General features: G+C 46.9%; 2 protein-coding genes across 12 annotated transcripts; one reads left to right on the top strand and one right to left on the bottom strand.

Annotated features, from left to right (window-relative positions):
- Positions 1-22,155: 22,155 nt before the first annotated feature.
- LOC309365819 (uncharacterized protein C8orf74 homolog) lies at positions 22,156-93,944 on the bottom strand. Of its 6 annotated transcripts, none has more exons than XM_081904321.1 (6): positions 93,803-93,943; positions 85,064-85,170; positions 68,407-68,486; positions 61,130-61,322; positions 27,404-27,804; positions 22,156-23,123 (listed from the first exon to the last, which is right to left on the bottom strand). In XM_081904321.1, the coding sequence occupies exons 3-6, from the start codon at positions 68,452-68,454 to the stop codon at positions 22,758-22,760; spliced, it is 1,008 nt and encodes a 335-aa protein (XP_081760447.1). In that variant the 5' UTR covers positions 68,455-68,486; positions 85,064-85,170; positions 93,803-93,943; the 3' UTR covers positions 22,156-22,757. The 6 variants fall into 6 exon arrangements, with proteins under 6 accessions (XP_081760447.1, XP_081760449.1, XP_081760446.1 ...); XM_081904323.1 differs by having other exon boundaries at positions 61,130-61,319; XM_081904320.1 differs by lacking the exon at positions 85,064-85,170 and having other exon boundaries at positions 93,803-93,944.
- RP1L1 (RP1 like 1) lies at positions 71,379-110,544 on the top strand. 6 transcript variants are annotated; one of them, XM_081903581.1, is made up of 6 exons: positions 71,379-71,794; positions 81,216-81,355; positions 93,466-94,126; positions 101,850-102,018; positions 103,465-108,845; positions 108,888-110,544. In XM_081903581.1, exons 3-6 carry the CDS (start codon positions 93,488-93,490, stop codon positions 109,746-109,748), a joined length of 7,050 nt encoding a protein of 2,349 aa, XP_081759707.1. In that variant the 5' UTR covers positions 71,379-71,794; positions 81,216-81,355; positions 93,466-93,487; the 3' UTR covers positions 109,749-110,544. The 6 variants fall into 6 exon arrangements, with proteins under 6 accessions (XP_081759707.1, XP_081759711.1, XP_081759710.1 ...); XM_081903585.1 differs by lacking the exon at positions 71,379-71,794 and having other exon boundaries at positions 81,141-81,355; positions 103,465-106,991; positions 107,067-108,845; XM_081903584.1 differs by lacking the exon at positions 71,379-71,794 and having other exon boundaries at positions 81,141-81,355; positions 103,465-108,284; positions 108,354-108,845.
- The last annotated feature ends 8,371 nt before the right edge of the window (positions 110,545-118,915 follow it).

The raw sequence follows: 118,915 nt of genomic DNA, 5'->3' as shown, positions 1-118,915 counted from the left end.
GGGTTTCTCTCCCCGTCTGATCTGAAATCGCCTTGGACGTTGCCTGCTAGGCTTAAGGACTCCTAACATTTTAACTTCAGAAAGGCCTTTTGAAAGTTTTAGTTTGAAAGGCCTTTTCGGTTCCACTTCAAAGGGCCGTGGGAACCTTTTGACTGATGGCCAGAGCGTCTTAATCGGGAAGCACTCCTGTCCCTCCCATTGGATCGAAGGGTCTGCTCTGATTTTTAGATGATTGGAGGGGCGGGGAACTTTGGGACTCTTGCCACAATAGGGGCCTGAAATGCTAGGTGGTGCCCACGTTGGATTTGCAAACTGGAGTCGAAGATGGAGAACTCAAAATTGGCCTCTATGTTGATCTGAGCGGTTTCCTTCCCACCCTTTTACTCTTGCCCAGGCAGCAGGGGAACAAAAATAAATCTGGAAAGTGAATCTGCTTGGCTGTTCCTCTTGCTTCTCTAAGACGGCAATCGCCATAACCAAATAAGTTCTTGGGTGTAACACCTTGGAACTAACTCCTAGGCCAACAGTGGGGAGACCTGTGTCCCTCCAGCTGTTGCTGGACACAAGCACCTTTATCCCCATCAGCATGGCTGGTGATCGGGGATGATGGGAATTGTATTCCGTCAGCATCTGGAGGGCCAAAGCTTTTCACCTCCCTGAACTAGGCGGCCCCCGTTAAACGGAGTGTGGTTTGTGCCTTGGTACCATCAGGCAAGGCTGGATCTACACCAGGGGTCAGCAAGGTTTATCTTGCCTGAGCCGGGTCGGTCCCACGGAGATCCCTCCGTGGGCCGTATTGTGAGTGCGCGCGCCTGTGATTTTTGGCGTGTGTTCGCCTGCAATTTTCGGCATCTGCCTCTGCGGAGATGTGATTTTTGGCACTGCGGAAGCGGGTCCCTGTGCCGTGTTGCGCTGATTCAGTGCCACACGCAAGCAGGCAGCTCCACAGGCTGCTTCTGGCCCATGGGCCTTAGGTTGCTGACCTCTGATCTACACCGACATGTTAAATGTCATTTCCCCCTACTGGAACAATCTTAGATATGTCATTCTAAAACGACACAGGGCATACTTGTCAATTAAAATGTTTTTCACCTCGGTCCCAGTCCCCCCGGTCAAATGTAAGTAATCCCCGACTGGTTACCGGTTACTACACTCCTCCGCTCCAGTTTCGCATTTTAATTCTTCCTTCCTCTCTCTCTCCTTCAGTTCAGGGGAAACTGAACACCGCCCCTCAAATACCATTGGAACGGGGTGGGGGTGGGGTTGTCTGTTGGAGTTTGAATGGAGTAAAAAAATAATAAGTAAAACACCACATGGGGACATAGGAACAGTGTTTCACCGATAGAGAAGTAAAAAACATTTAAAAATTAAGTGATAAGAAAGACAAGGCAATGATGTGTTATGAACGTAGAACGTCATGTGTCCCTCTGAGTCATCGAAACCATTCCTTAACGATCCCTTGACGTTAAAAACCATGAGTGTGGATCCGCTCCAGGTCTTCGTAACAGAGTAATGCAGGAGGTCTATGCTCAGATTTCTGTCCTTTCATTCCTTTTTGTGGGGCTGGCGTGGGATAGTTTCTCAGGTTGGAGCCAGAAATAGTCCGTCAGAAGGGTACCTGCCACCAACTACAAAACCTCTTTTTAAAAATGATGTTAGTAGGACGAATATTCACACTTTGGAACCAATACCTCTCTCCTCCTCTCCATAAAATCTGACCATCAGCATTGCAATAACTCCTTTGTAGATATGGACTTATTTGAAAGGCTGATTTTAGCACCTGTATTTTCAAACTGGGGAGCATAGTTCATGTAGAAAGCAGTGAGGGGTTTGTTTGTTTGTTTTTAGGTAGGGCAAGATCCCTGAAAACGTAGCTGTTTCACCCCTGGGAGAAAGTGCATGCTTGAGTGATAAGTCATCAGGATTGCTGATCCCCAGAGCAATCACAGCAGCAGGAAGAGAAGGGATACTACAGGACTCCTCAATGATGGGTGCAGCATTTCTGGAAATAAAAAATAAAATGCAGTAATGCCAACAAGTCTCAACATGCGCCCTGCATCTTGGGAAACACAAAAATCCCTTAAGTGCGCCTTGTGAAAGGCAACCTTTGCATCATGTTGTTTTTTCCCCCAGAGCAAGGGTGAAGTTGGTCAACTTCCAGGGATGTCAGTCTTTTATGCACACATCTCCAGAATGACTCAGCTGCACAGGGAGAATTTCACTTCTGATGCTTGGCGCAGGATCCTTCCCTGGCGAAAGGGACCCACTCGGTTCTCCTCCATAGCAAGAAATCAGAGAGAGAGAGAGAGCGCTGCTGGTCCAGCTCATTTGGGCCAGCATTCTGTTCTCACGGTAGACAACATGAAACCTGCAAGCAGATATTGAGCATAACACCACTTTCCTCACCTAGATGTTGTTGATGTTGTTTAGTTGTTTAGTCGTGTCCGACTATTTGTGACCCCCCTGGACCAGAGCACTCCAGGCACTCCTGTCTTCCACTGCCTCCCACAGTTGGGTCAAACTCATGCTGGTAGCTTTGAGAACACTGTCCAACCATCTCGTCCTCTGTTGTCCCCTTCTCCTTGTGCCCTCCATCTTTCCCAACATCAGGGTCTTTTCCAGGGAGTCTTCTCTTCTCATGAGGTGGCCAAAGTATTGGAGCCTCAGCTTCAGGATCTTTCCTTCCAGTGAGCACTCAGGGCTGATTTCCTTCAGAATGGAGAGCTTTGATCTTCTTGCAGTCCATGGGACTCTCAAGAGTCTCCTCCAGCACCAGAATTCAAAAGCATCAATTCCTCACCTAGTTATTCTTTGACTCCAGTGCCTGGCATTCAAGGTTACACTGCATCTGAACTTGGAGGTTCTGTTTAGATCATCAAGCCTTTGAGACGTCTGTCCTCAGTCAATCTGCCCTAAGCCCCTTCTCAGTTCTTCGAGTCACTGGCAATGGTGGCAACTCAATGTTTTCTGTGCCTCCTGCAAAGAAGCATTTTATTTTGTCTGCCAGGAGTCGACTGCTCATCAGCCTTGCTTGGTAACCCCCAGATCTCATCTGGGAGGAGGAGGAGGAGGAGGAGGAAGCAAATTTCTCCCTCTAACCCCAGATTTCTTCTCACCATGCATACTTTCTATAAACCTCTGCTTACATTTCATCAACAGGTAGTACCGAATTAGGGTATTTTCAACGGGGACCAGTGCTTCAGAGCAGACCGTTTGCTAGGCAAGGTGAAGTTTGGATGCTCTCTGAGAGCCCTGACAAAAGTGACCTGGCGACCATCCAACTGTCTCCTCTAAGAAATCTCCCCCCCCCCCCCGAAACAGCTGCCCAATGATGGCAACAGAGAAAGTGGACACACCCAGAGAGAAAATCCCCTCTTTCGTAAGGCCAGAACTGACGGGCATACAATGCAGCTGAACGTTGGAAGGCTCAGGCCAGATAAAAGGAAGCATTTCTTCAAGGAATGCCATAGTTCACCTGTGGAACTCAATGCCACAAGAGGCAGCTGTGGCCACCAACTTGGGTGGCTTTGGAAGAGGATTAGACAAATTCCTGGAGGAGGAAGGGCTCTTGTGCCCAGGTCCTGCTTGAAGGTTTCCCACAGACATCTGACTGGCCACTGTGGAGGAGATAGTCTACAGTTCTGACCCAGCCAGCTCTTCTAAGGTTCTTAACCAGCCTTCTCTAGAAGCTCCCAGTCTTTCAAGCCAGCTCATTCCATCACTTAATGCAGGCTTCCTCAACCTCAGCCTTCCAGATGTTTTGAGACTACAATTCCCACCATCCCTGACCACTGGTCCTGCTAGCTAGGGATCATGGGAGTTGTAGGCCAAAAACATCTGGAGGGCCGAGGCTGAGGAAGCCTGACTTAATGGCTCTCTTGGCAGCGACGTTTTTGCTCAAACCTTTTAATCCAAATTGAAACAAAATTTTTAAAATCCTTCCAGTAGCACCGTAGAGACCAACTAAGTTTGTTCTTGGCATGAGCTTTCGTGTGCATGCACACTTCTTCAGATACACTGAAACAGAAGTCACCAGACCCCTATATATAGTGAGAAGGTGGGGAGGGGTATTACTCAGAAGGGTGGTGGGAGATGGGTGATTGGCTGATAGGTGTGGTAAAACAGTTGACGACTGTTGACGACTGCAATTGGTCTTACAGGAAAAAGCAAGGGGTGAGATGGCCAAAAATAGCTTCATCGTGAATAATGAGATAAGAATCCAATGTCTCTATTCAGACCAGGTCTCTCCATGGTTTTAAGTTTGGTAATAAGTTGCAATTCAGCAGCTTCTCTTTCCAGTCTCTTTCTGAAATTCTTTTGTAATAACACAGCTACTTTGAGATCTTGTATAGGGTTAGATCTTTCTCATCCCTTGCTTTTTCCTCACCCTTCTGAGTAATACCCCTCCCCACCCTCTGACTATATATAAGGTTCTGGTTACTTCTGTTTCAGTGTATCTTAAGAAGTGTGCATGCACAAGAAAGCTCATACCAAGAACAAACTTAGTTCGTCTCTAAGGTGCTTGTTTAGTCATTTAGTCATGTCCAACTCTTCGTGACCCCCTGGACCAGAGCACGCCAGGCACTCCTGTCTTCCACTGCCTCCTGCAGTTTGGTCAAACTCATGTTGGTAGCTTCGGGAACACTGTCCAACCATCTCGTCCTCTGTCGTCCCCTTCTCCTTGTGCCCTCCATCTTTCCCAGGGATCTTTTCCAGGGAGTCTTCTCTTCTCATAAGGTGGCCAAAGTCTTGGAGGCTCAGCTTCAGGATCTGTCCTTCCAGTGAGCACTCAGGGCTGATTTCCTTCAGAATGGAGAGGTTTGATCTTCTTGCAGTCCATGGGACTCTCAAGAGTCTCCTCCAGCACCAGAATCCAAAAGCATCCATTCTTTGGCGATTAGCCTTCTTTATGGTCCAGCTCTCACTTCCATACATCACTACTGGGAAAGCCATAGCTTTAACTATACAGATCTTTGTTGGCAAGGTGATGTCTCTACTAGAAGGAATTTTTTATTTTGTTTTGACTACGGCAGACCAACACAACTACCTACCTGTAACTAGAACTTTTAATCCAAATGTAACTGGGGGGGGGCTTTTTTCTGCCCCCCCGGCTCCTGTGCTTTGTGCCTCTGGAAAATCTTTTTCAGTATGGAGAGGAGCTGTTGTCTTGTCTCCTCCTGTGTCATTTGTTTTTGTCCTGGTCAGCATTCATTAAATTAGATGGTAGGGTGACAAGCAAACCACTCCCTGATCTGCCACTCTGGGCCATTTCCACACTTCATGAAACGGCTCTTTGTAGGCCCAGCGTGGCAGATCAGGTCAGGGTGTGGCTTGTCATCCACAAGCACTCCTCCACCTTCACGTTGCTTTGCACGACATGCCAAGATGCCGTGCTCTCGGTGTGGCAAGAAAACGAGAGAGGTTTCCATGTCCCGGCCATCTGCAGCAGCTGTTGTGTTGCAAGTCGAACCATCCCATTCTTCTCTGAATCTAAACCAGGGTTTCTCAAACTTGGGTCTCCAGCTGATGTTGGGCTACAACTGCCATCATCCCAAGCTAGCAGGATCAGTGGTCAGGGATGATGGAAATTGTAGCCCAATATCAGCTGGAGACCCAAGTTTGGAAAACCCAGCGAGGCTCCTCTTAGTTTCTTAAGGCTACAAACTGGTGCATCTAGGAAAGGGGGATAAATTTGTGCTTGTTTTCATTTCATTGAGAAACTACCCCATTTGCTCTTCTTGAGCCAATATGCAAACCGAGACGCGTTTGTCCTTCAAAATGGGCAAGAGTTTGAATTTTGCAGTGCCACCCCTCAACCAAACAGTCTGTGCACTGTTGCATATATTGGGGAAAGTGCACACAAAATGTGTATCTTAGCAAAAAACAACATACAAAAAGACATTTTAACGGGGGAAACAGCTTGCCGAAATGTGTACGTTAGTCAAAAACTGGATGCAAAAAATGTGTTCATTCAGAGGAATTGGCGCTGAAGTGGGGATGAATTTTAGCGAGGAATAATAATTTCAAAAATGCAAATTGCTGCCAGTGGAAAAACGAGAAAATGAGAAGATCATTCCGGTACTGCTTTGCATGTTTCATTTTGCGATGCGCACGTGAGTTGCGCACTGAAAACACGTGTCTTTTAAATTGGAACTTAAGGGGGGGAATACGTGAAACAGGAATTTTCTTTCCTTTGGCAGAGACGGCAGGCAAATTCTCACCCTGTCTCTCTAAGAGGGACATTTCCCATGTAAGCAGCTATGTTCTGGCAGCCTCTGTGGTCCAGCCTCTCCAAAGATTTTGCCATTTGGCAAGACAAGAAGTTGTTGTCCTTGTTTCTTCCCGTGATCCGGCGACTGCTCCCACACTGCTGCAACCCCACTGACGTGAGTGGGAATACCATAGAGTAAACGATTTACGGCCCCGTCTTTAAAACTCACCGCCCAAGTAAACGTGTGTTGAGGGTGTGGTTTCATGAGCAGACTAAAATTCAGGGGGCCTTGCAGAAATAGTGTGTCAGTTTTGCAGGCTGACGCTGCCAGTTGAAAAGTTCAGATGTTTCAGGTGTTTTGTGATTCATTTCAGAGTCTGGCTATTGGGATAGCAGATTCTCAGAGATGTGATTCATTCGTGTGCTCCAGGGCTGAGTCTTGGCTTTAACTAGATCCCCTGACTGTGTGAAGTTAATTAATTTAACAGCCTGTTCTGCACACACACACACACCCAATTAATCTTCTCCGTTTCACATCCAAACATCTTCCTCATCGCTGGCGCAAAGTCTCTGCAAGGCTTTGCTGGAAAGGATTCCGCAACCTCACAACGCTCTGGTGTTTTTATCAAACTGTCACTGAAGGAAGACGCTTTTGATGTTTTAACTTGTCCCTTTTCCTGCATCAGTGTATCTCTGCCTGGAATGACGTTGTACATATCTCCTTCACAGGATCTCCCCCTTGTCCACCATTTCTGGGACTATCTTGTATCGATGGAAATTGAACGGTTCCTGCTCCCTCCTTTGTTAATCAGTTATTTAATAGAGTTATTCTTATTGTAATGATTAGTTAGCAGGTTTATATCATTCTTGTTTTTTTGTTTTTCTAATAATGTCCCTGAAGTGTGTGATTTAATATACAAATAATACTTATATATATATATATATAAATATATATAAAAATAAATGAATTAAACACCACAACGTTTAAGCTAAAACGTTCCTTTTAATTTTGCTTCCCTCTGTGATCTTAAGTGTGGACATTTTCCGTTGGCATAAAATATTTAAGTTAAATAAATGCATTTTTATATGAAAATTGTCAATCTTTTCTGGAGAGCAGAAGGCTTGGGGAAGGTGGATTCTTGTTCCTGTTGTTTCTGTTGCCCCAGAGATAAAAGGCCACACACTACATTTGAAACACTGTTACTGAAATTCTTCTATAAAATATTAATAGAAAACAAAATTTAAAAGAAAAAGAGAAATACATTTAAAGCGCTGTAATGCCACTTTCAACAGATGTGGCACCCCCTAAAAAAATTCTGGGAGCTCTTTAGTAATAGATACTGAAATTTGTTAGGACCCCCCACCCAGAGTTCCCTGAGGACAGGAATTGATTGACAAACGATTCAGGGAATTGTAGCTCAGGCAGGGGGTGGGGCTGAACAAGCGTTTCCTAGCAACTCTCAGCGCCTTTCACAAACTATAGCTCCCATAATTCTGTGGAGGAAGCCATGGCTGTTTAAAGCAGCGGTTCTCAAAGGGTGCGGCAGGAGAGGCAAGTGTGGCAAGAAGATTCAAGGGCAATCAAAGAAATATTTAAACATAGAATTGTAGAGTGGGAAGGGACCGCTAGAGTCATCTAGTCTAACCCGTTGAAATGCAGGGATCTTTTGCCCAATGTGGGACGCAAACCCCCAACGCTAGGATTAAGAGTCTCATGCTTCAGTGTAGTGTAGTAGTGGTTGCGTGGCGAGTTCCCGTCCTCCCCAGTGGAAATAAAGACACATGGCACAATTATTTAAGGTTAATGGGCTAAATATGGCCACAACTTTATTGGTTACAGGTGATGGGCGGTACTGGCTTAGGCATTGGTCCTAAACGACTATATCCGACTCCAGCCCGTCCGCTTGAAGTCCGGGAAGGGTTAACCACCAGTAGGGGGAGTCCTGCTGATGCACATCAACTAGGAACTCCCCCAGGGTCATCACTCGGGGGCGTGCCTTAGGCCCTCACCTCCATAGGCTTCGGACAGGGCCACGCCCCCCAGAATCCTTTATTGGACTACCCATCAATATGCGGGGCAGGTGATGGCACTACCTCCCCTCTTCCATCTACAAAACAATACCAATGCCTAACCACCAATACCCAGAAAGCTGTGACGATTTGCTACGAGGTAGGCGAAAACCAAGTGGCTGGTGCCAATTTGCCAAGTGGAAAAATTCCTATCAGGCCCCTCAATGGCGGCCAACCAAGATACATAGCAAGGTCAAGGAACGAATACCTTATAGGGCAGGAGGGTGGGAAACAGGAACAGCTGGTATGGGGGGGGGGAGAGGGAGATCCCCGGCCACGCCTGTGTTTAAATCGGGTGGGCCATGCCGATTGGCTGGCCAGGGGGTGTCACGGCCAGGGAATCCCCCAATCGCGCGGGGACTGGGCTCCAGCCACCGTGCGCATGGTGGGGCCATGACGCCCGCAACCCCACCTCAACCGCAGGGCGGAAGTGCTTAGTAATAATAATAATAATAATAAATTTTATTTATATTCTGCTCTACCCAGCCAAAGCCAGGCTCAGAGTGGCTAACATCATACAAGTAAGACAATGCATAAAAACAAGCGATCAATAAATTAAGATACAGCCCACGATTAATTCAAACAAGTTAAAGTTAAAGTTAAAACTGGACAAGTGGCAATCTTCAGATTAAAATTGAAGGCGGGTACCAACTGTTTCCACTGATATTATAAGCACCTGTGAGCGGGCTGGGAACCTCCTTTGTGCTTGTTCTTATACAAGGAGAAAATGAGTGCAAGTAGTTTCAAAATATTCTTTTGTTGTCTTTAGTTGTGTTCTAGTTTAGGGTTGCCATATTTCAGAAAGTAAAAGCCAGGAGACCCCTGAATTGTTGAGTTCTGTTTTGTTTTGTTTTGTTTTGTTTTGTTTTGTTTTGAGACTCTGAAAAGACGCAACTTTCGATTTACTTGCTTAAGATGCAGTTCAAAGCGCCTTTGAAATCCCAGTAATGTCCAAGAAAATCTGGATATGTATGGTAGCCCTATTCTAAATCAGGCACTGATGGGAGTTGTTTCTTTTTGTTTTCCAAAGTATTTCTTGACCCCCACCCCCCAAAAAAATTGATGTGGCGCAAGCAAATTTTTATTCCGAAAGAGTAGAGCGGAGAAAAAAGTTTGAGAACCAAGTGATATCATTGTGCTCTAAATGGATGGTGTGGATGAGGCCTTAGTTTCTTACATTTCAGATGCATAAAGGTAAAGGTAAAGAGACCCCTGACCATTAGGTCCAGTCGTGGCCGACTCTAGGGTTGCAGCGCTCATCTCGCTTTATTGGCCGAGGGAGCCAGCGTACAGCTTCTGGGTCATGTGGCCAGCATGACTAAGCCGCTTCTGGCAAACCAGAGCAGTGCACGGAAACACCGTTTACCCGCCAGAGTGGTACCTATTAATCTACTTGCACTTTGACATGCTTTCAAACTGCTAGGTTGGCAGGAGCAGGGACCGAGTAACGGGAGCTCACCCCATTGTGGGGATTCGAACCGCCGACCTTCTGATTGGCAAGCCCTAGGCTCTGTGGTTTAACCCACAGCGCCACCCGCGTCCCTTTCAGATGCATAGCGTCCCCCAAATAATCCAGGGAACTGGACTCCCCACCAGCGCCACAGAGCTACAATTCCCAGCACCCTTAACAAACCACACTTCGTAGCATGCTTTGGGTCAAGCCATGCGCTTCAAATGTGCTTTAGATGTATGCTGTGTGTGTGACACACACATATTCACAAAACGTTAGCAAAGGGGATGTTCATGGAATGATCACTCTCTGGACGCATTAACACCGAATCACTTCAACCTAGAGGGAAGTACCAGCATCGATTAGCTTCAGCAAATAATAGAGTCATAGAATTGATGACTTGGAAGGAAGCCTTCAATGGAGGAAGGAAGTCCTTCTGGTAGGACTGCCATGTTTTCCCAGACGTATACAGGATTGACCGTTGGAGAGAGCATCTGGGCAAAATTTCAGAAAATCTCAAAAAAATCCGGGGAAACCCAGAGGTACGGCAGCCTTGCCATATTGAAAGTGTTTGCTGAATTTCCTTAAAATAGCTGAATGAAAAAGTTCATTCTAATTATAATAATAATATAATAATTTATTATTTATACCCCGCCCATCTGGCTGGGTTTCCCCAGCCACTCTGGGCGGCTACCAACAAAGTATTAAAATAGTGGTCTGTTAAACATTAAAAGCTTCCCTAAGCAGGGCTGCCTTCAGATGTCTTCTAAAAGTCTGGTAGTTGTTCTTCTCTTTGACATCTGGTGGGAGGGCGTTCCACAGGGAGGGTGCCACCACCGAGAAGGCCCTCTGCCTCGTTCCCTGTAACTTGGCTTCTCGCAGTGAGGGAACTGCCAGAAGGCCCTCGGCACTAGACCTCATTACTTTTTTGGAGATTTTTTTGGGGGGAATCTCAACAACTGTGCCCCCAAAAGCTCACAACAACAGCAGCAGCAGCAGCAACATCAAATTATTTATAACCCATCCCAGCCACTCTGGGCGGCTTCCAACAGAATATTAAAAACATGATAAAACATTAAAAACTTCCCTAAACGTCAGAGAGCGTTATTACTCTAGATGCATTTACACACAACTTGTTTTAATTGTTCAGTTCAACAGCACCCCCTCCCTCACATACACACAGCCAAGGAATACTGGGGAGCCACGACGGAGCAGGGTTGTGGAGGAGATCTTCCCAGAAAGTTTCCTTCGTTGCTATTTATGCCCTCGGTTCTCCAGATGGAACAAAAGCGAAGTGCATGTTAAAAGCGATGGTCTGGTTTGCTTGTTCGTTTATTTCATAAAAGTCACACGCCGCTTGGTTGTCATAAAAACCTCAAAGTGCGTTACGGAGAGAATAAATAGTTAAAAACATTCCAGGGAAACAAAACCAGCAAAGAAATAAAAATGGGTTAAAACACAGGCCAATGTTCTACGCATCTGAGTAGACCTATCTAAACAAAAATGTTTTTAGCAGGCACCCAAGAACACACAGCCTGATATCAATAGGCGGGGAATTCCAAAGTGTAGCCACCGCCAGACTAAAAAATGATTTCTTACAAACGTGGAACAGGTATTATGTGGGACTTGTAAGAGTGCTGGTTCTGTGGTGATGGCAAGAGGTTATTACCGTACTTTTTCTTTTACTCTAAAATAATGTTCATAATCTGGGCTCATCTTATACATGGATAGTATTGCCCCCCCCCATTTTCTTAAATCGGAGTCCCCCAAAATATGGGGAATCTTATACATGGGGGCGTCTTATAGACGGAAAAATACGGTATATCCCCATTGAAATGCATTGGGGATGCCTCTCTGACTTCATCTGCCTGCCCGAGGAACTGCAACCCAATTAAGCCCAATCAAGGAATCACATTAAATATCGAGCAATTCTGAGAACATGGGAAACCTCAAGAATGCAATGCGGAGGCGGCTTGTTGATCAGCGTTCGTGTGTTGCTTTGAAGAGGGTTTATGCAACGGCTGGGCGGTACGATGCTATCTTCGAGATAAAGAAGCCATCAACATCTTTTGCCTCACTTGCAATCGAGGCACTTTGAACGAGCCTATTCTGCATCTTAGGTCTGGGTAGAGAAAACCGGCGGTTGCCAAATAGTTCATCCTCCCTGCCCCCCCCCACCGCCCCACCGCTAAAGGGCACCCATCAATCAACAAGCCATTGATAAACCTGGTGGGCTGATTATTGTGTCTCAATCTTTGCAAAGAGCAATCTAACTGCAGCAACCCAATTAATCTCAATCAAGTAATGATAACGTTACAGGTCATAAAAAAATAATGACATGTTTGGACATTGCTTCCAAAAGTGTTCCATGTGCACATCAGAACATCAGAAGAGACTGCAGGATCAGGCCAAGGGCCTGTCTTAGTGCAGCATCTTGTAGACCAGGCATTTCCAAACTTGGTCCTCCAGCTGTTTGGGGACTACAGTTCCCATCATCCCTGACTGCTGGTCCTGTTAGCTGGATGATGGGAGTTGTAATCCCAAAACAGCTGGAGGGGCAAGTTTGCCTGTGCCTGGTGTAGACAATCAGATGCCTCTATGGGAACCATGGAAGCAGGATCTGAGCACAAGAGCCCTCTCCCGTCCTGTGGATTCCAGCAAGTGGAATTCAGAAATGAGAGCATTGCCATCACAGCTAAAAGCCATTTCTCCAAACTAAAAAGCGGCAATTGCATTCCATTGACTGCCCTTCTCCCGCCAATCTCAGGGGAATCCATGCCATGGAATTGAGGTGGGTTAAACTGGCATTCCCTGGGAACTGGTAGCTGAAACCCTACCGCTCATTTCACAGCAGGGACAATGGTACCATCTCCCGGGTAGTTGTCCTAAGTGGCCTCAGCCCAGTAGACCTGAAGGAGCATCTCCATTCCCATCATTCAGCCCGGACACTGAGGTCCAGTTCTGAGGGCCTTCTGGTGGTTCCCTCCCTGCGAGAAGTGAGGTTACAGGGAACCAGGCAGAGGGCCTTCTCGGTGGTGGCACCCGCCCTGTGGAACACCCTCCCATCAGATGTCAAGGAAATATCTATCTGACTTTTAGAAGACATCTGAAGGCAGCCCTGTTTAAGGAAGGTTTCCCCCCCATGCAAAATTACAACAAAAATTACAAACATTGAATCCAAAATAAAACAGTACAAACAAGAAAAAACAAAACGAAACACGAAAAAAAACACACACGAACAAACAAAAACATCTACAAATAAATCCATTTCATCATTCTAATCATTATGTACATATATACATATTGACTTCCTTCCTTTGTTCTAAGACCTCGAAATTTCTACTCTTTCTAAATTGTTGTGTCTAATGTAGATTACCTCTATCTTTATACTTTTTGCACCATTTGTCTCTTTATTTAACCCTGCAAAGCTTCATTCGTTACATATGCTTACTACAGGGGAGTTTTTAATGTTTGGTGTTTTATTGCATTTTAAATATTTTGTTGGAAGCCGTCCAAAGTGGCTGGGGAAACCCAGCCAGACGAGTGGGGTATAAATAATAAGTTGTTTGTTAAAACAAAAAAAATTCCTTCCAGTAGCACCTTAAAGACCAACTAAGTTAGTTCTTGGTATGAGCTTTCGTGTGCATGCACACTTCTTCAGATACAGTTGTTTGTTGTTGTTGTTGTCAATCTTTTTCTCAGCGGGGGACGTGGTGTATGTGTGTTACGTTAGCATGCAAGTCTGAGTTAAACTGCCGCTTTTATTTTGGAAAATAAAATCCAAAACCCTGTTAACAAAATAGCAAAACAACTTTTGGGTTCTCCAGAAAGAGTGGAGGATTGACAGGGCTCAATGATCAGCTTGTCTAGAAGTAGCCTCAGATGTTCCAAGGAGGGCTGGGAAGTTGCTGTCCGCAATGAGGCCTTCAGGATCCTAGCAAGACATAAGAGAAGAAACTTAATCTCTCTGTCACATTTTTGCAGCAGTGGCTCTACTATGAAGCAATTGGAGGCAGCGCCTTCCAGCGGTGAGAGCCACAAAGAGGGAGGGAGACAGGATTACCTGTCCAGTGTGGTGTAGTGGTTAAGAGCGGTGGACTCGTAATCTGGGGAACCAGGTTCGCATCTCCGCTCCTCCACATGCAGCTGCTGGGTGACCTTGGGCCAGTCACACTTCTCTGAAGTCTCTCAGCCCCACTCACCTCACAGAGTGTTTGTGGTGGGAGAGGAAGGGAAAGGAGAATGTGAGCCGCTTTGAGACTCCTGAAGGGGAGTGAAAGGCGGGATATCAAATCCAAACTCTTCTTCTTCTTCATGTGTATGGCATTGACCCACCAGCTGGGCTGGAGAAGAAATTCAATTCAGTTCACGCTGACAGTCAATCATACCCAATTTGCAATTTCCAAGACAACCCACAAACCAAAACACAGCCATCTTCTGAAATGCCCACTTCTCTGAATTTTGCAATGCAGTTCTCCAGCCAAGCAAAATTGCAGATAGTTGGGTAAAGTGTGCATGTTGTTGTTTAGTTGATTAGTTGTTTAGTTGTGTCCGACTCTTCATGACCCCATGGACCAGAGCACGCCAGGCACCCCTGTCTTCCACTGCCTCCCCCAGTTTGGTCAAACTCATGCTGGTAGCTTCGAGAACACTGTCCCACCATCTCGTCCTCTGTTGTCCCCTTCTCCTTGTGCCCTCCATCTTTCCCAACATCAGGGTCTTTTCCAGGGAGTCTGCTTTGTAAGATGCTGTCTAGCTTTGTCATTTGCCAGGAGGTGATGGGCCCAGTGGCCATGATCTTAGTTTTGTCGATGTTGCGCTTCAGGCCATCTTTTGCGCTCTCCTTTTTCACCCTCATTAAGAGGTTCTTTAATACGTTCAAATATTTCAAGGGCTTCACATGGAGGAGGGAGCATCCTTGTTTTCTCCTGCTCCAAACCATTAGTTTCAAGTTGCAAGAAAGGAAATTGTGACTGAGCATCAGGAAAAGATTTCTGATGGTAAGAGCTGTTTGACAGTGGAAGGTGGTAGACAGCCTTCTTGATGGTCCAGCTCTCACTTCCATACATCACTACTGGGAAAACCATAGCTTTAACTATACGGGCCTTTGTCGGCAAGGTGATGTCTCTGCTTTTTAAGATGCTGCCTTGGTTTGTCATCGCTTTCCTCCCAAGAAGCAGGCATCTTTTAATTTCGTGACTGCTGTCATGTGCATATGTGATGTGCATATGTCAGTGCAAACAACATGCATACATGCATTAGGGACCATTGCTTTGCAAAAAATGCAACAGAAGAATTGCACGCAACAATGCATACATTTGAAATGCTTCTGAATTTTCACAATGACCGTCACAAGTTCACTAGTACCCTCTGGGGGTACTAGCTCATTCGAATTGTCAGGGGCTGCACCAAGATCCCTGAAGCTAGAGGAGTGGAAATTCTATTTTACTTTAAAATAAAAAAAATTACCCATCATTCAGGTCCATCTGCAGCCTATATGATTGCCGTGCAGACTGCTGTGTTAGTAATCATGAGGCATCATTACATCACCCTTCCCGGATAGTCGCTGGAACATGGCCCATGTGTGTCAGTGCATCCCTGGAAGATCATTTCCTTGAATCTTGAGAATCGGGTGGTTATTTCCACCTTCCTCCCCAATACCCTTGATTTCCAGCCCCAGAATTTCAGGAGTTAAAACCCTTGTCAGCCAAGAAAGGAAATGTTGTGGATGCTGCAGCCTTCGGATCAGGACTCTGCAAAATATCTCCTCATAAGAAGAGCAGCTTAGTTCTGCTTTCAGAGTAGCCTGCAAATGTGTTGCGTTCCAGCAAATCGGGTTTTCTGCTGCTCCAGAGAGCGAGGGGCGAACCGATGGATTCAAATTGTAAGAAAAGGAGTTTCCAACTAAATCTCAGAAAGGACTTTCTGTTGGTAAGAGCTGCTTGACAGTGGAGCGGATTCCCTCGCTGGACTCTCCTCCTTACCTTGGCGGTTTTAAAGCAGAGGCCATGGGCGCTTTAGCTGAGATTCCACAATACACAAAGCGCAACAGGCTGGAAATTTTACTGGCTATTTCCTATTGTAAAGGTCTAGCCCAGTATGTGCAACATATACAGTTCATATGTACGGTGTATAACTTATGAGGCTAATTCCAATATAAATACATGTCTTCTTTTCTTTTCTTTTCTTTTCTTTTCTTTTCTTTTCTTTTTGCTTCTTCTTGTAAGTTCCTGTGTAACACATTCCTTAGTTTACTTACAAGAAGTAACCAACAGGAAATAACCAGTAAAATTTTCACAGTTATTATCATTCAGCCTGTTGCGCTCTTTGTATTGTGACAACTCTATTGCGCAGCAAGGTATTGAACTTGTTTTAGCTGAGATTCCTGCATTACAGGGGGTCGAACTAGATAATAATAATAAATTTTATTTATACTCTGTCCTCCCAGGCCAGAGCCCAGCTCAGGGCGGCTAACACCAGTAAAATTACAGTAAAGACATAATGGGGGGGGGCACACCAATTTAAAATACAGGTTAAAATGCAATTTGAAATGCAGCCTCATTTTAAAAGTCAAAACCGTAAGGGGAAGGAAACATAAGGGTCAGACTGAGTCCAAACCAAAAGCCAGGCGGAACAGCTCTGGCTTGCGGGCCCTGCGGAAAGATGTCAAGTCCCGCAGGGCCCTAGTCTCTTGGTGTTCCACCAAGTCGGGGCCAGTACTGAAAAGGCCCTGGCCCTAGCTGAGACCAATCTAACCACCTTGCGACCTGAGACCTCCAACATGTTGTCATTTGTGGACCTTAAGGTAAAGGGACCCTGACCATTAGGTCCAGTCGCGGACGACTCTGAGGTTGTGGCGCTCATCTCGCTTTATTGGCCGAGGGAGCCGGCGTACAGCTTCCGGATCATGTGGCCAGCATGACTAAGCCGCTTCTGGCAAACCAGAGCAGTGCACGGAAACGCCGTTTACCTTACCGCTGGAGCGGGACCTATTTATCTACTTGCACTTTGACGTGCTTTTGAACTGCTAGGTTGGCAGGAGCAGGGACCGAGCAACGGGAGCTCACCCCATCGCGGGGATTTGAACCGCCGACCTTCTGAGCAGCAAGCCCTAGGCTCTGTGGTTTAACCCACAGCGCCACCCACATCCTTAAGGTCCTATAATTCCATGAAAGAGGTCAATCTTTATCAAAGGCCTCTCAAAGCTGGGTTTGCGGCCTCCTCTGGGACAAGTCCACTAGGCGAGACATTAGCCGTACAGATCCTCCTGCTCTCCCAAGTCAGAAGACTTTCTCTTGCTGTAATCAGGGAAGGCAATATATTCTCCCCGCCCTGAGCTGCAGAGGCAGGACTCCCGCTGTGCTAAAGGAGAAGGAATCAAGGCACGACACTCGTGTTTTCCTGCCAGATCTTGCCACTGGAGGTGGCTTGGGCTGCCGAGGCGAAGGAGCGGATGTATCCAGAGCTGTTTCCTGCCTGATAACAGAAGCCGGCCCCTCGAGCCGGATGTTATGAGCCCTGGTGCTGCCTTCATGTTTAAGCAAAGGGCTGAGGAGGAGAAATCACGGCTTGTTTATTCTTCAAGAAAAATAGCCGCCCCCTCTTTCTCTCTCTCTTTCTTCCTCCTCATGAACACACGTAGAGGCTCCGTTTGGATTTCTCTCAGTTTCTCATTCCCCCCCCCCAATCTTATATTTTGCACTGAGGTTTTTTTTAAAAAAAAGTTCCCTTGAAAATCCACCAGCATTTTAGCATGAGTGTCTCTCCCAATAACACACATTTTTGTACCAACACAGATTTTGGAGAAAGCTGCAAGCACTCCTCTTTCTCCTGGCTTTTGATGCTTGAGGTGCAATGTTGTTAAGATCCACCTTATTTGCATGGTTATAAATTGTTTTTAACTTTGTTTTTAATGCTGTAACCTGCTTTGGGACCTTAGGGAGAAGGGTGGGTAATAAATACAGTCAGACCTCTTCTTACATCCGCCTCTGCTTGCGTCCATTTCGCCCAATGTCCACAGCAATCCCAGAAGTAACTGGCAGTTTTGCCGCTGGTCACGCATGCGCAGGAGTAGCGATCGCTGTTCGCGCGTGCGCAGGAGCGGAGGTTGCCGCCAGCGCCTGCCCACAATGGCACCTCTCCCAGCAACCCATTTCAACCTCCAGATGGACTTCCGGAATGGATTATGGTCGCAAGTAGAGGTTCCACTGTAATTGGGTAAAGGTAAAGGAGCCCTGGATGGTTAAGTCCAGTTAAAGGCGACCATAGGGTTGTGGCGCTCATCTCGCTTTCTGCCCAAGGGAGCCGGCGTTTGTCCACAGACAGCTTTCCAGGTCATGTGGCCAGCAGGACTAAACTGCTTCTGGCACACAGAGGACTGTGACAAGTGCCAGGGCACAAAAAAACACCATTTACCTTCCCACCACAGCAGTACCTATTTATCTACTTGCACTGGGGTGCTTTCGAACTGCTAAGTTGGCAGGAGCTGGGACAGAGCAACGGGATTTGAACCGCCAACTGACCAGAAGTGGCTTAGTCATGCTGGCCACATGACCCGGAAGCTGTACACCGGCTTCCTCGGCCAATAAAGCGAGATGAGCGCCTCAACCCCAGAGTCGTCCACAACTGGACCTAATGGTCCCTTTACCTTTACCTTTTAGGTTTGGGTCCTACCTTAAGGTCCATAAATAGCAACACTCTAGAGGTCCCAAGCCCTAAGGAAGTTAGATTAGCATGAACCAGAGCCAGGGCCTTTTCAACTCTGGCTCCGGCCTGGTGGAACGCTCTGTCTCATGAGACCAGGGCCCTGCGGGATCTGATCTCTTTCCACAGGGCCTTTAAGACAGTGTTGTTACGCCTGGCCTTTGTCTTGGAATCAGCCTGATCCCCTCCCCCTCTTTCCTTTCTCCTTCTGTGATGGAACCCCTATTTGGGGACTTCCCTGGCTTTTTTCTGGCCCACGTAGGACCAGTCTGGATAGTTAGCCTTGGTGAAGACTTGACGTTTTCATCCCCCAAAAGTTTTTGAGTTTCTGCTGAAATGAGGCTGCATTTTAAGGTTGCATTTTAATCTTGTTTTTAAGTTGTATTTCAATCAATTGTTTTTATACCTGGTGTTAGCCAGTGTTGCCTGGGGAGGGTGGGGTATAAATAAAATTTCTTCTTCTTCTTATTACCCTCCGAAGCAGCAGAAAACGACAGGATCTTCCATGGGACAGCCCATCTTCGAAGATGGCTATCATGTCATATCACACCCTGACGTCTAAGGGCCAATTCCCTGGGGAACAATGTCTCTTCCTGGAGGTTCTTCATGCCGTAATTAACAAGGCTGGCTAAATCACAGAGGTTGCTCCTCAATTACCTTCATTAACTGCGGCACCGCTGTTTGAACACAGAAACTGGAAAAGAGCCTGGAAAAGAGAAGACTCAAGGGAGATATGATAGCCATCTTCAAATTCCTCAAGGGCTGTCACATGGAAGATGGAGCAAGCTTGTTTTCTCCTGCTCTGGAGGGTTGGACTTGAACCCATGGCTCCAAGTTACAAGTAGGGAGATTCCGACTAAACATACGCAGAAACGTTCTGACAGCAAGAGCTGTTTGACAGTGGAATGGACTCCCTTGGGAGGTTGTGAATTCTCCTTCCTTGGAGATTTTTAAGCAGAGGTTGAATCATAGAATCATAGAGTTCGAAGAGACCACAAGGGCCATCGTGTCCAACCCCCTGCCAAGCAGGAAACACCATCAGAGTACTCCTGACATATGGTTGTCAAGCCTCTGCTTCAAGACCTCCAAAGAAGGAGACTCCACCACACTCCTTGGCAGCAAATTCCACTGTCAAACAGCTCTTACTGTCAGGAAGTTCTTCCTAATGTTTAGGTGGAATCTTCTTTCTTGTAGTTTGGATCCATTGCTCCGTGTCCGCTTCTCTGGAGCAGCAGAAAACAACCTTTCTCCCTCCCCTATGTGACATCCTTTTATATATTTGAACATGGCTATCATATCACCCCTTAACCTCCTCTTCTCCAGGCTAAACATGCCCAGCTCCCTTAGCCGTTCCTCATAAGGCATCGTTTCCAGGCCTTTGACCATTTTGGTTGCCCTCCTCTGGACACGTTCCAGTTTGTCAGTGTCCTTCTTGAACTGTGGTGCCCAGAACTGGACACAGTACTCCAGGTGAGGTCTGACCAGAGCAGAATACAGTGGCACTATTACTTCCCTTGATCTAGATGCTATACTCCTATTGATGCAGCCCAGAATTGCATTGGCTTTTTTAGCTGCCGCGTCACACTGTTGGCTCATGTCAAGTTTGTGGTCAACCGAGACTCCTAGATCCTTTTCACATGTACTGCTCTCAAGCCAGGTGTCACCCATCTTGTATTTGTGCCTCTCATTTTGGCGATTGGGTGGGTGGCGATCTGTCAGGGATGCTTTAGCTGAGATTTTTGCCTTGCAGGGGGTTGGACTAGATGACCCTCGGGTCCCTTCCAACTCCTAAGATTCTATGATTCTATTAACATATCCCCATTCGACTGATGCTTCTTTCATCTTAGATATTTCCATCGTATTAGTTCCTTTCCCCATTCCCCAACCACAGACCTTTCCCTCTTATTTCCAGTAAGTTCTGCGTCTTGGGGACCCTGTCACGGTCATCATGACCCTCCCTATGAGCTCTGGGGAGAGTGGGGGTGTTATTTCCTAACCTTGGATCCTAGAACAGTAGGCAAGTAGGATCCTAGAATGCAACACCTGATTGGCTTGCAGGAAAAGACCAATCAGGCTCCAAGAGGAAGTGAATCAGCCTATTAGGCTGGTAGGATCGTAGAATGCGACAACGGATTGAATTGGCCTGCAGGAAAAGACCAATCAGGCTCCAGGAGGGAAGCAGAATCAGCCAATCAGACGGGACTCATTGTGTAAATAATGTATAGAAAAGCCTGAGGTTTGGGGGGGTAATTCAGTCACTGTTTTACAAGCTGCAATAAAGAGCATGAAATCAGGACTCCGAGTATATTTCAAGGACATTAGTCGCCTCAGGAAGGAAATTGCCCGATCTGCTTGGATTCAGGGCACCAGCCCCAAACAGTCTCTGATCTTCCCCTGAAACCCCATGGAAGGCGAGAGCAAGACTCCCAAGAGGATGGCTCAGAAGTCGAAAGCAATGGATGGGGTGTTTGGGAAGGGTGGGTCCCCGAGGCTGACTTACCTTCCTGTTTTATTTGTTTACGAAAGGGAAGAGCAAGAGGTTCCTAAAGAGGAAGACCTGAGCGGAATGAGAGGTTAAATGCCACTGGATTTGCTTAAAATATCTGGATTTGTTTTACGTGCTTTTAAATTGTGTTCTCTCTCTCTCTCTCTCTCTCTCTCTCTCTCTCTCTCTCTCTCTCTCTCTCTCTCTCTCTCTCTCTGTGTGTGTGTGTGTGTGTGTCATTTACTCCCTACTGCAACATAGTGTGCCAACTCACTTACTTAGATTTCCAAACATTCTCCCTGAATGCTGAAGACTGGGTTATAACAATGCATTGAAATAACCAGACTGATTCAGTTTACATTGATTACACCCCCTCCAACATTCCTCCGATGAAAATAGGGACGTCCTATTCCATACCCTCCAACATTTCTCCGATGAAAATAGGGACGTTCCATTCAATACTGTCCAACATTTCTCCGATGAAAATTGGGACGTCCTTTTTCATACCCTCCAACATTTCTCCGATGAAAATAGGGACATCCTATCCCATACCCTCCAACATTTCTCCAATGAAAATAGGGACGTCCTTTTCCAACATTTCTCCAATGAAAATAGGAACGTCTCATTCCATACCCTCCAACATTTCTCCAATGAAAATAGGAACGTCTCATTCCATACCCTCCAACATTTCTCCAATGAAAATAGGGACGTCCCATTCCATACCCTCCAACATTTCTCCAATGAAAATAGGAACGTCCCATTCCATACCCTCCAACATTTCTCCAATGAAAATAGGAACGTCCCATTCCATACCCTCCAACATTTCTCCAATGAAAATAGGGACATCCCATTCCATAGCCTCCAACATTTCTCTGATGAAATCAGGGACACCCAAAGGAAAAGGGGGGCATTCTGGGATTAAATCAGAAATCGGCATGGCTTCTGTAATAGGGACACTTGGAGGGTCTGTGGTCAGTATGTCTGCAATTGGGATTCTGTGCCCATTATCGCCCACAGATGTGATCTATCCCTTTGAATGGGATGTGTCACATTTTGACAAATTCCCAGCCATGCTCTGTGCGCAGCCAGAAGTTGGATTGAGACCGAAAGCTGCGAACTAGCAAATAGGGCTACACCGGCTTAAGCAGATTGTTTTCAGGATTGCCTGCCAGGGGGAACTCAGAGGGCTATTTAAAACAATGCCCCCCCCCAAAAAAAACCACATGCCAGCTTGAGTTGAAAGAAATATTAAATGTTTTAGTTTATTTGGAACAGTAAAGACAGAGGGAGCTCATGATGAACCCTTTGGAGCATCCAAAACAGTCTCTTCATCCTTCCATAGGCCTGGCGGGGAGAAATTTTGCTGAGAAAGATGGAACGAAAACCTCTGATGTTTTGGTGAATGTTGGCATATCTACATTTAAGTGCACACATCTGTTTGGGTTTCTTTGTAAATCTCTACCCCTCTGAACAAAGAGACTTAGGCTGTGTTCTCAGTGAGGGAGTTAACCCGTGGTCTGGATGAGACAGCTGAAGGCTGCAAGTTGGAGGGGTTCGCGTGGAAGAGGGAGAGAAAATTATCTCCATGGAAAACCAGCGTGTCAGAGAGGAAGGCAAGGCTACAACACCTCCTCCCTGACGCACAAGTTTTCTATGGGATGTATCTGAAGGAAAGTGAGGTCCCACCTGCAGTCTGAAGTGGGGAAGCCCCAGGCACAGATTTACTGTGGCACTGAGACTCCTCCTCAAGGCCAGAGGACGAAGAAGACATGGAAAAGAGAACACAGGCATGGGATTGAGAATGTCAGGGCATGCCTGGGACAACCTGAAGGCTGCCCTCACTTCTTTTTCTTCTTTGACTTCTCGTCTTTTGCAGCCTTCTGTGCCGCCTTCTGCGCCTTCTTCTCCGCCTTCCTCTCCTTCTCCCTCTCCTTCTCCCTCTCTTTCTCCTTCTCCCTCTCCTCCTTCTCCTTCTCCTTAATCTGAGCCTCCAATATTAACTCCTTCAGCTTCTTCTGCTTGCTGGTCTTCCTCCCATCAGGGCTGTAGGGTGGTGGGTAAGGGGCAGGCGGGTTGAGGAGCAAGGCCTTCTTCTGGAGCCGGAGCTGAAGGATTTCAAAGGTGGCCTGGATCTCATTCTGGATGATATCGTGCAGACTCTGGACCTGGGCCTTAATCGCTTCTCGGACAAGAGACATCAGAGTCTGGAAAACAAACACAGGGACATTGTGGCTTCTGACGTTTCCGCTAGACTTAGAATGAACCTGGGCTTGCTGCCTGGGCTTCCAAAATGGTTACCTAGCACAGCAAGGTCGTTTGAGGTTGTTGAGTATGTCAAACTCAACCTCAAATCGTTATTGGCATATACAGTAGTACCTCGGGTTACAGACGCTTCAGGTTACAGACTCCGCTAACCCAGAAATAGTACCTCGGGTTAAGAACTTTGCTTCAGGATGAGAACAGAAATCGTGTGGCAGCGGTATGGTGGCAGCAGGAGGCCCCATTAGCTAAAGTGGTACCTCAGGTTAAGAACAGTTTCAGGTTAAGAATGGATCTCCAGAACGAATTAAGTTCTTAATCCAAGGTACCACTGTAGAGTACAGTGGTACCTCGGGTTACATACGCTTCATGTTACATACACTTCAGGTTACAGACTCCGCTAACCCAGAAATAGTGCTTCAGGTTAAGAACTTTGCTTCAGGATGAGAACAGAAATCACGCCCCGGCGGTGGCAGCGGGAGGCCCCATTAGCTAAAGTCGTGCTTCAGGTTAAGAACAATTTCAGGTTAAGAATGGACCTCAGAACAAATTAAGTTCTTAACCCAAGGTACCACTGTAGACAAAATTCTGAAAGCTTCAATACAATAAAATCACCCAGCAAAATCGGCACCTAACAATTAAAATGCTGTGGTACAGCATTCGCAAATCCTCATTGCATGCCACAGAAACTTGGCTACCATCTCCATCTTAACGTGTTCTCTGAGATGTGGAAAAAGGAAAAGCAGGACATTTCCAGATCAAATCGGAAATTAGGACGGCTTCTGTGATTCCATGACTTTCCCTGGAAAATCGGGACACTTGGAGGGTATGCACCCCCCTTTTGTTGTTAAAATTAGATTCCCATGCCTGCTTGTCAAACAGGTGCATCGTAAACAAACATGGCCGCCGCCGGCCGCCATGTTTACCCCCGATATTTGCAAGGCCTGCCGCTTCTCAGTGACTAGCTCTGCAAAGGTTTTGACCTTGCGCATTCCGAGAAGCCAGGGTGGAGCTTGGGAACTGGCAAGCAGGCCGGGGAGGGGCCGGGGAGAGAGTGTGGGGGCCAATGTGGGTCAGGGAGGCAACGTTTGTGATACTTGTCAGCAGAAGCCGTCAGGCAGCTGTGAGGACTGGCCTCTTGCCAAGCTCCCAGGAGCTGATCGAGGTTGGAGGAGAGCCATCGGATCTCGAGGACGTCCACGGCAGCGGGACCCAATCCCAGGAACCAGGAAGGATGGGTGCTGGGGTTTTTTCCCCATTTGCACACAGGGTGGTACGCTGAACAACCCACTGAGCGCTCCAGGATAGACGTCTCGGCTCGAGTTCAAAAGGTGACGTTCTCTGAACTCACCAGTGGCCGTTGCTGGCAGCGCATTGAGGCGCACACGTGTAAGCATTAATTGCCAATTAATTCCACTCCGTAGATGGGCTGGCAGTAATAGTAAAAACACATCGGAGTTTCATTCGGTTTCCTCAAACAGTGCGCTCCCAGGCAGGGAAGCAAGTCTCGGCAAGGAGGAGATTTTCCATCTTGAGGGCGATAAGACGCGTCGCAGCTTGATTATGCAGATCAGGGCTGGGGAGAAAGTTTTGGACGAGGCAACCACACATGGAACTCTGAGGTGCTGTCAACAGGCTGCCGGAACTGGGAGACCCAAAGGCCGTAGTTTTGCAATGACTGGAACCTGTGGTGCAAACTGGGATCGACGCACTAGATCCCTAACTGAAAAGTACCACACCCTGGGGGCTGGTGGGATTACCTAGGGGTTGCAACGAGGCAAGGGGAAGACAGGGCGATGCTGGAGGTTTGAATCAGGGTGTCAACAGCCACTAATCACTACTGCTAGAGGCAGTGAGCTCCTGAACCCCAGTTGCCAGGAACTGAAGTGTCAAGTTCCAGATGTTACTATTAGCATAAAGGGGTGGCGCTGTGGGTTAAACCACAGAGCCTAGGACTTGCTGATCAGAAGGTCGGCGGTTCAAATCCCCGCCATGGGTGAGCTCCCGTTGCTCGGTCCCTGCTCCTGCCAACCTAGCAGTTTGAAAGGACATCAAAGTGCAAGTAGATAAATAGGTACCGCTCCTGCGGGAAGGTAAATGGCATTTCCGTGCACTGCTCTGGTTCCCCAGAAGCGGCTTAGTCATGCTGGCCACATGACCCGGAAGCTGTACGCTGGCTCCCTCGGCCAATAAAGCGAGATTAATGCCGCAAACCCAGAGTCGTTCACGACTGGACCTAATGGTCAGGGGTCCCTTTACCTTTACCTTCAAAGGTACCCCTGACCATTAGGTCTAGTCGCAAACGACTCTGGGGTTCCGGCTCTCATCTCACTCTATAGGCTGAGGGAGCTGGCGTTTGTCCGCAGACAGCTTCTGGGTCATGTGGCCAGCATGACTAAACCGCTTCTGGTGAACCAGAGCAGTGCACGGAAATGCTGTTTACCTTCCCTCCAGAGCGATACCTATTTATCTACTTGCACTTTGACGTGCTTTTGAACTGCTAGGTTGGCAGGAGCAGGGTTCTGAGCAATGGGAACTCACCCCATCACGGGGATTCGAACCGCCGACCTTCTGATCGGCAAGCCCTAGGCTCTGTGGTTTAGACCACAGTGCCACCCGCGTCCCTTTACTGTTAGCATAGAAAGACCTTAACAGCTGGGGGCGACTTTGTGCACAAGATCGCCTTATCCCGACAGGTGCCCACTCAACCACTTCGATCCATGGAATTGACACTACTAAAGGTGCCACACAATACCCCGGCCCTCATTTGCTGGCTCTCGGTCATTTGGTGCACTTTGGAACTCCCTGCCTATTGATCTCAAGCAGGCACCTTCACCATATTCCTTTTGGCGTCTGCTGAAGGCGTTCCTGTTTAGACAAGCCTATCCAGATGGCTTAGAAAGACGGTGTGAATTTTGACCTGCTTTCATAGTTTTGTATTAAACTATTGGAGGATAGATGGCGGCTAACAGATTGAGGTTGAATCCTGACAAGACAGAAGTACTGCTTTGTGGGGATGGGGGAGCAGATGGGGATGACTCCTGAATAGGGTAACTGTGCCCCTGAAGGACCAGGTGCGCAACCTGGGAGTCGTTTTGGACTCACAGCTGTCCATGGAGGCGCAGGTCAATTCTGTGTCCAGGGCGGCTGTCTACCAGCTCCGTCTGGTATGCAGGCTGAGACCCTCCCTGCCTGCAGACTGTCTCGCCAGAGTGGTGCATGCTCTGGTTATCTCCCGCTGGGACTACTGCAATGTGCTCTACGTGGGCTACCTTTGAAGGTGAGCCGGAAACTGCAACTAATCCAGTATGCAGGAGCTAGACAGGTGACTGGGAATGGCCACCGAAATCAATAGAACATAGTTCCTGAAAGACCTACAGTGGCTCCCAGTACATTTCCGAGCAGAATTCAACGTGTTGGTGCTGACCTTTAAAGCCCTGAATGGCCTCAGCCCAGTGTATCTGAAGGGGCGTCTCCAACCCCATCGTTCATCCCAGACACTGAGGTCCAGCTCCAAGGACCTTTTGGCGGTTCCCTCCCTGCAAGAAGCGAAGTTATAGGGAACCAGGCAGAGGGCCTTCTCGGTGGTGGCGCCCACCCTGTGGAGCGCCTCCCGTCAGATGTCAAGGAAATAAACAACTATCTGACTTTTAGAAGACATCTGAAGGCAGCCCTGTGTAGGGAAGCTTTTAATGTTTTATGTTTCATCGGGTTTTTAATCATCCGTGGGGAGCCGCCCAGAGTGACTGGGGAAACCCAGCCAGATGGGCGGGGTATAAATAAATTGTTGTTGTTGCTGTTGCTGCTGCTGCGATTTATTATTATTATTGCTGCTATAGATTTATCTTTTTTGCAAACTGTTTTGAGGTGCCCTTGTTGTTTACACAATGCATGAATTTTATGGAGCAAGTAGTAATACAGTGGTACCTCGGGTTAAGTACTTAATTCGTTCCGGAGGTCCGTTCTTAACCTGAAACTGTTCTTAACCTGAAGCACCACTTTAGCTAATGGGGCCTTCCGCTGCAGCCGCGCCGCCGAAGCACGATTTCTGTTCTCATTCTGAAGCAAAGTTCTTAACCTGAAGACTATTTCTGGGTTAGCGGAGTGTGTAACCTGAAGCATATGTAACCCGAGGTACCACTTTAAAAGAAATCAGTGCAGCTGGCTGCTGCGAGAAGAGGCTGCTACGATGGAGTCGGGAGTTAGGCTTTTGCCCCAAGCTCACCTCTTTCTCCAGGGTCGCCGTTTGCGTCCGGACGCTCCTGTAGACCTCCTCCAGCATGCTCTCCCTCTCTTTGCACAAAGTGGCCCTGATCCGCTCCATTTCGGCCTGCTTTTCCTCCTCCGCTGCAGAGACTGCTGCCAGCTGCTGCTGGTACTTCCAAGCCCTGATTTCCGTCCCCCTCCTCAGAGGCAGGGGCTTGGGGGGAGCGTAGACCTCTAGGCTGGCAAAGGTCTGGCAGCGGTCCCTCTCCTGCGCCAGGACAAACTGGTGCAGCCCGTAATGTTTGATGAAGGTGTTGTGGAAGTAATCACAGACGGCACGCAGGTGGAAGTCCGGAAGAGTCACCCGGAAGGCAGCGAGCTTCTCCTGCAGGAGTTTGATGGCTTGTGAGACAGGCAGACCTGGCGTAGAAGGGAAGAAATTCTGTTTTTTGCATTTATACCCCACCTTTTTTTCTCCCCTAAGGGGCTCAAGGCAGCATACAAGGTTTCTCCCCACCCCCCATTCAATTCCCCCCCTCTAATTTTTATTAAATGTTCTTTTTACATTTTAGAATATTCATTTAAACAACTGTTATGTACTGAGTTGAATAGGATCCAAAAGGCAGCAGTCTGATTGGTCCTAGGATTCAGAATCCAGCAGTCTGATTGGTCCACAGGAGCCACCCAATCCAGCTCCAGGTGGAAGAAAATCCACAACCTGATTGGCCTACAGGTGAATCCCGGAATTAGCCAATCACGTGAGGCCCATTGTGTAAATAATGTATATAAAGCAGACATTCTGGGGGAACTTCCATTCCTCCTCACTACTATGAGCTGAATAAAGAGGATGAAATCCACACTTGACTTCGAGTATATTTCAACAACCTTAAAATGTTGATGACTTCCCTTCGTCTCTTTCCGTGGTTCATTTTGTGTAACATAAATCTAAAAGCCTTTTAAAACAGTCATATACTACACGTACATTACAGGGAACTGTTTTAAACTCTCTTCACATATAGAGTTGTTTTTAATCACTTTTTACGTGTTTTCCCCCCTGTGTCGTCGCCTTGAGATATTTCACAGGACGGGATCCTTGAATGAAATAAAATAAACTGACAGTATCCAGATTACGGATTGAATAAATAACATTGTGGTTTTTAATTCCTTTGTGGGGAGCTTAGAGCAGCTTACCTGTGCCTCTCAGGCTGGTTTCTCGGGCTGCAAAGATGATGATTTGATGTTTTGATTATATCATTGTATTTTTTTAAAAAAATCACTGCGTATATCTGCTTTAAGGGTTCCGAGGTGACAGCCCCAAGCAGCTCACTATCGGAACTGGGTGCCAGAGAGGCGTCCACAGGAAAAAGTGTGTGGGAAAAGGGGCAGGAGGAAAGGGGGGGGAGGACGCGATGACACCCTTTTAGGGGGATAAGACAATGCGTTATATGTAGGGCTGCCTCTGGAGACACCCTGTATGATGACCTTTGCCGGGAGAAATATGCTGGAGGAGACTCTTGAGAGTCCCATGGACTGCAAGAAGATCAAACCTCTCCATTCTGAAGGAAATCAGCCCTGAGTGCTCACTGGAAGGACAGATCCTGAAACTGAGGCTCCAATACTTTGGCCACCTCATGAGAAGAGAAGACTCCCTGGGAAAGACCCTGATGTTGGGAAAGATGGAGGGCACAAGGAGAAGGGGACGACAGAGGACGAGATGGTGGGACAGTGTTCTCGAAGCGACCAGCATGAGTTTGACCAAACTGCGGGAGGAAGACAGGAGTGCCTGGCATGCTCTGGTCCAGGGGGTCACAAAGAGTCGGACACGACTAAATGACTAACCAACAAGTGTCCCTTGAAATCCTTCTCAGTCACCCAGCGGCTGTCAATACCATTGAACATGTTATTTCCCCAGAGCGGCTTCCCTGAATTAGGGGTGAGTGGTCCCAATCCTACATGGATGGCCGTCTCCAAAGGGTGGTGCTTGGGGAGTGTTCTTCTATCCAATGGAGTCTCCGGTGTGGGGTTCCACAGGGTTCAATTTTAACCCCCCCCCTCCTGCTGTTCGACATCCGCATGAAACTGCTGAGTGGGGCCACCTGGAGTCTCGGAGCGTGTTGCCAGCAACACCTTGATGATCCTCAGCTTCTGCTTCACCTTGACACCTGCAGGTGTGGCAGTGGGTGTGCTAGACTGAAGTCTGGCCTCAGCAACGGACTGGACGAGAGCCAACAAACATTGATGCTCAATCTGGGCAAGATAGAAGCACTATTAGTGGGTGGCTCCCTAGACAGGAGGGGCAGGGTGTGGCCTGCTCCAGATGGGGTTACACTCTCTCTGAAGGAGCAGGGACATAGCTTGTGGGTATTTCTGGATCCACAAAAAAGCTCAGGTGACTTTGGTAGGGCAAAGAGCCTTCCATCAGCTTCGGCTGGTGGCCCAGCTACACTCCAATCTGGACAGGCATAGCCCAGTTTCTGGTGTCTATGTTCTGGCAGTCTTTGCATTAGTTTTCATGGAATCTTCTTCTTCTTCTTCTTCTTCTTCTTCTTCTTCTTCTTCTTCTTCTTCTTCTTCTTCTTCTTCTTCTTCTTCTTCTTCTGCAATCCCTCAGAGCTGAGTAAGATTGTCTTCCATAAACACGGTTTTAACACTGGGCCCATAAGTGACTGTGGAGGCCAATTCTGGATCCACACGTCCTTCCACAGTGGGGACATAGGTTTCTGGGTGGGAGTTAAAACAAAAAAAAATCCTTCCAGATGTGTATCTGAAAAAAATCCTTCAGATATGTATCTGAAGAAGTGTGCATGCACACGAAAGCTCATACCAAGAACTGACTTAGTTGGTCTTTAAGGTGCTACTGGAAGGAATTTTTTTTGTTTTGACTATGGCAGACCAACACGGCTACCTATCTGTAACTGGGTGGGAGTTGATCATGGTGAGGGTTTGCCAAGTGTGCCTTCCTCCTAGCACATTTCTCTTTTTCATCCTGAGTTTGAGCATCTTCAAAGCCTATGACACCTTTGGTAAAGGCTGTTCTGGAGCATTCGCAGGCCATTGTTTCCCATTTATTGGTATTTATCCTACATTTTTTTAAGATTTGCCTTGAGAGAGTCTTTAAACCTCTTTTGTTGACCACCGGCATTACACTTCCCATTTTTAAGTTTGGAATAGAGTAGTCGCTTTGGAAAACAATCATCAGGCATCCACACAACATGACCAGTCCAACGAAGTTGATGTTGAAGAATCATTGCTTCGACACTGGTGATCTTTGCTCCTTCTAGTACACTGATATTAGTTTGCCTGTCTTCCCAAGCAATGTGTACAATTTTTCGGACATGGAATCTTTCAAGGAGTTGGAGATGGTGTTTATGGTCCCCATTTCACAAGCATACAGTAAATGGAATCATAGACCTGTACAGTCAGAAGGGACCCAAAGGGCCATTAAATTCAACCCATTGCAATGCAGGCAAAACTTTGTACTTATGCTTGTGCAGAAGACCATGGGGTCTGGTGTGTCAGGTGACCCATCTCCATCACTGGCTGGCAGTGGGACTGGCAGGAAGAATCTCGAACCCCTACCACTTGCCCGCATTGTTGTTGTTTAGTCATTTAGTCGTGTCCGACTCTTCGTGACCCCATGGACCAGAGCACGCCAAGGTCTTCTGTCTTACACTGTCTCCCGGAGTTGGGTCAAACTCATGCTGGTAGCTTCAAGAACACTGTCCCACCATCTCGTCCCCTGTCGTCCCCTTCTCCTTGTGCCCTCCATCTTTCCCTACATCAGGGTCTTTTCCAGGGGGTCTTCTCTTCTCATGAGGTGGCCAAAGTCTTGGAGCCTCAGCTTCAGGATCTGTCCTTCCAGTGAGCACTCAGGGCTGATTTCCTTCAGAATGGATGCGTTTGATCTTCTTGCAGTCCATGGGACTCTCAAGAGTCTCCTCCAGCACCAGAATTCAAAAGCATCAATTCTTCGGCGATCAGTCTTCTTTATGGTCCAGCTCTCACTTTCATACATCACTACTGGGAAAACCATAGCTTTTACTATCCGGACCTTTGTTGGCAAGGTGATGTCTCTACTTTGCCTGCATTACTCCCAAATATTTCCATCTGTGCAGAGGTCGAACATCTGCAGAAGAACTCGAGGTGTCTCAAGAGGACAGCAGACATCTGGGAGCCAGTATTTGAACAACATAGCAATTAATACTGAGCAATATTTATCTAATGGGATACTACAGCTGACATCATTTATTATCTCTCCCATTTTATATTTAAGGCTCTTGTCTCAGGGCGGTTGGTGATGAGAGATCCTTGTTCCTTTCGGCTATTGTTTAGAGAGCGACGTTGAGTCAATAAGGTGGAGCTGTAAGGATCCCAATAAATATGGATTTGGGATTATATTGGCTGCAGAGAGAAGAAGGCAGCTGCCTTCCATCCGCAAGGCTCGAAACAAATCAAGAGTTTGAGAAATGGTCTCAAGGCAAACAATGAGACGGTCATTTTCACAGCTTCTTCTTCCCTGTCCTTTATTTTTTGATGCACTGGTAGCGCCAATCATTTCGCTCGACAGGGAAGAGCGGGCAAATGAACCGCTGCTCGTTTTAGATGCCTAACCTAAAGCTTATCTTGTCCACAATCACGAAAAAAGAATAATATTGGAGAACAGAAAAAATTCCTTCCAGTAGCACCTTAAAGACCAACTAAGTTAGTTCTTGGTATGAGTTTTCGTGTGCATGCACACTTCTTCAGATTCCACTAAATGTAAAATACTGCAGCTTCACCAATTTTAGGCTGGCTCAGAAGTGTTTGGAATAGTCGTGCTTTTTCAGAAGTTTTGCTTCAGGGAACAGAATGATTAGATTACTTTAAAACTGATTCTTTGCAACATCGCCATCGTCCTCAATAGCTGTAGTATTACTTGGAATAACAAGTTTCAGGACAAAACAGCAAAGAGTTGTGACACCTGAAAGGCTAGCAAATTTATTATGGCACTTTCGTGGGCTTTATGCCTACTTCATCAGATTCATGGGTTGTTATCCTGAATTACACACAGAAACACACACAGTTATGGGGTGTGTGCAATTGTACACGGTGGGTTCAGAAGGAAATGAAAGGCAGAAAATTATAGGTGGTGATAATTACCTTATAATAAGGGCCATTAAAAAACAGTTGTTGATAACGCAGACATCTTGGCATCGGTAAACCAATTAAGGCATAAAGTGTGATTAAAATCGATTATGCTGATTCAATACACAAGGGAACCTCTTGCTCTGGTGCACATCCAATGACTTTATGCTGCAATGTGACTTTGTAGATCCTTAGTTCAGTGACCTTAAGGTCAGCTGCAGAATATTTTGGGAGGCTGAAATGTCCGCTTCCCTGATTATTAGTATTATATAAATTATGAGGGACATGGGTGGCACCGTGGTCTAAACCACTGAGCCTCTTGGGCTTGTTGATTGGAAGGTCGGAGGTTCAAATCCCCACGATGGGGGAAATTCCTGTTGCTCTGGTCCCAGCTCCTGCCAACCTAGCAGTTCGGAAGCACACCAGTGCAAGTAAATAAATAGGTACCACTGCGGTGGGAAGGTAAATGGTGTTTGCATGCACTCTGGTTTCCGTCACAGTGTCCTGTTGTGCCAGAAGCAGTTTAGTCCTGCTGGCCACATGACCTGGAAAGCTGTCTGCGGACAAACGCTGGCTCCCTTGGCCTGAAAGCGAGATGAGCACCACAACCCCACAGTCGCCTTTAACTGGAACTAACCATCCAGGATTTGATGCTTTTGAATTGATGCTTTTGAATTATGGTGCTGGAGGAGACTCTTGAGAGTCCCATGGACTGCAAGAAGATCAAACCTATACATTCTGAAGGAAATCAGCCCTGAGTGCTCACTGGAAGGACAGATCGTGAAGCTGAGGCTCCAATACTTTGGCCACCTCATGAGAAGAGAAGACTCCCTGGAAAAGATGGAGGGCACAAGGAGAAGGGGACGACAGAGGACGAGATGGTTGGATAGTGTCTTCGAAGCTACAAACATGAGTCTGACCAAACTGCGGGAGGCAGTGGAAGACAGGAGTGCCTGGCGTGCTCTGGTTCATGGGGTCACGAAGAGTCGGACACGACTAAACGACTAAACAACAACAACAACAAACCGTCCAGGGGTCCTTTACCTTTACCTATTGAATGGAACCTCTACCTGCGACCATAATCCATTCTGGAGGTCTGTCCGGAGGTCGAAACGGGTCACTGGGAGAGGTGCCATTGTGTGCAGGCATGGGCGGCAATCGCTGCTTCTGTGCATGCGCGAATGGAGATCACCGCTCCTGCACATGTGCAACCAGTGGCAAACCCACCAGTTACTTCTGGGTTTGCCGCAGGCATTGGGTGAAATGGATGCAAGCGTCCAGGAGTCCTTTACCTTATAAATAATTATATTGAATTTTATTAAATTCGCACACACACACCCCTTCATCCGAAGATCCTGGGGCAGTTCACAACAGAAAAAGCTGTGTTGTTTTAATTTGTGTGAGCTACCTTGAGTCTTGGTCTTGGGGAAATGCAAGACATTAAAAAATATCTCAGGAATGGAGTCCCTAAGGAGGTTGGATGGTGCCTTGCACCACTGGTGGAGAAAGGGGGGTGCAGTGGGGGGTGGTCCGCCCCATGTGTTATCCCTGAAGGGGGTGACATCACCACTGCCACCGCCCCCCTGGGACACGCTCCAGCACACGCCCATGAGATGCGTGCCACCACCAGTGCACCCCTCTGGGACATGCGCTGCCACTGCCACACACCCCTGGGATGCTTCCCGCCGCCAGCGCACGCCTATGGGCCGCTCTGAGTGCCAGAATAGCTAGCTCCACCTCTGCCTTGTACACCTCCTTCCAGCAACTCCTGCAGCCCAGCTGGTTCTCAACATTTTTCCTTTGGACCGCGAGGCCAAGAGGGGAGTCTTCTTGTCCGAGCAGCCCAGGACCTTCAGATACACTGACCAGGCTTGTCTATGGTCACTTTGGTGCTGCAGATGCAGCATTTGACTTCATCCCTGGAGACTCACGCCATTGTTTCTCGAGACATGCGGGTACCAAATAAATCTATCTACCTATGTATTGATCATCTATCTATCCCCTGCCTTTTTTTAGCCAACAAGGACTCTAGGGACCTTACAGATACAGGAAGAAGAAGATGAAGATGAAGATGAAGAAGAAGAAGAAGAAGGGGAAGGAGGAGGAGAAGAAGAAGGGGGAGAAGAAGGAGGAGGAGGAGGAGGAGGAGGAGGAGGAGGAGGAGAAGAAGAAGAAGAAGAAGAAGAAGAAGAAGAAGAAGAAGAAGAAGAAGAAGAAGAAGAAGAAGAAGAAGAAGAAGAACAACAACAACAACAACAACAACAACAACAATTCTGGTTCAGTCGGCAGAGCCTCTCAACCTCAGGTTGTGGGTTCAAGTCCCATGTTGAGTGAAAGATTCCTGCATTGCAGGGGGTTGGACTAGATGACCCTCGGGTTCCCTTCCAACTCTGTGGTTCTATGGTGAAACAATACACAACCCAGAACCTAATAATAATAATAATAATAATAATAATAATAATAATAATAATAATATATACCCCATACTCCTCACCCAAGACCGGGCTCAGGGCGGCTAACACCAGGTATAAAAACAATTGATTAAAATACAACTTAAAAACAAGATTAAAATACAACATTAAAATAAATTTCAGTAGAAACTCAAATCATAAACTTTTTGGGAGATGAAAACATCAAATCTTCCCCAAGGCCAACTATCCAGACTGGTCCTACATGGGCCAGAAAAAAGCCAGAGAAGTCCCCAAGTAGGAGTTCCATCACAGAAGGAGAAAAGGAAAAGGAAAGAGGGGAAGGGGATCAAGTTGATTCCACGCCAAAGGCCAGGTGGAACAACTCTGTCTTTGACATCCACGCGTCTCCAAACACAAAGAATCAAACAGCAGGCGAAATTTGCACCAGAATGCTGAGAGGACTTTCAGAAAGGATTGAAGAGAGAATCGCAAACTGGCGCGGAAACGTGAAGAAAACCAAGCTGAAGGTTGCTAAAGCGAGAAACGGAAACGGGAGGGTTCTCCCGCCCCAAACGATCTCTCACCGACAAGACGCCTCTTGTCGTTCCCCTTCAGCACCTCGGAGGCATCCCACCTATGAGGACATCACAGGTCTTTCCTCCAGAAATTGGCTTGGTTCCCGCTTGAACAAAGCCCTCCTTTTGAGAGCCGCCACTCACAATTCCCACCAGGGTGAGTCGAGGAAGCAGCACGCTGTTTTGGGGCTCCTTTGGAAATCTGGGGAGGGGACGGAAATACCCGGCAGATGCTGAAAATGAGAGCCACACAGGGACACCTAGGAGTCAACTCCTAGGGGCCGAGGGGTCTTCAGAAGAGAAGAAGAAGAGTTTGGACTTGGTATCCCACCTTTCACTCCCCTTAAGGAATCTCAAAGTGGCTAACCATCTCCTTTCCCTTCCTCCCTCAAAACAAACACTCTGTGAGGTGAGTGGGGCTGAGAGACTTCAGAGAAGTGTGACTGGCCCCAAGTCACCCAGCAGCTGCATGTGGAGGAGTGGGGAAGCGAACCCGGTTCCCCAGACTACGAGTCTACCGCTCTTAACCACTACACCATGCTTAAGCTTCAGGATCCTTGATCCTGGAGAGGTCCCAGAAGTGACTGCTTAAAAAAAAATGGGTCTAGTAGACCCAACTTGAGTTCAAGCTAATTTTTTCTTGGATATATTTCAACAATCCCAAAGTTTGAGGCTCAGTAGCACAGATGTTGGAAAGGTGGAATATCATGGTAAGTTGTTCTGCTGTGGCTAATGTACCCCCCCCCCATCAAGAAAGCATTTGAGGGGGTTGGGGGGCCCCAAAGTTGATGGGTATTGCCATTCGAATGGTGTGTGTGTGTGCCGTGCCATGTGATCAATTATGTGGCCTAAGGGTTACCTGGCTCCCCCAATATTTCATTCTAGTTGCCATCCCTGCCAGGCAGCGAACTGGCACCAGGGGTTGGGAACACCTCTCCTGAGTGCTTGCTGTCCTTCTTTGCTGTCTCCAGGGTCATATCTGGGCAGAGTCCAAAGAACCGGCTTGGGGTGTGGGACCTGCCCCCTCACCATCAACTTGCCTGTATAGTGGTACCTCTGGATGCGAACGGGATCCGTTCCGGAGCACCATTCACATCCTGAAGCGAACGCAACCCGCGTCCGCACGTCTGCGCAGGTCGTGATTCACCACTTCCACACATGCGTGTGACGTCATTTTGAGCGTCTGCGCATGCGCGAGCGGTGGAACCCAGAAGTAACGCACTCTGTTACTTCCGAGTCGCCGCAGAGTGCAACCCGAAAATGCTTAACCCGAAGCTACTTCAACCCGAGGTACACTCAGATCATCCTCAAAGTCCCTCCTCTGATTGCTTAGTACAGTGGTACCTTGGTACTCAAACAAGTTGGAACCCAAACACTGCAAACCCGGAAGTGTTCCGGTTTGCGAACTTTTTCTGGAAGCCAAACACACTACATTTTAAGTGTTACACTTCCGATTTGAGTGACACACTTCCGTTTTGAATGTTACTCTGAGGTCTATTTTGTTTTTGCAGCTTTTTTGCTCCGTTTTGGTGACAGTGTGGAACCCAGTTCAGCTACTGATTGATTGATTGATTGATTGATTGATTGATTGATTGATTGATGATTGATTGTGTGACTGCAGCACATTGTTTATTGCTTTCATTTTATGGATCAATGGTTTCGTTAGATAGTAAAATTGAGTAGAATGTGTCCTTTTATTTAAAATGCATCTCTGGGTTATTTGGGGGCATAGGAATTCGTTCATTTCCCCCCCTCGAATATAGTCCGGCCCCCCACAAGGTCTGAGGGACAGTGGACCGGCCCCCTGCTGAAAAAGTTTGCTGACCCCTGTATTTAAGTACCTGTCTCATCTTCCACCTCCATCACAGAAGCTGCACTGCTTGTGAACATTCCACTGCTGACACCTTCCTCCTCCGAAAGGATATTGTAGAGTTGGATAAGGTTTGGGAAAGGGCAAAAGATCTGGGGCAGATAAAAGAAAGTCCCTCTTCTGTGCAGTTGAACTGTGGAACTCGCTGCCACAGGAGGCAGTGATGGTCGCCATCTTGGATGGCTTTAAAAAAAGAGAAAGGATTGGACAAATTCATGGAGGAGGAGAGGGCTGTGAGGTACCGTAGGTGAGGCTGAGAGGCAGCGAATGGACCAAAGTCACACCAAGCGAGCTTCATGGCCCAGTGGGAATTTCAACCCAGGTCTTGCAGGTCCTTGTCCCACACTCTAACCACTACACCTCCTGGCCTATTTTCCAGGCACAGTCCCGATTTACAGAAGCCATCCTGGTTTCTAATCAGATCCCAGAATGGCCTGCTTTTCCTTAGGACGTTCCGATTTTCATTAGAGAAATGTTGGAGGGCATAGCCCCACACTGGTGGAAACAACGGGCTCTTGTGCTCAGATCCTGCACATGTCCCATGGGCATCTGGTTGCCCACGGCGAGAAGAGGATGCTGGACCAAGATGGATCATTGGTCTGATCCTGCAAGACTCTTTCTATACTCTTAAGCAGCCAAAATAAACCAGCCATAAGTCACAATTCTTTCCAACAGAACACCATTGCCCTTCAATTCAAGGCGTTTTGCCTTTGACTCTCTCTTGTCAGGAGAATATTTCCTGTCTTTCTCTCTCTCTCTCTCTCTCTCTTTGGAAATGTGGAGGTATGGGTATCTTAGAACGGACAGCCAACAATTGCCTGAGGAAGGGGGGTCAGAAGAGAGAGAAGAGTCTGCCAGCCGCAAGAGCAACAGCCAGGCCTCTTTAACTCCCAGCCAAATCCCCATTAACAGGATCTTGTCTCTTAAGCTGGGAAATGTGAAGGCTTGTTTGTTTGCCTTGATCTGCAGTTTGAGGATGACACTCTTGCAAACAGAGAGTGTGCAGGGTAAAGGTGACCCAAAGGACATCTCCCCACCTCCCCTGAGCACTGCAAAAGTGCATTCGCGGGCCTAAATGTCCCTACCAAGGGATTGGGAAGGAATTTGACTTGGCTTGCCACTGCCATGCCCATCTCAAAACCACGTGCAAACAAAACGTTGCAGTTCTCTTGATTTTAAGACGTTCCCCAACAGAGAGGTAAAAGGACCCCTGGGCGGTTACGTCCAGTCTAAGGCGACTATGGGGTTGTGGCGCTCATCTCGCTTTCAGGCCGAAGGAGCCGGCGTTTGTCTGCAGACAGCTTTCCAAGTTGTGTGTGTAACAGGAAGCCACATTCCACAGATCACCAGAGAGAGGTAGCCAGCACCCTCAAATACACCCAAACTCCCTTCTTTTTCTTTGAGGAGAAAGCCCAGCCCCTTGCCCTTCCTCCTCCTCCTCCTCCTCCTCCTCCTCCTCCTCCTCCTCCTCCTCCTCCTCCTCCTCCTTCTTCTTCTTCTTCTTCTTCTTCTTCTTCTTCTTCTTCTTCTTCTTCTTCTTCCTTATTTGGCGATCCCTCATAGCCAAGTAAGATTGTCTTCCATGAACACGGTTTTAACAATGAGTCCGTAAGTGACTGTGGAGGCCAATTCTGGATCCACACGTCCTTCCACAGTGGGGACATTGGTTTCCAGGCAGGAGTTGATCACGGTGTGGATTTGCCAAGCGTTCCTTCCTCTTAGGACATTTCTCCCTTGCGTCCTGAGTTTGAGTGTCTTCAAAGCCCAGGTCACCTTTGGTAAAGGCTGTTCTCCAACTGGAGCGCTCACAGGCCAGTGTTTCTCAGTTGTCAGTGGTTATGTTTTTGGAAGACGCCTGTGCGTGAATTTGTTTTATGTGTGTAGATCAGTGCACACTGACCAAGGCACAGTCTTCGCAGTAGGGCTCTGTTCCGATGGCATGAAGTAGTCATGACGAACCGGTAGATTCCTATCTGCTGCAGCCTTCATCCGCCTTCACAGCCGATGTAACATATCGCTTGTTATCACCCGCCTGGTCTGCCATTGAGGACTTCTTGGATCATTCTTTGTCTAGCTCCTTCCCTTTGACCTTACTGCCTTGGGTGACCCTGCTGGGAGTACGAGATTCCCGACGGCTTCGCTCACAAGGGACAAAGGAACATGCAAGCCCACTCACCACGACAAGGTGATGATCCAGCACACATAAGAAGAGGATCCTTTTCTCACAATGGGGAACTAGAGGTCCGTGGGAATCCAACAAGACAGACCTTCCAAGTGTCCCTATTTTCAAGTGACAGTCCTGGATTTACAGAAGTCGTCCCAGTTTCTGATGTGATTCCAGAATCAAATTTGCAGCCAGCAACGAGGTCCGGCTAACCACTGTTTTCTTCTTTCTTTTCGTATCATTTTTATAAAGTCTACAAAAATATTTCAAAGCCTTCTATAAAGCAGGGGTCAGCAAACTTTTTCAGCAGGGGGCTGGTCTGCCCCACAAATAACCCAGAGATACATTTTAAATAAAAGGACGCATTCTACACATGTAAAAACACGCTGATTCCCGGACCGTCTGCGGGCCGGATTGAGAAGGCGATTGGGCCGGATCCGGCCCGCAGGCCTTAGTTTGCCTGTTGTTGTTGTTTAGTCGTTTAGTCATGTCCGACTCTTCATGACCCCATGTACCAGAGCATGTCAGGCACTCCTGTCTTAAAGGTAAAGGGACCCCTGACCATTAGGTCCAGTCGTGGCCGACTCTGGGGTTGCGGCGCTCATCTCACTTTATTGGCCGAGGGAGCTGGCGTACAGCTTCTGGGTCATGTGGCCAGCATGACTAAGCCGCTTCTGGCAAAACCAGAGCAGCACACAGAAAGGCTGTTTACCTTCCTGCTGGAGCAGTACCTATTTATCTACTTGCACTTTGACGTGCTTTCGAACTGCTAGGTTGGCAGGAGCAGGGACTGAGCAACGGGAGCTCACCCCATCGCGGGGATTTGAACCACCGACCCTCTGATCGGCAAGTCCTAGGCTCTGTGGTTTAACCCACAGCGCCACCTGCATCCCTGTCTTACCCATGCTTAAGTAACTTTCATTTCATCCCGCTGCCTTCCCCTGGGGAAAACCACTCTATAGCAGTCAGTTGGAGCAAACCGCAATTCAGATTTTCTCCGGGTGGAGGTTTGTTCCGATTCAGCGGGTTTTCCCTGGGAAAGGAGCAATTCTAAGGGGGAAACTGCCCAGACCCATGCTTTCGATACATGGAACAAGTGGCTGAGCCCAGAATGGCGAGGGAACAAGAATGCTAACCAGTGGCGAAAGGATTAAGACTCCTGTTCCTCCTGTCTTTTTTCTTGAGACTGGCTTTGGCTTGTGCTTGGAACGGGCGCAGAGCCATCAGGGGAATGTTACACATCTAATTTGCCCCTAAGCCAAATGTGTAACATCTAATTTGGCCCTCAGCCCGGCCTGCGAGTCTCTGGGTGGTTGTGCATCCTCGCACAGCCGTGTCAAAAGACTCCGCCGCTGTGTGTTTCCCAAAGCCCCCTGCAAAGAAAAAAAGTCGGTTCACGTTGCAATGTTTTTTTACGCTTAATCTGAAATGGATTCTTGTTTGGTTTTGCCCCCCACAAACTTTTGTTTCTGGGGATTAGCTCCCTGGCTCACCCTGCCTCTTTTGCAAGACTTCAATCAGTCGTTTTATCGTCTCACACTTCCCTCCCCGCCCCCAGTAGGGTAAATTGGAAAGCGCAGGACTGATTTTTATTTTTTAATGGCAGGGCAAAGGAAGGTGCAAGTTCCTTCCTGACTGTTCCAGCATGCCCCTGGCTCTTCTCACCCTCCCTCTGACACTCGCCAGGTGAAAGCAGGTAGATAAGATTTCCCCGGCAGGATAGGCTCGGGGTGCTGTGACTAGCCTCTCAGGGGTTCATTGAACATGTGACAGCAAAACAGGGATCACCCCAAGGCCTCCTGCCCCTGAACCATTTCCATCCCAGCTGGTCAGTCTATGAGCTTCAAGAATGGGTGCCTTTAAGAACCAGCTTTTCCCTCTTCCCTCCTCATCCCTCTTTCCTTGTGTGTTGTGCCTTTCAGATTGCAAACCTGCAAGAAGAGGCTGTCGCATCTTAATTTACTTTCTGTAAGCCTCACCTTGCCAACAAAGGTCCGTATAGTTAAAGTTATGGCTTTCCCAGTAGTGATGTATGGAAGTGAGAGCTGGACCATAAAGAAGGCTGATCGCCAAAGAATTGATGCTTTTGAATTATGGTGCTGTAGGAGACTCTTGAGAGTCTCATGGACTGCAAGACGATCAAACCTCTCCATTCTGAAGGAAATCAACCCTGAGTGCTCACTGGAAGGACAGATCCTGAAGCTGAGGCTCCAATACTTTGGCCACCTCATGAGAAGAGAAGACTCCCTGGAAAAGACCCTGATGTTGGGAAAGATGGAGGGCACAAGGAGAAGGGGAGGACAGAGGACGAGATGGTTGGACAGTGTTCTCGAAGCTACGAACATGAGTTTGACCAAACTTTGGGAGGCAGTGGAAGACAGGAGTGCCCGGCGTGCTCTGGTCCATGGGGTCACATCCATACATCACCACTGGGAAAACCATGGCTTTAACTATACGGACCTTTGTTGGCAAGGTGATGTCTCTGCTTTTTAAGATGCCGTCTAGGTTTGTCATTGCTTTTCTCCCAAGAAGCAGGCATCTTTTAATTTCATGACTGCTGTCACCATCTGCAGTGATCATGGAGCCCAAGAAAGTAAAATCTCTCACTGCCTCCATTTCTTCCCCTTCTATTTGCCAGGAGGTGATGGGCCCAGTGGCCATGATCTTAGTTTTTTTGATGTTGAGTTTCAGACCATATTTTGCTCTCCCCTCCTTCACCCTCATTAAAAGGTTCTTTAATTCCTCCTCACTTTCTGCCATCAAGGTTGTGTCATCCGCATATCTGAGGTTGTTGATATTTCTTCCTGCATGCCTGTTGTCTTTGTCCATGGAGTTTTCTTGGCAGGGATACTGGAGTGGCTTGCCGGTTCCTGCTCCAGGTGGATCACGTTTGGTCAAAACTCTCCACTATGACCTGTCCATCTTGGGTGGCCCTGCACGGCATCGTTTATAGCTTCTCTGAGTTATTCAAGCCCCTTTGCCACGGCAAGGCAGTGATCCTTGAAGGGGCTTCCGATCCTACGCTTCTATAAATTTGTAAAATAAATATTGCCAGAGTTTTGGGGAAGATGAAGACACAGCACCCTGCAGAAATAGGGTTTACTATACAAGATTCACTATACAAGGCACCTGCTTCATGGAGTTTTCCAAAAGGGCAAACACAGTTGGAGCTAACCCAGAGATTTTTTTTTTTTTGCACGGAAAAGCTGTATGCCCATTGAGCCTCTTTCGCACTGGCGTCCAGTGGGCATGGTCTGGGGGCATGGCCGATGGGCACACCAGCATCCGAGGGTGCAGTTCGCACCTGTGATCTTGGTCCCCCTTCAACCTTTCACTGGATACGTGCAAATACAGGTATAATAGGCGAAGAGGTACCAAGAGAGGATAAAGACTTCTTTATGTATGCAACGACGGCAGTGAGAATGCTACTTGCCCAGAGATGGAAGGAAGGAAAAGTACAGACAAAAGAAGAATGGCAGATGAAACTGATGGGAATATGAGGAGATGGCAAAACTGACAGGGAAAATTAGAAACCAAGAAGATCGAGTATTTCTAAAAAAATGGAGTAAATTTTTGATTTATTTAAAAAAACTCCGTAAACAGTTAAAATCACTGGCAGGGATGTAATGTGGGATCAGCTATGGTAACTATTGATATATAACATCTGGACAATGGTAATAAGATGCAGTAAATTTAATCTTAAATATGGAATCCAGGGTGGGAGGGAAGGAGCGCAATGAAGATGAGGATTCACCTAATAAACTGTATACACTGGTCACATATGTAGAATCATAGAATCATAGAGTTGGAAGAGACCACAAGGGCCATCGAGTCCAACCCCCTGCCAAGCAGGAAACACCATCAGAGCACTCCTGACATATGGTTGTCAAGCCTCTGCTTAAAGACCTCCAAAGAAGGAGACTCCACCACACTCCTTGGCAGCAAATTCCACTGTCAAACAGCTCTTACTGTCAGGAAGTTCTTCCTAATGTTTAGGTGGAATCTTCTTTCTTGTAGTTTGGATCAATTGCTCCGTGTCCGCTTCTCTGGAGCAGCAGAAAACAACCTTTCTCCCTCCTCTATGTGACATCCTTTTATATATTTGAACATGGCTATCATATCACCCCTTAACCTCCTCTTCTCCAGGCTAAACATGCCCAGCTCCCTTAGCCGTTCCTCATAAGGCATCGTTTCCAGGCCTTTGACCATTTTGGTTGCCCTCCTCTGGACACGTTCCAGTTTGTCAGTGTCCTTCTTGAACTGTGGTGCCAGTTACCACTTTCAAAAACCTACAGACTGTTAATGTGGATGGAAACTAATCTTTCATTACAATAAGAATGTTATGACATTTCAAAACAAAGAACCTTTTATTGTAATGTTTGAAATGGTTAAAGTTAAAATTGTGACAAACTAATAATTTTTTTTTAAGGGAAACAAAAACCAAAACCCCAAAATGCACACTTCTTCCCTGATGTGTGCAGTGACGCATTTCTGGGGTCGAAAGATAAAGGGTCGCAGCGCAACAGCAACTGATCTGCCGCAAGTAAATCACGCTTTAAATCCTATTTAAATATCCCACCCCTAAATGAAGGAATCTAATCCTTCTGGGCTGAGGGGGTGGTAGAGACAGAGCCACACCTTCCTTGTGCCCAAATCAGGTGATGCTTCGCCTGCTCTGACTTTGTGACCTATTTAGGAGCTAAGCAGCACAGAACCAGGAAGTCTCTTTCTTTCTCTCTGCTCTGCTGGTTTCTCTGTGTGACAGTGTTTGTATTCTTGAATAATCACCATCTTTCTCTCTAGGGATGACTAACCTGTGGCACGGCAGAATGATAGCTCTCACTCCCCACCCCCCAGCTGTGGACCACGGCCATACCCTCCAACATTTCTCCGATGAAAATAGAAATGCCCCCCTCCTTCAGCATTTCTCCGATGGAAATGGGGACTCCCTATTCCATACCCTCTAAAATTTATCCAGTGAAAATAGGGACACCCTACCAAAGGGATGTGGGTGGCGCTGTGGGTTAAACCACAGAGCCTAGGACTTTCTGATCAGAAGGTCGGCGGTTCGAATCCCTGCGACGGGGTGAGCTCCCGTTGCTCGGTCCCTGCTCCTGCCAACCTAGCAGTTCGAAAGCACATCAAAGTGCAAGTAGATAAATAGGTACCGCTCCAGCAGGAAGGTAAACGGCGTTTCCATGCGCTGCTCTGGTTCTCCAGAAGCGGCTTAGTCATGCTGGCCACATGACCCGGAAGCTGTACGCTGGCTCCCTCGGCCAATAAAGCGAGATGAGCGCCGCAACCCCAGAGTCGGCTACGACTGGACCTAACGGTCAGGGGTCCCTTTACCTTTATCTTTACCTTACCAAAGCCTCCAGTATTTCCTCTGCAGGAAAATTGCCCATATCATGGAACTGCTCTAATTGCTAAAATCATCCCGGAGTCCAAGGGGGAGTGCTGTGCCAAGCTGCTTAATCCAGGGATAGGGGGCCTTATTCAGGCTGGAAAACATTTCCCATCTGGTACACCTTCTGGAGGATTCATGGGGGGAATCCCCAGCCTCGTCACCCCCTGGCCAGCCAATCGGCTGGCTCTGGGGGCGTGGCCTGCCCTATTTAACACAGGCCGGAGATCTCCCTCTTTTCCCACCTACCAGCTGTTCCTGTTTTCCCCACACTTCCGCCCTATGAGGTTTTTGTTGCTTGACCTTGCCTTGCTATGGACCTTGGTTGGTCGCCATTGAGGGGCCTGGTAGGAATTTTTCCACGTGGCAAATTGGCACCAGCCACTTGGTTTTCGCCTACCTCATAGCAAATCGTCACAACCTTCTGGGTATTGGTGGTTAGGCATTGGTATTGTTCTGTAGATGGAAGAGGGGAGGTAGTGCCATCACCTGCCCTGCATATTGATGGGTAGCCCGCACCAGAAGCTCTTTCTGTTGACCACACCTTTGGGTGGAGATCCCCTCAAAACACTTTCTCCCCCAGCACCCGCATTTTTAGCAGAGAGGTTGGGTGGCCACCTGTCTCGGACGCTTTCGTTGAGATTCCAGCATTGCAGGGGGTTGGAATGGATGACCTTTGGTGGCCCCTCCCAATTCTGCAATTCCCTGATCCTTTGGAAGCTGTTCAATCAAAGTCTCTAAGGCAGATTTTTTCTGCACCGCCATGCATCCCAAACGCATCATTGAGACTGGAGGCAAGTCTCCCTTCAGTCAAAGTACGGACTTGGCAAAGAACTCTTAACTTCTGGCTCCGCCTAAACTCAAATCCCCCCAGTTTACTATCCCTAGTACTTCAAGACTCCCATAAAAGTGCCTGGCTTAAAACCGTCTATCAAAAACTTCACTCTTGTGGCCTATCCCCACAACACCTACTCACTATGGGCCCTACTAAAGCAAACAGTCTAATTGGTCAACTTCTAAAAGATATCGAGCACCAGAACAGCCTGGCCACTATAAGGAAATTCTGCCCTTGGTATGTTTATTTTCCACCTTTCCATTTTGATTCTCTGGCCCCATCTGCACAAACCTATTATTCCAAAATAGTAAAGGTAAAGGGACCCCTAACCATTAGGTCCAGTCGTGACCGACTCTGGCATTGTGGCGCTCATCATGTGGCCAGCATGACTAAGCCACTTCTGGCGAACCAGAGCAGTGCACAGAAACACCATTTACCTTCCCGCTGGAGCGGTACCCATTTATCTACTTGCACTTTGATGTGCTTTTGAACTGCTAGGCTGGCAGGAGCAGGGACCGAGCTCACCCCATTGTGGGGATTCGAACCGCCGACCTTCTGATCGGCAAATCCTAGGCTCTGTGGTTTAACCCACAGCACCACCCACGTCCCTTATCCCAAAATACAGACGTGCTTTTACACTTGCAAGGCTGGATGTTTTGCCATCTGCGGTACTTGAGGGTTGATTCCAAAAGATCCCACCTGAGAAATGCCTTTGCCCCTGTGGAGACGGTATCACCGAAACAGCGGCAGATATCCTCCTGTCCTGTACTCTCTACAAAGACCTGAGGAACGAGATCATCACCCGACTCGTACTAACCATCCCAGGGTGCTCAACCACTGCCACAGTGTCCTTTCTTCTATCAAAATGAGCAGATAACAGCAAAGATTGCTAGGTTCATAGCAGGGGCAATCAGAATAAGGGCCACTGACTGACTGCTGATTCAGGACTTTAAATTGTGCTCTTATATCAAACTTCCTTTTCTGCATATACTGTAATGTTTTACTGTTGCTATGGCCATTGGCTAATGCGAATAAAGTTTTATAAAAGTCAATCCTTTATTAGGCATAGCAAACCACACCTTATCAAACAAACACCGTATACAAACTGTGCAAAATACGAATTCAGCATAACAAGGTTTGTCCCAGTCAGATCTTTAACTCCAGAGAAAATCAATTTGCATAAATAATACAATATAACACTACCACATCACTGACCAGTTAAGAACCACTAAATCTCTTTATAATGGCCCAGTCTTTCTACATGGACAGCACTCAAAAATTCAGCCACTATTAAAGTAATTTGATCATTCCTGTCCGAGAGAAGGTCCTGAACCGTTGTTAGCACAGAATTGAGCCTGTTGAGTTGTAAGGCCTCTAACAATTGTCTTCTGGCATAAATGCCAAAATCACAAGAAAAGAAAATATGTTCCAAAGTATCAGATTCCTGTTTAGAGATGCTCTGCTTCTGGGGGAGCTAAATATCTTCCTCTTACTATCATCGAGGGAAACATATTAAATCTGGCTAACATAAACAGCCTGCACAATTCACGATTCTTCAGATTTGAAAATCTCTGCACTGGACTATAAAGCTGTCCCATGAGAGTCCCATGGACTGCAAGAAGATCAAACCTCTCCATTCTGAAGGAAATCAGCCCTGAGTGCTCACTGGAAGGACAGATCGTGAAGCTGAGGCTCCAAGACTTTGGCCACCTCATGAGAAGAGAAGACTCCCTGGAAAAGACCCTGATGTTGGGAAAGATGGAGGGCACAAGGAGAAGGGGGCGACAGAGGATGAGATGGTTGGACAGTGTTCTCGAAGCTACCAGCATGAGTTTGACCAAACTGCAGGAGGCAGTGGAAGACAGGAGTGCCTGGCGTGCTCTGGTCCAGGGAGTCACGAAGAGTCGGACACGACTAAACGACTAAACAACAACAACTACACAATTCTAATCTAAAAATCATTGGTGGAGCATTTGCTTTGCATGGTACCATCAGGCAGGACAGGGAGAGACCCCCTTTCGGAAACCATGGAAGGTCCCTGACCCAATATTATGTGACTCCCCATCTTGCTCCAAGCCTGATCGGTCCTGATCCATGGAAGAGAGGGTGTCTCTTGTTGGCTCCTAGTTCTGGGGTGAAATGGACTCTCCTGGTGAGAAGCAGTGGGAGAAGAAACATGTGGGTTTCTTGAAAGGATCCTCTGGGTGGCTACTGTGTGAAACAGGATGCTCTGCCGCATGGATCCTTGACCTAATCTTGCAAGGCTCTTTTTATCTTCAGAGCTAGCAGAGGTATTAGGCCAGCTCTATAGACACAGGATAATGTTCAGAGAGCAAACACCGTTTGCCGTGACACCTGGCCTCTCAAATCTTTCCGTCAAGCCTCTTCTGTCCACCCCACCACGCCCTAAAACCGATGTGAACCAGCCTGGCTTCTCCTGCAAATATTTATCCATTGATTATTTAAAGAATTTCTATCCCGCTTTTCAGCCAAAAAAGAAAAAGGACACAGGCATTCACACAGACAGGGGAAAGTTTACAGATCACTATTTCTATCTTACTTTCTTTTAAAGACTGTTCTCTTCTTTCATGTTTGTAATCTTCAAAGATGCAGCATAAAAGGAAAATGCATCAGGAGGGAGGAGGAAACAGAAGCCAGGTTTTCAGTTATAAGCAAATAAACAGCAGCTAAGCATGGGGGAGGGTGGTAGTGACCCACCAGTACTTTGCTGATCTCAGGGATGACACATACGCCCCCCTCTGTCCCCATCAACCCCCTTAAAAATCTCTCATGCTCCATACGTGACGGATTCCCAGGGGGTCATCAAACAACCAAGTCTCTGAGCATGGATTAGCTCTGTGTGTGTGTGTGTGTACACACTGCAAAACCCAGAGTAACACTAATTCTGAAAATGGAAGTTTCGATGTTTTCTGCCTGGGTGTAAGCCTCCGTAGTGGCGGGTTAATCTCTCTTGATAGTCGGATAATCTGTATTACCAGACTCTCTCCCGTGTGGGCGGGAACCTTATCGCAGCATCACCTGGCAGGTAAGCCCGAGCTGAAGGGAATTGGGAAACCGGGAGAATCTCCTCAGTAAAGAAAACACCTTGTCCAACCTTCTTGCCACCGTTCCCAACCTGGTGCCCTCTGGACTCCTTCACTCGGGGTTTTTTAGAGCTCAGTTGGGTGGCCGTCTGTCAGGAATTCTTCAGCTGCGATTCCTGCGTTGTACGGGGTTGGACTAAATGACCTTTGGTGTCCCTTCCAGCTTTACAGTTCTCTGATTCTCTAATCCAGTGATTCCAAAACACTCTGGGTACCTAGAAGGGCCCTTGAGGGGCGTGGCTTGGAGAAAAGGGGTGTGGCTGAGGGCCAGACGGGGATGATCAGAGGGGCACAACTGCCCCATAGGACTTCAAGATTCATAGCGAGGTCCTGGGTGAAGAGAGTTCAGGGCCTCCTCAACCCCACATCTCTTTAAGCCCAGAGCTAAGCCACACCTTAGCTCAGTGTGAACTGATGGTATTATCTCGTCTTCAAACAAAAGCAGTGCTGGATTGCTTCTAATTCACTTCTTGGCAATGATATGGGGGCGAAAGCAGAGGCGAAGGGGGGTGGGTGGGTGGGAGAAAACACACAAGCCCTCCTCTCGGGGGAAGAGGTCAGGGCAAATTCCGTTGTGTGTGTTTGTCGAGAGACAGTGTATACACAACCAAAAGCGTGTCCGTTCCTGTTTAAATGCCAAGCCACTAATGGGACTGAATAGATGAATCTCAATGAGGCTGGAGTCTGCGTCGGGATAGGGTTGGCAGCCGAGACACCTCGCAGGAACGGCGTCAGGCAGAGGCATTTTGCTGCCCAAGGTGGACAAGTAGACACACACACACATACCGCTGCTGTTATTTAGTCGGTTAGTCGTGTCTGACTCTTCGTGACCCCCTGGACCAGAGCACGCCAGGCACTCCTGTCTTCCACTGCCTCCTGCAGTTTGGTCAATCTCATGCTGGTAGCTTCGAGAACACTGTCCCACCATCTCATCCTCTGTCGTCCCCTTCTCCTTGTGCCCTCCATCTTTCCCAACATCAGGGTCTTTTCCAGGGAGTCTTCTCTTCTCATGAGGTGGTATTGGAGCCTCAACTTCTGGATCTGTCCTTCCAGTGAGCATTCAGGGCTGATTTCCTTCAGAATGGATCAGTTTGATCTTCTTGCAGTCCATGGGACTCTCAAGAGTCTCTTCCAGCACCATAATTCAAAATGTGATCCACCTGGAGCAGGAACTGGCAAGTCACTCCAGTATCCCTGCCAAGAAAACTCCATGGACAAAGGCAACAGGCATACCGATGCACCAGCTTTTAATTCCATGCACAGAAACTGTCTGGACTCGTGCAAACCATAGTGTCTGACGCATTAGATGCCTGTTGAGTCTGGCATCCTGGTCTCACCATGTCCCACAAGCGGGATCCAAGCTCAAGAGAACTCTCTGCCCCTGTGATTCTCAGCAACAACTGGTATAATAATAATAATAATAATAATAATAATAATAATAATAATAATAATAATAATATATTTATATCCCACCCTCCCCAGCCGAAGCTGGGCTCAGAGAGGCTAGCAACAACAAAAGTAACACATTTGCATAAAATCCCAATCAATTAATTGAAATGAATTCTAAAATCAATTCATTCTAAAATCAATTCAAAATCAAATTAATGGCAGCCATTGGGCTAGAGTTCTGTGAGGATTGCCAAAGGAGGGGGTCAGGCTGTGCCTTGGCCCAAGGCTTGGTGGAACAGCTCCGTCTTGCAGGCCCTTCGGAAAGATGTCAAGTCCCGCAGGGCCCTAGTCTCTTGGCACAGAGCATTCCAGCAGATCGGGGCCACAGGTGAAAAAGCCCTGGCTCTGGTTAACCTCCCTGTGGCCTGGGACCTCCAAGATGTTTTTATTTGAAGACCGTAAGGTCCTCCGTGGGACATACCAGGAGAGGCGGTCCCGTAGGTGCGAGGGTCCTAGGCCGTATAGGGCTTTAAAGGTTAAAACCAGCACCTTAAACCTGATCCATAATGAATTGTATGTGCGGCCCGTGTTTTGTTAGCCCAAAAGTGGAAGTTGAGAGAAGTCCCAACTAAAGAAGATTGGCAACTTAAATTGATGGAATATGTGCAGCTTGCGGACCTAACATATAGAACAAGAGCTTAAGTTTAGAGAAGATTGGAAAATGTTTACTGACTATATGGGGGGAAATTGTATTTATTTGAAAACATGGGCAACATTAAGATAAATTCAACAGTGTAAATGAGTTTTGATGGCTGTAATAATGGAATACTGAATGGTTTAGTTTTTGTAAAATATGCAGGGATTTATGATGTGGCCACATGACCCGGAAAAACTGTCTGTGGACAAACATTGGCTCCCTCGGACTATAGAGTGAGATGAGCGCGCAACCCCAGAGTCGTCCGCGACTGGACCTACCGTTCAGGGGTACCTTTACATTTTTTATGATGTGCAAAATGAACCATGGAAAGAGAAGAAGGGAAGTCATTAATATCTTAAGGTTGTTTAAATGAATATTCCAAAATGTAAAACAGAAAATTTAATAAAAATTATAGAAGGTAAAGAGGGGGTGCTCTTAGCTCTTAGTTTGCACCTGCACCTTGCATTTAAGGCCCGGGGAGGGAAGGAGGGAGAGAGAGAGGGAGGGAGGGGAACTCATAAATTTTGTTATAGGGGGAAAACATCTTCTGAGAAATTTCAGCCTGGCTCTAGAGAACAGGGACGCAGTATGTGATTGCTTCCAATGCAAGCACTTAGTCTTCATTGCAGGCTGCAGACAAGGCGAGGTATGCTCTGCGTCCAGTCATGTTGAATGAAGAAGAGGAAGAAGAAGAGGAGGAGGAGGAAGAAGAAGAAGAGGAAGAAGAGGAAGAAGAAGAGGGGGAGGAGGAGGAAGAAGAGGAAGAAGAGGAGGAAGAAGAAGAAGAGGGGGAGGAGGAGGAAGAAGAGGAAGAAGAGGAAGAAGAAGGAGGAGGAGGAGGAGGAGGAGGAGGAGGGGAGGAGGAGGAAGAAGAAGAAGAAGAGGAAGAAGAGGGGGAGGAAGAAGAGGAAGAAGAAGAAGAAGGGGAGGAGGAGGAAGAAGAAGAAGAGGAAGAAGAGGAAGAAGAAGAGGGGGAGGAAGAAGAGGAAGAGGAAGAAGAAGATGGGGAGGAGGAGGTGAAAAAGGAAGAAGAAGAAGAAGAAGAAGAAGAAGAAGAAGAAGAAGAGGGGCGAGGAGGAGGAGGAGGAGGAGGAGGAGGAGGAGGAGGAAGAAGAAGAAGAAGAAGAAGAAGAAGAAGAAGAAGAAGAAGAAGAAGAAGAAGAAGAAGAAGAAGAGGAGGAGGAGGAGGAGGAGGAAGAAGAGGAAGAAGAAGAGGAGGAAGAAGAGGAGGAGGTGGAAGAAGAGGAAGAAGAAGAAGAAGAAGATGATGAAGAAGAAGAGGAAGAAGAAGAAGAGGAGGAATAAGAGGAGGAAGAAGAAGAGGAAGAAGAGGAAGAAGAAGAAAGTATGAATTACTGCTAGAAGAATGAAGGAGCCTTGAGTGGTGATGAGAAGCTTCAAGAAGCATCAGCTTCTTTTCAGCTATAATAAATAAATAAATAGCCCACAGCCACAGCTAAGATGAATCCCTATGGAAATTCAGAGGAAGACCCAAATTCATCAAATGCCAAAAAAAGCAAGCCATTATTTAAAACATCAGAGGGGCTATTTCTCTTGTGGCCTCCTAGATACTGTACTTTGTGCCCTAAACCATCTTCCACCCAGATTCCTGGGTTTTTTCTACTTTTAAACAGTTTCTAAATAAAGTTCTGTTATTTCAAGAATAAAAAAGGGGGTATTTCTGCTGTTAACAGGTTGGTATCGCAGCCACAAGAGGGAGATGTGTCACAGATTTGTGCAGCCGCCAAAGGATGTCAGCTCATGCGAGCTCTGAGGGGGAACCGAGACAGGAATTTTCCACCATCAACAATAAGGAGCCCATGAGTATCATCCTTATTAATCATCATCATTAAGTTATCCTCTGCTGTCGTGTTGCTTTTGTGCATTGCTGTTGTATCAGTGCTATTCTTCTAGGGGGGAAAAGAGGTGCCAGAACCCACCAGGAAAAAACCTCCCTTGTTTTCTTATAACAGCAATGATTTCCACCTCATTGGTGATGGAATAGAGTTCTAGCAAGTTCCAGCTGGGGAAAAATGCTAAGTTGTTTGCTTTTTGCTTTTTAAACGAACCCTTTGCTTTTTAATTGGTTTTGGCTGTTTTTAGTTCACCTTCTAAAGTTGCTCTGAAACATTTTTTGTACATAGAAAGTGACTGTCAAATGTAATCGGTCAATATTGCTACTTTCACACACAGTGGTACCTCGGGTTAAGAACTTAATTCGTTCCGGAGGTCTGTTCCTAACCTGAAACTGTTCTTAACCTGAAGGACCACTTTAGCTAATGGGGCCTCCCACTGCCATCAGGCAATTTCTGTTCTCATCCTGAAGCAAAGTTCTTAACCTGAGGTAATATTTCTGGGTTAGTGGAGTCTGTAACCTGAAGCGTCTGTAACCCGAGGTACCGTTTTATTGCTGTCCTGTTCTGAAGGCAGCCCTGTTTAGGGAAGCTTTTAATGTCTGATGTTTGATCATGTTTTTAATGTTTGATCATGTCTGATGTTTGATCATGTTTTTTAATATTCTGCTGGGAGTAGCCCAGAGTGGCTGGGGAAACCCAGCCAGATGGATGGGGTATAAATAATGAATAACTATTATTATTCAAACACACACACTAAATAATTTTAAGGGAGGGTGATTTTTTAATGGGGGTTGTTATCAATATTAATTTTGTGTGGCTTTATTTTAGATCTTATTATGAGTTATGTGGCAATTGATTGATTTGGTTCTGCACTTTTTGATATGTTGTATTTATTGTTTATGGCTGCTTTTGCTATGTTTGCAATCCTGTGTTATTTTCATGTTGTAATCCGCCTCGAGGTTTTTTTGTGTGCGCTTTAATGTTTTGTTGGAACCTGCCCAGAATGGCTTGGGCAACACAGTCAGATGGGCGGCATATTTTTAAACCTCTTTTGTTGACCACCAGCATTACACTTTCCATTTTTAAGTTTTAAGTTCAGAATAGAGTAGTTGCTTTGGAAGACGATAATCAGGCATCCGCACAACATGACCAGTCCAACGAAGTTGATGTTGAAGAATCATTGCTTCGACACTGGGGATCTTTGCTTCTTCCAGTACACTAATATTAGTTTGACTGTCTTCTCAAGTGATGTGTAAAATTTTTCAGAGACACCGTTGATGGAATCTTTCGAAGAGTTGGAGATGGCATTTATAAGTGGTCCATGTTTCACAAGCATACAATAAAGTTGGTAGCACAATAGCTTTCTAAACAAGCATTTTGGTTTCCCTGCGAATGTCCCAGTCCTCAAACACTTTAATCAGGAGAAAGCTGCACTTGCAGAGCTCAGGCGATGCTGGATTTCGGCATCAATGTCGGCCCTTGTGGAAAGATAACTCCCCAAGTAGGAGAAGTGATTGACATTTTCCAATGTCACTCTATTGAGTTGGATTTGTGGCATGCTTGGCAAATCCACACCGTGATCAACTCCTGCCCGGAAACCAATGTCCCCACTGTGGAAGGACATGTGGATCCAAAATTGGCCTCCACAGTCACTTACGGACTCATTGTTAAAACCGTGTTTATGGAAGACAATCTTACTCGGCTACGAGTGATCGCCAAAGTAGATATCAATAACAAAAATGAGGATGCAAATAAAATTATGTTTGCATGCATAACCCTCAAATGCCAAAAGGCTGAGCAAAGGTGTGTTTTTTCAGCATCGCCTGAAAAAAACTCTTGTACAACGCATCTGAAGGGAGGGAGTTTTGCAGTTTAAAGGCTGCCACAGAGACATCTTGTTGTTCTTCCTTCTACTGATAAAGGAAATCACCTGGATTTCTTCCAGGAGATCCTGATCTACCTTCTTCTCGCCCCCGCCTTAGGGCAGATCAAACAAGGTCACATCCCCACAGGTAACGCTGTGGCGTATTCAACATGTTGCAAACACCTCCGGGTCAAGGAAGCACAAAATGGGATGACAAGCCTGGGCGAGACACATTCAGGATTTGGGGTTGACAAAGGGGCCTTCGGAATCAGGAAGGGGCAAGGGATGTGTGGGCGATACAGCCTGTGATCACCCGAGAACCGTGCAAGCAAACCAAGGCTCTCTCTGCACTATGCATTTAAAGCAGCCTCACATCATTCCAGACTCTCCAAGTGCCCCTATTTTCCAGGGAGAGTCCTAGATTTACGGAAGACATCCCGGTTGCTGATCTGATCCCCGAAAGCCCTGCTTTTCCTAAGCCCATCCCTGTTTACGGGACTGCCTCTCCTGGTCTGCCCTGCAGAGAACCTTAAGGTCCAGGAATAATCATAGTTTAGAGGTCCCGGGCCCTAAGGAAGTCAGACTATCCTCCACCAGGGCCAGGGCCTTCTCAGTGATGGCTCCCACCTGGTGGAATGCTCTGTCCCATGAGACCAGGGCCCTGCAGGATTTAACCTCCTTCCGCAGAGCCTGTAAGACAGAGCTATTCCGCCTGGCTTTTAATTTGAATTCAGCCTGATCTTTTATTTCCCTTCTTTTCCCTCCCCTTTTATGAAGATCACCCGCTCTGAGACCCCACAGCTAATTCTCCCCTGGCCTCCTTGCTGGCCCAAGTAGGACCAATTCAGCCAGCTAGCCCTGGGGATTATTTAATTGATTTTTTATTTTTAATGTTATTCATGTTTTTATACTGTTGTTATGCTGCTTTTATAATTAAGTGTTTTAAAGTGTTTAAAATTTGTTGTTAGCTGCCCTGAGCCCGGTTTTTGAACCGGGAAGGGCGGGGTATTGTGATAGGAATTTTATTTATAAGGCCTTGCAGGCCATTTTTCTGGGTCCTCCTCCTTTCCTGCGTGTGAGGGGAGCACCCTGTTGCAACAGATCAATAAAGATCAAGCTTACTAGCTGCTTTGCTTCTCAATATTCTCTGGTTGGCCTCTGTTATTCTCTCCTACCAATAGGGAACCTACATAAGGACTCTATATGGGCTCTTGGATACCCCATAAGGGGAAAGGGCATATTTTTATTTACAACAGTATAAATAAATTATTATTATTATTATTATTATTATTATTATTATTATTATTATTATTTATTTTTGTCAGAGAAATGTTGGAGGGTTGTTGTTGTTTTTTATCGTAGAGTTGGAAGAGACCCCAAGGGAGGAATGGAATATCCCTATTTTCACCAATGTTGGAGGGCATGCCACTCTAAGCAGTCAAAGACTGCTCCCTCCCCCCGAAGACTCCTGGGGTCTATAGTTTGCAATATGTGCCAAGTTGCTAAGAAGCTCCCTATTCCCCTATTAGCTGAGATTTCTGCATCAAAGGGCTTTGGACTAGATGACCCACAAGGTCCCTCCCAACTGTATGATTCTATTATACAGTGGTACCTTGGTTCTCAAACTTAATCCTTTCCGGAAGTCCATTCCAAAACCAAAGCATTCCAAAACCAAAGCGCACTTTCCCATAGAAAGGAATGCAAAACGGATTAATCCGTTCCAGACTTTTAAAAACAACCCCTAAAACAGCAATTTAACATGACTTTTACTATATAACGAGACCACTGATCCATAAAGTGGAAGCAATAAACAATATACTGTACAGTGGTACCTCGGGTTACAGACGCTTCAGGTTACAGACGCTTCAGGTTACAGACTCCGCCAACCCAGAAATAGTACCTTGGGTTAATAACTTTGCTTCAGGATGAGAACAGAAATTGCATGACAGCGGCGCAGCGGGAGGCCCCATTAGCTAAAGTGGTGTCTCAGGTTAAGAACAGTTTCAGGTTAAGAACGGACCTCTGGAACGAATTAAGTTCTTAACCCAAGGTACCAGTGTACTAAAAAATAAATAAGACAGTGTTGCAGATGATAAAAATCATCACCCACACAGTCACAAAAACAAATTGACCGAAAAAGCCACAAAAACGCAAAAACAAAAGTGTTAAACTTAATCCATTCCGGGAGTCCATTTGACTTCAGAAATGTTTGAAAACCAAGGTGCAGTTTCTGATTGGTGCAGGCACCCTGGAAACAATAGCCGACAACTGTATCAGATGTTCAGCTTCCGAAAAATGTTTGAAAACCGGAACACTTACTTCCTGGTTTTCCGCGTTTGGGAACCAAGGCGTTTGAGAACCAAGGTACCATAGTAATTCCTGAGGACTGGAGAGGCCTGGTCCCATCAGTCTCAGCCAGGTCACGATAGCTGTTGTGCCTCTTCATATTATTTCAGGGACGTCTGCCCTGCTTTCCTCACCCGCTCGCCATTTGAGCTGCTGAGCCAATGAGGATGGGTTGGTACCAGCATCAAACTGAAGCCGGTGGAAGTCTTTTAAAAACAAACAAACAAAAAACCACACTTTTTAAGGTAGATAAGGACAAGATGTGTGTGGTGCTGCAGGAGACTCTTGAGAGTCCCATGGACTGCAAGAAGATCACACCTCTCCATTCTGAAGGAAATCAGCCTTGAGTGCTCACTGGAAGGACAGATCCTGAAGCTGAGGCTCCAAGACTTTGTCCACCTCATGAAGAGAGAAGACTCCCTGGAAAAGACCCTGATGTTGGGAAAGATGGAGGGCACAAGGAGAAGGGGATGACAGAGGGCAAGATGGTGGGACAGTGTTCTCGAAGCTGCCAACATGAGTTTGACCAAACTCCGGGAGGCAGTAGAGGACAGGAGTGCCTGGCGTGCTCTGGTCCATGGGGCCATGAAGAGTCGGACACGACTAAACGACTAAACAACAACAAGGACAAGATGAAATTATACAATTGAATATAAATATAGATGGGAAACCGCTATGTATAGTGAATACTTATCTACTTTTAAACATTTTCACCTATGATCCTTTTCTTTTACTTCTTTATTTTTTCTTTGTCCTTTTTTTCTGATATCTTATTTTCATTTCACTCCTTTATTGTGAATAGCATTTTATAGAGGTATAAATAGCTGTAAATATGAAAAGAGGCAAAGTATTCTCTAATTTTCCCCCCTTGATTATATGTATTTTCTTTTTCTTTTGTTGTAAATGTGTATGTTTTCTAATTTGTACTTAATAAAAATTTAAAATTTAAAAAACAAAAACACAAATTGAAGCCCACCTGCCCCAGTCATTGTCCCCCCCCCACCTCCCAGAAAACAGATCAGCCGAGATCTAGGTCTTAATCAGAAACTGACAGGCTTGCACAAGGAGCGGCAGAAATGTGTCAGCCAGCCTGTGGCACAGGCCCGGGTCCATTTCCTAGATCTGCAGCCTGGATTACCCATGGGCAAAAAAAAAAAAAAGTTGCCCACGGTACAGGGTCACCCGCCTTTTTTCTGGCAGGTTGCTTGGCTGGAAAAGTCAGCTGGGAACCAGGAGAACTTGCAAAGTGTCTCTCTCTTGGGATGCTGAGCTCAGCTGCTTGGGCAGGAGGCTTCCCCAGCTCTGGGTCTCAGCCCCACGGATTGGGGAAGGGATCCTCTATGCACCCAGCTACTTGCCGCCCTTGCAGTTCACCGCCTGGGTGCAATCCCTGCCAGAGCAATCTTCTGGCGGCTGATAACCACAGGATTGATAACCAAGCGAAGGCGGATCGTAAAAGAGGAATTTCCACAGGTGTCGTCTGGAGAGGGTGGGACCTGGCACGGGTGCCACCGACACCCTCCTGCAAAAATTCTTGCAAGGCTACTGGGGGTGTAGTTTCTGTTGCTCGCTGTTGCCTTATCTGTTGATAAGGTTTGCTCCTATTAACAACCGTTCTCGTTAACCCAAGGGGATTTGATTCCCAGCAAGGGAATTGCTTCACTTCTGCCGCACCCGCATGGTGTTTTACTGTCTCTGCTCCTCCGCCTCTGACAGCAGCCTGACACGTTGCAGAGGGTAGGCTGGATGACCTTTGGGGTTCCTTCCCACTGTGTTTCTCTGTTTCTAGTTACATTACAAAATCAGGAGATCGAACCTTTCCGGGCTTGTTTCCCGGCCAGGAAGAGCTCCGGTTGTGACGTTCCTGCATGCCAGTCTGCTTTCAGGGGCACAGGAGCAGAACTAGCTTTTTAAAAGGATGTTGGGAACGCTCCCTAGGCAGGGATAGATAAAAGCTGCCAATTTTGGTCTCTCGTTTTTGCAGTCCTCAGTTCCACACTCGAGGCAGTTTACAGATGAAAATAACAACAGCCAAAAAAATAAAATAGAAAAAAATCATTAAAACTACACACACACAAATATACTCTCCAAGTGGCACAAGGGGGTGGACTAGATGACCCCTGGGGTCTCTTCCAATTTGACAATGCTATGATTCTTAGAAATCTATTCAAACCATACCGATAATTGCAATAAAAACTGCACAGCACCAGCCCTTTCATTAAAAGCAGCCAATTCCCAAAGGCTTGTTGGAAGCAGAAAGTCTTTATATATATATATATATTTATGGTATATTAATAATTTCAGCACAACAATTTATCAAAAACATATCACCCTCATTTTTCCACCTTCTCCCCACTCCCCAAACCAGACAAAAACCCCAGACTTCCCTCAGCTCCTCTCTCTGGTTTTTCAGCACATGTTAATCTCTGCATATAATAAAATTGTAAAGATCCTTAATTTATCTATCTATATGTTACCAATAATAAATTTGTGTATGTTTATTCAAAACCTGCCAAGGAGTCCAGTTCAGTTTCTTGTTTCTTTAAGTACTTTGTAAAAGGTTCCCATTCTTCTTTAAAGTCACAGTTGTCCTTGTCAAGGACAAGGAAGCAGAAAGTCTTCACCCGCTGGCAGAATGACAGCAAGGAGGGAGCCAGTCTAGCTTCTCTAGGGAGGGAGTTTCAAAGTGGTTCGGGAGCAACCACCGAGAAGGCCCTCTCCTGCGTCCCCACAAAGCAGGCTGGTGAGGGGGGTGGGGCCGAGAGAAGGGCTCCCCCCTAAGATCTTAGAGTCCAGGGAATTATGTGTGAGAGAATATGGTCCTTCAGATAGCTTTGACCTCAACTGTGTAGAGCTTTATAGTTCTTAACCAGCACTTTGATTAGTAGCTAGTGGAGCTTCTTGGAACAATCTGCTCCCGATAACCAGCCCTGGTCAGCAATTTTGCTCCAACTCTTTGAGCAAGTTGAAATTTCCGAGCACCTTCCAAGGGCAGCTCCGTGTAGAGCAGGTTGTTGTTGTTACGACAATTATAATATTTATTAAATTGGTATACCGATCACAAGGCAGTTCACAGCATAAAAACACAAAATACTGAATGAAACAAAAACAAACCAATGACCCATAAACACCTATAAAAGACCCTAGAATGTTAATCAGCCAAAGAAAAACGTTTCCTCCCGACGCCTAAAGATATGTAAGGAAGGTGCCAGGCGAGTCTCCATGGGGAAAGCATTCCACAAACCAGGGGGGCCACCAGAGAAAAGGCCCTGTTCTCGTGCTGCCACCCTCCAGGCCTTTTGTGGAGGGGGCAAATGAATTAGGGCCTCAGGTGATGATTGCAGGGTTCAGTATTTGGATTACAGGAATCAAAGTAGGACACACACAGAGAGAGAGAGAGTTATGAGATCTATGGAAACATACAGATCATGAAAATACAAGTGCTACCTTGGTTCTCAAACTTAATCCATTCTGGAAGTCGGTTCCAAAACCAAAGCGTGCTTTCCCATAGAAAGTAATGCAAAACCAATTACGGTAATCCATTTCAGACTTTTAAAAACAACCGCAAAACAGCAATTTAACACGAATTTTACTATCTATTGAGACCATTTATCCATAAAATGAAAACAACAATCAATGTACTCTACTATAAAATAAATAAGACAGTATTGTAGATGATAAAAATTATTTTTTTTTCTTCCCTGCACTGATGATAGTCATTGTTCGGATGGGGGACTTGTATCCATTTCCGCAGTCACACGACCCATCAATCAGTAGCTGAACTGGGTTCCACACAGTCACAAAAACAAATGAACCGGAAAAGCCTCAAAAACGAAAAATGCCAAATAAATAGCAAAAACAAAAGCACCAAACTTAATCTGTGCCGGAAGTCCGTTTGACTTCCGAAATGTTTGAAAACTAAGGCACAGCTTCTGACTGGCGCCCCAGAAACCATAGCCGACAGCCACATCGGACATTTGGTTTCTGAAAATCATTCAAAAACGGGAACACTTACATCCGGGTTTTAAGAGTTTGAGAACTAAGGCGTTTGAGAACCAAGGTACCACTGTAAATAAGTAAGCAAAGTGAAATTCTCCTTGACTCACCTATGGTTTCCTCCAGCAACTCCCCCGCCAGCCTTCCCACTTCTGCCACAGCCACCCACGACAAGCCTTTCTCAGTGGCGAACACCAGGCTGCGATAATGGATGTCGAGAGAGATGCTTTGCCGCAGATCCCGGACCTCATCAAACTCGTCCCAGCCCAGCAAATCCCTCAGGTGCTGGCGGCCCGTTTTCTGCTGATGGAGAGGATGGGATGAAGGTAGGAAGAAACGTGAGTGGCGCATTGAGGCCTGTTATTCCAAACACCCAGCTGACCCACGCCCAGAAACCCTCCGTGATATTTTACCTGCATGCCTACGAAATTGCCTTCCCCCACATGTGACCGCCTGACCCCATCGTTCGGTGGAACTGGCAGCAAGACAGGTGCCACATGCTGCCAGTTCCGCATATGTAAGAACTCAGATATGTTCGGGTGGCAATACCTATGGAACTCCCTGCCTATTGATACCAGGCAAACTCCTTCATTGTGCTCTTTTTGAGGCTTGCTGAAAACATTTCTGTTCAGGCCAAGCCTACTCAAGTGCTTAGAAAGCTGTTGTGAGGTTAAATCTGTTTATAGCCTATAGTCATTTTAACTTTTCAAAAAAAAAAAGAGTCTTAAATAATTGCTGTTAACTTTTCTTATTGATAATTTTACTGTTTTATCTTTTTTGTAAACCTCTTTGAGAGGCTTAGGTTTTTGTTTTTTTTACAATCAGGTGGTATGTCGATTTTGTGATGGTTGATTGATTGATATATGAATAAACTACTTAATTCACATTTCAAGAAAAATAACTAAGCGGTTTACATATTTTGAGTGTCTGTTTTGAATTGTTTTAGTTTTGTTTGAAACGTATGGCCTCCTTTTCAGCGTTTTCAGCTGTTATTTTGCTGTTTTTTTGTCCATCGCATTGAGGTGATTGTGTAGAAAGTGATTAACAAATTAACAATGATGATGATGATGACAAAAGGGGGAACAATTCCAGGCTTTTGCCACCCCTTATGGGCTAACAACCACAGCTCAGAGCTGCAACACATTGCATGCTTCGAATACAGAAGTTTCTGGGTTCAAGCCTCACATCTTAAGAAGCCTTGGTCGGACCACTCCTGGAAAACTGTGTCCAGTTGTGGGCACCACAACTGGACAAGCTGGAAGGTGCGCAGAGGAGGGTGACCAAGATGATCAAGGGTCTGGAAACCAAGCCTGATGACTGGGCCAAAGATTTTGGGTATAATATACAGCTGAGTGATTGGGTGAAATTATGGAAGGAAGGTTTAAAATTTACTGCATGCAATGCCCTAAAAGAAAATGTGATGAAAATGATGTATAGATGGTATATTACACCTGTTAAGTTAGCGAAAATGTATGTAATAAATGTTGTAAATGTAAAGAAAAAGAGGGAACATTTTATCACATGTGGTGGGAATGTAAAAAGGTAAAATGCTTCTGGGAGATGATATATAATGAGTTGAAAAAAATGTTGAAATATACATTTATAAAGAAACCAGAAGCATTTCTATTGGGCATTGTGGGGAGTGATATAAATAGAAAGGAATGTAAGCTCTTTTTATATGCAATAACAGCCGCAAGAATATTATTGGCCCAAAAATGGAAGCAAGAAGAGTTACCGACGATTGAAGAATGGAGGATGACGTTAATGGACTATGCAGAATTAGATAAACTAACAGGAAGGATTCGAAACCGTCGAGACCAGAAATTGACGGAAGACTGGAGTAAATTTACGGACTATTTGAAAAGTAATTGTGAAGAACAGATGACAATTGTAGGGTTGCAAGAAGTTTTGTGAGGAGTATTATTAGAAGTATTGTAAAAATGGGCAAGGGGGAGGATGATTTGTTAAGAGATGTAAAGGCAATATAAAGTTAAGAAATGCATAAGAAGTGGTTAAAACGGTGGATCATCAGAGGGGCTGATGGAAGTCCAAAAAGACTGTATAAGTGAAATGTTTTGTGGTCCATTTTATAATTTATATGTTAAAATTAAAAAAATATTATTTTTTTTTAAAAAGGAAACCAAGCCTGATGAGGAGTGGTTGAAGGAGCTGGGTATGTTTAGCCTGGAAAAGAGGAGACTGAGAGGAGATACGAGAGCCATCTTCAAATATCTAAAGTGCATGGAAGATGGAGCAAGCATGTTTTCCCCTGCTCTGGAGGGTAGGACCTGAACCAATGGATTCAGGTTACGAGAAAGGAGATTCCGACTAAACATAAACATCCATGGAGGCGCAGATTGCAGCTATAACAAAGGCGGCATTTTTTCATCTCCGCCAAGCTAAGCAGTTGGCTCCTTACCTCTCTCGCCCTGACCTAGCCACTGTGATCCACGCGACGGTCACCTCCAGACTGGATTATTGTAACTCGCTCTACGCGGGGCTGCCCTTGAAGCTGACCCAGAAACTCCAGCGGGTGCAGAATGCCATAGTGAGGCTCCTTACGGGATCCTTGCCGCGGGATCACATTCATCCAGTGTTTACCAACTGCACTGGCTCCCAGTGGAGTACAGGATCAGGTTTAAGGTGCTGGTTTTAACCTTTAAAGCCCTATACGGCCTAGGACTCTCGTACCTACGAGACCACCTCTCCTGGTATGTCCCGCAGAGGACCTTACGGTCTTCAAACAAAAACGTCTTGGAGGTCCCGGGCCACAGGGAGGTTAGGCTGGCCTCAACCAGAGCCAGGGCTTTTAAGGCTGTGGCCCCAATCTGGTGGAATGCTCTGTCACAAGAGACTAGGGCCCTGCGGGACTTGACATCTTTCTGCAGGGCCTGCAAGACAGAGCTGTTCCACCAGGCCTTTGGCCAAGGCACAGCTTGACCCCCTCCTCCTGTCATCCTCACAGAACTCTAGCCCAATGGTTGCCATTAATTTGATTCTGAATTGATTTTGGAATGAATTGATTTTAGAATGTATTTCAATTAATTGATTGTGATTTCATGTAAACTGTGTTACTTTTATTGTTGTTAGCCGCTCTGAGCCCGGCTCTGGCTGGGGAGGGCGGGATATACATAAAAATTATTATTATTATTATTATTATTATTATTATTATTATTATTATTATTACGACTTTCTGACAGTAAGAGCTGTTTGACAGTGGAACGCTCTCTCTCTCGAGAGGTTATGGACTCTCCTTCCTTAGAGGGATTTAAGCAGAGCTTGGGTGGCCATCTACCATGGATGCTTTTGCTGAGATTCCTGCAATGCAGGGGGTTGGTCTAGATGACCCATGGGGTCCCTTCAAGGTCTAAGATTCTATTATTCTAGACAGCATCTTAAAAAGCAGAGATATCACCTTGCCAACAAAGGTCAGTATCATTAAAGCTATGGTTTTCTCAGTAGTGATGTATGGAAGTGAGAACTGGACCATAAAGAAGGCTGATCGCCAAAGAATTGATGCTTTTGAATTCTGGTGCTGGAGGAGACACTTGAGAGTCCCACGGACTGCAAGAAGATCATACCTCTCCATTCTGAAGGAAATCAGCCCTGAGTGCTCACTGGAAGGACAGATCCTGAAGCTGAGGCTCCAATACTTTGGCCACCTCATGAGAAGAGAAGACTCCCTGGAAAAGACCCCGATGTTGGGAAAGATGGAGGGCCCAAGGAGAAGGGGACGACAGAGGACGAGATGGTGGGACAGTGTTCTCGAAAAGAGCAGCATGAGTTTGACCAAACTGCCGGAGGCAGTGGAAGACAGGAGTGCCTGGCGTGCTCTGGTCCAGGGGGTCACAAAGAGTCGGACACGACTAAATAACTAAACAACATAGGCTCTGTGTTCAATTGGATACACCCCCCACTGAGCTATCACCAGCCACACACCCTGTTCTGTATCAGTTGCTGGAACATGGGCAAGATTTTCTGCTGATGAAACACTCTCCTCAGGAGGCAGGCTGGTGCTGATGGGAATTGTAGTCCGAATCAACTGGATGGTTCCGTTTTAGCAAAGGTTGTGTATATATGTGTGTGAGAGAGTGGGTTTTCTGAAAGCAGGAAATGAAATGGTTGTAAAGGTGCAAAAGTCCTGATGCCAAGGGCCGTGAAGAGAGATTAGCAGCATTTGAAAGACTCCTGCTGGGATCTGCCCTGTATTCAAGCTAATTCACCTAAAGACTCAGTTAATTATGCCCTTCATTTAAGCGGCCTTGTTATGCACACAGCTAATACCGCTGGCTCTCTTTGGTTCACCTTGAGCAGAAAAATTTTGCTGAGAAACACAAGCAGGCAAAGGTGGGGTGTTGTTTTTTAATTTCACACATATATTCATGGGTTTGTTACTGGCAGTGATGGACAAGGAATAAGACGTTGGGGTCATAATAGATAGCTCAATGAGTATACAGCTGTCCATGGAGGCGCAGGTCAATTCTGTGTCCAGGGCAGCTGTTTATCAGCTCCACCTGGTATGCAGGATGAGACCCTACCTGCCTGCAGACTGTCTTGCCAGAGTGGTGCATGCTCTGGTTAACTCCCGCTGGGACTACTGCAATGCGCTCTACGTGGGGCTACCTTTGAAGGTGACCGGAAACTACAACTAATCCAGAATGTGGCAGCTAGATGGGTGACTGGGAGCAGCTGCCGAGACCACATAACACCGGTCTTGAAAGACCTACACTGGCTCCCAGTACATTTCCAAGCACAATTCAAAGTGCTGGTGCTGACCTTTAAAGCCCTAAACGGCCTTGGTCCTGTATACCTGAAGGAGCGTCTCCACCCCCATCATTCTGCCCAGACACTGAGGTCCAGCGCCGAGGGCCTTCTGGCGGTTCCCTCCTCTGCGAGAAGCCAAGTTACAGGCAACCAGGCAGAAGGCCTTCTCGGTGGTGGCGCCTGCCCTGTGGAACACCTTCCCTTTAGATGTCAAGGAAATAAATACTATCTGACTTTTAGAAGGCGACTGAAGGGGAAGTTTTTAATGTTTGATGTTTTGTTGTGTTTTTAAAATTTTGTTGGAAGCCGCCCAGAGTGGCTGGGGAAACTTAGCCAAATGGGCAGGGTATTATTATTAATAAGAATAAGAATAAGAATAAGAATAAGAATAAGAATAAGAATAAGAATAAGAATAAGAATGGGCTGTCCCCTGAGCCCACTAGATGACATCACAAGGGATCATTGCCTTAGGAGAGCAAGAAAAATTCTCAGGCACGATTCACACCCCGGCCAGCACCTCTTTAATCTTCTACCCTCGGGCAGGAGATATAGAAGTATAATCAGTCGTACCAACAGGCTAAAAAACAGTTTCTATCCGTGGGCTGTTAGGCTGCTGAACGGAAAATAATATAGCGCAACTGACTTTCGGGGTTGGTGTGTTGTGCGACAAGCACACAGAGTGCAATGAGGTCGAGTGTTTGTGGGGAGGAAGGCTTGGTTAATTTCATTGTACACAGGTTGTACATTTACAATAAAGGTACTATTACTATTATGTCAAATGAGCAATTTGTTTTCCTTCCCCAAGCCAGAAATTCACACCCTTTCGCTTCTGAGACTCAGATTTCCACAAGCCAACTCAAAGCCTTATCCAAAACGTTTGCAGGTGAAGACCCCTCCAACTGAGTCTCTCATCTTTACAGCACTTGGAGGAGAGCTACAGGAGCAGGAGACTTTGTGGCATTCAGAAAGACATTTCCAGCTCATTGGTTTATTATTTTATTTATGCCTGAGTGGATATCAGCTGCAGATCACTGACGACACCAAAATAGATTTCGTTAAAAGCTAATCACCAATAGATATACACCAATGAGCCCTCATATATCACAACTCAACGAGAAAGTGGATGTTTTTTATTAAAGAGGTGTGGCTTTGCCACTTTATGAATGTATTTCCTGTAACAGTGATTTCTAACTTTATCGACATTTTCTCTTACATGCTGCCCAGAGAGCAGGTGTTATAGGGCAGCTTGTGAACTGAATAAATAAGCAAACAAATGCAATCTTCATATCAGAAGAATCCCGCCATGTCATTTTTTATTTCCCCGAGCACTATGTTGTCAGAATTCGACCTCTCTCCCCAATGTCTCAACCACATACACGCAAAAACTATACACAACATTTGCATATCCGGCTAAATCTGAAAAGTCATTCCCAACTGAAGATATCAAACGGTTGACACCGAACAGAGCCGGATTTACGTACTGTATAAGCTAATCAAGCTATAGCTTAGGGCCCCACTCTCTTGGGGGCCACACAAAAAATTAAAGGGGGAAAAAACTGGATGCACATTTCCAAAATATAAGATAAAAAACAAATAAAATAAAACCTACATACAGCAACAGTGTTTTGTGTTGTGTAGGGCTCCTATGATGTAAGTCATGGGCCCCGCCTGCTAGCCTGCTCCCTAAAATACCATAGGCGCCGACTCCATGGGGCTTGAGGGGGCCCGAGCCCCCTCAAAAATTCGTTTGGGGGGGCTCCGCCCCCCCAATAATCTCCGGCGCCCCTCCAGCAGAGCGCCATCGCCGCACCTCCCCCAGCCCAAAATGCACAGGGAGGGGCGGGCTGCATGCCTCCTGCCCTCCCTCCCGAGCAAAAGCTCCACCCAATTTCCTTTGGAGCTGATTAATAGGCGCAGCAGGCTCTCCCCTATTCACTCACGAGGAGGCGGTGCCACTTTATTTGCATATTCATGAGCTTATTTATTATTCATGAGCTTTCCCGGGCCCCCCCAATATTTTTTATAAGTCCGCGTCCCTGTAAAATACCACTGGTTTGCTCCTTTCTATATATAGGGTGCCTACATTCTGCATGGACTGGTTGCATGGCAAATGGCCTTAGATACTTGTTAGGTCCATAAATTACCATATAGCGTATATTCAACACAAAAAACAGTGACAATTTGTTGACAAAGGACAGCTGGACAGATAAAGGGCCCCATTACCTTCAGTAGCTTAGGGCCTCATCAAACCTAAATCCAGCCCTGACCCTGAACACTCAGTTCCAAAACTTGAATTCTCACAGAAAGCTGAGACAGATCACTGTTCCATCTAGTTCAATATTGTCCACACTGGCTGGCAGAAGCTCTCCAGCCCTGTCAGAGATCAGACATGGGACTTTTTACATACAAAACCCTCCCAGCTGCGACCCTCCCAGCACAAAGATGTCCGCATGCAAATCTCCCGGGTATTTTTTTTCTTCCCCAAATTAATCCGCCTCGTCTTTATATTCTGGTCCCTGAGAAAGTGAAACTTGGCAAGCCTTTTGTGTGTTGCATTTCGGGGCGACGGCCTCCACCCCCGTCTGCAAAGCTCAGCCTCGACCTCGCTTCTCTTTTTATTTACCGGCAGCTGGAAGACTTCTTCGACACCCTCTGCTGATAATTTGGCCATCCTTCCTGGGACTGGTTGCTAGGAGACGCTGGCTTCTGATGCACAACCATGGAATGAATAGGGAAAAGGAAAGGTTCTGTTAGACGCTCACCGTTCCAGATCGGGCGGCTTCAGGTGAAACCTCAGCAAGGGGGAAAACAAAGGCAAACAAAAGTGTCAGCCAGCAACCCTTGGCGATTTGGGGAAGGGTCTAGGATTTCAAGTCTCGCCAGGGTGCCGTTCTGCAGCTCGCCTTTGGAAAACAGACATACGGCCGGTTTTCTGACAGCCCCAAACAACCCCCTGCCTGCAAGGAAGGTGAATTCAGACGGAGACGGCTGAGCACGACGTTTTCACAATGGTTCTCGTAAAACTGTTGGGCCTTCTCGGTAGTGGCGCCCGCCCTGTGGAGCGCCCTCCCAACGGATGTCAAGGAGATAAATAACTGCGCAACTTTTAGAAGACATCTGAAGGCAGCCCCCTTTTTCGGGAAGTTTTTAATGTTTGGTGTTTTTGTGTGTGTGTTGGAATAGAGTGGTTGGGGCAGCCCAACCAGATGGGTGGCTATAAGTAATAAAATTGTTGTTGTTGTTGTTGCTGTTGCACCTTTCCCAATGAACTGGAATGGTGTATTTTTTCTCTTGGAAAAGCAACACTAGGGCTTGTCCACACTGGACCAAATTGTGGATTTGTACTAGCCTGTCTCACTGTCCATTACATTCTCCCCAGTGATGCCCCATACTTCATAGACCCATAGAACCATAGAGTTGAAAGGGACCACAAGGAGCCAGTGTGGTGTAGTGGTTAAGAGCGGTGGACTCATAATCTGGTGAACCGGGTTCGCTTCCCCGCAGCTGCTGGGTGACCTTGGGCCAGTCACACTTATCTGAAGTCTCTCAGCCCCACTCACCTCACAGAGTGTTTGTTGTGGGGGAGGAAGGGAAAGGAGAATGTTAGCCGCTTTGAGACTCCTTTGGGTAGTGATAAAGCGGGATATCAAATCCAAACTCTTCTTCTTCATCATCTAGCCCAACCCCCTGCAATGTGGGAATCTTTCATCCAACGTAGGACTCAAATTCACAACCCTGATGTTATGTACTGAGTTGAATAGGATCCAAAATGCCGCAGCCTGATTGGTCCTAGAACAATAGGATTCAGAATGCAGCAGTCTGGTTGGTCCGCAGGAGCCACCCAATCCAACTCCAGATGGAAGTGAATCCGCAACCTGATTGGCTTACAGGAGAAACCCGGAATTAGCCAATCACGTGCGGCCCATTGTGTAAATAATGGATATAAAGCAGATATGTTGGGGGAACTTTCATTCCTCACTACTATGAGCTGAATAAATAGCATGAAATCCACACTCGACTCTGAGTATATTTCACCTGAGATCAAGAGTCTCACGCTCTGCCAACTGAGCTATCCCCCATTTGAATGCAGGGGTCTTTTTTATGTTTGGAATGTCCCCAAAAGGCTAGTGTAAACACACACACACACCAATAACCTGCATTTAAAGGGAGTAAAGACCATGGAATAGGGTCTACATTTTGCTCTGGTGTGGACAGGCCCTAGGCCCTAGTCCTCAGTGAGAGGGTTTGGCCTGTGTCTGGACTGTACCACTCAGGGGCTCAGATGAATGAATGTCCCTCCATTAAAAAGAAAAGAAAAAAACAGCCCCATGCTATCATGTCAGGAAAGAGAGGTCGTCTTAGCCTTTGCAAAGCCCTCAACTGTGATATAAGGGGCAATAATATTGACTTTCTTAGCATTCCTGGCTGTCATAAGGATTCGGAGATAAAGTGCTTTGAGCTCTAAAAGGACGACATGCACTTTGGAGAGACAGCATGGTGCAATGGTGCTGGGCTAGAAGGTGGGAGAGACCTGGGTTCAAAACCTCGCTCAGCCATGGGCCACTGATTCTCAGCATCACCTGACAATAACAGGTTTGTTATTGGAATTAACTGGGGAACAGGAGAACTGTTGGAGCTCCTTGGAGGAAAACGTAAGCTGTAGATGCAATAGATAAATGTTGTTGTTGTTGTTTAGTCGTTTAGTTGTGTCCGATTCTTCGTGACCCCCTGGACCAGAGCACGCCAGGCACTCCTGTCTTCCACTGCCTCCCGCAGTTGGGTCAAACTCATGCTGCTCTCTTCGAGAACACTGTCCCACCATCTCTTCCTCCATCGTCCCCTTCTCCTTGTGCCCTCCATCTTTCCCAACATCAGGGTCTTTTCCAGGGAGTCTTCTCTTCTCATGAGGTGGCCAAAGTATTAGAGCCTCAGCTTCACGATCTGTCCTTCCAGTGAGCACTCAGGGCTGATTTCCTTCAGAATGGAGAGGTTTGATCTTCTTGCAGTCCATGGGACTCTCAAGAGTCTCCTCCAGCACCAGAATTCAAAAGCATCAATTCTTCGGCGATCAGCCTTCTTTATGGTCCAGCTCTCACTTCCATACATCACTACTGGGAAAACCATCACTTTAACTATACGGATCTTTGTTGGCAAGGTGATATCTCTGCTTTTTAAGATGCTGTCTAGGTCTGTCATTGCTTTTCTTAGATAATCAATAATATATAAATAAATGCTTTTCTTAGATAATAAATAAATAGATAAATAAATACAGCCAACTATCATTTTCTTTTTAAAATATAAAAGCAAGCACGATCTGCGTTTGATTTTTCCTTTAAAAAAAAAATTCACTGGGGAAAAAGGATGTTCTCACTTTGTAGAGCTGGAGCCGATATCACCTGGCACGTTTTGAAGATGATGGAGGTTCTTAAGCAGACATGGGGTGGCCATCAGTCATGCACGATCTAGTTGAGATTCCTGCATCACAGGGGGCTGGTCTAGATGACCGTTGCGGGTCCCTTCCAACTCTACCATTCTATGATGGTGGTGATGAAACCCTGCGACGGTGTTAGCCATGCCCAAGGGCAAACCGAGAGATCTGGGTACCTTCTCTCCTCCCGGTCTTAGAAGCCCTTCGGTTTGCATAAACCTCAGGGCAGGAGAATGCTACGTGCTAGAGGCCTAAAACCTCCAGGATAATCAGGATTTCAGATTAAGGTTGCTGATTATTACAGACAAGGAAGAGGCCCAGGGGATACAGATCGCTCCGGCGCAGCTCTGGGGCCATCGTCAAATGCACTCCCAAGTAGCATAGGGACCCAGGAAGCTGCCATGTGCAGAGTCAGGCCAATTTGTCTCTGTATCACCTACACTGGCCAGCAGACCCTCTCCAGGTTTTTAGATGACACTCTCAGCAGCATCTTTTACCGAACCAGAAGCTTTCTTTGTTCTACCACTGAGCTACAGTTCTTTCCCCCCAAACATGACGACCACGGGACTCTTCATTTGCCCGAGTTAGTGAAGAATATCACAAGCTAAATAATTCTGTACAGGGGTACCTCGGGTTACATACACTTCAGGTTACGTACGCTTCAGGTTACAGACTCTGCTAACCCCGAAATAGTGCTTCAGGTTAAGAACTTTGCTTCAGGATGAGAACAGAAATCGTGCTCCGGCAGCACGGCGGCAGCAGGAGGCCCCATTAGCTAAAGTGGTCCTTCAGGTTAAGAACAGTTTCAGGTTAAGAACGGACCTCCGGAACGAATTAAGTACTTAACCCAACGTCCCACTGCATATGGTTTAAAAGAGTTTTTAAAGTAAAAAGCAGGACGTCCCAAAAGTTGTTGAACTTTGCTATTTTTGGACAAACCACACCCCCCACACACAAATTTTCGATTGACTTTCCTAAGATCCAGGACAAAGCACCTCAGATGTCAATGCTGCCTTAGATATCCCGGCAATGTCCAGGGAAATGTACAAAAATTCAACACCTTCTATGACTTAGAGTCTGAAATGATATTTACAAGGCCAAAATAATAATAATAACAGACACAACTCAACATCTCAAAACCAAACAGTCCAATATTCTTGCAGTAAATCCAAGAGAATAACTCTCTCTGTGTATATTTGTTGCTGGTGCAACAAAATTTTAAAGTATGATGTTTTATCATGTTTTTAATATTCTGTTGGGAGCCGCCCAGAGTGGCTGGGAAGCCCAGCAAGATGGGTGGGGTATTATTATTATTATTATTAATAATAATAATAATATTAACAACAACAAGTTGTTATTGCAAGAATATTATTGTTATATTATATTGTTATATTATATGGCGCATACCCTCCAACATTTCTCCAATGAGAATGAGACATTCTATTATACACCAGGAAGCTTCTTCCACATGGGGGGTACCACCGGGGTGATTGTCCCGGGTGCAAAAGAAAATTAGGGGTGTGCCTCTGCAGCTGCTGCCTCCTTCCCACCCACCCCACTTGAGGAGCACACTGAGCAGGAGTGGCCATGCAGTGTCCCCTACCGGAAGCACCAGTTAAGGGTGCAATGCTTGCCTTAGGGTGTGGAATACTTTCCTTGCCCCGGGCACTAGCAAGCCATGCTATGCCACTGCAGGTGAGGAATCAAGATCTACATTGAGAGCAGTCACCTCACCTAGTCTCCTGGGACATCTAACAGAACTTCTCCAGATAATCTTAGTGACCATGCTGAGATACAAGGACTCAGGCGGTTATCCTGGGCTCAGGGTGTCCAGGCCTTTGAATATTAATACACGAGCCTTGAACTTATCACAGTTCCTGCACATTTCTTCTAATATACATGGCTTTGCACAAAATCGTGCTTAAAACACATACTTTGCATACTCAGGGCTGATTTCCTTCAGAATGGAGAGGTTTGATCTTCTTGCAGTCCATGGGACTCTCAAGAGTCTCCTCCAGCACCAGAATTCAAAAGCATCCATTCTTCAGAGCCTTCTTTATGGTCTAGCTCTCACTTCCATACACCACTACTGAGAGAACCATAGCTTTAACTATACGGACTTTTGTCGGCAAGGTGCTATCTCTGCTTTTTAAGATGCTGTCTAGGTTTGTCATCGCTTTTCTCCCAAGAAGCAGGCGTCTTTTAATTTCGTGGCTGCTGTCACCATCTGCAGTGATCATGCAGCCCAAGAAAGTAAAATCTCTCACTGCCTCCATTTCTTCCCCTTCTACTTGCCAGGAGGTGATGGCAATATAGAGCCATTGTGCCCAAACACTTAAGATCACGACTTAACTCTTGCAAAGAAAAGGCGTTGGTACATTTTTTTTTGAGGCCCGCAACCTGCCGCAACCACCAGGATACGAATAATCTCCATAACCTCATTACTCTCATGAGTTTGCAGATGGTGCCTGGCCTGTAAGAAGCTTTTCTCCTCATCCTAATCCTATTCAGAGCAGCCATTGCCCAGCTAGAGGGACCTACCACTTTCTTCCCGCTTTTTCAGAGAAACAGGCCTCCTCTCACGTAGCCCAGGATGGAGCCAGGATCCTGGAGGGGAAAGGATGGGTTGAGTCCAGGACCACCGTAAAACTCCTTCCAGCCAGACTTGGAGAAAACAATGGGCTTCCCTCCAGAAACTGTAGAAACCTTTTCAGATTGATAGCAATTTTTGTTCTGGAAACTGTGGGTTTTCTACACTGTTCCCGGGAAGAGGAAAAAGGCTCCGTCTTGGGTCCGAGCTCAGAACTAAGGGATGTCCTTGGGTGACCTTGGTAAGTCAAGAATAAGTTGTGTTTTAGATTTGTCAGGATGCTAAACGTCAAAATGCAACTGGGTTTCATCTGAGAATTTGGGCTGTTGGGGTCTATGCGGAGAGGGTTCCGATCCTCAGCTCATTTACTCCAGAGTAGCTCTGTTAACAAGTCATGTGTGCTGTGGCTTAAGTTGGCAGCGATCCTAATTCTGACGCTTAATGGGTTTGTTGGTCGGTTGCCTGATTGAGTCGAAAGCTTCTGCGCCGGAATAGTATCTAATATCTGGCATGACGTGTGTGGTATCTTGAGAATTTCTCGCTTTCTTTTCCTTTTCGTAAATATTGCAGGTTGCTAGATCTCATGATAATGGCCCATGGTCATGAGGAACTGCCGCCATGCCATTTCCCCCTTTAGCAAAAAGTGCTTTTTTTTAAGCACTTAAAAATAATAATACATGGATCATAGGAAATAAATATACCCGAGATAAAAGAAATCGATCTTTATTTAATTCTGGCTGCAGAATTTTTTAAGGGACACAGGATTAAGGTGGGAACAGAACTTGTCTATTTTGCACACCCTGAACCAAAAACACAGTTATCCTGGAAAATTCACCCTTCTGCAATCTTCGTGATGCAGGTTCTCCAACTGAAAATTGCTTGTAGAAAATATTGCTGTTATTCTTAGTATTGTTGTTAATTAATTAAACCTGTATGCTGCCCTTCATCCAAAGATCCCAATCATTAGGAGACATGCTCACCACTTCCAGAAGGTCCAAATCTGTTAATGAGGTGTTGCCTGCCCTTTGGAACTCCCTGCCTAATGATATGGGGGGGCACCTTCACTGAATTCTTTCCAGCGCCTGCTAAAAACATTGTTGTTTAGGCAATGCCATCCAGGCTTGCAGACTACTGATGTGTGCTTTAATCTGTTTTTAGCTTATGTACCACCATGGATCAAAAATATCTCAGGGCGGTGTACAATGCTAGAAACACATAACCAAACTTCAGTGATAAAAACATCCTAAAAACATACTGACAGACAGCCTAATAGTAAAATAATAATAATAATAGCAGTCCGCTCCCCTACACTTTCACAGGCCATAGGTTGTTTAATAGTCCACAACTTCCCAAGGGAGTCTGATCTGCTGTCAAATAGCGGAACGTTCTTCCTGATGTTTAGCCAGAATCTCTTTCTTGCAACTTGAATACGTTGGTTTGGATCCTACCCTGCGGAGCAGGAGAAAATAAGCTTGCTCCATCGTCCATGTGACAGCCCATAATATATTTGAAGATCTCTCATATCTCCTCTCAGTCACCTCTTTCCCAGGTTAAACACACCCAGCTCCTTCAACCGTTCCTCATCAGGCTTAGTTTCCAGACCCTTGATCTTTTTTTTATAAGGTTTTCACATATTACATTACAATACAGATATACCAAAGCCAACACCATTTCCTCCCCATACATTTACATTTACATTTCCTCAATCCATTATATTATTCTTTTCTCCCTCCTCCCACTTTCCTCCGCCCCCCTCGATTTCCTCCACATTATACAATTTACAATAGTCTACAGTCTTCTCAAATCATCTATATATTCTTATTATCTCTCCTTACTAATTTTTCTTCCATCCAGTTCTTCGCATTTTAATCTAGGTATATTAACGTATCTTTTTTAAAGCAATCTTTTGCCATAAAATTCATCAAAACATTTAATTTTTGATTCGACCGATTTCTTATTATAGCAGTCAATTTTGCGAAAATTAAATATTCGTTTAGTTTACAAATCCATTCCTCCTTTGTGGGTATAGCTTGTGACTTCCACCTAGTAGCAATCACTATTCTAGTAGCTGAACTTGCATATAGAAAAATTCTTCCCCCCCCCCCCCGTGGTATCTCTTCATCTATCAATCCAAGGAGATACGTCTCTGGTTTCTTTGTAATTATTTATTTATTTATTCCCCGCCCATCTGGCTGGGCTTCCCCAGCCACTCTGGGCGGCTTCCAACAAAATATTAAAATACCGTAATACATCAAACATTAAAAGCTTCCCTAAACAGGGCTGCCTTCAGATGTCTTCTAAAAGTATGGTAGTTTTTGTTCTCTTTGATATCTGGTGGGAGGGCATTCCACAGGGTGGGCGCCACCACCAAGAAGGCCCTCGGCCTGGTTCCCTGTAGCTTTGCTTCTTGCAGTGAGGGAACCACCAGAAGACCCTTGGAGCTGGACTTCAGTATCCTGGCAGAACGATGGGGTTGGAGATGCTCCTTCAGGTATAAAGGTAAATGGGGCACTGCCCCACCAACCACCACCTGTCCTCAGCCATCTCTCACCTGCTTGTCATCTTACCCACAAGCTATTCCAGAGGGCGGCTCTGCCTGTTGGCTTAGTCTCAATGTTGCCCCTTTAGAACTCAGCAGAAAGGAAGAGGATGGGGGCAAACTAGAAAAAGTTGGCTCTGCCTGTCACTGGCTCTCTGGCGCCACCTGCTGCTCAGCTCCCTGCCTTCTGTCCCACCAGCACCCCCTGGGCACAATACTTTATGTTCCCCTAAAACCTATAAGGTAGAAAGGGAAAGGCACACTCAGAGGAAGGGAGGTGGAAGGCCAGGGCGAAAGCTGTCTCAATTCCTCTAATGACCCCAGACATCGAGAGCTGCTAAAATGGCAGGTGCCAGAATGGGGGCCTTTTTTGTGGCCCCAAACCTTTGGAACGCCCTTCCTAGGGAAATACAGTATGTGCGGCCCAACTATGCGCCAACATTTGGGTGCAAATTTCTCCCGATATTTTTGAATGCAATTTCACCTAACATACACAGTTTTGCAATGACATGCTTCCTCATATAATGTGTTTCCTTGTGGTATTTTCACTAACATTCACTCACGTCCATACACACGTCCATATTTATCTACTTGCACTTTGACATGCTTTCGAACTGCTAGGTTGGCAGGAGCAGGGGCCGAGAAACGGGAGCTCACCCCGCCATGGGGATTCGAACCGCTGATCTTCTGATCGGCAAGCCCTAGGCTATGTGGTTTAACCCACAGCACCACCCGCATCCCTTTCTGCCCTCCAGCTTGGCATGCAAAAGGCATTATCAGAGCTCAAGGAGACACCCCAGGGAAGAAAAACCACTTCGGGAAGCAAGGGGGGCGGTGAGGGGTGTGGCCTGAGGAGAGAGGGGTGTGGCCTGGGAAGAGTTCCATGGGCCATATAAAGAGATTTCAAGGGCCGCATTTGGCTCTCTGGGCCACAGGTTCCCCACCCTTGGGGTGTTGTTGTGGGGCTGCAGACTTTATCATTTAGCAAATTATTAAGCATCCCCACCCCATCATTCTGCCTGGACACTGAGGTCCAGCGCCAAGGGCTTTCTGGCAGTTCCCTCCCTGTGAGAAGCCAAGTTACAGGGAACCAGGCAGAGGGCCTTCTTGGTGGTGGCACCCGGCCTGTGGAACACCCTCCCACCAGATGTCAAAGAGAACAACAACTACCATACTTTTAGAAGACATCTGAAGCAGCCCTGTTTAGGGAAGCTTTTAATGTTTGATGTATTACGGTATTTTAATATTTTGTTGGAAGCCGCCCAGAGTGGCTGGAGAAACCCAGCCAGATGTGTGGCGTATAAATTATTATTATTATTATTATTATTATTATTATTATTATTATTATTATTAGTGCCAGAGAAATGCAATGAATGCCCAGTGAAAACTTCCTCTTTGCAAGCTGTTGTGCATTTCAGTGTACCTGTTACTGCAAACCGGCCCAGAAACCCCGAATTAAGCTCCACCTGTGAATTTTGCCTCATCACTAGGAGATTCCTTTTCCCACAGATTATTGCACTGTCAGTCTTATTATTCCGCGTGCGGTTAAAAGGTTCTGCAGGACATTATCTTGCTTCAGCTGTGAACCGCCCTGCCGGGTCAGGCTAAAGTACTTAATGCTTCGACTCCTGTCACAGGTAATCATGGCTAAGACGCCGCTCGTTTTGCTTCGCAAGTGACCTCTTCCGGCTATATTAGGAGTGGCGGGGGTGGGGTGGGGAGGAAGTCCTACTTTCATTTAGAAATCCCTTATTTTTTATTATTTCAACAATCTCTGTACCTTTTAATTTCACATGTTCCGGCTTGTCAAAATCCTTCTTAAGCTGTTGCACTCAGAACTGGACACAATATTCCAAGTGTGGTCTGACCAAGGCAGAATAGAGCGGGACTATGACTTCCCTTGATCTGGACACTCGACTTCTCTTGATGCAGCCTAGAATAGCATTTGCCTTTTTTGATGCTGCATCACGCTGTTGACTCATGTTAAGCTTGTGGTCTACTATTTATACCCCGCCCTCCCCGGCCAGAGCCAGGCTCAGGGCAGCTAACACCAATAAAATCACAGTAAAAACATAATGGGGGAAAAGAGGGGGGGCGCCAATTTAAAATACAGGTTAAAATGCAATTTAAAATGCAGCCTCATTTTAAAATAGCTGATAAATCAAAACCATAAGGGAAGGGAAACATAAGGGTCAGACTGAGTCCAAACCAAAAGCCAGGCGGAACAGCTCTGTCTTGCAGGCCCTGTGGAAAGATGTCAAGTCCTGCAGGGCCATAGTCTCTTGTGACAAAGCGTTTCCCCACGTTGGGGCCAGTACTGAAAAGGCCCTGGCCCTAGTTGAGACCAGTATAACCTCCTTGAGGCTCCGGACCTCCAAAGTGTTGTTATTTGTGGACCTTAAGGTCCTCCGTGGGGCATACCAGGAGAGGCGGTCCTGTAGGTACGAGGGTCCTAGGCCACACAGGGCTTTATTTTTTTTAAAAAAAATATTTATTAGGGTTTTTTATAAAAGAAATACAAAGATAATGAACAGCATTGCTTTGTTTTAACAAAATTTCATAACTTCTTTAGACTTCCTCACGTCTCCCGCTCCCACTTACATCGTTAATAAATTTTTTCAAGCAAATTATATTTGCAATTTTGTAACCACTCATTTAAATATAATGTAACAATTCTCCAACAAATTTTGTTTCTCTTAATCTCACTTATCATCAAATTCCGATTCAGTTTAGTGATGGCCAATTATTTATAACCAAGCATCCTTCTTAACATTCCACTAAATCACAATATTTTTGTAGATAAATCTTAAATTTCTTCCAATCTTCTTCAATCCTTTCTTCTCCCAAGTCTCGAATTCTGCCAGTCATCTCCGCCAGTTGCATATAGTCCATCAGTTGCATCTGCCATTCTTCCAGTGTGGGTAGATCTTGAGTTTTCCAGTTCTTAGCTATAAGTATCCTTGCTGCCGTTGTTGCATACATAAAGAATGTTCTGTCCTTCTTTAACACCTTCTGGCCGACAATACCCAGAAGGAAGGCCTCTGGTTTCTTAGTGAAGGTATACTTAAATACCTTTTTCAACTCATTATATATCATTTCCCAGAAGGCCTTCACTTTAGGGCAGGTCCACCAGAGGTGAAAGAATGTACCTTCATTTTCTTTACATTTCCAGCATTTATTATCAGACAAATGGTATATTTTGGCAAGTTTAACTGGGGTCGTGTACCATCTGTATATCATTTTCATTACATACACAGGGCTTTAAAGGTCAAAACCAGCACCTTAAACCTGACCCTGTACTAAGACCTCTAGATCCTTTTCATATGTGCTAAAATCCAGGTGCTCCCATCCAGCGCCGTAGCTAGCGGGAGCAGCGGGTGTGACCTGCAGCTGGTGGGTGGGCGAGCCACCCATAGAGGCAGGGTACGCTGCGTGGAGCCTCTCCACTGCAACCCCCTCAGCTGTAGGACGGCTGAGGGCAGTGGCGTAGCGTGGGTTGCCAGCACCCGGGGCAAGGCAAGTAATTTGCGCCCCCTAATCTGTGGATTTGCGCCCCCTAACCCTAACCCCCAGATGTTGCGCCCGGTGCGGCTGGGCCCCCCTGCACCCCCACGCTACGCCACTGGCTGAGGGAGAGGCGGTGGGCAGATGCAAGCCTGACACTGCCATTTCTGGCAGCTCGGAGCCTGCTGGCGCCCAAGCCACCACATCACTCCCAGGAGAGACTCGTGGCTCGGGCACGCTACAGGCCCCGCGGTAAGTGCTGGCTCCCACGGTGTGGCGCCGAGTGGTAGTCACGTTTTGTTGTGTTTGTTGGCTGAACTACAGTGGTACCTCTGGTTATGAATTTTATTATTATTATTATTATTATTATTATTATTATTATTTATTATTATTATTTATACCATGACCATTTGGCTGGGTTTCCCCAGCCACTCTGGGCAGCTTCCAACAGAATATTAAAATACAATAACCTATTAAACATTAAAAGCTTCCTTAAACAGGGCTGCCTTCAGATGTCTTCTAAAAGTCAGACACTTGTTTATTTCCTTGACATCTGATGGGGTGGGTGCCACCACCGAGAAGGCCCTCTGCCTGGTTCCCTTTAACTTTGCTTCTTGCAGAGAGGAAACTGCCAGAAGGCCCTCAGAGCTGGACCTCGGTGTCCGGGCAGAATGATAGGGTGGAGACGCTCCTTCAGATATACTGGGCCGAGGCCGTTTAGGGCTTTAAAGGTCAACACTTTGAACTGTGCTCGGAAACGTACTGGGAGCCAATGTAGGTGTTTCAAGACCGGTGTTATAGGGTCTCGGCGGCAGCTCCCAGCCACCAGATGTCTGTTCTTAAGCTGAAACTGTTCTCATCCTGAGGTGTGCTTTCGCTAATGGGGCCTCCCGCTGCGCGCCTGCCTCCAGCGCGCACATTCCATTCACATGTGATTGGCTAATTCTGGGATTCTCCTGTAAGCCAATCAGGTTGCGGATTCACTTCCACCTGGAGCTGGATTGGGTGGCTCCTGTGGACCAATCAGACTGCTGCATTCTGAATCCTATTGTTCTAGGACCAATCAGACTGCTGCATTCTGAATCCTATTCAACTCAGTACATAACAAGCACACTTCTTCAAATGCATCTCTGAAGAATAGATACATCTTCATATGTGAAGAAGTGTGCATGCACACGAAAGCTCATAACAATAACAAACTTAGTTGGTCTCTAAGGTGCTACTGGAAGGAGTTTTTTTTATGTTGTCTCCATCTAGTTATTCCTGGCTATGTGCAGAACTTTACAATTGTCACTACTCAAATTCATTCTGTTAGTTTCAGCCCAGTTCTCGAATATGTTAAGGTCATCTTGAATCCCGATTTTATTTCAGTGTTATTGGCTACCCCTCCCAGTTTGGTGCCGCCTGAAAATTTGATGAGCATCCCCTCAAAACCTTCATCCAAGTGGGCTATAAATACCTATGGATTTTGGACACCTTACTTGGCTGGATAACCCTGCTGCAAAATTCATGTAAGTACACATTTTAAAGGATGGCTGTGTTTTGGTTCACTGATTGCTTTGGAAATTGGCACTTTGGTAAGATTGCCTTTAAATCCAAACTGGATCAAATCCCCCTCACCCTCCCCCCATTTCAAAGATTTCCAAAGATTTGGCATAAAACCACATTATTTATATGTTGTTTTATTAAATATCTATACTACCCTCCATCTGAGGATCACTGGGTGGTTTGCAATACAATTTTTTAAAAAAATATATACCGTATTTTTCACTACATAAGATGCGTCTGACCATAAGATGCACCTAGTTTTTAGAGGAGGAAAACAATAAAAAAAAATTCTGAACAAAACAGTGCATGTATGATTTTTGTGGATATGTGATTTGATGGTGAGTTCGGGGTAGCCCAATGCAAAAATCCTGAGGATCCATGTGGATCCGTGCTTTGTAACCATGTTTTTGCGCCATTGCGGCTCCACAAAACAGTGGATGTGTGTGTATTTTGGTGCAGGCTGTAGCCATGGACATGCTATGTGATCCTATTGTGAATTTGGGGTGACCCAATGCAAAAATCCTGAGGATCCATGTGCTTTTACCTCCCCCTACCAGGCAGCCTTCTTTATCTCTAGAGTCCCTTATCTGTCTCCCGATCCCTTGCCTATCAGCTCCTCAACGGCTTTGTTTCAACACCCACTTCCCTCTTTCTAGAAAAAAAAGCACGATCTACTTTTTGCCCCTGGGCAATTCGGTTCCAGGGACCACGCATTCGCTCCATAAGACGCACATACATTTCCCCTTACTTTTTAGGAGGAAAAAGTGCATCTTATGGAGCGAAAAATACGGTATGTAAAATAATAACAAAGCAATAACCCTCCACCGCACCCCACCCCAGTTTAAAAGCTCATAGATTGTTTAATTAGCCAAAGGCCGGTTCTTGTGTTGCCACCATCTGGACCTCCATGGAAGAGGAAAACCAAGAAGGGCCTCGGATTAATTGGGCCCAGAAACTAAAGATCTGCAGTAGAGTTATCCCAAGAGCATCCGTTGACAGGGAAAGGCTTTAGCTCAGTGGCAGAGGGTCAACCTTTGGTCCAGCCCTTGGCATCTCTGGGTATGGCTTGGAGAGACCTCAGTTTGAAATTCTGGCTGCTGGCCCGTATGCACCAAGGGGGCCGAGAACCTCAGGCCCCAGGAGAGGGGAGGGAGGTTTTGTGCTGGCCTTGCCCCCAACTCCAGCCCTAGGAGCCTTCATAAGGGAGCAGTTTCCAGAGGAAGACCAGGGAGGGGAAAAAGACCCTGTTTGCCATCACGTGGTGGTTGGTGTGGACCTGTGATGTCCCACCTCCAGTCCAAGGAATCTTCAGAAGGGAGCCGCTGGCTGCTGCTATAAGAATTATGTGTACGTATCTTTAATAATACTAATACTACTACTACTACTACTACTACTACTAATAATAATAATAATAATAATTTATTTATACCCCGCCCATCTGGCTGGGTATCCCCAGCCACTATGGGCTGCTTCCAACAAAACAATAAAATACAATAATGTATTAAACATTAAAAGCCTTCAGATGTCTTCTAAAAGTTTGGTAGTTATTTTTCTCTTCGACATCTGATGGGAGGGCATTCCACAGAGTGGGCGCCACTACCGAGAAGGCCCTCTGCCTGGTTCCCTGTAACTTGGCTTCTCGTAGCGAGGGAACTGCCAGAAGGCCCTCGGAGCTGGACCTCAGTGTCTGGGCTGGACTATGGAGGTGGAGATGCTCCTTCAGGTATACTGGGCCAAGGCCGTTTAGGGCTTTAAAGGTCAGCACCAACAATTTGAATTGTGCTCAGAAACGTACTGGGAGCCAGTGTAGGTCTTTCAAGACTGGTGTTATATGGTCCCAGCGGCCGCTCCCAGTCAGACAGTTAGATGGACAGGGTACTGTTGTTGTGGTTGTTGTTGTTAGCTGAACAGAGTGAAAGATTATGAGTCACGGGGTGTGGAGAATGTGTGCATAAACTGCTTGGTTTATCTTTTAGCTGCTTTTCTGCTAATGTTGTTGATACAGTGGTACCTCTGGTTGCGAAGTGGATCCGTTCTGGAGGCCCTTTCACAACATGAAAAGAGCGCAACCTGCAGCAGCGCGTCTGCGCATGCGTGTGTTGCGATTCAGCATTCCTGTGCATGCGCGTGATATCATTTTGCACTTATGCGCATGCGTGAGCGGCGAAACCCGGAAGTAACCCTTTCCAGTACTTCCAAGTCACCACGGGACGTAACATGAAAGAACGTAACATGAAGCAAACGTAACATGAGGTATGACTGTATTGTTTTATAGATTAAAAATACCGTATTTTTTTAATCGTATAGTGGTACCTCAGGTTACAAATGCTTTGGGTTACAAACACTTCAGGTTACAGACTCCGCTAACCCAGAAATAGCACCTCGGGTTAAGAACTTTGCTTCAGGATGAGAACAGAAATCGCGCGGCGGCAGCAGCGGGAGGCCCCATTAGCTAAAGTGGTACCTCAGGTTAAGAACAGTGTCAGGTTAAGAATGGGCCTCCGGAACAAATTAAGTTCTTAACCAGAGGTACCACTGTATAATATGACTTTTGCTTTAATTGTGATGTTTAGTTTATTTTTTTAGTTGCTGCTTCATTAACAGTGTTTCGTAGATTGCCATTGTCTCTCTTAAAGGTAAAGGTAAAGGGACCCCTGACCATTAGGTCCAGTCGTGACTGACTCTGGGGTTGCGGCACTCATCTTGCTTTACTGGCGGAGGGAGCTGGCGTACAGCTTCCAGGTCATGTGGCCAGCAGGACTAAGACACTTCTGGCGAACCGAAGCAGTGCACGGAAACACCGTTTACCTTCCTGCTTGCACTTTGATGTGCTTTCAAACTGCTAGGTTAGCAGGAGCAGGGACCGAGCAACGGGAGCTCATCCCGTCGCGGAGATTCGAACCGCCGACCTTCTGATTGGCAAGTCCTAGGCTCTGTGGTTTAACCCACAGTGCCACCTGCAATTGTCTCTCTTACAATATGTTAATTATTCCGTACGATTTGTGCTGTATTTGTGATGTTCTCTGATTATGAGCTATCACACCATTGCTATTTATTGTTTGTAAGCCGATTTGGGAATCGTTTGAATTAAAAGCGGAAAAGAAATCTAATAAATCAAATCAATCAGATCAAGGGCCAAATGCAGTCATCCAGGCCTGGCTGGACTGTTCCCTTGAACACTGATAATGTCTTTTCCTTCCGTGGTTGGACGATAGAGTGGGACACTGTGTATAGGAACTAGTACAATGTTAAAAAGCAAGCTGGCAGTACAGTCGTACCTTGGAAGTCAAACGGAATCTGTTCCGGAAGTCTGTTTGTTCCAAAACATTGGAAAACCAAAGTGTGGCTTCTGGTTGGCTGCAGGAAGCTCCTGCAGCCAATCAGAAGCCAGTGAATCCCTATCAGACACCCGGCTTCCAAAAATAGTTCAAAAACCAGAACACTCACTTCCAGGTTTTGATCGTTCAGGAGCCGATTTGTTCAGGAGCCAAGGCGTTCGAGATCCAAGGTATGACTGTCAATCACACCGTTGAAAGTTGGAGTTAACTCTTTATGAGCAAAAACATGATCTTCACAGACTTGACTGAGCATCAGGTCTTTCTGAGCACAGCAGCCCATTCCCCATGGGTCTTACTGCATGAAATCAGTTGCCAAGACAAGAAAGTCCCTACCTCCCCACAACCGTCTAAGTACCCTCCTCCCCAAGACGTTTCCCAAGCAGAGACTGCGCCTGCATGCAGCTGGTCACTGCTCCACTCATTTCAGCCCTCTTCTGGTTCTGGGAAACAGGACGGGAGAGCTTGTTTTAGCAGGAGGGGAAGACACCCTTGACTCGTCCCCAGCCTGACTCACCTCTGCCTGACTCTCCTCCCTTGGAGGTTTTCAAATAGAGGTTGGATGGCCACCTGTCATGGATGCTTCATCTGAGATTCCAGCATTGCAGGGGATTGGACTAGATGACCCTTGGGGTCCCTTCCAACTGTACGATCCTATAATTCTTGGTCTCCTTCCTCCCACTTTCCTGCTTTAGCTTCTGCCTCTGCTTCTGCCACAGACTCTCCCTGCTCACTAAACACTGTTACCTCTTCCCAGTCTTCTCCTTCCAACCACACATCATTGTCCCACTAAAAGATTCCTGCATTGCGGGCGGGCTGGACTAGATGACTCTGGGTGTCCCTTCCAACTCTATGACTGAAACCAGGAAAGACTTTCCGGCAGTAAGACTGTTCAACCGTGGAACAGACTCCCTTCCCTCGTTGGCAGTTTTTAAGCCAAAAAAAATCTCCCAGAGTAAATTGCAAATTTCAGGCTTACCATGATAATCATCTTCATCATTTATTTGTACAATCATAACAAAAGAAAAGCAGTATTGGGAGAGAGGAGGAATAAACCACTTGAGTACGACTCTTGAGAATCTTGATTCTTTCCCTGCCCCAAGTGGAGGGAATTTGAAATATTTTCCTATGTTAAACAGGAGCCAGATGGGCGGGGTATAAATAATAATAATTATTATTGGACAAACCCATCATTTTAATGTGTTAAATATGGCCCTCGTGACTGCCATTTCCTTTAAGGATGCCCAGAAGCTGTGGACTTAAAATAAGCAGTTTCTTCTTTGGCCTTGGCCTCGCCTAAAAAATGGATAACGGAATGGGACATTGGGCTTAGAAAGGGGGAGCAGTTTCCCCCTTGCCCTGCTCCTTCCCAAGGGAAAAACCCACTCTTTTGTGATAATCCAGAACAAACAGCAATCTGGGGAAAACCCAAATTGCCATTTGCGCCAATTAAGTCAAGGATGCTTTAGCTGTGACTCCTGCGTTGGACTGGATGACCCCTGGAGGTCCCTTACAACTCTGCAATTCTATGATTCTTTGATTCTGCACCAGAGCAAGGTGTGTGTGTGTGTGTGTGTGTGTGTGTGAGAGAGAGAGAGAGAGAGAGAGAGAGAGAGAGAGAGAGAGAGAGAGAGAGAGAGAGAGAGAGAACCAGCAGTATCAGCTGCCTCCAAAGTTGAAGGTGGCTTTGAATACCTCCCCGAAGCGATTACATGGCTTTGCTGTCTAATGTTAGCAGCAATGTCCCGATTAACCCTGGGAGCTGCATGCTCAGTTATTTCGAGGGCAGGGCGAGTGGCAGTGCAGAGCAGGTGCCCGTGTCCCTGGCTTTGAAGCTCAGCCTTGCGTAAGGGTCTGCTGACATTTTACTTAACAGCTGGTCCCCTCACTGGGCGTCGGAAAGGAACGGGGCACTGCGAGCCACCAAAAAACAACATGAAGCCAACTCGTGTAAGTACAGGCACGTATATTTGCCCCGCTTGTGATCCAGAGTTGTATACCTGCCTGCCTGCCTTGCATTTGAGTTGTGGCCCCTGTTACGTCACCCACCCCCAAACCCCAGATTCCTTGACGTGGCTTTTCCTCCCGTTATCCCACCCGGACCTTATCTGACCTACCCCCAAACACATACATAGTTGTGAAGTGCAAAGGGTTTCCTGATGAACCTACCCATCTTGGTTCTGGGGAAACTTTTTGAGAATTCTAAGGAAAAACCATCTTCCGCAGAAACTGCTGCTTGCCTTCTATCACTGTGCCATTGAGAGCGTGCTCACTTATGGCTTATGTGTGTGGTACGGAAGCTGTACTACCCAGGACAGGATGGGGTTGTGCAGAGTTGTTAAGGCAGCAGAGAGCATTGTTGGCTGCCCACTCTCCACCTTAGAACAGATTTATGCCACAAGGTGCCATAGGAAGGCACTGGACATAGTAAAAGATCCATCGCATCCTGGTCACTGTCTCTTGGAGCTCCTGCCGTCGGGACGGAGATACAGGACGATGAAGACAAGAACGAGCCGTCTTAAGAACAGCTTCTTCTCCAGAGCGATCTCGGCCCTGAATGGGAAACCTGGACTTTGAAAGTCATCTAATCTTCCTTGCTGTATTATACTGTATTGTTTTAACTAGTGTTACTATAGTTGTTTTGATTTTGTGTGGAGTGCCCTACCTGGGTGGATGGAGCAGCCAAGTAATTTTGTGGTCCCCAAGAGGGGGCAATGACAATAAATATATTATTATTATTATTATTATTATTATTATTATTATTATTATTATTAGAGGGATACCTGTGGGAACCAGGCAGAGGGCCTTCTCGGTAGTGGCACCCACCCTGTGGAACGCCCTCCCATCCAATGTCAAGGAGATAAGTTAACTATACAATTTTAGAAGACATCTGAATAGGGAAGTTTTCAATGTTTGGTGTTTTATTATGTTTCTGTATATGCTGGAAGCCGCTCAGAGTGGCTGGGGCACGATTTTTTATTTATTATTATTATTACAGTGGTACCTCGGGTTAAGTACTTAATTCGTTCCGGAGGTCCGTTCTTAACCTGAAACAGTTCTTAACCTGAAGCACCACTTTAGCTAATGGGGCCTCCCGCTGCTGCCGCACCGCCGGAGCACGATTTCTGTTCTCATCCTGAAGCAAAGTTCTTAACCCGAGGTACTATTTCTGGGTTAGCGGAGTCTATAACCTGAAGCATATGTAACCTGAAGCGTATGTAACCTGAGGTACCACTGTATTATTATGTGATCACTTGTAGCTGAGTAAGATTGTCCTCCATGAAAATGGTCTTAACAGTGAGTCCGTAAGTGACTGTGGAGGCCAATTCTGGATCCACACGTCCTTCCACAGTGGGGACATAGGTTTCCAGGTGGGAGTTGACCATGGCGAGGGTTTGCCAAGCGTGCCTTCCTCTTAGCACATTTCTCCTTTACGCCCTGAGTTTGAGCGTCTTCAAAGCCCATGACACCTTTGGTAAAGGTTGTTCTCCAACTGGAACGCTCACAGGCCAGTGTTTCCCAGTTGTCGGTTTTTATACTACATTTTAAAAGATTTGCCTTGAGAGAGTCTTTGAACCTCTTTTGTCGACCACCAGCGTTACGCTTACCATTTTTAATTATTATTGTAAAGAACGGCTTCCTGGTTTTCTATTGGCACCCAAAAGGCTAGGCAGCGCCCTTGAACCTATCCATGCTTTCTAGTGCAATGGATGCGCTTGTTTTTGCAAGGAAAGTTCTGTGAAAAGAGGCACAACCTTTTTTTCCGCATTAGCCCCGGGTCGGTTTCAGCATCCATTACTAGATTTGGACTGAAAACCCCAAGCTGTCAGCTAGGGCGTTGCTAGCCTATCCGGTAATCTGGCAACCGTCAAAACGAACCGTGATCTCTGTCGTCTGAAAAAGCACATATTATTCCTGGCAGTTCTGCAGCCTTTTCCACCAATCACCTGGACGAGAGTTGTGTGTGGCAGGGGTGCCAAAATGAATCAAATATTGAGGGGCCCACCAACCTTTTTTTTTGCTGGGGTGGCCGTCCTCAAACATTTTAGGGGTCCCTAAGAGTTGGTGCCTATTCTGGGTGCTTGCCAGACGCTTATTGAGAGCCTCTGGTGTGGAAAATACTGAGCTGGTTGGAGCAAGGACTTGACTTTCTGTGAGACAGATTCTGAAATTCCTAAGATGGTGGCAGGAAGCCATGTGGTTTCGCTCCTCAGTGATCTGTAAATGCCTGACACCCCCCCCACACACACACACACTAATGCTGGCTGTGGCCTGAGGACCACAGAAGGGTAGCGTTCAGAAAAAGAGATACAGGATCGTGAAGCACAGATTTAATGATAACATTTAGGCTTTTATGTTTCACCTTTTGATTTATCTCTTATTTCCTCGAGCCCCCTCTCTTCATATTCTTCTCCTAAGCTCCTCTATTTTCCAAGAAGGCTTTGACAAAACCCCTCAGCCCCATCCTAACCACACGCCGGAAGTTTCTTGGGAAGAGGAAACCAGGCTGAGGGCCTTCTCGGTAGTGGCACCCACCCTGTGGAACGCCCACCCATCAGATGTTAAGGAGTAACTATGTAACCTTTAGAAGACATCTGAAGGCAGCTTTTTAATGTGTAATGTTTTATTATGTTTTTATATATGTTGGAAGCCTCCCAGAGAGGCTGGACCAACCCAGCCAGATGGGTGGGGTAATAATAATAATAATAATAATAATAATAGTAGTAGTAGTAGTAGTAGTAGTAGTAGTAATGGATAAACCACTCTGGGAATTGTGGCCCTGAGCAGGGAATATGAGGAGTCTCCTAACAACTCCCAGCACCCTTAAAAAACTACATTTCCCTGGATTCTTTTTGGGAAAGCTATTAATAGTCGTGGCTTTAAATAAAGTGGCACAGTGCTGTTTTAAATGCACAGCGAAGATAGAGCCACTCTTGCAAGAAATTGATTCTTTGGCAGCCCCTACTCTGTGGAACTCCCTGCCAATTGATGCTAGGCACACACCTGCACTGTATTGTTTTCACCAACTGCTAAAAACGTTCTTGTTTCAGAAAGCCTAACCAGTCATGCCACACTACTGTGTATTCTTGTTTTTAAACTGCTGGTTTTATCAATATTTTTCGTATTTTTATGCCTACTTATTTGTAGCGTTGATTTTTTATATATATATGAATAGTTTATATTGTTTTATGAAAAACTGAGTACAGTGGTACCTCGGGTTACATACGCTTCAGGTTACATACGCTTCAGGTTACAGACTCCGCTAACCCAGAAATAGTACCTCGGGTTAAGAACTTTGCTTCAGGATGAGAACAGAAATCACGCAGCAGCGGTGCAGCGGCAGCAGGAGGCCCCATTAGCTAAAGTGGTGCTTCAGGTTAAGAACAGTTTCAGATTAAGAACGGACCTCCGGAACGAATTAAGTTCTTTGCCGAGGTATCACTGTAGAGGTTTCCGTTGATTAAGCAGTATATAAACCTGGTTAAACAAGAAAGAATAAACAAATTTTGAAAAATCTAGAAATGGGAAATTAGGTCCCTGCCCCAACCTGCCCCATGCTTGGTTGAAGTAAAGCACAACCATTTACTTAATTTAAAATGTATGCTGACTGTAAATGCATTAACATGGGCCATAATATATTGAATTGTTGTATGCTTAACGGTCGGCTCAGCTCAAGTCTTATTCGACTGTCGATAGGGACCAAAGCATCAAGTTAATGGCCTAATTAGAAAGCAAATCAATGAGCAAGGTGAATTAGAAATCATTAGCATACCTGATCAGATGGAAAGCTCTGGTCCAAGATTTTGCTTTCGCCCCACTGCTCTCCCCCAGAAAACCCACCCTTTAGCAATAAATCAGATCAAACATCAATCTGGAGAAAACCTGATTGGCACTTGCTCCAATTCAGCAGTAGAGATCAGGTTTTAATGGGGGGAAAGCAGCGTTGCAAGGTCTGGATCAGACCAAAGTTACTCTCCAGCTTGGGAAAATTAATTTCGCTTTGCCGCTTTAAAAATGTACAGTGCTGCCAAATTGAATGGCAGAGTGCTTTGCTTTGATCTATCAAGCCAATGGTGAAATATCAGGGTACGAGGCAGGAGCAAAGAGAAATACCAGCCTCAAAATGGGATGCCCTCTGCTGGGAGAGTTGTCAAACGGCCACTCTGGAAACTCTTAGAGCAGGTGTTCTGCCTAACTTGGCAAGAGAGTAACTGGTAGCATGAGGACATGCAAGGAGTATAGCATCTAGATCAAGGGAAGTAATAGTGCCACTGTATTCTGCTCTGGTCAGACCTCACCTGGAGTACTGTGTCCAGTTCTGGGCACCACAGTTCAAGAAGGACCCTGACAAACTGGAACGTGTCCAGAGGAGGGCAACCAAAATGGTCAAAGGCCTGGAAACGATGCCTTATGAGGAACGGCTAAGGGAGCTGGGCATGTTTAGCCTGGAGAAGAGGAGGTTAAGGGGTGATATGATAGCCATGTTCAAATATACAAAAGGATGTCACATAGAGGAGGGAGAAAGGTTGTTTTCTGCTGCTCCAGAGAAGCGGACACGGAGCAATGGATCCAAACTACAAGAAAGAAGATTCCACCTAAACATTAGGAAGAACTTCCTGACAGTAAGAGCTGTTTGACAGTGGAATTTGCTGCCAAGGAGTGTGGTGGAGTCTCCTTCTTTGGAGGTCTTGAAGCAGAGGCTTGACAACCATATGTCAGGAGTGCTCTGATGGTGTTTCCTGCTTGGCAGGGGGTTGGACTCGATGGCCCTTGTGGTCTCTTCCAACTCTATGATTCTATGATTCTATGACATGCGTGGAGGGGATCTCAGGGGCCAAATACGGCCCTCCATGTCTCTTCCTCTGGTCCCAAGAACTCCCCCAGGCCACTTAACTCCATACCCAAATGGGGCACCCCCAAGGGAATGGGGCTCAGAGTCCAGGGAGTGGTGGTGGGACGACAACGAGTGATCAGAGGGAGAAGACTGGGAAGAAAAGGTGTCGGAAGCTGAAGAGCAAACAGGGCTTAGTGAGCTGGGAGAGTCTGTGGCAGAGAGTAGTCCAGAATCAAAGGCAGAAGGTAAAGCAGGGGATTAGGGAGGCCAAGAGGCAGAAAGGAGTCAGGCCGGTTTCTTCCCCTCCTGCTGCAACAAGCCCCCAGAACCAGTAGAGGTGTGAAAGGGGCAGAGGAGAGGTTGGCTTCATGCAGGCACAGTCCCGGATTGCTTGGGCGGGGGGACCCAGGAAAGAAGGGAACTTAAATGGTTTTGGGGTGACTTTCAGTCTTGGCAACAGATCTATGGGGCAAGACCTAGTGGGGATGAGCGGCTGTTCTCATTAGGCCTACCACTCTGCCTGGTCTGTGCAGATGGTGTTCTTGCGAATAAAGAGTTAACTTCTCTTTGCACAGTGAGATTTATTGCTGCCTCGCTCCTGGCACTAATTGACCCGTGTGTGTGTGTGTGTATACGTGCGTTTTAGCAAATATAAACCATAGGACCCTGGTACCTACAGGACCGCCTCTCCCAGTATGCCCCACAGAGGACCTTAAGGTCCATAAATAGCAACACCCTAGAGGTCCCGGGCCCTAAGGAAGTCAGATTAGCCTCAATCAGGGCCAGGACCTTTTCAACACTGGCCCCGGCCTGGTGGAATGCTCTGTCACAAGAGACCAGGGCCCTGCAGGATCTGATTTCTTTCCGCAGGGCCTATAAGACAGAGTTGTTCCACCTGGCCTTTGGCTTGGAATCAACTTGATCCCCTCCCCCTCTTTCCTTTTTCCTTTCTCCTCCTGTGATGGAACTCCTACTTGGGGACTTCCCTGGCTTTTTTCTGGCCCACGTAGGACCAGTCTGGATAGTTGGCCTTGGTGAAGATTTGACGTTTTCATCCCCCAAAAGTTTTTGATTTGCGTTTCTACTGAAATGAGGCTGCATTTTAATGTTGCATTTTAATCTTGTTTTTAAGTTGTATTTTAATCACTTGTTTTTATACCTGGTGTTAGCCGCCCTGAGCCCGGTCTTGGCCGGGGAGGGCAGGGTATAAATAAAATTGATTATTATAAAAAATTAGAAATTACTTGAAAGAAACAAATAGGCCTTGGATTAAACTAACTTATAATTAAATAAATGGGATTTAGAATATTAAGAAATGTGAATAAGATGGACTATAACTGGAAAGTGTTTTAGTTCAATAATGATATTGGAAAGCTGTTACTTTCAACTACAAGGAAACTCAGAAAGGAGGGACTAGAGGAAGTAAACCAAGATGTTTAAAAGGTTGGATTTGTAAAGAATTAAGTTTGTTGTTATTGTTTATCTGTTTATTGTTCCTTTTTTTCCCTTTTGTTCATTGATGTATTTTTCTTTCGTCCCCCCTTTTTTTCTTTTTTCTTTTTTCTGTTTTTGTGTGATATTCTGCTTTGTGGTTTTTGTTATTACTGTATTGTGGAAAATCCAATAAATTAAAAATAAAATTATTATTATTATTATTATTATTATTATTATTATTATTATTATTATTATCAGTGGCGTAGCGTGGGTTGTCAGCACCCAGGGCAAGGCAAGTAATTTGCGCCCCCTAACCCGTGGATTTGCGCCCCCTAATCCTAACCCCCAGATGTTTCGCCCGGTGCGGCCGGCCCCTACGCTACGCCACTGATTATTATTATTATTATTATTATTATTATTATTATTATTATTATTCGATTCATAGACACCTCTTGTTCTCGCCTTGCAGTTACCTCTAAACGTTCGCCAGGATGACGCAGGAGCCCACTGACCCCCTCTCCGCCTCCAGCCCCTACAACTATGAACAGCCCCTTCCCCCCGTGGCTCGGAGCAATGCCTTCACCCAGGTCGCCCCTGCCAAGAAGATAACATTTTACAAGAGCGGGGACCCTCAGTTTGGAGGTGTCAAGATGGCCATCAACCAGCGCAGCTTCAAGAGCTTCAACGCGCTGATGGACGACCTCTCCCACAGGGTCCCCCTTCCTTTCGGGGTGAGGACCATCACGACGCCGCGAGGGATACACTGCATCAGCACCCTGGACCAGCTGGAGGATGGAGGGTGTTACCTGTGCTCCGATAAGAAGTACGTCACGCCCATCAGTATTGGTCCCGCCGGCCGCAGAGCAGCTCCTCAGAAGGTCGGCCAGCCGGCCAGCGCGTTGCGGAGGGCAGCCCAAGACATCAAGCGTGAAGACAACACGGCCGCTTTCGCCCAGCAGAGTCCGCGGATACCCAAGAAAGTCACTTTGGTTAAGAACGGGGATGTGGGCACCAGGCGGCCGATAATCCTCAACCGCAGGAACGCGCGGAGCTTCAAGACTCTCTTGGACGAGATTTCGGAGATCATGCAGTTCACAGTGAAGAAGCTGTACACGTTGGACGGGAAGAGGGTGAGTCTTTGTGGCGCAGAGGGTGGGACTGAGGATAAACCCCAGATTGCCGTGAGGCCCAGATAACAATAAGAGCAAGAGATCTGAAAAGACTGTCTGGCAGAGGCTTAGGCTCAGGGTCGGTGGAAGTACCGTATTTTTTGCTCTATAAGACTCACTTTTCTCCTCCTAAAAAGTAAGGGGAAATGTGCGTGCGTCTTATGGAGCGAATGCGGGCTGCGCAGCTATCCCAGAAGCCAGAACAGCAAGAGGGATTGCTGCTTTCACTGCACAGCGATCCCTCTTGCTGTTCTGGCTTCTGAAATTCAGAATATTATTTTTTCTTGTTTTCCTCCTCCAAAAACTAGGTGCGTCTTGTGGTCTGGTGCATCTTATAGAGCGAAGAATACGGTAAGCTTGGAAGGTTAGAGGCAAAAACCTAAAGCTATACTTTGGGGACAAGGGTCCCAAGCCAGGAGGAACAGTGTTGAGAGTAAAATTCTCTTATTTAAGTAATTAGTGAAAATACTGACTCACTCCATTCTGGAGAAGAGAATGATAATCCCAGGGGGAGGACTTTTCTGTCGCGATCACTCAGGGTCCCTGGATGTTTCGCCGTCTATTGATCCCTTTGCCACCACTTGATTTCTCGCTGCCCCCACCCAGGCCCTACCTGGGACAATACTGAGTCCAGTCAGGGTTAAATTGGAAGATAAACTTCTGTTTATTTATTGCAGTTTAACAAGCGTGTGGTTTCATAAATGGTATCAGTCCATTCCATTCATGGGGTGCCTATCCAGTCCTATAACGTCCGCTACCTGCTCTCACTCACTAAACCACCTCTCAGATATTTACTTGTCTTCCTAGCTCCTAACTGTTCCTGACTCAACTTATTTCTCTACACTAACTCAACCTATACACAGACTCTATCCCAACTCACTCCCACTCCAACCAACCACCCAACTCCCAACAAACTCCTCCCAGAGCTGCTTTTATAGTCCCTCTGACTCCACCCCCCTGGGTTCTGATTGGGTAACCTGTTTAACTATTTCACTTCCAGCACACTCTCATATGTTAACGTCATATGAGAGAGTGGATGAGTCTTTGTGTCACAGAGCACTTCATAGAATAATAGCCTGACTTGGATGCTTCAGTCCAAAGCATGTGTACTCTACACGCTCAAAAGTGCTGGGTGCAAATTGCGGCATGATGGAAGTCCAAGCAGTCCAAGTAAAGCTTGATGGCTTTTCTACTAGAACCAGGCAGAAGCTGAGCTGATCGACCAGTGGTTCTCAGAGTGGGTGGTAGTGCTTCCTGGAGGGGGGGGAATGGGATGGCCTGGGTGGGGGTGGGGGTGCTAAGATGCAACAGAGTGGCAGGGAGGTGCTGGAAGTGTAAATTACCACCAGTTTGAAAAGCTGGTATCAGTGAATCAAGTTCTTCCATTTTGTTGAACTAATTAAACTGAATACAGTCATACCTCGGGTTACAGATGCTTCAGGTTGCGTTTTTGGGGGTTAAAGGTAAAGATAAAGGGACCCCTGACCATTAGGTCCAGTTGTGACCGACTCTGGGGTTGCAGCGCTCATCTCCCTTTATTGGCCGAGGGAGCTGGTGTACAGCTTCCGGGTCATGTGGCCAGCAGGACTAAGCCGCTTCTGGCAAACCAGAGCAGCGCATGGAAATGCCGTTTACCTTTCTGCCAGAGCGGTACCTATTTATCTACTTGCACATTGATGTGCTTTCAAACTGCTAGGTTGGCAGGAACAGGGACCGAACGGGAGCTCACCCCGTCACAGGGATTCAAACCGCCAACCTTCTGATCAGCAAGTCCTAGGCTCTGTGGTTTAGCTCACAGTGCCACCCGCGTCCCTGGTACGGACAGTTTTCGGGTTATGGACCACCAAAACCCGGAAGCACTGGAACGGGTTATTTCCAGGTTTTGGCGGTCACGCATGTGCAGAAGTGCTAAATTGCGCTTTGCGCATGCACAGAAGTGCCAAATTGCAAACTTGTGCATGCACAGACGTGCCGCTGTGGGTTGTGAACATGCATCCCGCATGGATCACGTTCACAACCCGAGCGTCCACTGTAGTTTAAACTGGATTTTGAATAAATGGGCAATTAATGAACAATTGAATTTTATCTTGCTGCTCTCTTCCTTAAGGGTTCTCCCCCTCCCCAATTTTGTCCTTAAAGCAACTTTGTGAGATAGATTAAGGCCAGAGGTTTTCAACCTTTTTGAGTCCACGGCTCCCTTGACCAATTGCATTCTTTCTGCGGCAGCCTTGGGGGTCTCAGGGGCCCAGTTGCGGCACCCCTTGCCTGCAGAGCTGGCAGCCTCTCGACCTTTTTCGAACACCCTCCCTGGTGGAGGGTTCCCTTAGCCTCCTCTCCCCTCTTCCTTGGGAGTCTTCTGGACAGCCGCTGCTGCTGCTGCCCCTGGTCTCTGAGTTACCCCTCCTGACCCAAAGAGAGATGCCTCCTCAAATTGCACCACTGAAGCCTGTGACTTGTTTGTCCATCCCAAAAGCAAGGGCTGGCGGACTGGCTGACTGGGTTCCCACACCTGCTTGCTTGCTTACTCCGAGGCTGCCTCTGTTCCTGGGACCCAGCAGCCCCTGAGGGACCATTCGCCTGCAGAGCTTGTAGCCAAGGCTGCTGCAACAAACAGCTGTGCAAGCCTTTGGGAGGCAGAGACGGGAGAGGTTCATCAGAGGAGGGAGGGAGGGAAGGAAAAAGGAGCCAGTCACTCAGTAAGCTTTGGACCGAAGTGAGAATTTGAATCCAGGTCTCCCCACTCTGAGGTCATATTCACACCTTGCATTTAAAGTGCCGTGATACCACTTTAAACATTCATGGCTTCTCCCAAAGAATTCTGGGAGCTGTAGTTTGTTAAGGGTACTGCTGAGAATCTTTAAGGTTCTCCTATTTCACTCCCAAAGCTACAGTTTCCAGAGTTCCCTGTGATTGTAAAACCTCTCCATGAAGGGAATGGGGGACTCCTAGCATTTCTCAGAAACCTTAAGAAACTACAGCTCCCATAATTCTTTGTGGGAAGTCATGACTATTTGAAGTGCTTTAAATGTGCTTAATCTTTTTTTAAAAAATAATAATTTTATAAGCTATGTAACCTTCTTGCTCAATTCAGTCTTTTTACATGGTTTTAAAAAAATGCATTGGGATATTTTATTATTGTAATTTTGTGGTTGTTTTTATTGATTATAAATTAATAACGATCTATTGTAATTGTTGAGAGTGAATTTCTGTTCAATTATGTGTTGATATGTTGTGGGTTAATTTTATTGGGTATATTTTAATGGATTACTGGATATTACTTCATTTGATAAAAGTTGTTTACATTAAGTCATATTTTTATTACGATTTATTCGTATTGGATCAGATTGCTATAAGATGAGTGGCGTTTTATATTTTGTTGCTTTTTCAACTTGTGAACTGCCTTGTGGATAGTAATATAGAAAGGCGGTATAAAAATTAGAAGTGAAACAAAACGAAATGGCGTGAATGTAACCTAAGTCCATCTTTCACATGACACTGACTCTTAAATCAGTTTGTGTCAGAACAGAAGGCCTGGCGTCAAGGTGGCAAGATTCACAGGGGCAGCAGATCCTGAGTTAGATCTTTATTTCCCCTGTGTTCCTAATGTAGATCTTCACTCACCTCTTCCTTCCTGGTTGGGAGAGAGCCGCCATTTTGTGATTCGATTCAGGTGCCAAAATTTCTTGTGCCAGCCCTGCCTGGCAGATATGGGACCCAGAAGACATGGAGGTCAGTGGCCAAACCAGTGGATACAATCCTGACCCTCCATACCTCCTCTTTCTACATTTGACAAGAGTCTCTGTGTGTATTTGGTCCTTCAAGGAGAACATACCTTCTTGTTTGCTTCTCAGTTTATCTCCTTTGCTGAGAACGCAACAGGACCCCAAAGACATCTGGAGATGGGGGAAATCAGAGGTTCTCCAGATGGTACTAGAAAACAACTGCCTTTATCGCGGTCTGTGCCAGCTGATGCGAGATGGAGCCAGCAACATCTGGAAGGCCACAGCTTCCCTTGTGAGGGGCTTGTCAATGTGTTCACACGAGCACAGCTTATATTGACATTTACCTTCTACTTTTCAACTCACCTCCTCTTCCTTTCTCCTTCGTCCAGCTTCCCAACTCCTCTCCTGAGCTCATTTCCCAAGAGCCATTTCCCCCGCAATCCCAACAGTCACAGAATCTTGGAATGTTCCTTTCCGGTGCTTGTAAAATAGGGAAGACGTATAGTAAAAGGTCCGTATAGTAAAAGCTCTGGTTTTCCCAGTAGTGATGTATGGAAGTGAGAGCTGGACCATAAAGAAGGCTGATCGCTGAATAATAGATGCTTTTGAATTATGGTGCTGGAGGAGACTCTTGAGAGTCCCATGGACTGCAAGAAGATCAAACCTCTCCATTCTGAAGGAAATCAGTCCTGAGTGCTCACTGGAAGGACAGATCCTGAAGCTGAGGCTCCAATACTTTGACCACCTCATGAGAACAGAAGACTCCCTGGAAAAGACCCTGATGTTGGGAGAGATGGAGGGCACAAGGAGAAGGGGGTGACAGAGAACGAGATGGTTGGATAGTGTTCTTGAAGCTACCAGCATTAGTTTGACCAAACTGCGGGAGGCAGTGGAAGACAGGAGTGCCTGGCGTGCTCTGGTCCATGGGGCCACGAAGAGTCGGACACGACTAAACAACTAAACAACAAAGGGCCTATTTATCTCTTTGCTCGGTTGAGTAGTAAATCTCAGTGGGTCACAGAACTGACCCATAGAATTGTAGAGACGGAAGGGACCCCAAGAGCATCTAGTTTTCCCATATGTTGAGTCAGAATCGTCTTTCTTGTAATTCAAATCCATTAATTCGTTTCCTACTCAAAGCATCAGCATACCCATCACCCTCAACTGCTCCTCGTGAGGCTTGGTTTCCAGACCCTTGATCATCTTGGTTGTCCTCATTTGTACATGTTCCAGCTTGTCATAGAATTATTGTCAATATCCTTCTTAATCTGCAGTGCGTAGAAGTGGACACATTATTCCAGGTGTGGTCTAACCAGGGCAGAATAGAGCAGTATCATAATCTGGACACTAGACATCTGTTGATGCAGCCTAGAATATCACTTTTTTCCCTTCTTCTTCTTCTTCTTCTTCTTCTTCTTCTTCTTCTTCTTCTTCTTCTTCCTCTTCCTCTTCCTCTTCCTCTTCCTCTTCCTCTTCCTCTTCCTCTTCTCTTTGGCGATAACTTGTAGCCACACTATTTTGACTGCATTAACACAGAATTTGACAATGAAAACCATTTCCAGATCTGGCTATTATCAGCTGCTTGCACTCTGCTTTGGTATATGGCTGAAGGAGTCGAATGCCCCAAATGGCTGGTTTACAGCTATAAAATCAAAACACAATTAAAATAGAAAATAACATTATTATTATTATTATTATTATTATTATTATTATTATTATTATTACCCCACCCATCTGGCTGGGTTTCTCCAGCTCCCAACATAATAATAATAATAATAATAATAATAATAATAATAATAATAATAATAATAATAAATAAAGTGATACCCTTTTTGGTGCCTGCTAAAAACATTCTGGCTACCCAGATGTTTAGAAAGTTGATGCAAGTTATAATCTGTTTTATCTATTGTTATTTAAACTTTCTGAACATTTGAGATTATTGTTGTTGATTTTTCTGACTGATAATTATATTGTTTTATATTTTTTTAAAGTCCTTTGAGGGTTGTTGCCTTTTTACAATCAGTTCATAGATCAGGGACATCCACCAGGTCGATCGCGATCTTCCCTTCCCTTAGCGGCGTTAAAATTGAATACAGTCCTGCTCCCCCCAAAAACGGGGGTAAATCACTGCCAGTTTTTAATTCTGTAAGTAGATTGCAGTCTCTTGGGAGTTGGCCACCTGCCATTCTTCCAGACGCTTCAGTTTGCGTTTTTTCAGGTTACGGACCCACTGAAACCCAGAAGTACTGGAACGGGTTACTTCCGGGTGTTGGGGGTCGACCATGCGCAGAAGTGCTAAATCATGCTTTGCGCATGCGCAGAAGTGCCAAATCTCAACTCGCACATGCACAGACGTGTCGCTGCGGGTTGCGAACATGCCTCCTGCATCGATCACGTTCACAACCCAAGCGTCCACTATATCACCTGTTTAATCTAATACACCGTCCTCTATTTCATATATTATCATTTTCTTCCCGTTGCTCAGATTTCAAACGCTGCCCGCAATTTCCTCTTAGCACATTTCCTTCCTCTTAGCACATTTCTCCCTTGCGTCCTGAGTTTGAGTGTCTTCAAAGCCTATGACACCTTTGGTAGAGGCTGTTCTCCAACCAGAGCGCTCGCAGGCCAGCGTTTCCCAGTTGTCAGTGTTTATACTACATTTTTAAAGATTTGGCTTGAGAGAGTTTTGAACCTCTTTTATTGACCACCAGCATTGCGCTTTCCATTTTTAAGTTCAGAATAGAGTAGTTGCTTTGGAAGATGATCATCTGCACAACATGACCAGTCCAACCAAGTTGAAGAACCATTGCTTCGACATTGAAGAAGAGTTTGGATTTGATATCCCGCTTTATCACTACCCAAAGGAGTCTCAAAGCAGCTAACATTCTCCTTTCCCTTCTTTCCCCACAACAAACACTCTGTGAGGTGAGTGGGGCTGAGAGACTTCAAAGAAGTGTAAACTGGACAGGAAAATTGGCTTCCAGGTGGAAAAATCAAAATTGGAAACAGAATTGTTAGAACCCAATGCTAAAATATTATCAAGAATGTATACCTTGCTGTTGAAATGGAATACGCAGGATGAAACGGTAAAATCAGCTATGATCAAGTGGGCTCAAAATATTGGTCATAACATTATGTTTGCTGACAGGGAACAGTTGTGGACCACCGGTATGAAATTTACGGCATGTAATGCCTTAAGAGAGAATATTATGAAAATGATTTACAGGTGGTACATGACCCCAGTCAAGCTTGCAAAAATTTACCACTTGCCTGATAATAAATGTTGGAAATGTAAAGAAAATGAAGGTACCTTTTTTCACCTTTGGTGGACGTGCCCAAGGATTAAGGCTTTCTGGGAAATGATATATAATGAAATGAAAAAGGTATTTAAATATACCTTCTTGAAGAAACCAGAGGCCTTTCTCCTGGGCATGGTCGGCCAATTGGTGTCAAAGAAGGATAGAACATTCTTTATGTATGCTACAACAGCAGCAAGAATTCTTATTGCAAAGTATCAGAAGACACAAGATTTACCCACCTTAGAAGAATGGCAGATGAAGGTGATAGACTATATGGGACTGGCAGAAATGACTGGCAGAATCCGAGACCAGGGGAGAGAGACAGCGGAAGAAGAATGGAAGAAATCCAAGGACTATCTTAGGAAACATTGCAAAATTAATGAATGCTAGAATGACATTTGGTTTAGAATTTACGTGGTTTCCAACTGTAATGGTTAAGTAAAAAGAAAAGAAAGGTCACCCAACAGCTGCATGTGGAGGAGCGGGGATGCGAACCCGGTTCCCCAGATTACAAGTCTAACGCTCTTAACCACTACACCACACTGGCTCTCTCATTGATGATCTTTGCTTCTTCCAGTACACTGGCATTAGCTCACCTGTCTTCCCAAGTGATGTGTAAGATAAGTCCAGTTTTGACGTCTGCTGTGCTTGCCTCCCCTCCAGATTGACAACATGCAAGCTCTGCTGCACTGCCCCAATGTCCTCGTCTGTGTGGGGAGAGAGCCCTTCAAACCCATCGTGGTGGAAAACCCCCGGAAGCCCTCCTCAGAGAAGCTGCCCGGTCTACCTTCACAGTCCAACAGCAGAGGCAACGTTGGCGAAAACCACGAAAGTAAGAAAGAGGGCAGGGGGCTGGATTTGGGTTGGTGGTTTGGAAGCAGTTTGTTCTTTTTCTGGAAAACGTATTGATCACCCACCCTATCCAAAGGTCTCAGGGTGGGTTGACAAAATCTGGGTGGCCTTCCTGGATCAGAATGAGGATCCATGTAGGTCTGAAGTCAGACTGCAGACAGCGGCCACTCAGATGCCTTGGGAAATGCTTGGTTATATTCCAGCATCTGGCAAGCCAAGGTACACTGTGCCTGACCATGGAGGTTCCATTTAACTTATCCTGGCTGAAATGAATTCCGTTTGTTTAAATGATGACGTGATATCAGGAAGAGCAGTGGAGAGGGGAGGCATAAGAAATACGTTGGCAATATCCGCCACCTTAGACGAAATAATTTAAATAAAAAATACTGTATGCACAGAACTATCACCATTTATTTTTATAATGAATTTTTAGTTTATACTACTAGCATGTTGGGCAACCTAATAGGGTGACACCAATCTGGTTCAAACACAATTAAGGATTTAACGAATGGACAAAAATGTAGCCAAGTTATTTGATGAGACCACAGGTGTTATGGGTTGCAAACCAACCCGCCTATTTCACTATTTTTCGATCAGGGGAACTGTATTATCCTCGTGAAGAAAGCCTGAAAATATACAGGGAGATTGCAAATGTGAGGTGCTATTTAAATTAATAGCCAGTAGACAAACTAACATAGCAGTTTGACTTCACCCCCAGAGGCATATTCCATTGTCTCTTGAGACAGACGGGTGCCAGCAACAATATTTGTGGGGCTGGAAGATAAAGCAGTTGCCATTGTGAGGAATTGGGGGAAGGACTGGGGATGGATGGGGCCAAATCACTATCAAACCTGGTTTCTGCAGATCTGATAGAAAAATACCTTAAATCACAGTTCATTCATTGATTGGTTTATATATATATATATCGCTTTTTTGCACGAGGGCCCCCAAAGAGGTGAATGGATGAGTACAAAATAAAATGCATTAAAACTACAGTTTGTACAAGAACGCAATATGCATACCTGAAGGAGCGTCTCCACCCCCATTGTTCTGCCCAAACACTGGGAGGGCGTTCCACAGGGCAGGTGCCACTACTGAGAAGGCCCTCTGCCTGCTTCCCTGTAACTTGGCTTCTCGCAGTGAGGGAACCGCCAGAAGGCCCTTGGAGCTGGACCTCAGTTTCTGGGTAGAACGATGGGGGTGGAGACGCTCCTTCAGGTATACTGGACCAAGGCCATTTAGGGCTTTCAAGGTCAGTACCAATACTTTAAATTGTGCTCGGAAATGTACTGGGAGCCAATAATAATAATAATAATATCACTGAGCTCCCAGTTTACTATCCTAAGTGTCGCTGTATGTTTGGCATAATTCCTTATGATTTCCCTTTTTGTGTTTCCTCAACACCCCCATCTCCTGCAAACTCCAGCGAACTTTGGACTCAAAGCCAAGAAAAGTGTGATTCATCCTCGGTCAGCCTTGAGCAATCGCTCCGCAAGATTCTCTTTGTCGTCGGAGAAATCCTATCCAAACGGCCTCGTGACATCGCCGGAGAATGGCGCCCCCCGCTTGAGCCACTGCCCACACTCTAAAGCGGGCAACCTGGTTCATTCCTTGGTCAACGATGACATCGAGAAGAGGGTGCATGTGAACAAAGATGGCAGCCTGTCCGTTGAGATGAAAGTCCGCTTCCGCCTGCTCAACGACGAGACGCTCCAGTGGTCCACACATATCCAGAAGTCCAGTCTGAGGGGCAAGGTGCCCTGTGAAGAGATGGGCATAGACGAAGACAATGGAACTGACCCCGCAGAGAAAGAGAACCCAGAGGTCAACTCTGAGGTGGATGACTCGTTATATCCCGGCGATGCCGATTCCTACATCTCGAACCTTGACGTGTCTGAAAACGAGGAGGCGTGTTGCCACAATTGCGGTAAGCCGTGCAAAGACTATGACATTTGGAAGAACCCCATGCATGCTTCCCAGAAGGAGGAGCCATGGGTCAGGAACACTTGGTACACCCACTCTTCTTGCTCGAGCACGTCGTCCCACCGTAGGGTCGTCCGCAAAAAGACGGCCTCCGTCGAGAGCAGCCACACCTCGTCCAGCGGAGAAGATTATTCCAAGCATGTCGTACGGGAATCCTCTTGCTACTCGGAGACTGTAGAATACCGTGCGGTGCAAAAATGCCGTTGTCGACATGGCCAGAGCAACACGAGCAAAAGGGGGTCACCTGTGGAAATGGATTCCGCAGCTTGCTTAGCCAATTCCCAAAATGAGGACAATTCCACGGCGACCGCAGAACAAATGGAGGGCAACAGCAGCAGGGCGGGGAGCAGCGGGTCGAAATCATCTCGCTGTTCGACAGAAAGCCAGATCAAAGTGTGCGAGGAGAGCAGCAGCGTGGTGAGGACCATCTCCTCCCGTAGCATCAAGGCGAGGGAAGAGGTTGAATTGGAAGAGTCCAGCTGCCCGTCCTCTCCAAAGAGCGCCTACAGCCAATCCATTCAGCGGACAACACCTGAGAAAAGGGACAACCCAGATGAGCCTTCAGAAGACTCTCAGCCAATCTCTTCATTCTCCGTGGAGGAAGAGGCGGACAAGGAACAAGAGGAGACCAGCGAAGTTCATTCCACCTTGGAAAATGTGGCGTCCAACCAATCGGTCAGGGATGATGTCAGCGAGTGCGGGAGGTGCTCCACAGAACGGTCCTTCCATTCCAAAGCTTACGATGGGAATAGCCTGAGAGAAGACAGCAACGAAACGCAGGTGTGCAGCGCGGCAGCTTCCTCTTCCTCCAGGAGGAGCAGCAAGCACAGCCACAATCACCGAGAGGCAGGCGCCAAAGTCCCCAGGGTGTCCACCATCAAGAAAAAGAGGACAAAAAGGTCTCTGCATGCAGAAGATGCACGGTCGAGCAGCAGGGGCTCTTGCTACTCCAAAAGCTCCCCAGAGGAGGGAAGAGAGAGAGAATGCCATGCATCTCACGACTCAAGCTCTCCTCGTTCCAACGTGTCGTCCTTAAGCGAAGCGGCGGCACCTCCTGCCGGCAACATGGAGAGTGCAAGTAGCTCTTCCGGACATTGCAGTCAGTCCTCCAAGAGCATCCAGGAGGGCGGCCAGCCGGATTCTTCCAGCAAGGAATCGTCTCCTGGCTCCAGCTTCTCCAATTCCAACGGGAAAAACGGAACTGACAAAGCATCAAGGCCGGGGAGCGTGTTCGAATCCACGTGCTCCAAATGCGGCTGCACGGTGGCAGCGAGAAACAATGGCCTTGGGAGCATCCAGTCAATTGTGTCTTCCCGTTCGGAGAGTAAATGCACAGAGACAGAGGCGTCAGGGAGGAGCGAGCATGCTGGCTCGCAGTCAAGCGTGGCGCAGTCCTCGAAGCCAAGGAAGAAGAAAAGCAGCCTCCATTCCAACGCAGAACGCTCTAGCCAAGCTTTGGCGTCAGAATCTGCGTCCATGTACAGTTTGCACTGCCCAGCTCCCCCAAAAGGGAAGCCGAGCGGCAAAAAAAGTCGGTCTGCGGTGCTGAAGAAGAAATCGAACAATGCCAGCGCCGCTGGGTCAGAGCCAACTGCGAGCAAGGAGGAAGAGGAAGCAGCCCGTTCGCAGCCCACTGAAATGGAGGAGGAGAACGGGCCAGGGGGTCCTTCTGAAGCGCTGCATAACGAGGCAGGAGAGGCTGAGGTGGAAGGCGATGAGGACATCATCCCTTCTTCTCTTCCCAACGCCTCTCCAGAAGAAGTTGTGCACGAGTGGTTGAGGAAGATCCCCTCAGAGACTCTGCTGATGAAATGTGAGATGCAGGATGATGGAGACGGCACAGAACTGGATGCTGAAATGCCCAGTTGCTCAAACAACCAGGAATCGTTGGGAGAGGAGTCAGAAGGAAAGAAAGAAGAGGAGGAGGAGGAAGAAGAAGTGGCAGCTGAGGAGGCAGCTGAGGAGGGGGCCGTTGAGGATCTCAATGACGAGGCAGCTTCCAAAGCGGTGTCAGAAGAGGCTAAGGCAGGCCAAGCAGAATGCAACCACTCTATCATCTCCAGCCAGAACAACCACAAAAAGGACTTGCCCAGCACCATCCAGACCTCCGTGCAGATCATGAAGGCGCTGTTGGCTTCCAAGCAAGAAGCCAAGCTGGACCGTTCACACAGCTTGCCCGAAGTCTCCCCTACGATGGGCAGAAAGCTCAGCAACTCGGCAAACATTCTGATCACATGCCTGGCCAGCCTGCAGATCCTTGACGAAGAGCTGGACCCCTCAAGCAAGTCCAGCAAATGCCTGAACAGGCCAAGGTACACTGAGCTCTTGAACATCTTCCAGGCTCTCTGGTTTGGGTGCACGTCAGAGAAAGGGGGCACGAGCTCAGGCCTCCAAGGAGAGGCCCCTGAAAAAGTGCCCTCCACTTTCAAGGACCGTAAAGACGGCGACTTCACACCCTTGTCCTCTTCTGGAGTGGATGTGAGCAGTGGCGATGGAGGCTCGGGAGAGGGGAGTGTTGCTGGTGCCCGAGACTGTGCCTTGTCGCCCGAGAAAACGAATGGCGCCAAACCCACCAAAGAAGAGGCGAAAGAGGAGGCAGAGCAAGAGGGAGGCTGCAGTGAGGAAGAGGAAGACGAGCATTCCCAGCCTTGCTTAAAATCTGAAGGAGAAGAAAAGGCAGCCTCTACTGGAGGAGAGGATGTGACAGAAACCAACGAGAACCAGGGCAGTGACGTTGGCGAGGAGGAGGAAGAAGTTGTTGGAGAAGAAGAAATGGAAGATGTCAAGGTGGAACAGGCAGAAGCTGGTGATGCTGGTGCAGACCCTGTTGAGCAGACCCAAGAGGACCCCGCTATCCAGGAAGTAGAAGGGAGTCTCAGTCAAGAGAAGGCTGATGAAATGGCTGAAGAGCCAAGCGACGATCAAGAGAATGTTGAAGTGGCTGAAGAGCCAAGCGATGATCAAGAGAATGTTGAAGCAGCTGAAGAGCCAAGTAATGATCAAGAGAATCTTGAAGTTGCTGAAGAGCCAAGTGATGATCAAGAGAATGTTGAAATTGCTGAAGAGCCAAGCGATGATCAAGAGAATGTTGAAGTGGCTGAAGAGCCAAGTGACGATCAAGAGAATCTTGAAGTTGCTGAAGAGCCAAGTGATGATCAAGAGAATCTTGAAATTGCTGAAGAGCCAAGCGATGATCAAGAGAATGTTGAAGTGGCTGAAGAGCCAAGCGACAACCAAGAGAATGCTGAAGAGCCAAGCAACAGTCAAGCTGAACCTGACCCAAACACAGATAAGAGCGAACCCCAAGCGAGTGTCGAAAATCAGCTGGTGGATGAGTCAGAAGCTGACACAGTATCCAGCAACATAGTTTCTCGCCAACCCACAGCAAAAGCTTCCCTCATCACCCCACAGAAATCTATCGACCCCGACCCGGTTTGGGTGCTAAAGCTTTTGAAGAAGATTGAAAAGGAATTCATGGCTCACTATGTCAGCGCCATGAATGATTTCAAGGTGAAGTGGAACTTGCCAAATAGTGAGGAGTTGGACTTGATGATTGCACAGCTGAAAGAGGAAGTGAGTCGGAGGATCCAAAAGAGTATCGAGAAAGAGTTAGGGAAAATCAGAAGCAGGGCGGGCAGGCGGGTCCCGAGGCCTCCGGACGAGCAGCTGCGCCGCGATTCCTCCATCCTGCAAGTGGAAAACCGAAGGCGCCGTTTGCAGAGCATTCACAAAATGTCCCTCTACAATGACCGCAGCAAGCCGCGCGAGACAAGGGAATTAGATGAGGAATTAGATTTTTTCAGTACGACCATCAGAGACGATATAAGTGACCCCCCTGGGGAAGACGAGTACTGCCCTTGCGATGCCTGCTTCCAGAAGAAAATGGAGGCCAAAGCCCTGCGGTCTCGAGGGCCAGTGGTGGCAGCCAATGCCCCCATTGTGAAGGCCTTTGACCTACAGCAAATCTTGAGGAAGCAGAGAGGCAAGGCAGAAGAGGACATTGCAGAAGAGGAAGCAGAAGGGGAGGCCACTGAAGCTGAGGCAGAGCAGGAAGTGTTGGCTGATGTGGAAGAAGTAGAGCAGGAAGTGACCGAAGGTGAAGCAGCAGAAGCCCCAGCAGATGGGGAGGAAGAAAATCAGAACTGTGAGGAAGCCGAGGGGGAGGAAACTGTGAATGAAGAAGTAGGTGGGGAAGCACAAGAGGAAGCAATGGAGGAAGGAGGAGAAGGAGAGGAGGAAGTAGGGGAAAAGGGGGAAGAGGAAGTAGAAGAGGAAGCAGAAGAAGAAAAGGGAGAGGAAGTAGGAGAAAATGAGGAGGAAGTAGAAGAAAAGGGTGAGGAGGAAGCAGAAGAAGAAAAGGGAGAGGAAGTAGAAGAAAAGGGGGAGGAAGTAGAAGAAAATGAGGAGGAAGTAGAAGAAAAGGGAGAGGAGGAAGAGGAAGTAGATGAAGAAAAGGAGGAGGAAGCAGCAGAAGAAAACGGGGAGGAAGTAGAAGAAAAGGGAGAGGAGGAAGAAGAAGTAGAAGAAGAAAAGGGAGAGGAAGTAGAAGAAAAGGGGGAGGAGGAAGCAGAGGAAAAAGGGGAGGAGGAAGAGGAAGTAGATGAAGAAAAGGAGAAGGAAGCTGAAGAAGAAAACGGGGAGGAGGAAGCAGAAGAAAAGGAAGAAGTAGAAGAAAAGGGGGAGGAGGAAGCAGAAGAAGAAAAGGGGGAAGAAGTAGAAGAAAATGAGGAGGAAGTAGAAGAAAAGGGGGAGGAGGAAGAGGAAGTAGAAGAAAAGGAGGAGGAAGCAGAAGAAAACGGGGAGGAAGTAGAAGAAAAGGAGGAAGTAGAAGAAAAGGGGGAGGAGGAAGCAGAAGAAAAGGAGGAGGAAGGGGAAGGAGAAGGGGAAGGGGAAGAAGAAAAGGAGGGAGAGGGAAGGGAAGAGGAAGAAGGGGGAGAGGAAGTGGAAGCAGAGGAACAAGAGGAGGGAAAGGAGGTTGCAATGGAAGAAGAAGATGAGGAAGTGGGAGCCCAAAGTGAAGGAGAGGGGGAAATGAATGAGGAGGAAGAGGCAGTAGCTGAAGAAGAAGAAGAAGCTGCAGAGGAACCTAAAACGGAAGATGAAACTGACGGTGCGGCAGCCGATCCAGAGGAGGCTGAAGGAGATAACGAACCTGAATGTGCAGCAAATGTTGACGGTGGCAAGGTCTCTGAGGCACCAGCAGAAGCGGAGGAACAGCCTCCAGCAGACGGTGCAGAAGAGGATGAGGGCGATGCCAAGCCAGAGACAGAAGTGGAAGAAGCAGGAGAAAACGAGGCGAATGGCGAGGGCAGCAAACCTGTGCAGGACGGTGGCAGCGAAGACCCCAGAGAAACGGAAGAAGGAGCCACCGAGGGGGCAGAGACCCAGAGAAAAAGCTCCGCCTTCTCCTCTATGGGGAATTGTTCCCAGCAATCCCAGAAAGGGTCTGAGGAGGGGAGTGGCGAAGAGGAAGAAGACTGTAAGGAACTGGAAGGTGGTGGTGGTGAGGATGGAGAGACAGAAGGCGACGCAGAGGCCAAGCCCACAAAGATGTACCCAGACAGTGAAGAAGAGGAGGAGGAGGAAGAGGGAGAGGAAGAAGAACACCAAGCATCCCCTCAGGCAAAGAAGAAACCCCAAACTGGCAAGAGCAAAGGTGGAAGCAGCCCAGTCCCTAAAAAGGAGGCGAGCTCAGAGGCGATTGATCAAGACGACCTGGACTTTTAGAAGAAGCCACCCAAGACTCTGGGGACCATTGGAGAAGCGTCTGCTTTCTCAGGTCCTACTAAACCAGACATCTCTCACCCTCTGATTCCCTCGATGTTGTTTGCGTCTGTTGGCAGCGCAAATACCTGTGCATCTTTGTAACGGGGGAATCGGCCACAGCAGTGCAGATAAGCAATTTCCTGTGGCGAATATTGCATTGCAGGGAGTGTCTTCTCCATATGTCAAACTGGAATTCCTTCAGAGCCCCTTGCACTTAAGTCATAGGGCGAACTATTTGCTCCCAAGGGGACAGGGTGTTTGCTTCTTGAATGAGAAGCTTTGGATATGGACAAACCTGCAGGGAGTTCCACAGGTGTTTCGTGCGCATAGACAAGGTCACTTTCCACTTGCTGACGACGTTTGCACGTCATTTGAACGTCACAGCTTGCTTGAACTTTTAAGGTAATCCAACTTTGATCAACAGATTATGTGTTTACCACGGAAACAATATGTTGTCCCTTTTACTTGAAAGGCAGCAATATGTATCTCTGCTCCCTGCCCGCCACCAAGCGAATTGTAGCTTTCCAGGGGGAAATGGTTGATGGAAAAGGACAATCAAATCTCATTTGCACCGCTGTATAAAATGTGTGTGGTTTAAACAGCAAGAAGGCTGTCTTTCCAAATGTGTGGGTTCCCCCTGCCTTTTTATATTTTTTAAAAATAGCTTTTTTTTTAATTGTTCGTTTTTAGTCAAGTATGTAAATGTGAATGAAATGTGGAAAATGGATGAGAAAATAAAACAAACCTGATTTGTTTATTTATGTTATTCTTTATTTGTTTTTAAATGCCCCATCCCAGTGGGAAGCTAGAACCATGCACTGGGAAGGTACCTCAAAGGTCATTTCTCCCAACCCACTTCCAAGGGATCCTGCACCTTGTATTGCTCCTCTGACAAACAGCCAATACCACCGGAGGTAAAGGTAAAGGGACCCCTGACCATTAGTTCCAGTCGTGGCCGACTCTGGGGTTGCGGCGCTCATCTCACTTTATTGGCCGAGGGAGCCGGCGTACAGCTACCAGGTCATTTGGCCAGCATGACTAAGCCGCTTCTGGCGAACCAGAGCAGCACACGGAAACACCATTTACCTTCCAGCCAGAGCGGTATCTATTTATCTACTTGCACTTCATGCTTTCGAACTGCTAGGTTGGCAGGAGCTGGGACCGAGCAACGGAAGCTCACCCCATCGCAGGGATTTGAACCGCCAACCTTCTGATCAGCTAGTCCTAGCCTAGGCTCTGTGGTTTAACCCACAGCGCCACCCGCGTCCGTCTAATACCACCAAGAGAGTTCCTCCTAAAGTCTAGAAAAAATCCCTTTCCTTGTCACTTGAACCTGTTGGTTTGGATGGGGCATAGTGTTGTAAATAAAAATATGCCCCCTTTCCCTTATGGGTATCCAAGAGCCCATATAGAGTCCTTACATAGGTTTCCTATTGATAGGAGAAAATAACAGAGGCCAACCAGAGAATATTGAGAAGCAAAACAGCTAGATCTTTATTGATCTGTTGCAACAGGGCGCTCCCCTCACCTGCAGGAAAGGAGGAGGACCACAGAAATGTTGTGCAAGGCCTTATAAAGACTTTTGAAATCCCTGTAGACCAAGACCACCCCCAGAAAGATTATACATACATCACAGAAGGGGTATAACCTAAGACCACCCCTCAGATACATCACAGAAAAGGCGGTCTAAAACAGAACATTTGCATGTTGTTTTTCTCCTGTCGCTTGTTTATTTCCTGTCTGGCAGGTTACTTGACTGGACTGCCTGAGGAGCCTGGCCATTCTTTTGTGGTGATAAATAGTGATAAATACTTAGTTCCTGGGCCAGGTCACAGGCTCACACCCTATTCAAACACAGACATACCCTTAAAAGAGGATTTGTGAAGGAAAAGACAATGGGGAGGTTTTTCCACTTTGACCATGCAGAGAAACATTTGCTCAGTTTAGGAATCAAAAATGGATTCAGGTCAGTCTTCCTGTGCTGATCTATGTACTTGTAGTTATGAACATTACCATATATCTAGGACCATAAAATTCCTATCGCAATATCAGGAGAGGCGGTCCCGTAGGTACGAGGGTCCTAGGCCGTGAAGGGCTAGTTCTCAGTTTAACCTGGCAGTGCGACTAATTTTAGCTGCCTCCCTTGCTCTCAACCTTTGTGCTGCATGAGCTGCTTCTGTAGGTCAGCCAGGAAATGCTCTGGGGCTGAGCTCTCTAATTCGAGACTCTTTGCTCCTTGCATAAAAGCCTCTCCTTGCTGCTAAGCATGAACATGGGCAGAAACACCAGGAGCAGAGATGCGAGGAAGCCGGTGAGCTTCGATTCCCACAAATATTTCCTGCAAAGCGTCACCAAATGTCCTCAGGTCTCGGATTTCATCCCTAATGCAGCACAAGGAGAGTTCGGTTGCTTTGACCCTCAATCCTTTTCCTTCACCAACCCTCCCCAAGACTCCTCTTAGCCTGCCAGGCTTCAAGAATTGGATTTTCCAGTGAAACAAGGAAAAGGTGCTGGGAAGAGACAGAGACTGGAGATTGGAAGCTGCAGGCGGACCTGATTCTGTATACACACACACACACACACGGAATTGGTTTGCACATTGAATGCAAAGATACTACTGGGATTCTTCCATTTTCCCTTGGACATTTAGGATGGGAATTTCATATATATATATATATATATATATAATATTTTTATTAGTTTTTTTAACATATCATTTTCAACAATAATTAAATATACTGTTACATCTTATTCAAATTTTTGACTTCCATCAATCCTGCCTGAAAATTTTCCAGTCTAATCTCTCAGTATGCATTTCTTATTTTCCCTATTACATTTCAAACTCATAACCAATATCTCTATCTTTTTCTACTTTGTAACACATCGTATATTTCTCCTTACAAAACCTCCTGTAGTCCTACTAGCGTCATTTGTTGATTACAGTTGCTCTTCAAATAATTCATATACTTCTTCCAATCTTCTGTAAATCTCTGGTCCCGCAGGTTTCGAATCCTTCCTGTCATTTTGCCCAATTCTGCATAGTCCATTAATTTCGTCTGCCATTCTTCTTTCGTCGGAATTTCTTCTTGTTTCCATTTCTGAGCTAACAATACTCTTGCCACAGTTGTTGCATATAAAATCAATTTAACATCTTGCCTATTAATGTCCTGACCTATAATACCAAGTAAAAATGCTTCTGGGTTTTGTTTTTTTAAAATGTATATTATTAGGATATAATTAGGATGGGGATTTCATCTCCAACCTATTTGGGGCTGAGGGGCACATATGGACATTTGAGAAGCTGCCAGAGGCCCACTAAAAAATAACCTTTACCCAGAAGAAAAACTGGTGATGCTCAGAGCATCCTAAATCAGGTCCATCCAGGCCACTATCCTATTCCCACAGTAGCCAACCTGCGGGTGAGCTGCAAGCAGGATTCGAACACATGACCAACTCTCCCCTCCTGCGGTTTCCAGCAACTGGTATTCAAAAGCGAGTTGTGGAGGCACAGCCATCATGCCTAATAGCCACTTGTAGCGCTCTCCTCCTCCATGAATTCATGCAATCCTCTTTTAAAGCCTTCTACTTTGGAGGCTGTGACTGTTGGTAAACAAAATCCACCCTTTTTCCTTATGGGGTATCCAAGAGCCCATACAGAGTCCTTACGTAGTGTCAGGGAACTGCCATCGGAGCTAGAGGCGGAGGCAAGGCTCCAAAGCGATGCTGGAGAGGGGCCCAGCAGGGAGAGAGGTAGCTCATCGGCTGGGGAAGGAAATCAGCGTAACACCAGGGATAAAGGGGGGCAGATGGGGGAATCGGCGAGGGGGCTCCAGGACTCCTCACCGGAGACCAGCGGGGAGAGCACGGGTCCTCCGCTGCCCACACCCTCCCTGCGCAGAAGACTTCCGCGCAGGGAGACTTGGCGTCAAAGAACTTCTTTGCTGGAATAGGTTCAAGAAACGCCCACTGACGGATTCTGCCAGCGACTGAAACAGCCACGAAGTGAAGGGCTGTCCAGACAGAAAGGGTTTAGCCAGGTAACCTAGCCAGGAGCGGCAGCAACTTACGCACGAGCAACCCCTATAACCATTACACGTAGGTTCCCTATTGGTAGGAGAGAATAACAGAGGCCAACCAGAGAATATTGAGAAGCAAAGCAGCTAGTAAGCCTGATCTTTGTTGACCTGTTGCAACAGGGTGCTCCCCTCACACGCAGGAAAGGAGGAGGACCCAGAATAAAGGTGTGTCAGCCCTTATATAGACATTTTAAATTCCCTCCCTGGAGTCCAAGACCACCTCCAGAAACATCATACATACATCACAGAAGGGGTGTAGCTCAAGACCACCACCACCACCCAGATACGCCATACCTACATCACAGAAAGGGCGGTCTACAGCAGAAATCTGAGTGCTTTGTTTACCTCCTGTCTGCCAGGTTACCTGTTTAATGGTCACTTGATTGGATTGCCTGGGGAGCCTGGCCAGTCTTTTGTAATGAATGTGCCCTTAAGACAGGATTTGTGAAGGAAAAGATAATGGGGTACTGTGTCCAGTTCTGGGCACCACAGTTCAAGAAGGACAGTGACAAACTGGAACGTGTCCAGAGGAGGGCAACCAAAATGGTCAAAGGCCTGGAAACGATGCCTTATGAGGAACGGCTAAAGGAGCTGGGCATGTTTAGCCTGGAGAAGAGGAGGTTATGGGGTGATATGATAGCCATGTTCAAATATATAAAAGGATGTCACATAGAGGAGGGAGAAAGGTTGTTTTCTGCTGCTCCAGAGAAGCGGACATGGAGCAATGGATCTAAACTACAAGAAAGAAGATTCCACCTAAACATTAGGAAGAACTTCCTGACAGTAAGAGCTGTTTGACAGTGGAATTTGCTGCCAAGGAGTGTGGTGGAGTCTCCTTCTTTGGAGGTCTTTAAGCAGAGGCTTGACAACCATAGGTCAGGAGTGCTCTGATGGTGTTTCCTGCTTAGCAGAGGGTTGGACTCGATGGCCCTTGTGGTCTCTTCCAACTCTAGGATTCTATGATTCTAATTTGATTTTGACATGTTTTTAGGAGGTAGCTTAATTATTGTTTGATTTTATACCAATGTTACGTATCTGATGTTAGCCGCCCTGAGCCTGACTTCGGCCAGAGAGGGCAGGATATAAATAAAAGATGATGAAGATGATGATGATGATGATTCCTTTGTAAGAAAATATGAAATAACATAAAACCATTTTTGCAGGCCAAAAATAAATAAATAAATAAATGTGTGGGGGGGACACAAGAAATTTTCCGCACCGGATACCACCTGGCCTTTCTACGCCTCTGCCTCTTCCTTGAATTCATCCAATCCTCTTTTAAAACCTTCTACTTTGGTGGCCATCGCTGCCTCCCGTGAGAGTGGATTCCATTGCTTAATTGCAGAAAAAAAGGACTTTCTTTCTCAGAATCATATGCGCCCCCCAAATAAACTGGCAAAACACCTACACACAAACCCAAACAAAACACCATCAAAAAATGAAGAGTCGCCAAAACTTTCATTAAAAGTGGGCGTATGCTGATGTTATCATAGAGTTGAAAAGGGACCCTGAGGATCATCTAGTCCACCCCCCTGCAAAGACAGGCACATGCAGTTTTCCCATATGGGGACCGAACCTGCAACCTTGGCATCATCAGCACCATGCTTTAATCAGCTGAGCTATCCAGGCTGACTGTGGAAACCCAGACCTTTGTTCTCTCTCGAGTTGAGGGAGTGCATTAATGTCCACATGGAAGAAGAAAGGGGCAAGAATCTGGAATGGGGGGTTCACATTTCCTACTCACCCCCTCTCGCTGCCACACAAGCACATTGCAGACCCTACAGCCCCAAAAGTCTGGAGTAGGAAGGGAGGTGCTGTTGCTTTCAGGAGTCTGGCAGTACTGGAAATGAGAATCTGCATTCCAGCGTCGCTGAGCATTTATTTCACAGGTCATCCGCAGCACAAAGGGTGTGTCCACGCAGTACCAGATTTACGTATAAGCTATACAAGCTCTAGCTTAGGGCCCCACTCACTTGGGTGTACATTTCCAAAATACAAGATAAAAAACAAATAGAATAAAACCTACATATAGCAACAGTGTTTTGCGTTGTGTAGGCTCCTATGATGTACCGTATTTTTCGCACGATTGGACGCACCGGACCATAGGACGCGCCTAGTTTTTTGGGGGGGAAATAAAGGAAAAAAAATTTCCCTTTATTTCCCCCCCAAAAGCAGGTCAGGGAAACCGAACCAGGTCGAGGAACAGCGGGATAGTGGCGCTGCGCCTCCGTGCTGTCCCCCGAGCTTGTGGGGCTGGCTGATGTCTGCCTAGCGCGCGGGGCGCTCTGCTTCAGGGCGCCCCACCCGCCGGGCGGCAGGCTGCTATCCGCAGCTTGGGGAGCCTTGCGGGGAACTCCTGCAAGGCTCTCCACGCAGCGGATGTGTTCTCGAAGCGCCAGGCGCTCTGCTTTCAGGGCGCCCGACGCTCCGGGAAGCAGGCTGCTATCCGCAGCGTGGGGAGCCCTGTGAGGAACTGCTGCAGGGCTCTGCACGCTGCAGATGTCTGCCCGGCGCGAGGGGCGCTCTGCTTCAGGGCGCCCCTCGCGCTTGCGGCAGGCTGCTATCCGCAGCGTGGGGAGCCTTGCGGGGAACTCCTGCAAGGCTCTCCACGCAGCGGATGTGTTCCTGAAGTGCCGGGCGCTCTGCTTTCAGGGCGCCCGACGCTCCGGGAAGCAGGCTGCTATCCGCAGCTTGGGGAGCCTTGCGGGGAACTGCTGCAGGGCTCCCCAAGCTGCGGATGTATGCCTGGCGCGAGGGGCGCTCTGCTTCAGGGCGCCCCACCCGCCGGGCGGCAGGCTGCTATCCGCAGCGTGGGGAGCCTTGCGGGGAGCTCCTGCAAGGGTCCCCACGCTGCGGGTGTGTTCCCGAAGCGCCGGGAGCTCTGCTTTCAGGGCGCCCGACGCTCCGGGAAGCAGGCTGCTATCCGCAGCCTAGACACGGCTAGCGGAGCGCTAATCCCGAAGCTTGGGGCGGGCGGAGCTCAGCGCGCCCCAAGCTTCTGGGCGCCAGCAAGGTCTCCGCTAGCCGTCGCGGGGCTCTCCCAGGGCTAGCGGAGACCTTGCCGGCACCCAGAAGCTTGGGGCGCGCTGAGCTCCGCACGCCCCAAGCTTCGGGATTAGCGCAGTGGTCCGCTAGCCCTGGGAGAGCCGGGCGACGTCGCGGGGCTCTCCCAGGGCTAGCGGAGACCTTGCCGGCACCCAGAAGCTTGGGGCGCGCTGAGCTCCGCACGCCCCAAGCTTCGAGATTAGCGCAGTGGTCCGCTAGCCCTGGGAGAGCCGGGCGACGTCGCGGGGCTCTCCCAGGGCTAGCGGAGACCTTGCCGGCACCCAGAAGCTTGGGGCGCGCTGAGCTCCGCACGCCCCAAGCTTCTGGATTAGCGCAGTGGTCCGCTAACCCTGGGAGAGCCGGGCGACGTCGCGGGGCTCTCCCAGGGCTAGCGGAGACCTTGCCGGCACCCAGAAGCTTGGGGCGCGCTGAGCTCCGCACGCCCCAAGCTTCGGGATTAATGCAGCGCTCCGCTAGTGGTGGGAGAGCTGGGTCTCCCACTCCTAGCGGATAGCTTCCTGAAGCCTGGAGAGCGAGAGGGGTCGGTGCGCACCGACCCCTCTCGCTCTCCAGGCTTCAGCGAAAGCCTGCATTCGCTCCATAGGACGCACACACATTTTCCCTTGCTTTTTAGGAGGGAAAAAGTGCGTCCTATGGTGCGAAAAATACGGTAAGTCATGGGCCCCACCTGCTAGCCTGCTTCCTAAAATATCACTGGTTTGCTCCTTTCTATATACAGGGTGCCTACATTCTGCATGGACTGGTTGCAGGGCAACATGTGCAAATGGCTTTAGATACCTATTTGTTGTTGTTTAGTCTGCTTTTGAATTATGGTGTTGGAGGAGACTCTTGAGAATCCCAACGCCTGCAAGAAGATCCAACCTCTCCCTTCTTAAGGAAATCAGCCCTGAGTGCTCAGTGGAAAGACAGATGGTGAAGCTGAGGCTCCAATACTTTGGCCACCTCATGAGAAGAGAAGACTCCCTGGGAAAGACCCTGATGTTGGGAAAGATGGAGGGCACAAGGAGAAGGGGACGACAGAGGACTAGATGGTTGGACAGTGTTCTCGAAGCTACCAGCATGAGTTTGACCAAACTGCGGGAGGCAGTGAAAGACAGGAGTGCCTGGCGTGCTCTGGTCCATGGGGTCACGAAGAGTCGGACACGACTAAATAACAACAGTCATTTAGTCGTGTCCGACTCTTCGTGACCCTATGGACCAGAGCATGCTAGGCACTCCTGTCTTCAACTGCGGGAGATACTTGTTAGGTCCATAAATTACCTTGTAGCATATATTCAACACAAAGAACAGCAACAATTTGTTGTTGACAAAGGACGGCTGGACATATGAAGGGCCCCATTACCTTCAGTAGCTGAGGGCCTCATCAAACCTAAATCCGGCCCATGCAAAGGGCAAGACCGTAGCACGATGCGCAGCAGAGAAACCCATTGCTAAACAGGCTCCTAAATAGCTGCTTGGAAGAGAAACATCCCCGTCAATTCTGCAGAGTCGTGTTTGCAAAGCCAGCTTAAAGTCATTGCATCATGTTCCATCCCATAGGTGCAAAGAGCAGAGTGAAAGGGGGAGGTTAATCCACACCTCCTCTTAACGAACTTCCACGGCTGTGTTCTTATCACTGGCGGAATTAATTACATTGTCAGCCTCCTGTGGCAGCCGACCAACTGCAGAAGCGGTTTGTGGATCTAATCTGATCAACCTCACCTTCGGATGACATTAACCACCTGGAAGAAAAGAGTGTGGATTCAGGCAGGTACCCAGAAGGTCTGTAGCCCAAGTATTGAGATGAATGGATACAGCCCTTTCTCAGGACCAAACTAGAACAAGGGTGTTATTCCAAAAACAGAAGGAGGGCTGGGGCAGAAATTCAGTCCAGCTCATGCGTAAACGTGAACTTTCCTACCTTTGAATTTTGTAGTCCTCTGGATTTCGAAAGCACAGTTCTCCAGCCATGTAAGCTGAATGCATTTGGTTAATTTTTTTTTTTTA

The sequence above is a fragment of the Podarcis melisellensis genome, assembly GCF_964234715.1.
Source record: "Podarcis melisellensis genome assembly, chromosome: 3".
Taxonomy (NCBI): domain Eukaryota; kingdom Metazoa; phylum Chordata; class Lepidosauria; order Squamata; family Lacertidae; genus Podarcis; species Podarcis melisellensis.
Note: the sequence above shows the minus strand (reverse complement) of the source record. Positions and strands in the feature narration are given on the sequence as shown.

Bases quoted from the DNA above. Each gene is read 5' to 3' on its own strand.
- LOC309365819 (XM_081904320.1), bottom strand. From the start codon at position 68,454: ATGGCCAAATTATCAGCAGAGGGTGTCGAAGAAGTCTTCCAGCTGCCG. The intron at 27,805-61,129 runs GTGAGTCAAGGA...CTTCTACGCCAG, and splicing joins GTTGCTGGAGGAAACCATAG to GTCTGCCTGTCTCACAAGCC. The intron at 23,124-27,403 runs GTGAGCTTGGGG...TTTGTTTTCCAG, and splicing joins CGGCGACCCTGGAGAAAGAG to ACTCTGATGTCTCTTGTCCG.
- RP1L1 (XM_081903581.1), top strand. From the start codon at position 93,488: ATGACGCAGGAGCCCACTGACCCCCTCTCCGCCTCCAGCCCCTACAAC. The intron at 94,127-101,849 runs GTGAGTCTTTGT...CCTCCCCTCCAG, and splicing joins ACACGTTGGACGGGAAGAGG to ATTGACAACATGCAAGCTCT. The intron at 108,846-108,887 runs GTAGAAGAAAAG...GAAAAGGAGGAG, and splicing joins AAGTAGAAGAAAAGGAGGAA to GAAGGGGAAGGAGAAGGGGA.